General features: G+C 39.9%; 1 protein-coding gene and 1 long non-coding RNA gene across 7 annotated transcripts; one reads left to right on the top strand and one right to left on the bottom strand.

Annotated features, from left to right (window-relative positions):
- Positions 1–39,848: 39,848 nt before the first annotated feature.
- LOC135329116 (uncharacterized) lies at positions 39,849–40,917 on the top strand. Its single transcript, XR_010390333.1, has 3 exons — positions 39,849–39,949; positions 40,440–40,545; positions 40,676–40,917. It is a non-coding gene; the product is annotated as an uncharacterized LOC135329116 (long non-coding RNA).
- A 4,454-nt stretch (positions 40,918–45,371) lies between these two features.
- ELAVL4 (ELAV like RNA binding protein 4) lies at positions 45,372–112,910 on the bottom strand. 6 transcript variants are annotated; one of them, XM_026112561.2, is made up of 7 exons: positions 112,705–112,910; positions 89,692–89,932; positions 65,908–66,011; positions 54,628–54,781; positions 53,991–54,216; positions 52,548–52,586; positions 45,372–48,129 (listed from the first exon to the last, which is right to left on the bottom strand). In XM_026112561.2, the coding sequence occupies exons 1-7, from the start codon at positions 112,750–112,752 to the stop codon at positions 47,802–47,804; spliced, it is 1,140 nt and encodes a 379-aa protein (XP_025968346.1). In that variant the 5' UTR covers positions 112,753–112,910; the 3' UTR covers positions 45,372–47,801. The 6 variants fall into 6 exon arrangements, with proteins under 6 accessions (XP_025968346.1, XP_025968344.1, XP_025968348.1 ...); XM_026112559.2 differs by lacking the exon at positions 112,705–112,910 and adding an exon at positions 112,274–112,420; XM_026112563.2 differs by lacking the exon at positions 112,705–112,910 and adding an exon at positions 109,670–109,883.
- Between the last annotated feature and the right edge of the window lie 3,269 nt (positions 112,911–116,179).

The raw sequence follows: 116,179 nt of genomic DNA, 5'->3' as shown, positions 1-116,179 counted from the left end.
GCTTCAGTCAGATGAGATGTACCATGAAATTAAGAGGCTTCCTCCTGCTTACAGCCATGCATGCTTTAGCACTTTGCAATACTGGAACCAGCGCTGCCTTTCAATGCACAGTACAGGTGTAGTGCAGGTAACAACATTAGCTGGTGCTGGTCTGCACCACCACACTGCTGAGTCCTTGTGAGCACCTGAAAGATCACTAATAGGACAAAAGTACAGTTATTCACTCTGCTTGCTCACTCAAATCTTGCAGACTTTGCTGAACCTGAGCTAAAGCTGAAACTCAGGTGATACAAACACCTACTTGTCAGGAAGCAAATGAAGGCCTTCTGGCCAAGTCTGTCAAAAATTGGGCAGTGATGGATTTCAAAAGTGCTGTTGGCTTTAGGGGCTTTGTTGGCCTTCATGCCACTACTGTTCTCATTGGTGTGTCTGATAATATTTACCTCCTACACAGTCCTCCTTCCCATCTGACAGAAAACTGTGTACCTTGCAACCTTTGCCAAAAACTTGTCTAATCTTAGGCATCTCTAACAACTGTATGCACGATAAGATGAGGCAAACAGTTGTAGAAGTGGGATGTAAGGGAAAAGAAACTATTTTCCTCTTTATGGCCAAGAATGAGATTAAGAATCCGTGCTAATGCTAAGCATAGCTATAGTAAGCCTCTGCCTGTTCTGGCTACTCTTAAGCTTTTCTTCTCTATCTGGTGTTTTCTTCTCTGCCTCAGCTGCAGAGGTATGGACAGATGCTTGAAGACTATCTTGCTGAGAGTGATAAAAAATCAGAAATGGTGAGATTCGACAGATATTTCACATTTAGTGGAGCAAGACTGTACCATATTCATTTGCTGCTGATCCTCAGAGAGAACACAGATCTCAAGCACGCAAGGGTGCCCAGCCACTGCACGAGCGTCAGCGGCTCCCAGGTTTTTTGTGGAGCAACGTATACGATCTGCCAGGGATGCATGAGATAGGAGAGCTGTGGGGAATGCTTTGTATGCCCTTGATTTTCATCCTGCGCTCCAAGCAAGCCAGGCACATTCTGCCCCTAATTATTCCCAATTAATAATTAGGGAGTTTTGTTTGTTTCTTTTTTAAAAAAGGTTTCTCTTTCCCTTCCATTTTTTTTCCATACTGTAACATTTTCTTTTAATACTGAAAAGCATTTCTTCATTGTTTGGACTAATTTCCAAACAGATTAAAAATTGTTGTAGCAGTCAAGCTTCAGTTCCTTTGTTTATTAGATTCAGAAGACAGCAAATTCCTTAAAACACAGATATGAACAATTATGGTAATGCATTCTGATTTTATAATTAGTTTTCATCACATGAAACATATAAGTTCGGGCTTCAGATTTTTTTATATCATTCTCTTCTCCCAGCTCTGAGTTTGGAGTTCACGTACTTCCATTCCTGGCGTTGCTCATGGTCCCTGGTGGGCCATGTGGTAAGGGAGAGAAACTTACCTCTCAGAGACACTGAAATATGAGAGAAAAGGTCATAAATGCTGAAATGGGAACATTTTACTGTAAAATACATGTGGCATATCTAGCCATTGTTTTCATTAAGAAAAAGAAAATTAAATTGCATGAGCTTTAGCTGCATTCTGAAAATTTCCATTCCCATTTCACAGGGAGATCAGAATAGGAATGAGATAATTCTCACAAGGATTCAGAGTCCAGGTAAAATAACTCACAAATGATGCTAATATCTGGAATAGGGGAAAGTTGCTCTTTTCACACTGAGTGCTAGAGGGGAACTTTCTGCCTACAGATATAAATATGAAACTCTCAACTACTTTGTGATGAGCCTGACCTTGCCCTTCTAGAGTCAGTGAGATCTTTACCAGTGACATTTTTGGGCGCAGAATCAAGCCGTTGGAGCTTTGCTGAAAGCTGAATTTGGACCCTTGTTGTTATTACATACAACAGGAGCTTCTTAATTTTGGTTTTAATTACTTTTGTCTTGCATGTCCAGAAGGATAGGAAATGAGTTTTATTAATATATTGAGAATGTAATGATCATTAAAGAATAAAGAAAGGATGACAGTAGTTGTCTGATGCAGTCCTCCCACATGGAACCCCAAAACCTAATTGTAGCCCTTGAGGGTTTGAGCATTGCCCTGCTTAATGATAATTTGTGTGACTGCTCCAGAAAGGAAGTGGCTGTTAGGGCAGCAAACAAGCACTAATGAACAATAGGAGAGAAGAAATTAACAGGAATACAGGAAGAAGCCCCAGATGTGATCATAAGATTCATTAAGAGAGGTATTTCTAGTAGAAAGAGGGAAATATTAATGCTATTGTACAACACACTGATGAATTTTGAACAATCTCATCTGTGTAATTCTCATCACTTACCTTCAAGGAAAACTAATTCAAGCTGAAACAGGTGCCAGAAAGGACAGCAGGGTGACCAAGGGAACTGGAGAGCGTGCCTAACAAGTGGAGATGTATCTATTCTGTGTAATGAAGTACAGCAAAGAAAGCCTTGAGCTAGCACCTGCCCAAGCTAATACATCCAGATGGGGCACTTGAATGTGGAAATAGCAGCATCCGTGTAGCCCTGAACCTCAGCTGAAGTACCCTGCAATGCAGCAGTGCTTATCTGCTCAGGTGAAATGCTGTGCTGAAGCACATTTACAGCTTCCTAGAACTGGAGCTGGCTCATGGAGAGGCCAGCTTGCACAGCTCTTCTCCTTGGTAAAAGAGCTTGCTGAACCTGCTCTAGTAGATATTAGTCCTCTCTCACAATGTATGTATACTGAATTGCACACACAGATGCTATGGGGAATGGCTGGGGAAAAAAGGAGGGAGTGAAGGAGCTAGTTAAATCTGGGGCAAGAATAGAAGTATTTAAAGTGGTCATGAAAACAGATGGAGCTTAACTGACAGAGAAGCAAAACAGTGGCAGTGGCTTTCCATTAAGAGTATTGAAGCTGGTTCTAAGTTGATGCTTGTTACCTACATTAGCAGGTTAAATGCCTATGGCTACGTGGCCTTGTATATAGGCCTGTGCCCTATGACTGCAGGTGCATGGACTCAGTGACCTTTGAGTTCTGCATCCTGTATTCTGCCATTTGCTGGACAAAGCTCTTACCACTTAGAGGCATTATACAAAAGCTGTCACATTTCCTGGGTAAACCCATGTCCCCACTGAGTGCCAGGGTGCTCAGTGAATTCCTTGGGCCAAGAATTCATAGGGTTCTGTGGGCTGGATAGTGGGGCTAGCTTTTAGCCACTAGCTATTTCACTGAAACAGGAATAGCACCTAGCTCTCATTTATCATGTTTTATAAATAGATCTCAATGCATTCTGGAAAGAAGATCAGCATCGTTAGCCCCCATCTCATAGGTAAGGGAAATACTTTTACAAGCAGGCATGGAGAAGTGAGATGATGTGGCTGTGGTTGCAGAGCAGGATGGGAACAAAGCTAGAAGTAGAGTCCAAGTTTCTCACATTGCAGGTATGAGGGGCCAGCTGAAGCCAAAGGCTGATTTACACCAACTGGTGCTTGAGAGGCTAAATAAAGGCCCCACATTTCAGTGCCTTTTATACATGTGTCTGCATGCATAGAAGATGACTTTACCCACTACAGATGGGCGGCTACTTCTGGGTCAGAAGTCTGAGGCGGCAACTACTTTACAGCACATGGTGACCTCTTGCAAAGTTTGGACATCAGAAGTAAAGATTTGCTTAGAACTACAGGGCGGTTTATAGACCAAGTTCCAACCACACAGATTGTGGGTTGTCTGTGATACAAAGGTTGCTTCGCACAGTCAATGTTTCTGGCAAAAAAGTACAGTTGAAATTCCAAAAGCTTGGTTGAACTTATCTACTGTGTGATGTCACCACTGGCTGATGGCTACTGGCACTCCCAAGATCTGTGCTAGACCACTATGTATACATACTTCAGTGTGAGTTAAATATCTCCTGTAAGAGTATGAACTGAACATGTATCTGCCAAGTTCTCACTGGTCCTACAACTGCCCTTGATTCATTTGTGATGAGTCTGAGTGAAAGTATGGAATATGATAGCTCCTCAGCTGTAGTAGAAGATAATCTTACACAAAAGGCTGTTAGTGTAACATTGAAAAGAACTAAAGCTCAGCTTAAACAAAGACCTTTGTATGTGTGTGTAGGGCATGACTTACAAGGTGAGTCACTGTGGTGCTGATGTGCATGGAGCAATGGTCAGTCCTGGAGTGCAGGACCCATCTGAGATCAGCACGAGGGTATACTGAATATATGCTGTGTATGCTTAAACACTCTGCCAAAGTCAGTATATACCCATGTGTTTATTTCACTCTTCAAGGCAATTTATACAGACTAGAAGAGACAGAGACAGTGGAGGTTAAATATTCGGGGTGGGGATTTAGCTGTATGAATCTTATTAAGGTTAATGGAAGTTGCACCACTAAGTCCGTTTGCGTCAGTCAGCGTATAGTCAGTCACCCCTGTACTGTGTGCCTTGACAAGAGTTTACTCATAAACAGAAGCAGCACCAGAAATAAAACTCATTTGACAAGCTAAATTAAATGATTATTTTAAAGATAGCTACTTTTGTCGTAGTTGCTATTATGGTCAGACACTGAGATATAGCAAGAGTTAAGGAAGAGATTAAGATTTTTTAGGAAGTAAAGACGTTTACCCATCTGAGATCCTTTTATAAGCCTTATGATGCATCAGTTTTGAGTATTACCCCCTTAAAGATGTCATCAAAATCTCCTCCTGTCATATTCCAAATATCTCCTGAGAAAGTTGGTCCACCTTATCTACACGAAGAGTTAAGTGTGCTGACTTGGCAAAAACTGGGCTGTAGTCAAAGGGCAATCAAGGTATGGCTCTAAACTCAGTCAATGATATACCATCTCCATAAGATCTGGGTGTGAAATATTCTGTCACAACATGAGTAGCAGTATACACTATATATGTATATACACACACTTCTTTCTGGTATACCACAATAGAAAACAGAATGGCAGGCAAAACCTGCTTTTTATGCAATAAATTGTATCTCAGTGGGGCGTAGTGAAGGTGCAGAGATTCTTGATTGGGCAAATCCTCCAACAGCAGAGCACCTGTAATTCACCTTTTTCTGGCAACGCTGTTCACCTGTGACAAGAGAAGGGTTAAAAAGCCTTTCTACCTCTAGGACAAAACAGTAGATTATCAGTCTTATTCTCCTCAGAAAGCATCTGGGTCATACAGGTCAGTTGAACCTTTATGCGAGTCAGGACTCATTTTCTCTAATGTAATCATATGTTTGGTGATAGATTCAAAGAAAATTGCCCAGTACTTGCAGGGTTAAATCACTAATAATGATGTTAGTAGTGATCTGGCTGGTGAAGTATAATTCCCCTGAGATTGCTTTCTCCAAGAAACGCAGCAGTTTGCTGTGGTGCTTTTTGTGATGAAGGCATTATACCCTGGTTCTGTGTGTATTAGGTGATTGCTTTTGCATCTAACCCTTTTTTGCCACTTAGAGTTCATATGGATTATCAGTGATGTGATCAGAGAGTGATATTCACTGTTCTGTGGCCATCTTTTGTCTTTATTTGTCTTCATTACCAGTTTTGGGTAACCTTGGAGAAACAAGTTACAGCAACTCTCAGCCCAGATGACAAATTTGTGAGCAGGCTAGAGTGAGAGCAGAAGAATCTGATCCAAGGCGAGTCCCTGTTCCTCCTGAGTAATGTGCCTTCATAGACTTCACTCTTCAGGGTGATTTGGTGTAGCAAAAAGGTGTGAAACAGGGAAATCCAGACCCAGGTAATTCAGCTCACGTTTAAGAGGAGGTTTTGCTTGTTGATTAGGTAATCCTTCTCTAGGAAATGCACGGCACCAACTGCTTTTCATGCTAGATTAGTGCTCCTGTGGTCAATTTGCTTTTACTAATGTCAGGGCCCCACGGAGCAGGTTCATCTGTCGCATAGCAACTGCTTCAGCAGCAGTGGAGGTAGCCATGCATAAAAGATTACACATGATGGCAGGGCACAAGTGTGAAGATTTTCAAAATTAGATACAATCTCAGCATGAATATGAACTGCAGAATTGACATGGAAGGATTTTTTCAAGTCATCAAGTTTCCATATTTATCAGAAAAAGTGGTTTAACTGCAGTGCATGTAAAACCAAGAAAATGCAGAGGGCAGTAATTTAGAAAAAGCAGCAAACAAGCCAGTGTCTATATACAAATAAATGTAAACAGAAAACCCCACACATTTTCTGCCAACTGTGAGGCTGCCTTTAGTTTCATGCTACAGATGCCCTCAGGAGCTGAGATGCTTTGCAGTAGCTTATGACCATTTCAAGAGGTCACACTCTAAAATGTCCCACAATCACTAGTAAGAGATAACTTACCTGACTTCATTTACAGTGGCCTTCTGAGCAACCTATAAAGCTCCCTCCCACACCCTGCTCCGCTGGTACTGGGACTCTGCCTTCCTTGCTGCCTTGTTCAGGGGAGTAGTGACATTTCCAGCTTTCACTATTTGCTTTAGGTCTGGCTTCTGCTTTGTCACACAGTCAAGCTTTCTTGGAGTTTTCTTTTCAAGCTACATTCCCTCTTTCCATCTTTTAAGAGAAAAGATTGTGAGCTGGATTGATCGATTAGTTATTTTAAAAGCAGTATGTCAGGGACTGTTTTGTTGCTAAAAGCAGGGGTTTTTTTCCCCCTCTTTCTCTAAAGTAGGGTGAAAGTGAGAATTTGGAGATCTTTGTATTTGAAGTGCTAGGCTACTTTGAGAGGCTACTTTTGCAGGGAGGGTTTGTTTCTGTTTTGTACTGTTCTGTTTTGCCTCTTATTGGGAGGACAAAAGACTCGGCTAACACTGCAGAGTGCTGTGGCTGATCCTTTTGTATGCAAGACTAGCAGACTTGCCTGAAAGAGGAACCTGGGAGGTAAATCAGGCTAATGAAGCAGCTCAGGTAGGCAATGTGCATTATTTTGTATACCACAATGATTTCAAAGTCAACGCACATACAGTACCAAGTATTCTGAAGCCCTAGATATCTGTAGGAGATGCAAGAGAAAGCTGCTCATCCAGTCTCCTTGGTGCTTCCGTTTAACTGATGGCAATTAACTCTCTTTTCATAGTGAGGAGTGTAGGAACCATTTCACTCTCTGGATAAATTTCATCTAGGCAAGAAATTATATTATGACAGTTGCTATCCGTGATGCTAAAATGCTTTTATTAGGACAATTACAGCTCTTTTTACTCTAGGCTGAAAGAGAAAGCGAAGACAGAGCTTTGCTAGAAAGAAAGCAGTTTGTTAGGAATGGCCTTTTGCTGCAAAGAGATCAGGGTCTTCTGGATTAATCTTCGGATTATATAGATTTTCCAAGGATAAGACAGCTAAGTCATCTTCCGTCTCTAAGGAAGACAGCACTATAGCTGCTTTGGTTAATCTAAGACAACAGCTTTTCCCTTGGAGGGTGTCAGTAATCCAAAAGATTGGTAGATAAAATAATTGAAGTTCTCAGGGGTTAAGTTTAGAGACTGCAGCCATTTTTGCAAGAGCAGCAGCTTATTAAACTGACAAAGCCACACTTCAGTACCCACCGGCCCTCCCCCAGCTGCCATCGCAGTGTGATTTCCCCTGCACATGTTTGGGGCATTCTGAGGGGAAGGCAAGGCAGGAGGAAAAAATTTAAGGCATTGTAACAGCGAAAATCCTTCCTTGCCATGTGTGAGGTTGGTAATACTGTGCAATTCAGCTGGACTTAGCAGCTTAAGATATCAATGCACACTGTAGACTGTAATGATGAGGGTCGTCCTGCTTTATGCAATGGGAACCTTTTTCTGTTATACCTGTTCATAAGTGAGAAACTGAGGCACGGACTGCTTAGTTGACATGCTTCCCATCATGCTATATGTTAGCGGCATAGGATGGAGGAGAATCCTAGAACTTCATGTCCCATTTTGTACCTTAGCCAGCCATAGCATGTTCTCTTGGACTCAGCGCAGGACCTCCAAGCCCAATAGCTGCTATCATGTCATAGGCAAGAGCAATGTAATAGAGATAAAATAAAAGGGGTTAGGTTGTGCCCGAAGCCTGACACACCAGATAAAGCATGCTTAGCCCATGGACCCAAGGGCCCTCCATTCAGTGGCTGAGAAACCTCTGGCCCCTGCATTTGTTGTGAATGAAGACGCACCGTTTTGTAAGCAACAGCAGCATTTCCCATGATTTCTCCAGTTCTCAACCAAACACTTTCACACTTCTCAAAAAAGACATGGTGCAATTGGACTGGGGAATATAAAACTATTATTAAATCAAGACTTTATTCAGGTTTGGTCCTGTGAAAGAGAGAAGCTTTCCCAGGGGCCATCCAACCAGGACACTTTGTGTTTGAAGGGCCCCATCATTAGCCTCTGTTGTTTGCAGACCTCTAACCCGCACTTGGATAATGTTTCTCATAAAGCGCATAGAATAATTTTCAGCCTCTCCTTAAATGATATTGTCAAGGCCTGTTTTCCTCTTGCACTTGGACCCCCAGCTTTAGAAGACCAATTCTGGCTTTACTAAGGTTGAATGTTTGGCAATCCTTGTTTTTTCAAATGTGACCAGGAACATGCTGCCATTTTCCTGGACTTATTAATAGGACATAAGGCCATCCTCCTCCTTCTCTGATAGGAAGGCCTATACAAGGATAAAAGTCATGACTTTCTGTCTAGATGTATTGAAGGTCATGATAAATATGTTTCCATGGGGGGGGGGGGGTGCGCGGAAACAAACAAGTGTTTCTGAAATGTATATACATTCTACAAACACACACACAATTTTTAGTATTTAGACTATGGGTGGGTTCTTTCATTCTTCTTTAAATTATACCATCCTTTATTCTCTTTTGAAAAACACACACAGCAGAAAAATAGGAACTGTCTGCTTTGACATGGATTCATGTTGTCCAGTCCTGCCTCATAAAACACTCAGTGACAGCTACTGTGGGCAAAGATGCAGATATCCTAGAGCTGTGGGATAACAGTGGCCAGGCATCTTTCCTACCAAATCCTGGTGGGTAAAGGTTGGTGCAGGCTCTGAAGGAAGGCAATTCAAAATGGCTTTTTTTTTTTTTTTTTTTTTTTTGGTGTATACTTACGGCTGTCACCCCACTTATGCCGTCTATCTATTGCAGTGCATTTTAAGCGTCTTGGTTAGCTAGCAGTACTAGTGAAAGCAAAATTATTAAGTTAATGCTTTTGAATTTGCAAGTGTTCAGTTTCATTGTGTTTCCTTTGTACTTGCATTGCATGGAAGGACAAATGTGTTCACAAAGAACTGAGCAGGGATGTTAAGCTGCTTTTTTGACTTTTATCATAACCTCTCTACTTCATCTTTTTTAAATGTAAGTAGTCCCAAAACTGCAGTCTCTCTTCACATTCAATGTATATATCCACCCAGTAAAAATCAAACTATTTTTTGTTACCTTAAAAAACCCAGAAGATTAGGTATGGCATAGAGACCAGTATTAATTTTCTGCAAGTATAGATTATATTTGGGGCCATTTCTGTATATCTGTCCTCTTATGCTTCAGCAAAATGGTATTCAGCTTCCAAAATCTTCAGCTGAAATCTGGTGGGGTCTGATGGAATTAATTTTGATTTTATCATCTTTATCTGTTCTTAAATATTTACTAGTACACCACAATCTATTTTCTGTGAAATATTGTATTCTAGATGCATTTTCAAACTCATTCTACATTCTCTAAATGTCTGACTGTAGTAAGAGCAATACATGATGCTACTGCCTTTTTCTTACAAATATTTCAGATCTAATGATATGATCACTGAATTCTAATTGTGCAGCAAGTTGTGTTTTATTGATCAGCCTCAGGTGGTTCATTTTTTTTTTTTTTTTTGAAACAAAGTCAAGGGGAGAATTATGATCTTGTTGATTCTCTCACACAAATGATACATAAAACTACTATGTTCTGAAGGAGAATGACTTCATCAGGAAGTACTTTATTCACTATTAAAATTACTTCAGCATTAATTGGAAAAAATTAGAAGTGTAAAACATGATCATTCTGTCTGATATATTTTTTTACTATCTGCATATGCATTGACATATTTATCTTCTTGTTCTGTTCTGCACATCTAATTCTATAAATCTTTCTTTCTCGTTCTCCTGTCCCTTGTCCTCTTCCTTTTCCTTTTTTCCCCCATCTCGCTCATGTCACTGCTGTGGAACCCATCCCTTTTCTGCGGATTTTTGTTGCCTTCCTGAATTTACTCAAATCTATATTATTCTGGAAAACCAATGTTCATTTTTAGGCCTCTCAATGCAAAAAAATATAATTCAAGCAGTCTTATGCTATATAAAAATTGTATTAGGACAGGGAAAAACAGGCTCTACTTTATTTTTTTATTGATAATAACATTTTCTTGCATGAAGGAACAATCAGCCTTTCCATTTTCTCTCACTTTGTTTTCCTCATTATACCTTTCCAGATTAATAGTATTTTGCTATCACCTGCTTTCACCTGAGATTTGATTCTTCCCTTCCACCATATATCCAGTCGTACAATTAGCATTTGCTAATTAAAAACATCATATTTCACTGTTAATAGCCACTCTTCCTTTCTTTGTTCAGGTACGGTTTATTTTTCTTAGTCTGCATTGTTTAAGTACCATGTCAGGACTGTCTCAATGCAGATTCACAGCTTTCATCCATCAGTGACAAACTGAACTGTTAGTTCATCAAAAAATTTTGCTTAACTCAAGATTCCTGAATGACTGTAAGTGAGCTTGAACTCTTTACCTTTTCTCATCATCTCTCTCACTTTACCCTGGGGACTGAAATCTTCTCTTCAATATCATCTACCTGTTTGAAAATCTGGCCCCACTTTGTGTTTTTCCTGCATCTTCATGGACTCTAGCATTCGTTTCACAGCCGAGAGGCACTGTGGTAATGGTTGCCAAAAAGGTCCCTAGCACTGGGATTCGTGCCTACTTAGGAGCCAGGCTGCCAGTAGAGACAATGGAAAGAGAAAGGTACCTCCAGAGAACAATTAATTTCACCTGTCTTAGGCACTTGCCTTCGGATGGGCATGGACCGTGTTTAGGCAGTGTCTTTCCTCTCGCCAGTGACTGCGGTGGGAGCTGAAGTGACTAGCTTAAAGTTGGTGCCTTCCCTTTAGATGGCTAAAGCTAGGTGAGATGAAGTCCACCCTCAGATTCAGAGCAAAGCATCCAGAGAGGATGCTGACCGTGTTACCTCATCAGTCAGTCCTGCCGGTCCGGAACGAGCTGCTTCATTTGGGAACTGGGCATTTGTCCATTATGTAGATATGAAGCGAAGCAGTGGGCCCTATTTCTGAGCAGGGCAGATTGGGGAGAGCAGAGAGGCTGCTCTGCCCAGAAGAGTTTTGCTGGTGGGGGAGTTTGCTGCTGATGCTGTAGGTGAACAAGCTGGTAGCTGCTACCAGTTGTGTCAGGTTATTCAAAGGCTCTGCATACCTACAGGTTGGAGCACAAATGGTACTGCCATTTCCAAATGCAGCCATCTCCTGCAGCTCACTTGTGTACCACAGTGACCTGTGAGAATAGTGTATTTAATCCTGCATCTCTTATTTCTGGTCTGTCAGGAAACTTCAAATTGATCTTCAAGCTTAATTGTATAATAACCCATAGGTAGTTTAAATATTTCAGTCAGTTCACCTCCTAATCACCTTTCCTTGAGGCCAAATAATTCCCATTTCATCATTCTCTCAGCTACTGTGTTAGCCTTCCCCAGTACATTAATCATTCTGGTTGCCCTCTCCTGTACTTTCTCCATTTCATCTACATCTGTCTTCCACTCTCGTGACCAAAATTGGACATTATATTCCAAATTTGGTCTAACCACCACAGGGTCTTATAAAGTAAAAATATAATTTGATTGGCTTTGTTACAGATATACCTCCTTCTTAATACATACTAGCATCTTACTAACTTTCTTCACTGCTGTTGCCTGTTGAAATGAGAGTGCACAAGTCAGATCAGTCAATAGACTCAGGGCTTTTTCCTCTCCCGTGTTAACTACTTCATTACCAACTCATCTACTTTTAGAGCATGTTTTTATTCTAATCAGCATTATTTACCATGTATATGCTAGTATTTTGCAAACAAGAGAAGAGGAGAACTTTGCAATATGGACTGATGATACAGGCACTAACTGGTGAAGTATTTCTCAAAACCCTGGATGATTTCACTGGGACCTGTCTTTTTCTCTTTTGATTTACATTTTATACCCTTCACTACTTTTGTACCTTTCATTTTTCCACCAGTTTTTCCAAAGCTGTTCTATAAACAGCTATATCCTTTAGTGTTTCTATGATCAGCCCTATTTTAGTATCATCTGTATTATTTAGTAAATATGAACAAGTCCTAAAAGGGACAGTTTGAGGATAACACAGTAGTGATATAGTGAATGTTAAAAATCCTGATGCAATTCCTGTTCTGATTTTCTCAGAGACACAAACTCATCTTTTCCCTAAAAATAAGAGCAAAAAAACTCCCCCAAACAAACCCAAACCACCAGTCCATGACTAATCTGAAAGGAAATTCCGTTCGGGAAAAATTTGTATGATCTCATTTTCTGGACAAAACTGGTAAGAGGTTTTTTTTTTCCTTTTATTTTTCTCAAATATTTTGTCATATAATCTTCCTAGGATTTCATAGAACCTCATATTTAGACAGATTTAGAATTATGAACCTTATCATAAATCAAGAGAAAGCCTCCTTTGGATCAATATCTTGTGCATTTTTATTAACAGAAGAAAAACAACGGAATCCAATATTATGCTAGATAAATATAAGGAAGGATGGGTATAGCATATCATTTTCTTCTAAATTTCTTATTATTTTAGTGACAGATGGTTCCAGTAGTTAGGATATCAAGTTGGGACTTAGGAAAATTGAGTTCAATTCCTCGCTCTGCTACACTCTCCTCATACAGCCTTGGGCAAGTCACTTAATTTATCTTTGCCTCGGTTTCTCATCGGTCAATCAAGTGCTATGGAAATGCTGAATGCACTGGATACTATGGGTCATAGACACCATATAACAAAATAAAGGTCTCAGATGACATGCATATTGTAATACCATTTTACCAGAAGGAAAGGCAATGTCTTTATGAACCAACTAGCCTTAGAGAAAAGTCTGATGATTTAGTCATTGGTCCTGGCTGATTTCTGATTGGTTTTTAGTATGTGGAGAGGAAGGACAGAGGTGATTATTGGAGCAGCCACACATTATTAAACTAGTTTGCCTTCAGTATTTAGAAATAAGCAAAATGTGGCATCCAGATTTCGCAGGTGGCCTTCCAAACAAGTGCAACCAGAGTGGTACAAAGACAATTGACAAGTGCTAAAAAGGTGGGTCCGAATTCCCAAAGGTGTTATACTGCAACTAGAACCTGTATGCTGAAAAAAAATCCACCCTCATCCCCTGAGAACACAACTATGACTAAGATTTTCAGGAAAAAAATGTGCCTTCCATCTTGAAATATTCCAAGTTATTTGGATAATTTGGTCACTTACATTTATAAGAAGATGGAAAGACTCATGAGGAAAAAAAAGACCATCCTAGAACACGTGAAGTTTTGTACTGTTTGTCTAAGGTCCTCCCCCGTTCCATTATGGTGTTCAGACACGTTGCTCTCATTTCAACCAAGGTATTTCAACCCTGGTGTCACTGAGAGCTGTATTTAATGTGTGATATTTAATAGTTATTTGACCAGCTCATGCTCCGTTTAGAAAATATCTGAGAATTCCTGAAATTCTCTCTCCTGAAAATATTAGCCAATGTCTCTATGGATGTAAACTCAAAAAATGGATGGAACTCACTGCCTCTCAGAGCAAGTAATACCCAATTACCCCAGGTGAGGCCTGGGCTCCAGCGTTATGTATGATGCTATTTATTTTCTGCCCATTAGGCAATCAGAGGTAGGATTTCCAAAGCAAAATTATACTGACATAATCCATTTAGCTAGGATTTAAGCATTAAAAAAAGAGTAAGAGAATAACTTGAATGCCCATGATATAAATAAGATTAGATAATGAATCATTTTCTAATGCGCTGAGAAAACAAGATTAGATTGTTCTTGGTAATGTGAACAGTTTTTAACTGATAAGCAAATCCAGGTCTCTGAAAATAATTTGTTTTTGTCCTCATCCCTAACACAGTATCCAGAATATGGCCTTAGAGATAATAATTTAGACATCAAGTGTAAATACTGCAGTTCTGTGTGATTGCAGGATGTAAAATGGCAGAGAACTTGTGGTCCACAGCATACCTCAATTTCTGCCATTCAGTTTTTGTCACTGAAGTTAGTTTATGAAGGTTAGAAGCAAGCTGAGACCACAGAAAATCCCGGAGTTCTGTCACCAGTTTCAGTGCAGCCAAAAGTTACTCAGGAGATTTCATGTAGTGTCTGTCTCCCATATTAAGAGCTCAGGTTGAACAATTTGTTATGCGATAACAAGAAATAGTCCTGGAAAACAGCACTGCTGCTAGCCATCAGCTAAACCAGGAGAGCAAAAGCAGAAATGCTTTATTCATTGAACCTCCATCTTTTATCCTTTCCCAGGTTTCAGCTGTCATTAAACCTTTTTTACCAAAGTAGTTTTAAATTACCACATTAATTTCAAAATCAAGCTAAGTTCCTTAGTAAGTGAACCATTTTCATCAGGATCTGAAAGAATTCATTATAAAGTTGATTCAGTAAGAGCTCTCAACTTGCTACATCAAAAGAACAGTACAATTTTCACAACTCAATATGTTCGTAGGGTAGATGTTCAAAATATTTATTGAGCTGCATTTTGGGATTCATGTAAAACATTATAGAAGTATTTCTGAAATTTTTTGTAGTAATTTTCCTTGCCAAATATATATGTAAGGCAAATATGCCATAGGTGAGAGATGTACAGCTGTTGTTCATCAGTATAGCTCTATTGACCTCCTCCAAGCTACTCTAATTTTCAGAGATTTGACCTATTAAAAATCTTTATTTCTGTTTCTGCATGTTTATATCCTAGTCAATCTCCAGTGATGGGAAAGGTTGAGATGAAGGAATAGATCAATGTGAGACAAATTGTTAAAATTTCACAATTATTCCTACACCACTGTGTTCCTTGCTAGAAATAATGTTGCATTACTGCATGGTTTACATAACACATAACTCAGCGGGGTCCATTTATGAGATGAGCTGTTATGTACTACCACAACACAAATAAAATACTTGCTTTTCCCACCTGGCATTGGCAGGGGATAAAGGTGAAAGAATAACTGCCCAGGGAAGAGGGGAGACCGAAAGAGCTTGGACAATTGTTTGCCCGAATCCCTGAAGGCTGGCGTGACATCTTTACATCAACCCTTCTTTGTTGATTACTTTGTATTATTCTTATTTGTAAGGAAGTTTTGGATGTAGTTTTAATGAACTGTATTTGGCAAAAACAAAAAGTCTATTCTACTGCCTGAACAGGGGAAAAATCCTAATATAGTCTTGTTGGGTAAATGAAATGAAGCAATTCCCTTCAAGATGCTGCTTTCTACTGCTTTATTCATCAAGCCTCCTGTTTATTTTTACTGAAAGGCAGAAAATTGTGCTCAGATGAAGAGCAGTTTTCAGGGAAAACTGACTTTGTCTGATGTGGCAAAATGCCTTCACCAAAATTACAAAACCACTGTACTGCCTGTCTTGCCCATGCTCTAATAGATCTTTGCTATTGGAAAACAGGTGGTAGACAGAGGTCTCGAAGACAGCCTAGAGGCTCAGGGCTCTAGAAATACCAGTTTAGACCTCTTTTTCCTTCCTTTTGTAGGGAGGAACTATTGCTTGTTCCAGTCTTTATTAGCAACGTGTTCCATGTGAATCATTTCTTTGCCTCTGAAAAACATGGCTTGAGGGAAGATTGTCAGAGAAATTTTTTGGAGTTTTTCATCCTGCAGATTTTTTTTTCTCGTGGACATTTTCATGGAAAGAGATGTTTGGGTCCAACAACTCCAAAAACAGATCAATATGTACAAAAACAATAAAACACCACAGCAAAAGAACAGTGAGTACAATTCAAGAGTGATTTGCCCCTGCCAGGAGAGCCAACAGTGACAGAAATCTTGGTGAGGAGCAGTGGGTCACAGCAGCACAACATCCTGGACCCAACAGCCACAAAGACCAGAGAATAGGGGGTAGTGGATGGCAAACAAAGGGCCTAATCTGCAAAGAGAAGCCAGGCCTGGAGCTGTAAATACCTTGCCAAAAAAGGTGTTAAAACAAGAGTTAGTGAATCACAGAAATTGTATGTTTTCTTCTGGATAATCATCGCTCGTGTTCTCTGGAGCAGCGTTAGATGCTGGCAAAGGGAAGGCTAGGAAGGCAGGTGCCCGTGGAGAGGGTAGATGTTACTTTGCTCCGCTGATCTCTGGATCACCAGCATAGCTAAGAATTTATTTTATCTTCTAGAAAAAAGAAGTGTCCTAATGCTGGCAATGCTATAGAACAAGAACTCTTATGTTGTATTTAATTCTCCCTGACAACAGTGGTGTACAGGAGTCCGAATGTTGAAATCTTTTTCAGTCGTGTAGCAATGCAATTTCAGATAGAGTATCTATATGCAAGCAATGTATCAATGTGTTAATATTCTGTGGAAGAGGACACTTCTGGGAATTTGTTTAACTACTTTGGTGCCTTTGGGTGCATCACATATCATTTGGGTGCATTGCGTATTCTGGCAGTGGGATATTAACTTATAAAAACTTATAGCTATGAGAGGAGCCTTTGCTACTTTGCCTCAGTGAATAGCTGAAAGAAAACTTGCTAAGGATGCCATGAGCCATGGTGTCAGAGCCTGGTTTAAAGAAGTTTAAAGAAACAGCTTTTGGGTTGTCCAGGCTATAGAGGTGAGTTGTTCTGTCATAGCTTTTTCTCTGGGGAAGTCACATTGTGCGGCCGGTACATAGCTAGTGCTACAATATATTTTTGTGATTATCCAGAGTTAAGTTAGTATGGCCGATTTAGGGATTCATCAAAATGAGCTTGCACCTTCCATAAAGGTTAACTTTGACTTGTACAAAATGAATTAAAGACGAACAGTCTTCAGTATTATGCTCTTCAGGATTTTACAGTGAATGGGCTACATGTCACTGATTATTTACGGAGCACTCCACACCATAGTAATTCCAAAGTAATATCAAGATATATGTATCCTGAAGCTTGTTGGAATGGAAAAAATGTTACCAGTGATATTTTGTAAAATAAGTACAGTATAAAGGTCATTGTGAGGAGGTGTAAAATTACAGGATATCTTGGCCATGAAACTCAGTTGAAATAAGTTCAGAAATTGTTAATCTGTCCTTAGAGTGAAATGATGCATTGGCAAATCTGCAGTGAACTGAATTTCACTTAGGTTTTTGTTTTAAGTGGAAAACTGAAGGGAAGAGAAACCCCAGCTGCACAAAGATTTTCGATTTCTCCATGTTCCCACAGCAGAACTGCAGTTTTGACAGGGCTTCAGCTTCAACTGGCAGCACATCCCATAAGAGATTTTTTCCTCTCCTTTCTTATACAAAGACAGTGTTTAGTATTGTATCTCTGTGTGTTTGCCTGGAGCAATCTGAGGTACTATGGCTTTTCTAATGGCAATTGACATTTGATTTTCATATTATGGCTGTTCAAGGTTTCCAGTAGTGTTTTAGTTTTAATTTGACAGAAATTAATAAGTATAAGAAGAAACATATCATACATCAGCACTGTACAGAGGTATTGTCACACTTCCTAATTTGTTAGACAATAAGAATAATCTACCACTTCCAATTTAGACTCAGTAAAATAAACACATGTATATTAATGATTTTAAAATATTTCTGTTCAGTCGAGCATGTCTCCTTTATGCAGAATAGCATCAGATCAATAATTAGTTGCCATGCATTTTAATAGCAAGAGTTTTTGCTTAAGATTGTTTTTCATAATTTTGCATTTATGTTTGACAAGTTCAGGAACTTGTCTTATTTGAAAGAGAAAATATTAATGCAGAAATTACTTCTCATTGTATTATTGCTTGCCAAATCTAATATGTAAATACCCAGTAGAACTCATGCTTATGTTAATGGAGAGAGGATCATAGAAATCTTGTAGACAGAGTCTATTTGTCCCACTTTGTTCCACACATTAGTATTCTCTATGGTACTTAATTATTCAGTGTTTTAATTTTAAATTAAAAATAAATACTGTACATGAATGATAATTTGAATGAAATGATAGGAAAACATTGTCACAATGAAATACTAGATAAGTTCTCTTATGGTGCTCTTCTGGTCAAAAAGAATATCATGAAGAAATACTCCTTATATTTCCTAAATTTAACACCCCCCCATCATTATAGATCTAAAGAATACATATTAGTGATTGGTTATAATGTGGGAACGAAATGCGGCTGAAATTGTTGTATAGCCAAAAGCATACTGAACTTAGTATTTAATACTGGATTTATTACTTCTGTGCACATTTTGCGGAGTGTTAAGACTGTCACCTTCAGTTATAAAATTTATATACGGATTTTTTTTGTCCTGGTGGCTTCTCTCAAAACAATTTAATAAAGATGAGCTGAGAGCCGACAATTTTGCCAAGAAGACTCCTCCGACTGCAGTTGTTGGGCATTGTGGTGGACTGTTTTACCTCTCTGAAATGAGAAAAACCTGAATGGCTCCTTTAGTTTGTTACCAGGGTAGAAAAGAAGCTTGAGCACAGGAATACGGAGTCAGAAACATCTAGTTTCCAATGCACCTTTGCCTCTCTGGCCTCATCTCCAATGGGAACTGGTGCTGGTCACTGCCATGAGGTATTTACACCAGTACAACTCTCCTAATTATCCTACTACTGCAATTACAGCATGATTCCAATCACTCATTTTCCATACCTAGACAATGAGAGAAGTAGAGCCTTTTTTTGCCCTCCATCCTGAGGCTGTTTTGAACACAGGTATTTGTGTAGTTACAGCCTGCTATGTCATGCTGACAGGAACATCCATTTGGGTCACCTTTTGCTTAGAAATTGTATTTTAAAAAGTGATCATAAATTGTTTAATATAGAAGTATGGTAGAGACGGGAATGTGGGTGACTGTAAACCAGGAGTTTAATTGTACTGAGATATTTCTAATAACTTGCCATTAGACTTGAAAGCAGTTTAGGAGAATCTCGGCATGGAATAAATGTAGAACTGGAAGAGTCCATACGGGTCACTGTCAGGATTTCAAATAATTCAGCTGTTAATTTAATAACTAAAATGAAGTGCTGATTCCTTTTCAGAGTTGCTACGTGTCTATCCTACAAAGTCACACTGGCGTTTAGGTGGCAGTAGTTGCTCAAGACACATACACACCACACAGACCTACAAGTCGTGATCCGTACATTATATTAAACAGCCCTTCCTCCATCCTCCGCTGGGCTGCAAACCTATACTCATCTGTAAGGACTAGAGGCAGAGTGTGTCTCACAACTCCTTTTGTCTCGCTGTCTCCCTCTCTGACAGCTGATGTCCGTAGCAGGCTCAACTTGCAGATAGCTCTTTGTTGTCCAGAGACCTCCCTGCTTCTTAGCACCCTTCTGCGGTAGTTGCAGGAGAAGGCTTTCTGCATTCCTTCTCAGTTATGTCCAAAGACAGTTTTCTTCGCTCTCTTTAAATTAGTAGCCATCTCTGCTCCCTCCACGAGAGCACTTTGCTTCCCTGTGGTTGCTCTGCCTTACTTTCCCAAGCTAGCTTGGACCTGCTGCAGACTAGCCTGGTTTGAACTGTGGTTCAGCCTCTTTCCAGCTCCTTCCTCGTAACACATTCCACTTTAACCACATTTTAAAACTCAGCAGCTTGTTAGCTCCTTTTCTGCTCATTGCATTTACTTGGGGAGTTTGGAAGAGGCCCTCGGCTATAGCAATACATAAACCACATAAAATTACACATTGTTATTGATAATATAGTTCAAGTAAAGGTCTGATTGTTGCATTGTTAATTCACAATAAAAACACACAGAAAGTTCAATCCCCCGGTGTTACTGGTTCTCAAATCCTACAGTCCTGTGCATTTATATTAAGCTCTGTCTTATAAGCAATTGGATCTTATTTCTCCACTACTCATACTGAAAGGCTGTTCTAGAACATCTCTGCTCTGATGCTTTGAAACCTGTTTTCTAGCCTAAATTTATCCCATTTATGCTGTTTTAGTGCCAATGTTGACCTTTTTCTTCTCTCTGTGGTGTTTCTCAGGGTCAACTGTTCATAGACAACAGTGCTTTCCCTTCTGTCTTCCTCGCCTCTGATTATCCTAGTTGTCCTTTGCACCCGGTTGAGTTTTTCTTTCTTGAATCTGAGGACCAGAATTATTTGGACTATTTTGGAGGAGATGATATGATTTCCTTGTTCCTTAGTGTTAGTTCTTTGCATCCCTATTTGGAAATACCTTCCTGGACACGTCCTGAAGTTGCATTTGTCTTTAAGTGCATTACACTGACACCTCACAGTGCACTCAATCGTTGTGGAGCATGGACTGGTAAATTCAGAGCTACTCTGAGTAACCTGAGCAGATCCTGGCTACATGGGAAGGCTTAAGGATGTGAATGTTTTTTGTAATAAACCAACACTTCACTCTTCATTTTGAAGAAGCATCTGCTAGTTCTAATTGGTATGGTTTAATAGTTTGTAGGCTATCATTTAATAATGAGGGTCTGGGAATTTTAAATAAAAGAGAAGACAAGAATCAAAGCAAAAAAAAAAAAAAGAAAAAAGAAAAATGTTATTGCTAAAAGTTGCATTATCCAAGCACTATTATGTAGTTGAATAAATATTATTCATTTATTACATGCAGCATTGCGATGAATAAAGGTTTGACTTTCTGTGCCCATGAACAAGAGGAATAAGTTTAGTTGAAATGTTGAAAAAGGAGATACTGTATTATTTTATGCCATCTTGTTAATGGAAACAAGATATTTCTCCATACAGGATAGGCACATTTCTTCACCTAGCGAACACTTCAGTAAGGGGATAAAAATAACTCATATTCCTGTTAACTGGCGTGGCAAATCAATACCACAGGACCAGGGAGACAGGGCATTAATAATGTTATCTAGACATTAAGACAAGAATAGGCTTTTCAGGTGTACCAAAGCAGGGATATAACTGTGTACTACTTGTAAAATACCTAAAATTAAGTTTGGGGCTATGCTTGATATGTTAATTAATTCCTACTGAAACTACAATGTGAATTACCAAGGAGAGTAGCACTTGGGTTAAAGGTTTTAACTGAGTTACTGAATTAAGTCATGTTTAAGTGAGCTGACCATGTGCATGAGGCTAAAGTGGTATAGAATTCAGCTCTGCCTTGGCAGCTATATCTTGATCATGTCATGAAATAAGTCATTTATCCTGTAAATTTCAATTCCAGTATATAAAAACAGGATAATGCCCAAAAGGTATTACCAGTTATAATTAGGTCTCATCTATATGTAAGAAATTGAGTTGCACAGGTATACAAGTATACTAGATGAATATGAAAATGCTACAGCAAAATAGTTTAGCTATAGCAAGACGACTTTAGTCTGGTATCAGTACTCGTATAGAATCTGTAGGAGGAGATAATTTTGAGTAGCAGTTACATAACACTATAGAGCACAACCATTCTGCTGGTTAGTTTTGCTGTGGAGGCTTGATCTTACTATTTACGTAGCACCTCAGAGGTTTAGACCCTGATTTGTTAAAACATTTAATCATGAGCTTAACACGTGATGGAATTCAGTGGTGGATTTGCATTTAAGCATAGGCTTACGTCAAATGCTTTGCCTCAGTTGAAACCTTGGAATCGGTCCTCCTTTCATTACTTGTACAAGGAATACTGGCATGTGAATACAGTCAGTGGGCCCTTTAGGATGAGTGCAGTATGGATTTTGTTCGTATATAAATAGTCTGGAAGAATGAGTGGCAAAGGATGCATCACCCCAGAGCTTATCTAACATTCCCAGTGTTGCGAATAGAATAGAATGCACTGATATTGCAAATGATATTTTGGAAATTCATCTGTTTTCCTGTGAAAGAAACTCAGTACAGTGATTGGCACCACTTGAAATTTTTCAGTCTAGCCTTTGGGATGACACAAATATATGCTGGGAATTCATGGGGTTGCGATGCAGGCTAAACCGTACGGCAGGAACAACAGGGTGCTTCTTTGTACAGTGCATAGTCATTTCCACTCCAAAAAACTCTAAAGCTCCAGAAGTTTACACCTTTCTATGGATGACTGTGTTCAAAGAAATGGCTATGCAAGTGTGCAGCCTCATGGTTTAACTCGTATGTTTGACAAGTGTATATTTTAGAGAGCTGTTTTTCCTTCTGTCAGCAAAATCCCTGTCAGACCCCACAGTAAAGTTTTACACTCAGAGCCCTACAAAGTCAAAATCACTATGGAGAAGGGGCAGGATTGCCGTATCCCTTCTGCAATTTCAATTAAAAGGCCTGATCCTCAAATGAACTCACACTCAGGGCTTTGCAGTGGGTCCTGAATTGTCATTCACTTGCTAATTATGCAGTCTGTGTTACTGGTGATTAAGGAGGAGGAAATAAAGGCGGAGTCTGACTGCAGATCTCAGAGTGAACTTTCTAAGATGACAATTAGATAAACCCTCTTTTGACTTGCAAACTTGATATAGAATCACAGCAAGATTAAAACTGGATGCAGTAGTGGTGTTTTGATTGAGGGACACTTCCAGCTGCAGCTGCACTTTGCATGGTTGCATTTTAGCCCAATCAATGCGCATAGCAGGTGGGCCATACTGAACCCACAATATCAACCATTTACAGGGTTAGAAGTTTGTTTTCCAATCAGACATGAGGGTTAGGTTTCAGTAAATCTGCTGTACTGAATTACTGAAGCCATGCTTTTCAAATATAAGACAGTATTGTCAATAAATGTAAGTCAATAATCTTAGTCACTAAGTCAATAAATATAAAGAAATTGTGTTATATTGCATAATGGATTATAAAAATTTTTAGCAATGCTTTAGAATAAATGTTCTTCTGATATTGTTTCATTGCAGGTATTTTTCCTGAGAGAAAACTCTGAAATTTCAAAATGATAAAGTCTTCAAGAAATGGAAACAGATCCATCAGCAGAAAGCCTAAGATCCAAAAGGCAGAGGTAAAATGAGGGTTGAAGCCAGCTCAGAAGGTGCAAAGGAAGTTAAAACAAACAGTATGTTATTTTAGCCATCTAAATTAGATGAGAGCAAGGAAAGAAATAGTGAGGTTGACTTTGGGCTGGATGGGTTTAAAGTTAGCATAAATGCTGTCCAAAAATTAAACGATTTTGTGCCTCCGTTGTCAATTTGGATGGTGATTCTGAAACTGGCTTTATGGGAGTGAATTCTGGAAGATGAAAATGACCCCTCTTGAGGTAGAAGTAAAAATCAGTTTGTGCTGTTTCAGGGGATCTACGCTGCAGTAGACTGAAGGCATTGGCATTTGAAGCCGCATTTCTACTTGCAAGGATATTTAGGAATATGTTAAAGTGGGAGTGGTGTAAGAAATTTCAGGCATGATTCCTGTATTTAAGATAGGTGAAAAGCTGTGATCTAGTTAAGTACAGGCATATTAGCATGACATCAGTAGGCATTACAGTACATTTGGAAAAAAGGGTAATAGATGATATAGTAAGTGGAAAAATGAGATAAAATGCAGAATGGATTTACCAAAAGCAGATTTACTAGATTAACCTGATAATCTTTCTTAGATTATCCTGATCTTTTTAGACAAAGAAAATGGCAATAGATGTAATGCATATAAACTACGAGAAAAGCATTCGATACAGAGCTATGTTGAGAACTGTTTGACTGGAAAAGATGAGGATTAGCACCAAAATTGTAAAATGGGTAGGAACTAGCTAAAGGAGATAATAATGGATGATGCTGAAAGAGGAAATACTGGGTCAGAAGGAGCTAAAAGTGAAGTTTCTGAAGGCACAGTCTGGGGAGCAGTATCACTTAACATTTTCATTAATCAAATAGGCACAGAAGAAGAGGACCTGCTAGAGAAATGTGCTGGTGGCCGAAGGTTGGGAGGGACTGTCAGCGGCAAGGAGGCCCAGAGCACACAGACAAAACAGAGTATCCTCAGGGATCGATGAGATACAAATGGGATTACATTCAATAGCTCAGGTTCAAGTAGCTGGGGATTAATGACAATTTCTAATATAAGGTAAGGCTTGTCAGTTGGAATGGTACAGGGGAACTGGGCATATATTTTGGCACTACATCAAAGGAAGTCTTTCTAGTTGAGATAGGAAAGAATTAATGCCCTGTGTAGGAGTCTGGTAAGACTTTTTCAGGCATGTGGTGAACAACTGTGGCCACCTCTGATTGAAAGAGAGAAATTCAGCCTGAAGCAGGAGCAGAGAAAGGTGACTAGTTCGATGGGGGAGTAGGGATTGCGCTGTAACGTACGGAAGGCTGCTAAGAATCAGCCATAAACAAGGTGGGAATGAAGATAAAACCTTTAAAACTTGGACGGTATTGTTACATAAACAAGTAAATGTAAACCATTCAGGAATAATTTAGTCTGTGTTTTAGAAGGTTTATAACAAAAGATATGAGTTTTTTAAAAAAGTTTTCAGTAAGAGTGGTGGGGGAACCCCTGTAACTAACTCAGTGCCGGGGATGGGTACATTCCTGAGGGGATTCAGCGATACATTTGCACGCTACAGCAGAAGACTGGGCTCCGCGACCCAGGAGGTTTCCCGCATCCTTCCATCCCCTTCTCCTTCCTTCTGTACCCACCTTCGTAAAAACTCAGCTTAATTTTTTTTGTAAAAATTTCAGCTTTTAACCCTGAGATCCCTTCAGGTGACCCCTCAGCATCCCTGAGCAGGATTAGGACACTTACCCAGCCTGGGCAGATAAGGCTGGCAAGGAGTTCCTCCACCCTTAGGAAATTTGGGGAAAGGGGAATATTCTGCCTATAGTCACCCCCTTGATGCTCAGAAGTGGGGGAAAGCACTCAGCTGAACTCCACAAAAAGCTGAAAGCGAGCTGCTCAGAAACAGAGGTGGGTTTCCCCAGGTATTCTTTTAACTTATCAAACCGTCATTCTTTTCATCCAAAATGTTAAGCTGAAATTATCAGCTTCTCAATGACAAAATGAATACCTTCCCCTCCTCCAACCATCAGGCTTTTCTGGGTTTCCACTGATATTTTTTCTATTTCACATATTTAATATTTTAGCAGAATGAAATAAAAACACTGTAATATTTTCAGAGAAATCAGGTACTTCCTCTGAAAGTTTTGATGGAAAATTTTGAAACAGCCCTGAGGCTCAGGAGCTGTTTGCACCAGGGTGTGGCCGGCTAAAGCTGCCGGCTGAACCAGTGGGGGCAATGCTTTCGCCTTTCTCAGACCCTCGGGACTTGCCGGTGACTTACTTCTAAGGGGGAAGCAGCTTCCCAGCGAGCCACGTGCGCTGGGTGTGCACCGGCTTTGCACTCACAGCAGTTCTGGCTGACCTTGATGAGCGGTGCAGAACGCGGAGATGCGGCTGCCTCCACCCTCCCTCCTCCCCCTCGCACTGCAGAGACGCATGAGAACTGACCACAGCGTAGCCCTAAATGTTTTATTTTTAACTTCTGCCAGACAACACGTGTATATAAGGCCAAAGAAAAAGAGCCAGAGAATCGGGTATAAGTGCTTGTCAATGTCAGACCCGATCACTGTCAAACGGGGGCTGGATTCTGCAGCTACGCTGCATGCAGAACCCCTGTTTACTTCAGCGCTGCACTGAAGCCACGGCGATAAATGCCTAGAGAGATGGATAAAGGCAGACAGACATAGATACAGCCTGACAGAATCAACCCCCAGATGGAGGTTGCTTGAATTTACCAGAAATTAAGATGCTGTATTGCTTAAGAAGGAGTTCCATGATCTCATTAAGTCTCTCTTATGTCTCCCTCTTTATTTTATCCTCCACCCTCCTACAAAAAGTACTTCGTGTCATTTACAGATTGAATTAAAAGAAAATTGTCTACGGACTAAATAAAAATGTTTGTATTCTTTTCTACTAACAAAGCCCTTCAGTGAAGGCTTGTGTTTTTTAAGGGAGAAGAAAATGCAGGAGGACATAATAATGTCATATATTCTGACTTGTTCTTGCAAATCAGAACTTCTTAATATTTTCCTTTCAAATAAAAATGTCATTTATCATTATCAAATGAAGTGTTAATGGAATCAGCTCACACTCAAACTTATATGCATGTATATTTATATATATAAATATAATATATACATAAAAAAACCTTACTGCAGAGAATGATCAAGCACCTTGTCAGCAATCCATATTATATCCGTTAATTTGATTCCTGCCAAAAAATCACTTAAGTGAGACCTTCTGATTTCTTTCTTTAACGCTTGAGGCTCCTTTCATCTAAGCAGTGTTTATTAACCTATTTCTAGAAATCAGCATAAGCACAAGCTATATTTAATCTGTTCTTTTCATGTGCTTTAGGGTTTTTTTGTTTTTAGTTCCAGTATAAGAAATAGAAATGGACCATTGGTCAGCGTTAAAAATAACTAAGTTCAAATAGTGACAACTGATATACTAAGCACCAAGGTTTATTATATTCTTTGGGGAGGTTTATATTCTTTGGGGAGATTCTGATCCTCGTTTAATTCCAGGACTAATGCTAATGATAGCAAGAAAAGTATATTCACTAGAGGAATAACGATGTGATCTAACAGACTGAGCTTTGAGGTACAGCTTCAGAACTCTAGGGGCTACTTCCAGTTTTCCTGGTGTCCCGTTCCATGATCTTGAATAACAAATTGCTCCCCTGAATGTCTCTGTGTCCCCATCTGTAAAGTGGGTGTAAAAATATTGAACCCCTTTGAAATCTGCACATTAGAATGTTACATGACTAGATATTCTTATTAATCCTTCACATCAAAAGTTGACTTAAAACCACAATAACCAATAAACACTGTATGTCCCAGAAACCAGAGCCAGTTTGAAGATGAACAATGAGCGTACTTTCTGTGGTGAGAGGAGATACAGCTATAGCCATGTGGAAGAAATTCTGGTCCCATTCATACGGATGGGAGATTGCCCCAGAGGTGAATGTGGCCAGGATTTCATTCATGCTGATACTAGGCCTAGAAAAAGGCAGGCTCTAATAGGGGAAACTTGCTATTGTGTTCAGCACAAGGAATTTGTTATGCTTCAATTTCAGCAAGGTTCTGCATGGACGCAGTAACCTCCCTTGAGCTGATCAGACAACAGGCTAGAACTTAAGTCAGTACGTCACCATATATGCTCTGTCTTCTAGGATATCCATGTTTTCTCCTCTAGGTTCATGTCTTGCTGCACTGGTCATGAGTGAGGGCCATACATGCAAAAACTTAACCAAGAATTTTAGGATGACTTACTGACAAACAGCTATATGCAGAATAGCCTGTATTTGTCATAATTAAGCCCACAAAGCTGTGTGATAGATGTTCTACCAGCAGTGGAAACGAAGACAATAGCCAGCACCTCCAAAACAACTGAAGGTTTATCTTGATGTCAGCAAGCTAAGGGTAACATAAGAACAGAAGCAGTGAAAGAAGTGTCCAGCTTCTCAAGGGGACTTGGCAGCCTGCGCATAGAGCTACAGTGCTGCAATGACACCCCTCCTAGCTAATTTAAGGTTAGCTCAGGAACACCTATATGAACACCTATGCTTTCATTGCAGTGTGGACACAGAATAAATACGGTTTGCTCGAGCCACTCACTTGAAACACATTCCTGAAAAATGTCATGCCTCACAAATACCATTTGGATTTGTATATACTGGGAAATAGAGCAGGTAATAAATCTTCATACTATTTATTGTTCTGCCAGTACTTATCATGGCAATATTAAAATATATGCATGCATGCTTATGAATTTTATTTCTCTTCAAAGGAGTCAGCCCCCTGTACTAACAAGCACAGCTTTGACTTGATAGACTCCTTTTTACCTGTTATGCCTATAGAAATCTCTTGGGAATTAGAATTCTCATTAAGTTTACTGGAAAGCAGAATTTAATCAAATGAATGCATAGCTCACTGTTAAAAATATGCAACTATAAATTGCATTTTGGTAGAAGTTGTTGCAATCCTACGGTGACCACTGAAGTCTTTTTTATTTATTGTACTATGAATACAGAATAGATAAAATTAAATCCTCCATTATCAATGGTTCCAATTTACATGCATTACTTGTCAAAGAGACTTTCTTTGGTCCCCACAAAATGCTATATGACATGACATCTTGCAAGTCTTCAGAAACGTCCTGAGATGAAACTGAAAGCTAAATATTGCAGTTGTGAGTCTTTCTGTCATGACTCAAATAATTTTAAAATTGCTGAGATGTATTCCTCTAACAATGTTAAAATTGTTCTAATGCAGGATAAAATGGTAGTTTTAGTCTCTGTAATTTTTATAGCAGCTTGTAATTTCCATGCACTCCTCACAACTCTTGGATCTGGAAAGATTACAGGAGAAAATGCTTTCACTAGAAAATCTGACTCCGCTGCTCATCTTCGCTGTGAAGAACAGACCTAATGTTTAGCATCTAGGAAGGCTTTTATGAGTTGTTTGGTGCTGGAAGTGTCAAAGTTAGGCCATTTGATTTGGATTAGCATCATTTTTGGATTCCGTTAAAGGGATAAGTACGGGCCCACCTCCTGGTTTCTCCCCAAAAGATACAAACGAGTGCGTCAGTCTTAGCAAGAATATCTATTCTGTGTGGGGCCACTCACCAGCAAGCTGGGCGATTTTTGAGAAATGTGAAATGTCAGAGTGCAAAATTTGTGTCTGCCGATTCTGCTTTGAATTGGTTTGAAGTCTCCAAATTAGAGGAGCTATGATTACCAGAGAAGAGGTTTGAGAAGAAGTGTTGAACAGAAAAAAACCCTCAAAATGCAGGTACCTTAAGTGTACCAAGATCTGACAGAGTGCTGTTGACAAGTATCAGTGTCATTAAATATACTGTGCTGAAAATTTGGACTTATTTGGTGATAGTTACCGGAGTGATCCTTTCAGGCTGTCTTTGGATTATGGTACTGTTGCGACTGTAGCTGTGGTGATATGGCAGAAAGGCAGAGCAGGTATTTGCTAGACAAGCTGATGAAGGTGGGGAAAGAGGACAGGCTTTTGGGCTCACGCAGATTGGGAGAGGAGGAGAACATAGTGTACAGACACCTCCGTGAAGCTGTTGCAACAAGTCAGGTAGGCAGTGAAGGGGTAGTTGTGCTGTACATTGGTGTTCGATAGGGAATTCCCTGCACCCTTTCCCATCTTATATATCCCCAGAATATTCAGGAAAATAACCCTGCAGAGAGGACAGGGAAGTTATCCAGGAAGAAAGGCCAAGAGAGCAAACTCCTGGAGGATATAATAAGGGGCTAAAATGGCACATTCCCCTGCTTCCTTGAGGCTTCAGTTAAGGGGAGACGTGTCCCCGAACAGCAGTATCGCTGCCTATACCTGTCTGGAGGGATCCGAAATGGGAGAGGGAGGATGCTTTTCAGATCAGCCAGGGGATGAATAATTAACACTAATTACTTACGGTTGGTATTGAGAGATGTTTTGTAGCTGTCAAGCAGATTTTGAGTTTTTTTTTTTTTTTTTTTGAGAGAGGGTTTTTTTCCTATTTTAGTTCAGTGAGTGTCCTGCGTGCTAAGTGCTGGTCCAGGTGCTGAGCGAGCTTGGCGGCAGGGAGTGCTAAGACCAGACTCTCCATGCAGTCACTAGCATTTTTTCATTCTCTAGCTGCCAGGACTGGCTCTGAGACACAGGCCCTAAATCACAAGGCTAGAGAGGAAAAATCTGGCCTAAAGCTGCCTGTGTCTTTATACCCTCAACCCTGTTTGAGGTAGAGCCCAAACACCTCCATTTTTCAAAGGCAAATTGCTGGAGCTCAAGCACTATAGTACCCCAGAGGCCAGCTGGACTGAATGCTCAGAGCTAAACAGCCTCTTTGTATGAGATCACGTCTTTTTAACTCATCCTCCCTACTCTTAATTTCTGAAATTCTATCGTTCAAAATTAAGGCAAGTGGATAACACAGACTTTTGATCTAGAAACTGAGAGATAAGCCTCCCTTCCCCCCGCCTTAAAATTGCAATATATATTTTGTTCTCATAAAGAGCTGTTGGATACAGCATCACCTCAATTATAATGAAACAGCAAAGAAATTCCACATTGGGAAAGGTTTTCTAAGGGTATACTCTCAGTTACTGCTGAAGATTAAAAATAACCTTCTCAAGCAATAAATTGGTTGAGACAGTAACAGGACCAAAATCATAGTGAAATCTAGTAATGAAATATTAATGCAACCATGTTCAGCTGGGAAAATCATAAAAATTCATTTTGCAGAGCTGTGTAGATCGTATTACTGGTGTCCTGAGCTAGCTAGATTTTAATGTGCAGTGCTTTCTACTTGTGTCCTGCTCCAATATACAATTCCTATTAGCAGAAAAGATGACCAGGCTCTTAAGTCATGTCACTGCTTCAGGAAAGCAAAGCAACCCTGTTGGAATACATGGCCGCCGCTCTCTAGAATGAGAACGCATGTTGAGAGTGACACAAAGAGCTGTCAAGTGCCTAGTGCTTTGCTTTACTGCTCCGCTAAATGGCCATTGTAGAGCTGCGGCAGACATATGGGGAAATTTTATTTCTAGGGCAACATTATTTTGCGTGAAACTGAAATTAGATAAAAACTAGGCGTAAGGGTATGTTTGAATTTCAGTTAGTGCTTGATCTTTGTATGCCAAAAGGGACCTCCCTTGGATACTCAGTCTAGCTGCAGGCTTTCTTTCAGGTCTTGGTACCTGCAGCTTTCAGAAGTCAGGCCAATTTAAATTGTGTAGATTTTGCTGCTTTACATAACCTATTTGAATTCTGTATGTTTAAAAACCTGCAAGGTAAATAGGTACATTTTGCATACTCCTATGCTACTGGCTTAGGCTGTGACTTTAATGTTACACAATTAAACTATGTGGAGAGAGGAAGTCTTGCAAGATCTAGCCACTTAGCATTAACCGTGCAGCAGCGCTTTCCAGAATAGAAAGGATGGCTGATTCACCGTCCAACTGAGGTAACTCCGCTATGTCGCTCTCACTCAGCCTATAGCTCATGTCAGCTTCAGCCTGTTTCCGAAATATCACATTAGCAGCTGCCGTTCCCCAGCGAGAGGTGGCTGCATTAGGCTGGTCGGTGTAACAAGGCCTGTATACACTGTAGTGCATGCAGCAGATGGAAGGAGGGTGGTTATCCTTGCAGTCGGACTGGCTTCCTATGCCCAAGAAATGTGACTCCTGGACTTGCACTTGCATTTAGGCACTGAACAGAAGAGCACAGGTAGCTTCCCTGGGAAAAAGATGGGCACCCTCAGGGCTCCCTGCAGCAGTCTCAGCATCTGAGTAAAAGCAGGGAGAGGAGGTCAGCGCAGAGTCCATAGCCCCCTGCACAACGGCAGAGAGGCAGAGTACGGCACCTCGCCTCCAGAAGGTCGAGGTCTGAAACCGGGGGCTGAGATGGAGACTTCAAAGGGGCAACCAAACCTCCAGTGACTGGCCTTGTGCCTGAGGCAGATGTGAAGGCCTGCAACCAAGCTGCTTTTAGGGGAGGAAGGTATATAAATACAAACTGCTTGTTCCATATGGCCTGCAGAAATCCTGCTCCTTTCTCCAGGACAAAGTCTTCCCTGGTGCCTGGCAGCAACTGAGTTTCTCAGCTGAATTACCTCTGGGCGTTGCTGCAGTGCAGTTTCTTTCTCCAGGGGTGAAGCCACAGGGACTAAACACTATCAGGTTTGCTCCCCTTGAAGTCTCAGAGGAAGGCTCAGGCAATATGAGCTGCATTGCTGCCTGTGGGCCCCAACAGCTTCCTGGTGCATCCTGCCTCTAAGCATCACCTTCTCACCCAGGTCCCTTGCGAGTGGCCAGCTGAATTCAGGCTGGCCTCGATTTTGCTTGGCCCTTGGCTGCAGGTGACAGCCCCACTGAGCGGACGCTGCAGGGTGACTTTGCCCAGTGCTGGGTCTCTGCGCCCTGGGGCAGGGCCCCGGCAGCCCCATCCTGTAATATGAGTACTGAAAGGGAGCAGAGAGCATAATCTGTTTTAATGGGTCCTGCTGCTGCTGCTGAATAACTCCTGGTTCGGATTACTTCTGCTGCAGGCATGATTAGTCAGCAATTGAGAGGGCAGGGGGTCTCGGTGGGGAGTCCGTCGCTAGCTAAGAATATGAGCGAAACAAACATTATTTTCTGGTTTATTGGGAGAAAAACCTGCAGAGAGCAGAAAGCTTGTCCCTTGCTGCTTTCCTGGGTGGGGGTGCAGTCTGTAAGACGATGAGACAAACACTTCAGGACGGCTGATCAGCCCTGAGTGCAGAATAAACACGGAGATGATACTGGCTCCCAAGGCATGGAAAAAAGAGCCGTGTTAAAGAAAGTTCTCCCTCAGACGCATTTCAGAAGGAAAGCTTCCTGAAACCATGTGAAATCACTAAAACAAGTGTCTGAAAGGATACACAAATGGTTCTCACCTCCTTCCACCTGAAAGGACCGGCCACGTTCACGAACGCTTGTTCAGTGTTTGCCTTTGAATAATGAAACAAAATCTAATGGTCAGTAAAGTTAAGCCATTAAGACTAAATCAGTTTTGTTTCCATCAGAAAGGAGCCTAGATTACCTTATAGCACTGAAGCCATCTGTAGTGCCCACATCGATTTTCTTCTCCACGGCACCGAACATACAAAATCAGCAGGCGTCTTTGAGTGCTCTCTCAGCCACGTGGAGAAAATAGATAAAAGCCCCCTGGGCTCCCTGGATGTCTATGTGCAACCTCACCTGTGTGACACCTGGCTGTGCCCGGCACAGAAATAAGCACAAGCAAGCTGGGAAGCCTGCTGAATTGGCATATTTGCCGTGGAGGAGAAAATACTGCCAGGAAGCAGTGACCTGCCTCTTTTCTGCTACGCGCCGTTGTGCAGCATCTCAACAGGAGCAGCTTTGTTTTCAGCCAAGCACCTCTGAGACAGAGGAGACTGTTCCCAATTTGGTGGAGATAAAAAAGCAACCTCCACTTTCTGTTATTTGCTGTTCTAGTGGAAACTCTGCTTCCCCTGATCCACTACAAAATGCTGCTTTAGCTTTTCAGGCAGCTACAATTTTGGCCTTTTCTGAAGAAAATACCTGTTTAAGTGCCTCTGAAGGCATGACAGCTCCTTCACTGTGCCTGATGTTTTGCTGCGTCTGACCTTGCATTGACCAAGCAACAGCAGCCGATTTGGTTGCGTCAGACGTAGTCGATGGCACTTCCAGCTGCCGGAAAACCCTCTGACTCCATTTTCTCAATCAAGGCAAGTGGCTCAGCAGCACATGGCAGTTGCTGTATCCCTCCTGTAATTAGACACTCTAAGAAGTGAGAATAGCATCAAATAAGGTGAGGTCCCACTATTAATAACTAGCAAGTGACTGTATATTTAGATACTTAAAAAAAAAATCCAAATTAAAAACTGTGAGCTTAAGATCAGAGACGAAAGGAGCCTTTTATGTTTCTGAGCTCATCTGAACACTCAGGTCAGGGCTCAAGTCCACTTCACAAGAGCTGCGGGTCATGGCAGAGCTCTCTCCAGCCTTTGCGTTCGTCACTGCTGAGGTGGGTTCACAGCATAAGCAGCAGGGACCAAGACTGTCATGAGCTGCCCACCCCATAGTGCTACGGTGTGCCCTAGAAAAGCCAGGGCTTTTGTGAGCCGTACAGGACCAGGCACCAAACCCACCTTGCCTGCAAAGCAGTCTGCAGAAAACCAGGTGCCTCCTTCTCGCCCAGTGTGTTCGCCGCTTTGAATAGCGGGGGAAGAAAGCCAGCGTTGCTGCTGCCTCTGACCCCCCGGGACTGCCAAACTGAGCTGCAGACCCCAGCGGCGTGCAGAAAGCCACTGATGCCAGTGGAAGATGATGAAGTATGAATTCAAAGGTTAGCCTGGTTTTTCCCCTAAGCTCTAAAGGAGGGAATCACTATCTTCTGAGATGGAGAGTATCATTAATCAGACACCGAGAGTTCAGTCCCTTGCACAGTCCCAAATCATCTGGACTTTTATCTTCCTGGCTCTGCATGGAAGACAAATCCAGGCCTGCTGGTGCTTGGGAGGTGGGGAGGGGGGAAGAAATTATTGGGGGGGGGGGATTTTTGAAGCATACACAAAATTTCAGCAGAAGGTTGTTCCTGCCATGACATGATTATAAATGAGATGATCAGCCACAAAGAACTTTTTTTGTCAGTGGCTTTAGCAAAATGATGCTTCTGTTCTAGTCTTAGAAGTAAAAAATTTAAAGGGAGAGGGAGGGGGATCCTTTAAAAATTCCAGATATTTTAATTAATGCCAATGATATTAAAATACTACGGCTTCAGATGCTTATGAAAAGTCTCTTTTATTCATTAAATTTCCCAGACCCAACATAATTAGAATTCTTAACATTCATGATCTCTCCAGCATTGGTTTCCAAAATTAATGGTCTGAGTAATTTCTTACAGCAGATAAACTCAGTTTCAAAATAAATGTATTCCAGTAGTAAACATCAGCTTTTTGTAAAGGCAGGATGAGCATTTGAAGGTAACTTTTGAGAAGGAAAACTCCCTCCACCTTCTCTATCCCAGCTTTCCTTATTTAAGGGACACAATTAAGGATTGTAAATTCCCATACTTAAAATCAAGGGAAACCCTGAACAAAAGCTCCCTGAGAAAAATCACTTATACATACACATAATGTTGCGGTCTTTGAACAGTTTCACATGTTGTTCTTCCTGCAGGACTCCCGCCACAATCAGTATATGGGAGAGGCTGGCCTGGAGGCTGAATGAGGTCCGGTTAGTAGGGGATGCTGCTTTCTGCAGGTCCCTGCTTCATTTGTCGTGGAAGTGGAGGCGTATGTGGTGAATGCAGCTGGGAACGGGATGCAGACAACTGAGCGGTGCCCTGCAGCACGTGAGGTCTGCCAAAAGCCTTCTCTGCAAGCCTGGGAAGGTCGTTTAACCCAGACGTTTCACATGGGGTTGCTAAATGTATGCTGTTCATTTTGGTGCCTGATTTCAAGGATGCAGAGCGCTTCCAGCTGCAACTCATGCTGTTGGGATGGGAACCTAGGAAAAGCCATGCAGTGCTAGGAGCTGTAAAACCTGCAGTTTCCAACTGCGCATGGCAGGATCGCGCAGAGCCTTTTGGCAGCCCCCCTGGAGGGTGAGACTCAGGATCCTGGATCCCATTCCTGCTTCTGGAAAGCCAGCAGCTCTGATGGATGCAAATTATTTTGCCTGTTACCCTCATCCTTCTTCTCACCCCATCCCTTTGCTGGGCTAGCCCCAGTCCCCATTATTTGTGTTCATCTTCCTCCACTCAATCCCCTTCCCTGTTCAGCACCAGCCTTCCCCACATTGGTGCTGTTGCTCAGTCCCACAGTCTTTGCCCATCCCATCAGCCTTGTCTGACTGTCCCTACCTGTCCTTTCAGCCGCAATTCCACCCAGATCCTGGCCCAAGTCTGCTATCTCCTCACTCCCGTGCCAGTCTGGCTTAATTCTTTCCCCTCATAGTCTGGATGCCAGAATACAGGTCATCCAGAGCCACGGCTCTTTGCACCCATAAAAGAGCAATGAGGAACTGTGACCATAGGGAATACCTTGCTTTGATCCTCTAGCCTGGAGTTAACCTGTATCCAATAACTCCTGGCAGACACTGTGTGAGCAGTCTGCTCTGCAGTGAGCACTGCACAGGGGATTAGATGCTCAGTACTTTGTGGGGGATGGAGCTACGCCATTCTGGAGCTTTGACCAGGGCAAGACTGGGACAGGATCCTCAGAGTTTTTAGCTATTCCTATTCAAGCAAGTCTCTGCTGAGGAGGTTTGATTGGATTTTTTTTCTAGACACGTTCACTTGGCCACACTTGCTTGGATTTTCACAGCAGTAATGAAAGGCACATCCCTAATGCAAAGGTCACCAGTCTACTAAATTTCTACTCCCCTATCCAAAGTGTGAGGAGCCGCGGTGCATCTTAAAGAAGGGGATGTCAGTTCTTTTTCGCTTTTACCATCACAAAACAGTGCATTGTTCCCTGGCCTTGCCCTTGGGAATAGCTATATTGTTTTGGCTGAAGCGTTCCAAAAAAATTCAGCCTGAGGCAGATGCCCAGGATGGAAAATGACAAGTTACTGGTCAAAATATGACAGTTATAAGCAGCTGAAAGTAGAGTCTCGTAATTGGAAATGTCACACGGTCTTGACAATAGGCATTGCTACCAGCCCACCAACCTCGGGAAGTCTGCTCAGGCTTTACGTGTAGGTAGAGGCTCTGCGTGCGCCTCCTGGTAGTCTCCGAAGTTTTATACGTGGCAGCAAAAAGGAGTAGCAAAACTTTCGGAGTGTTAAAGTGTGGCAAGAGCTGCACTTCCGCTCCCTGCAGTTATGCCATCTATTCGGATGCAAGCTAGAGAGCTGCTGTGCGGGCTTAGCACAGCTCCCGTGGTACCTCCTGCCTCAGACCTCACAGAGAAGCGCTCTGGGACTGGGGCAATGACTCTGAACGTCCATTCACACCTGAGCTTCCCTGCAATAATTGCATTTTTTGGGTCAGTTGGATTGACTGGCACTTGACTTGATAAATCAAGGACTTCTGGAGCAGTTTTGCAGGGAAAGCTGGCAGGTGTAAGCCCCATAGCCTCTGTGAGCATTGCTCATGCTCTCAGCATCCCTCACGTGCAGGGTGTGTTGGAAGGGGGTCTCCCTTTATACTGGTTTCTTGGGTCTGATACATGTACAGTGACTGGGTTTGCTCTACAGCTTTCTACGAGCTTTGTTACCCAGCCACTCAACTTTAGTTGAGGAAAACTTTATAATACTCCAGCCACTGCTTGTGCTTGAATCAACCGGTCACTACTTGCCTTTTCGATGCCCTCCCGGGAGAGAAATTTGCCTCTCCCTAGTGCAGGCGTAGCCATCCAGCCCTGTAGTCAGTCACTGCAGTTTCATTAAGTTTTATATTTAACTTTCCCTCAGCACCTGGGACCAGAAGGAGTATGTTAGTGCCTCGGAGCTGGAACACTGCATTGAATTACCTTGTTGGTTTATCTGGTCACAACAGCAAGAGAGATCCCGGTGCTATAGTTAAAAGTCTGTCAGCATTTCCATTATAAACCTCTTATTCTCAAGAGCTTTTAACTTAGTTGTAAAAAAATCTGTTCCATTGCACAAACTTAATTTATAATATGGTATAGAACTGTATTTTATCTTTTAATATTAAAAGTACACATACAGTCAGTTCATATTGAAGTGTATGTGTGTGTATCCAGAGATGTACTATTTTCAGGCAGTGAACAACCTATCTGGCATCTCTTCTTTTCAGTTAAGCTGAGAAGATACTACTACTTTGGGTATTTTAATAGGTAAACTGTGGTTTGACAATCTCTTCCGCTACCAGCACATGAACTCCTCTAATATATGTTAATATCATTCACAGTCACATTGTGGAGGAAACATAAGAGGTTTGGCACAAAAGCTGCTTGCTCTCCTTTTCCCGTTATTCTAGACAATGATTCAAGGACACTTCACTCACCCTCTGAAAAAGCAAAACAAAATCTTCGACCAGCTGACTTAGCAGGGAGAATTTGGCAGATCTGTCATCATGCTTTTTTCTGCTATGGTCTGTCAGGCAAAGACACACTGAGCAAGCTCCCACAGGCTGCTGGAGCAGTCTGGCCTCTTTGCAATATGAGATATTTCTTCAGGGCTTCGCAGAAACACCCCGTCCCCGCTTGCCCCACCTTTGCCGTTCGGGCACCCATGTCCGTACCCAGCCCAGCTCGGCGGTGCCGCCGGTGTGGCTGCTGCCCACGGCAGTGGCTCCCCTTGTGTGGCCGCGAAGGGCCGATGGGGCAAGGGGAGGAGAACAGATATTTCCAGGTTTGGCAGAAGGGAGCAGTGAGCCGGCTGTCTTGTAAACTAGGACTCAGCTCTTTTGCAGGTCAGGAAGGCACCACTGATGAGAAGAACAGCTTCCTCCAGGGACCACTTTCCTGATCGAACCAGTCTTCTAAGACCTTTGCTCCTTCCCGCTCTCCTTGCTGTGCCAGGCAGTCCAGGCTGGGAGTAGAAAGGTGGTGGAGAAGAGAGCAGCAGCTACAGGTGCTGGGTGTTCAGCTCTTAGCAGGGCTCCGTTGGCTGTTTGTTTGCTTTCTTTAACCAAACTTCTGTTTCCTGACAGAAAACAGCTGCTGGGTCAGTATCCTTCAAAGGAGCAGTGGCAATTTTTGTCAGCTAAAGATCCAGCCAAGGAATTAGATATTTGAGTGCGTGTGAGGGTTGAACTCGGTGACAAAAAAGCACCGGTCCCATCTGGTGCACATGGCCAGGTAGCAGAGTTATGGGGGGGATCACTGCCCGGCATCTTGAATTGGCTTGGAGGGTTTCTTTCGCCAGACAGAGGCTGACGACAGGAAGCAAGGGCCTTCTCCCAGTGCCTCCCAGCCCTCCTGTGCAGAGGTGACGTTTGCGGGACCAGTGGGCAGGGTGTAGCATGCAGTGAGCTGCCCCCAGCGAGTGCAAATAAAACACATGCCCTAGTAACCTTTCTTTTTTTTCTCAACAAATTGCACTTTATGGGTTCAGGAAAAGCTTTTTCCTTCCTGCCCCTCTGACTTTTCAAAACTTGTGGCAAGGTAGTTCAGGCCCTGGTGACCCAGAAATGCTCCCATTTTCCTCTTGTGGCTGCACTGGTGCTAAAGCAACTTTGAGAATACAGCTTTCTGCTAGATAGCCTGCCTGGCTTCTTCGGCTTGCCATCCCCAGCCATATCAGATGTGTTCCTCATGCCTTCCTGCTCTTTCCTCAGTGCTTAACGCTGAATTTTGGACATGGGTTGCTGAAGCCGAGATCTGTCTACCTTCTGCTGCTGCTCAGCATGGCCAGGCAGCTTGGTGCTTTGCTGAAGGTGGCTTCCAGCTGGAGTTAGGACGTCCTTGCTCACAGCTCTCCTAGCTTGTCTAAGAACCACTGCCCTTGTGACACTTATGTTTGGGCTCCCTTCATATACGCACACTTCAGCCCCTTTGACAAGGCTCATTTTTCAGTACAGAGATAATCTTCCTCATAAAAATGCTGGCAATGACTATATGTGTATAGTTTTCTGATTAGGTAGCGATTTCAAATAGTCTTTAGTGGCGTTCATTCAGCTGATAGACTTCTTTCTGCAAATTTACATGCGAGTTGTACCTCTGCTGCTGCATTTCTTAATTACTGATACATTTTATCTGAGTTAAACATGTAACAGGCCCCTCAGCATAAATTACACTGTGTGTGTGTGTATACTGAGAATACTTCCCAGGTGTGTTAGGGGATAAACGTATGTTCAGAAGAACATGCCTCTCAGAAAGGATTTAGGAGATGTAAAGGAAGGGTCTGAAATATCTTCTCGCTTTCCAAAAAAACCCTGTAAGAACACCAATCTAGAGCATTTTTGGCTGGGGCAAGGGAATGCTGTCATGCAAATATCCCATATGCCATACATAACCTCATGGTGCCGGGGATGCCTATGTAGCTGTCCAGGTCCTATTGGCCTTTATAGCATCATACATGCGTTTCGAGGCAGAGTACTGATACGTCTTGTATGCCAAAATGAAACAATAAACACAGAAAATGCCAGCGTGTTTTTCTGACTCGCTATTTAAAAATAAAATGGGAAGGACTTCTGTCTTTCAGGGGCCACTGGTATAGCTGCAATCATCATACAGCTGCCCAAGGCAACTCTTCTGAGATACGCACCTGGTGAGCGTTTATGAGCAGCGGATACCGGACTCATCCGCAGCCCGCTGCTTCCAGCGGGCCCTCAGCAGTCTCAGCTCTCTTGGGGTTTAACGTTAAGCACTCTGAAAAGGTAGGGGCTCACACTGTCCACAGATACGTGCTTTCAGTCTGCTCTAGCCTCCTTATACATACCCTTGCATTTTACTGGGCCATAGTTGACCAAGGGCTTTCTTGGCAATGGATGAAGAAACATTCTGTGTTGTATCAAGACACTTGCCTTAGTGCAGGAGATCCGGGTACAGTACTTAGTGTCATGTGGCACTGCTAAGTGTAAAATTATGAGCTCGTTTTTAAATCGGTATCTTAAAAAAATGAGGAGGCAAGATTAGAAAAAGAAAGATTGGCTTCAATGAAGTCAAAAGGATATTTGTGTTTGTTAGAGTTCTTCCATGGCAGCAGTAGTTGTTGATGTTTATTTTTCCTCACTGCTGTAGAACAGTGTTTGTTAATAATTCCAATAATACAACATCCAAAACAACTGCCATAGTTGCCAATTTTACAAAATTGTGGCTAAATCCAGTATTAAAGAAGTGGAATCTCTGTCATTTTTTCCCCCCAAGGCTTAGAGCACCTGGTCTAGAGTAACGGAGCCTGTTCAGAGTGTCTGCATGAATGACTTTTTCTGCCCATGAGAAGAGCTGAAATACATGTTGTGGAATGTGCATGGTAAGCTGCAACAATTATTGCAAATATACCAGTATTAAAAACAAAACAAAAAAACCCAGCCCTGCTAGAAATGACTCACAGATGGACAAATTTGTTATTGTTTTCATGATCTTTTGCAATGTGTTTGCAGGTTTCCACAGCCTTGTTTAAATTCAAGCAAGGACCTTTTTGCACCAACTTTGCAGGATTTCATTTGTGAGTTGTACATTTAATTCTCCACAGCAGATGGTGATGTGTGGGTGTACTGCTGTATATTTGCAACAGATTCCGTATCCTACAAAATTAATTAAGTGTCTCATGTGCTGATTTAAAATCAGAATTGTATTGTTTGTAAAAAGCTAATTCTTGCACATCGTTTTGATAGGACCCGTGCAATTCAAACAAAATGCAAGTGAAGAAAAGTCTAAGTGCTTTTTTAAAGCAAATGGATAGTGGCAGCTCGAGTCAGTCATGACGCTCAGACTGAAGAGCTAATGATCGTGTGTGTTTAAAATTCACTTAAATAAAAATAAGTATTTTGGGCCTCAGTGTCAGTTTCCCCAGATGTTGCTATGAAAAAGGTTGCTAAGGCGGTTAATCAGTGTGCATTTATACCCAGTACAGAAGAGGCCTCAGATTTAAGCCCCTTCTCCTTTGGTGGGTTCCTTTCCTTATCAAGGATTTATTTTTAAATGATTGCTCTTTCATTGGCATTGCTTACGTTCATTTGCAAAGTTTGGGGGATTTTATTTTTGCTTCCTGCTAATTTGATAAAGCCACGTGGCTTTATGAATGCCTTCCCCGGGGCCACGCAACTGCGCCGTGGGCCACCCCGGGGCAAGAAAACAGGAGCTGCTCCCATGGGAGTGAGGGCAGCCACAGCTCAGTGTATCCCAAGCGGGGAAATAGCGTCCTCGAGGTTTGGGGGAGTGCTAATTTTGTGGCTGCAGTGACTCCCCAGCGCGGGAGCCCTGGCACGCTGCCTTTCTCGAGGGTGAGGTGTCCACCGGGCACCTCTCTGGGCCCTTGGCAACGTCCCTGGGCGGGGGCCGGAGGGCCTGAGCGGGCGCCAGGTTAAAGGGGACGCCAGGACACGGCACCAAGGCTGGAGACCCTTGTTGGGCTGCACCTCCTGCCCGAGGGATGGCTGCTGTGCAGGGCTGGGGCAAGCAGAAGCCACAGGGAGGGCGTTTGGCTCCTCCAGTTCAAGGGCAGGACGCCATGCACTGCCCTGGGGCCGGCCGGGAGCCACCCGCGCGTGGCGGCCACCGCACCCGGGAGCCTCTGGGCTAGCGGCTGTGCTTGGGCACGGGGCACTCATGCCGGGGTCAAGCCCGCCGCGGGTTAGCCCCATGCGCTGCGCAGCGCTGCTGGCTGCAGGCCTTGCCATGGTCCTGCTTCCGAACGCAGCACATCGGCTTTTCCTTTAGGGCTGAGGGAAAAACAAACTAGCTTGGTTTGCCCGTAGGTAAGTGGTGGTAGTAACCTGGTCAAAAGTGCCTGTAGGTACAAACTCTGCTGCTTTGAGATTATAGAGTGTTTTTTTTTTTTTTTCCTCTCCCCCCTACGGATTGGATAGAATAGAGGCGGATTGGATAGAATAGAGGTGTTAGGATTTTATTTTTGCCTTTTTTTTTTTTTTTTTTTTGCTACTATACAAGAAATAATTTGCAGCCCCATAGCATCTGAAAGTTGAATGGAATTGAACATGAACTAGTTTAAGCTTTTTAAAAAATATGCTGGATCAGTGTTTAAAGTATCACTGATATCTTAGGTATGTGTGGTAAACAGCATTTCAGGTCTTGTCTGAGAAGTGGCTTTTTGTGTGTGTGTGTGTGTGTGTGTGTGTGTGTGTCTTCCCAGCTATTTCTACTGAAAGGTTATTTCAGATGATTGCTGATCTGACAGTCAGAAAGCAACCAACCAGCTGAGATCGTGCCATAAACTCTGGGCAAATTAAATTAATTTGCCTTTGTGCGAACTGTCCTTTTTGGTTGCTTTTTCTTCCAACATCCCTTTCTAGTGCGTGTCCCAGATAGATTTACAGAGAATGATCTTTTTGAAATGCAGTTTATGGGAACAAAACAACTGGAGCTCAGTGGCTCTTTTTGTAAAAGCAGGTTCCCTCCTCCTGAGCGCCCGGGTAGTCTCACTGCGCTTGAGCCCATTTGCAGCGCCTTTTCCCAAGCCTCAGCCATGCCTTTTGCACAATGCTGCAAGTGGGCCCTGTGGCAATTGAAAATACCCCTGTGATACACCTGGGATGAAGGGGATTTGGTTAGCTTTTTTTGGGGTGGGGACTGCACTACGCCAGTGCCCGAGATGTCTCATGTGACTATGCAGCACCCCAGGGTGTTGTTTTTAGTCCAGCTTCCCGCAGAAGTCACGTCTCCCCCCCCCCCCCACCCCCAGCCATGATTTACTGATATTCAGCTAGACTGGACCCATTATGGCTCCTGGGTTTAGGAAGTTGTTTGGTTTTAAATGAGAGGTACCAGATTAGTCTGAGATGCCAACACTTTTGTGAAGTTATGCTGGATCTGCTCTCTCATTTAGCGTTGGATGTGCAATGAATGACTTTGGTCCGGCTAGCTCAGTCTGTAAGATCTTCAGGGCAGGGAGCAAATTTTATGTGATCACGTGTTGATCTGGGTTTACATCATATATCTGTGGTCATTTGACTGAGATGTGCAAGGTGACAGCCTTTCCTGACTCCTTCTGCAGGCAATGGAGACAGTGGTTCCTCGCAGCACCTTCTGCGTGCGCCTCTCCCCACTCACTGTCCTAAGCCTCAACACTCAATACCCCGTTAAAAGCCTTGGTTAGGAGCTGCACATCCAGGCCACCCTGATGGAAACAATTAATTAGATCAGGCTGTCTGTGCTTGATAGTGACACTGAAATTGTGACAAGGTAAGTTGACTTTCCCCGGTAAAAATTTGGATGTGCCAAAGGTAATTTTCAACAGACTGCTGTTTCCTTTCACTGCAGAGTCCTTCCCTCACCGCGACGGAGGTGGCCTGCAGTGGAGCCTAAAGTGAGCGCACTTGAAACTCCCTCCCCCAGGTGGTTTTCCATTTACACACCAGGCTTGCTAACTGGGGAAAAAAACAAACAAAACAACAAAAAAAAGGTGATTACCCTTTCACAAAAGAAATATAAAACTTGATTATTTTGAACCAGTGCTAGAAAAATGTGGTTCTTTTCCCAGCTGGGCAGGACTTGTGTTTTGTAAGACTTTTTAGAAATGTGCAGATAGGAGCAGTGTAGTGAGCAGGGAACCATCTGCAACAGCTTTTATCCAGCGTCTGCTTGCGGCCATGGCCAAAGTGCGCCAGAACGCTGCATGCCCGAACCTGACAACTAGCAGAGGCCTCTCCTTCTCTTTACATGTGTATGTGAGCTTTTACACAGCTCACGTAATCCTGCTTAGATGACCAATTTCTCCTTTCCATATAGCTATCTTACGCTCCTGAGGTGCTGGAGGTGAATAACTTCGATTAAGTGGAAGTGGATTGGGGGGAAATAATCTGAATTAAAGTTCTGGCCTCTCTGAGGTCAATGGCAAAACTCTGTTGTGTTTAGTGCAGCCATATTTCTGCCTTTAAAGGAGCCAGACTGCATGGGGACTTTCATCTCATTTCTTTTCCAGTGGTGTGAGGTACACAGAAGAAAGGACAGGGGAAAAAATTAGGTGATAAATGTAACAGATAACACTGTGTACACAGTGTTATTTTATGACAACCACTATTTCCCATTGATTTATTTTTAATTGAAAGTTCAGTTTTCATTAAAAAAAGTATTGTTATTCTAGTTTGCTGCATGTTGTACTGTGTCCTAAAGTGTATATATGTGTGTGTATATAAACATGTACATGCATGTGCATGTGTATATATATATATATACACACACACACACACACACACACACACTTTCCGGCAATAGATGGATGGAAGATATTTATCAGGGCCCAGTCTTTAAGCAAAGCAAAAGAACAACTTTCATGTTTTACTACTGAATGGTCAGGTTGATTTAAGGATGAATTAAGCAAGCTGAAATTTAAGAACAAACTCAGTCTGTGGCCTGAAATTAATTATTATAACCAACATGGGAACTTAATCTCACAAAAACACGAGTTTATTAATAGGTGAAGGAGCTGAAGAACCGCACAGTCCATCCAGTCCTCTGATATATTTTTCCTAATCTCAATTATGAAATTCAATGTCGCAGTTTTACAAGGTACATATTTTCAATTAGTGAATGTTACAGAACATAAACATGAAGTGAATATTTGTATTAATGGGATTCGAACAAATCAGCTGAAAGAGATATCAACTCTAGTTATAATACATGGTGAAAAGAATCAAATTTGGAAGGTGATCATATATACTGTTGTACAGCAGATAATATGTAAACTGTTCCATATTGCATGACATTCATAGCATATTCATAGAAAAGTCAATCAAATTAAATGATGGCTTAAAAACTGTATAATGCCAAAGTTTGCTGCTTTTGTTTCATCTCAATATTGACTGAGTCAGTATTTTCATTGTGTAGAAATACTGTATAGAGTAGAAATCCTTCAGTATATCTTCCACATTCAAATAAATAAAGTTATTTGATTACAGTTACAGTTTGGTATTTTGTGTTAAACATCTTAAATGTCTGATTCTTTCTAACCTTCAAAAGGAAAAATAAATAATGAATATGCTTAATCTGGTTTGACTAATACCTTTACCTCCCTTTAAGACCTTGCTTCTGAAATCAGACTATAACATCTACCACATTTGAGGTGTGGCTGGGATTACTAAAACATCTGAACACGGTTAAAAAGGTGGAAAGCCCATAGCCATTCTACACACTTTCATTTATTGTCTGGACAATTAAAGTACAAATAATTCAAACACAACAAGGTTATGAAAAAAACATTTACAATACTTTCCCTCAGAAATGATCTAAACTAGCAAGGTTAACATGAAGTCATTCATTATAACTAAAGTATACAACTGCCTGGTCCTAAGAAAGATTTTTTTAAATTATTATTATTATTCAGATAGTAAAACACATCGTAGAGAAAAGATTCTGACATGCCTTCCCCACTAATGCTTAGCAAATGCATCAAAACTTTCCCAGCAAACTGCGCTCATTCATAGCAGATGATGTATAAAGGTTTCCCTGAACATTGAATGAGTGTTCCTTTAAACTAAAATCTAACATTGTTAAAGTAAAAAACTGATAAAATTATGATGCAGCCTTTGCTTTAGTTATTTGTCTACTACAAAAGTTTGCCTCTTCAGTGTGAAAAAACAATACTTAGTCTACATGCAGTTAGTGGGTATAGCATGGAAAAAATGCACAAAATAAGCACAAGTTATAAATAACCATAACGTTTTATTACCATTAAGACTAAACTTGTATTGAAAAGATTTTATATAACAAGACAAGAAAAGCAATAGCAAATTTAACTATCAACTAGATTATGCATAGCGAGTAACTGTTTCTAGTACTCAGGGAAGAGCATGACCCTTTTTTGTTTTAAATATATAACCGTACAAAGCACAAACATACTAAAATGATCAGTGCACTGGACATGGGAGAGCACCCCCTCAGTCATTTTGTTCCCTTAGCTCTGTTTTCCCCAATCTGAATTACATTAAAATAAAGACCCAGTTGTTTTCTTTTCTACTGTGCAGTAAGAAAAAATATTCACAACAAACATGACAATATATCAAACAATATTTCTACACAAGTTACCTTGATACCTCTGTCACTTAAGTATCATAAGAAAACATTTTAAGACATATACAAACAAAACTAGCAAAGTGTTACAACTTATAATAAATTAACCAAAAGAAAAAATAACTTTATATATATATATATTTATATTATATATACACATACACACACAACAAAATGACACAATAATATGCTTCTTCCCATAGTTTAAGTAAACAAATAAGTAGACTAGCCAAACTAGCTATATTTGATTTTGGCCATATGCATCACATCGGCAATTAAATAAATAAGTGTTTCAAGCAACATAAACAGTGTTCCAAATGTGCCAACACAGCCCAATTATATTAGCATGGGCTATAAAGTGAATTTGAAAATTCTTAACAAATTTAAAGCAAATGTATTTTTTCTAAACACATTACATTTAACTATGATACTAAGATATGTAAATAATTTTGTAGCACCTACTGCTCAAACCAAGGAAGTTTTTGATCAAAAAATTAATTTTTTAACTTTTGTTCTGCTGATATCCCATACTGATGACTTAAAGAAAAACCGTCTTGCAACTCATCTCCTTGCTTTTGGGTTTTGACTGTGGGTAACTGCGTGCCTGGGAAGAACACTCTCCCGTACTGTATTTAATATTTTTATTACATGCTATGAAAAGATACGAAGATCATCTGTTTGTAGCCCATCCTTCAAAAAACAATCTACTAATCCAGTTTAAAACACACATCTTGATCTCTAAAAAGTTACCAGTGCAGTATGAACATGACAAAGTTGTCAATTTCCCCTAAATTAGCCAGTCAAAATATTTTTTCTCAAATCCAGATTCTCTTGTAAAAATTCTTTATATTTTATAAAAATAGATTTTTCTTGAAACCCATTTTCAGCAAAGAGACCACCTCTTTGGCAACATTGTTAATGTTATTTAAATTGTTATGTCATCAGGTATCCCCCTTTACCCCATTCCCTAACAGAAGACTGTTTAGTTCACATGATATAAAAGAAAAAAGGAAAAATAAAAAAAGTTGCAAAATTATGTTCTTCTTTTTGCAATTTTTATTGTTCCTCTTTAATTTATGTGGGGGGGTTTACCAATCTGATTGGATCAATGTTTTGAAAAGAAGAAAAGAAAAGAAAAATCTTTTTTCTCGCTTTTAATCCCATTAGTTCGTAAAAATTGTTTTTGTTTTATTTTTTTTTCAAATGAGTGAATGGTCATCTTAAAAAGACCCACCTTCAAGGAAGGTAGTAAAACTAGCTGGCCGGGTAAAAATCCCTGCACATTGTTATCTATGTATATTATATTCAACAACGACAGCTATGAAAGAACATTCAATGCATCAAAGGTTTTTTTTTTTTTTTCTAAGCATTATAAAATCCTTTCCTGTTCATCACAGGATATCCAATGTTTTAATACTTAGGCAACACTGGCTTATAAAGTCCATGGTTGAATATAAGCCTTGAAGAGTTTTTTTTTTGTTTTGTTTTGTTCGTATATATATTTATATATATATATTTTAGTAAGTAAGGATATGAAATTCAGGATTTGTGGGTTTTATTGGTTTTAAAGGAAACTTGCAATACTCTGTCTCCTAAACGGTATCCATTAAGGCTGGCAATCGCCATGGCAGCTTCGTCGTAGTTGGTCATGGTGACAAAGCCAAATCCCTTGCACTTGTTGGTGTTGAAATCACGGATCACCTTGACGTTATTGACCGCTCCAAAGGGACCGAACAACTGCCACAGCACGCTTTCATCGGAGTCGGGAGACAAGTTGTAGACGAAGATACACCATCCAGTCCCAGTGTGACCAGGAATATTCATTCCCACAAGGCTCGTCATACCATCAATTGTGATCGGAGAGAACCTACCAAATAAAAAGAGGGGTCTATTCTAAATATATCTCTTGGCACAAAGTACGCGGAACCAAGACTTTAAAATAAATAAACAATCCAACGTTAATTAAGGATCATGATCCAATCCCTGGAAGATGACTTCATAGCCACCTCTGGTCTCTAACTCCTACTTAAGTGGAGGGGAGCTGCACTAAATATAAAGACCAAATCTGGGCATTAAGGCATCTCCCCTCAAGCATAAACCTAGATGTATACAATGATCTAATAAAAGAAATGCTTAAGCACAATCTAGGTCAAAAAGGGCCTGCTCATGCTGTCATAAATACGAGTTCATGTAAAAAGGCCTCTAGCAATTTACCACATATTTCCTTTACTAAAATAATGTAGTTTCAGGGCCATGGAGATCTAATGCTTTACTTTTTACTAGTTTGTGGCGAAAAAACAGACCCCTCAAGATTTATTTTCAAGATTATTACAGCTGAATCTTGACAATGGTGTTTCGTAATAGTAGCCTCCTCTTTAGCTAAAAATACTATTAGGTTTAGGGAGAGCTCTGTAAGTGGCAAATTCTGACTCTCTTCCTAACAGTTCTTAACAGACATACATTGCGCTGTTCACAAAAAAGTCCTAAAGCTGGCCACATATATTAAAGAAGATTTATGCAGCAACTGTTGGGTGAAAGAATGCATAAATCTAATCAGTGAACATTTGCCAACTAATACCTTCATACCGTAAGACTTCACCGTCCACGGCAGGATCCCAGGCTCTTCGAATAGTCAGCAGAGACAGATATGCTTCTACAACATCTAATTTAGCATTATAACTTTTTCCATTGTCTTTTGTGGCCTATTTTCTGAGTTTAAGCACTAAACTGGAAACCTAAAGTCAGACAGTGTGTTTATAGAAACAGAACCATCACAGGATAACGTGGAGGTTGTCTAATCCAACCTCCTGCTCAAAGCACAGCTAACTTTGAAGTTAGAGCTGGCTGCTCAGGGCCTTGGCCAGGCAAATTTTGAAAGTCTCCAAGGATGGGACTAGGCAACCTCTCCAAGCCCCTGCTCTGGGATCACACTCACTGTGAACGATCTTCCCTTATATCCAGTTGAATTTTCCCTGCTGCAACTTGTTACTGCTGCCTCTTGTCTGCTTGCAGTGCACCTCTGAGAAGAGCTCAGCTCCATCTTCCAACGCTTCCTCCAGGTAGCTGAAGACAGCAGTCAGGTGCTAACCCCCAAATTTGCCTTTCCGGAACTTCACAAGGCTCCTGCCAGCCCGTTCCTCCTCCCAATGGCAGCCCTGGCCTGCAGCACACCAACTGTCTCTCCTCTCCCCCCAATTCAGGGTCACCCACAAATGCAACGGAAGTGCATTGCAGCCGTTCATTTCGATTACTAATGAAGACCTTGAGCAGTATCAGTCCTCAAGTTCAACATAATTTTCCTTCCACCAGTTGGATCACAAAAAAAGACATGATTTCTGAAGCTACACTTTGCAATATGTTTTAAAACAACAACTAAATAAAGGAAAAGCCTTAATAAAAAATCCAGTTTCACATGTAACTTGGATGTGGTGAATTTTAATACCCAAAATGAGTAATAATTCCCCAGGATATTTTGAGCAAGGACTGAAGGAATGGAAGGGGGAAAAAAAAAAAAATCTCAGAAGGTAGCTGAGTAGAAAGTTAGCTCTCATGATCTCCAAAATTTCTGCTTTGGCATTTCTAATATTTTCACATGCATTTAGCAAACTGTATTACGCAGTGCTTATTAAATAACTATAAAAGAAGCCACACACTTTGATGACTGCTCCCTACTCTGTTGACTCCTGACGGCACTTTATATGTATATTTGAGAAAACGAGACACTTTGGAATATATATCTTAAGTTGAGGAACATCACTTGGGTGTACCTATACCATAAATGAGCAGGTTGCAAACGCTCACAGCACTGGGCCCTCAGACACACATACAGGTTTGCAAAAACCATTTATAAGAAAATAAATGGCAATCTTCCTACTGAAAGTCACTTTTCGCAACATCCTTTAATTTCTCTCTTGGATACTGAAACTAGCAATATTATCGCAATCGTTCAGCATGGCTCCACTATCCCGTTGTTTTTCCCCAGCTGCTGAAAACAAAGCTAGCTGGACAAGGGCAATTTATACTAATTCTCTTTACCTTAAGTCAAGGTGAAATTTTAACGAAGGCCAAGACTGAGAGCCTATAAATGATATACAAACCAACAGCTTAAATTTCTTTTGAAATTTAGAGATGGGACTTTAAGCCCAATGCTGACAAATGGAAACTGTGCTAGCAATGTATGTAAGCCAGCAAAAAATTGTTTTCTGCAATGTTTAAATTTAATGCACAATGCTAATGTATATACCCAGTAAGTGATGTTATTGTAAAATCTGTACAAAGCACAAAGTCGTGCATGTCATGCTATGCTATATTTTAAGGTTTTGCATTTTTAAGATATGTTTGACTGATGTAAAGGATTAAAGTTTCATATAGTCCACTGGAGAGAGGCTTCCTCCTGGAAACCTTAAGCCATGCAGCTTTCAACTATTTATGTGCCCTAAGCATAGAAGCTGCTGTAATTCCCAAGAAAATATACATGAAACTAGTATGAGTTTATTGACACAAATATTAGATAGTCTACTGCTAACAGCAAAGCCATGAGTTATGCAGGTGATCAGAAATTAGTGTCAATAAAACCTTTGTTCCACATTAGCACATCTCATATTCTACCAGTACTACATGGTTTACATGGAAAAAAACAAAGCCAGAAGAACTACACTGAAGATGTTTCAGAGGCAGTTTCAGAATTTCTTTACCGATACTGTATTTTTGCAACCCCTTGCCTGTAAATGCAGGTTTGCCAGTGCAGCGAGTACAATTGTTCAGGATTTGCTGGGAGGGGAAAATATCTAATTTAAGTCACCTAAGGACTACTACTGAAGAAAAGCTATTGTGATTTTTAAGACTAACATTGCAGAAGCCATCAGTAGACTCCGAACATTAAGAAAGCAGATGCCTAACTTCAAAACGGTAAGTGACTAATTTTCTTGCCATCGGTAGGTCATGTGAAATCAGAAATCAAATTCTCGCTTGTTAGGACTAAGCATCATCTGTCCCGCACCAAAGGCCAGTGAAATTCTGCAGAAGTTGTTAAACATTCAGGGAAAAAATCCCTGAATGAAACAGTCTTTCTGACAGGTACTTGAGCCCCAGAGCTCTGGAAGGTTTTTGGCCATGTATCAAGGTAAAAATGAGAGAGGAGAACGCATGGGAAGCAGTGTGTGCTAAAATCAGGTGGTAATTTCTGACTCACCATATCACCACTAACTATATAGTTAATAAAACAAATGTACTAATAAATTCATAAGGTAGAGCTTCTGGAAAGACACTAAGGCTCTGTTTTCAGCATTATTTTCACTTTTGGAAGTAGTCTTAAGATTTGCGATTTATTTGCATGATAGCTACTGCAGCAGTAGTTAAAATGTGTCCACTACTAGCTACTTTAAAGATATACTTACCATACCATTTACAGGATGAGCTTTAAAAAAAAACTCAAATAATTTTCAAATGTGGCGAGTAGAGCATTTCAGAAGATTAAGTGTTTTCTCATCTTAATTGTGGGGGGATGGCTGGACATCTTTGGGTAACATCAGGAATAAGACTACGTCTTTATTTTGCTGAGAGGTTGGCTTGCGTTGATGTGTGCCATTAGAAAAAACACTAACAGTACGTCAACTCATTTTAGCTATCAGATCAAACATGGAACATATTCATGAAACAGCATAAACGTTCACAAATCAGCTGAATTTTAACACGCGCGTGCACACAAACACATACACATATCCCTATTTTAAACAAACAAACAAACCTCAAGCACCAAGAAATATTTACAACAAATTATCAAACCTGTAACAAAAGAAACTTCGGGCTGATTAAGGTGCACACAGCTATATTTCAGAGTAAACTTGTGAAGAAGGCAGATGTAGGAGAATGAAGATCTTACTGTGATATTTAGATAACAGCAGTATAATCCCATTTTCAGCTGGTAAGCTTTACATTATCAGATCAGAGATTAGTTAGAAACTCAAGTTAATAGTTCTGATTCTGGACAAAGCGCCATTTAGCAGGACAACCGGAGTTAAAAGCTTGTAGCTGTTGCACCTAAACCATTTGAGAAGCCCACCTGTAAATAAAAAAAGGTTGGGGGGAAAAAAAAACCCACAGAATTTGTGTGCGTGGCCTTTAAAGTAACAAAACCAACTGAAGTCCAAACTTAAAAAGAATTTGACATGCTGGTGGAAGAAAAGAAGGAATTAAAAAAAAATAAAGTTAGTGAATTAAAAAAATAAATTGTAGCACCAATCTGTGCCAACATGGACATCTGGCAATCTGTGGAATTCTAATTACCTCTTTACGCCATAGGCCATATTAAGCAAATTGTCCAGCCTGAAAAGAGAAGGAGGGTCTTTGGGTTAATGTCTCACAGATGGCAAGATCGCTCAATGGAACTATTATTAATAGCGTTCCATTTTCAAAGAAGAAACGTTCAACAAGTTTCCCACACATCTAAGGAGTTTAACAACTAGCGGCCTGCTCTGTTAAGTTTCAGATTGTGTTCAAATTTCCGTCACAGCATATAAGGTAATTTTTAACTTGTCTACGCTCTTAATGAAAAACTTCATTTTCAAGGTTTGACGTGGTAAAAAACAAAAAACCACTTTCAATTTGTCTTTCTTAGGCTATATTAGTATAAAATTCTAGCAAATAATTCTACTGTTCACCTTAACGTTTATGGTTAACTGGAACTGGAAAATGTTTTGTTTCTAACTGCTTTAACATAAAACTTTCTTCCCATTAGGATACGTTTAATAATAATCCTTCAGAATATGTCAGTCTAAACGATCACCAAGTTTCGCAGAATGAGTATAAGTCTCTGCTTTACATTGGCGTGCACTACAGTAAGTCCTTTATCCACTGAAGGACTCGGTGATAACCTCAATGGACACAGTTAGCATGCCAAAGATATACTAAATTCATATTTGGTTTTATATCAGTTAGTTAATGACTGACTTTTTCCTATGCTGTTCTTTAATTCATTAGCACTTCTCTACACTGAAAAATCTACATTATTTCTCAATTTCCTAAAGCCAATATGCAACTCAGCTACGCCAATATGTCCAAATATTTCTTTTCCTTTTTTTTCTTTAATAAAAGCTTTTTATTTAAATACTAGGTTGCCTGAAACTAATCCTAAAGCATAGAAGTAACAACAACAGAATGTATTGCTAATACTGGTTTATGTATCAGATGGAAACAGCATATTCAGAATGCAAAGCATAAAACATCCCTGAAAGTACCTAAGGAATCATACCAAAGACTAATACAAGATCTCTTTATACTAAGAGCAGGTATCTCAGGCTAATACATTTAATGATACCACTACTGACTGGAATAGAGTCAGCTTTTTTCCTGCTACCAGTCCACTGTCATTAACATCAAAGTGTAAGCTGCATCAAAACTGTAATAATACAGCAGAAAATAAAAGCATTACCAAAAAAATCAGAAAGAACAGGATAGTAACTGTTCATTTGATTATCAGTGTAACTCTATTCTGTCCTCCCTTTTTCTATGAGACTTCCTGAGATCTGATTGTACAGTACTTCAGCTGTTTTAGTAAATACAACATGACTACTGCTGTCAGCAGATTTTCCTCCTCATTCTCCAGGAAAGAATATTTAATTTTACAAAGAAAACCAGGTCAGCCTACACAACTAAAGCATATTTTCCTGCACAGCACCTGCCCCACACCTTCATCCCTGGCAGAACTTCAGCTCTTTTCCAGGTAATTACCTGAATCTCTGAGCCTGGTGGTGAAGTGGTCCGGGGTAGCGTCTGTTGGGAGACTGATACAGCTGTGAAAGGAGTGCCTGGCTTGTTTTCTGGCTGGGGTTATTGGCAAACTTCACAGTAATTGGTTCTGTAGCACCACTAGGCTTCTGGCCATTTAGTCCCTTTATGGCTTCTTCCGCCTCTATTCTCTTATCAAAACGGATAAATCCCACACCTCGAGAAACACCTGGGAAGTGAAGACATGGAAACAAATAAATACATGTAGAACAGCCTCGTCTACGTAATGAAGCATAAACTGAATGCTAATTTTGACTTAAGAATAGAATACCATGGCTTGCAAATGAAAAAATGCCTATAAAGAAAAATGCCATTCCCCAGCTGTGTTCTTCTCCATCAGACCCTACCATATTTAATATAATGATTTTACACAAACAACATTCGGCATTTTGAGACCCCCTCAATAAAGAAGAGCCAGGTATGCCTCCAAACAGTGACATTTACAGACAGCTAGGTAAGGCATTTCAGAATTTATTTTAAGGCAACAAAATCATGTTGCCTTAAAATACAACAATCAGCAAGCATTTGTGTTTTGCCATTTTCAGAAAACTATGAACGTATCAAGAAAATTTTTTTTAACCTGTGACTTGATCAACCAGAATCCGTGAGGTGATGATGCGCCCATATTGTGAGAATAACTGCTCTAATTCTTTCTGGGTCATTGTTTTTGGAAGGCCGCTGACATACAAGTTAGCATCTCTGATTGATGCTGAACTTGGACGGGCATATGACACCTAGGGATTTAAGAAAAGGAAATGCACATTAGTTAGCTCGTTCTACCCTTCACATTTTAAACGGACAGATTATTTTCCCCCCTTTTACAAGCTTTAATGTTAGCTTGAATAACCCTAGAGTTTGGAGGCTACTTGTTCTGCAAAACCAACAAAACCAGGAAATGTTAGAAGGACAAAGAAGCAGCTAGAGATAGCTTAAAAACAAATGCAAGGGTTTCTTAAGTGCAGGCACAAAATAACTATTGTTCAGAGGTAGATTAACGTGCAACTTCCTACGCAGAGCTTCATAAATTTACCCCTTTGGGCTGTGGGTGTATAGATGATTTACTGTATCTAACATATAACAACTCAGACTATACGTAGCTTTCTGAAGTTCCAGTGGTGCTTTTTTTGTTTTTTTGTTTGAAGTGTCTGAAACATCAGATTATTTGCAGAGTGATCTTCTGTGCTTGCGCGCGCTCTCTCTCTCTCTCTCTCTCTCAGTGTTTTCATCCTGAGCTGGCAAGATCTGCTCTGGATGAACTATGAAGTGCTGGGGAAATTAGACTAAATGAACATCTGCTTGGGGAACTGTATGCTGACACTCATTGTCATATCTGCAATTTATCAGAAGAAGTTCCGTTGCACTATGAGCCCAAAATCAGACCATAAAATATTATGGACAAATAAATGAGAAAATCTAGCTGAGGCACTGCACGTATACTGTTGGAAAATTATTAAATGAACTCTCTCTGAACTGCTGTTCTATCTATGGAAATATAAATCCAGAGCTAAGAGAAAAATAAGATTTATAATTACAGTATGTGCATAAAAGCCCTTCTGCACTTTTAAAATAATACATACACTTAGAATAATATATACATTTAAAGTAATAGAAGTACTTCCTGGATAAAGCCTAATGGCAAACAGTCAGCATGGATCATGAAGAATTACTTTGCAGCACATCTGAAATAGTGTTGGATCCGAACTTGAATATTCTGCACTTCATCCTGATTTATTTAAATATGAACAGATCAGTACTTCTCTGCATTATGTCTTAAAACGTGTCTTGGGAGGAAATGGGGGGGTCCCATCATGAATACAACGCATTCAGCAATTGTCTTCCCCTCTCCTCCAGCCTTAGCCCAAACACAAACGATGTCAAATGGATGTCTTTGTGTTTTATGTGTCAAAGAGTTGTCTTTATCTGCTCCACACCTAAAAATAGATGTTGACTCAACACAGAAAATGATGTGAATGACTAATATTCGCTTCTACAATCCTCTGTACATAATAGAGGCAAACTCTAAAGATTTTACATTTTAAGGTTTTTGGCAACTTTTATAACTTGCATGTTTGTACATAACCTTTTAAAACTAACATTTAGAGAGAAGGCTAAAGAGAGGAGGTGGAAAATTCAGGGAAAGAAACGTGAAAAAGAGGTTAGATGAAACATTTATATCAACAGAGGCAAGCTCAGGTAGCAACGTATAAAGACACCCGCAGAAGCAACAAGCAGAGAAGCGTTCAGAAACAGAGATTAGTGTTTAAATGAAAACTGGGGTGGGAACTATCATGTGCCTTAGTGATTTAGGACCTCATGGCCCACAAACTCTGAGGTGCATGCGAGTCGCACAGTCACGGCTCCCAAACTCCCTGTGATGCACCAAGGCCAGCATACACGTGACACCGCTTGGCTGTTAGGTAACTAAAGATGATGCTGGATGCTTGGGGCAGAGGGAACTAGGGATAACTACACTGTGCTTTCATCTGCAGATAGCATGCATAAAAATACGGTTTGAGGCTGTGCTTGGTTTTGTGGTATTTTATTTTGGTGTCTTCTCATTTGACTCCTCAAGTATGTGCTGCTGCAAAACTATATGATTTGGAGCAGGCTCTGGGAAGACCATCAAGTGACCCAAGATAAAAGCAACCTGGCTGCCACGTGAGGGATGGGATACAAAATCTAGGCCCAGTCTGGGAGATTCACTGTATGTTGTCCAACTTATCCTGGGCCCAAACCAGTACGATTAACCCCCGAGTCTTCAAGAGCATTGCAATCCTGGAGTTAAGCCCCCTCTCTTCAGTCAGAGGAAGGTGTGCCATTGACTTCAACGCGGCCAAGACGGCACTGGAGCATTCAGAAAAGCAGCGCGTCTCTACAAAAATACACTCTGCAAACATCTTACCTTGAGAAGGGCACTGTCAGGTTTCAGACACCTAGAGTTTAACCTGCTTTAGGAATAACAGTTTAAAAAACACTTAGGAGACTTGGGTGGGGGCTAGGGATCTTACCTACTGCTCAAAACTGAGAGCTGCAAAATTAATAAAGTTCCTGGGAAAAGAGCCAGGGGTTTCCTTTGGGTTTTCTCACACTGGCATGTTTATTAACCAAATACCACATTACTGGGAACATGCAAAGTAGGGGGATATGCAAAACCACTCATTCCAGAGCACTAAGCACCTGACCTCTCTCTCTCTCTCTCTAAAATACATATATATACACACATACAACATATATACACACATACACACACCCCTATACCAAAAATATTCTACCCTGTTCTTGTGAATGCCATACAGACACACACTAGACAGATATACTGTGTACTTTCTCACAAATTCATCTACCGAGAGCACCTGTAAACACGTATTGCCGCTCAGATCTAATTTTAATTCCTCCTGCAATCAAACATCCAGGTTGCAGGGGAGACTGGGCCAGAAGCTGCTAAAAGCAGCTCAGCTGTCTTTTTCAAGGAGAAAAGGTTGCGAGCTGAATGGATGCAAGGCTAGTAATGTCAATTATTTATCAGCTTTTGAACCTTTTTCATCTTCCCTCACAGGTCAGTCAACGACAAATCGATTGGTTAGACCGTGTCATCCTGCTTTCGAGCTATTACTCAGTTAGCACTGCGGACTAGGTGTACTCCAGATGTATTAACTATCAAAGGAAGAAACTACCCACCCTGACCCTCCACCACCGCAGAAGTTCCCTGTGATGTAAAAGTTATCAAGGAGATGAGCCAAAAACTCCCATTTTGTCACTGAAACCCGTAAAGCACTCAGTAAGGATGCAGCATTCTTCATATTCACACTTGTCTCCCATTAAGAATCGTTTTTTGCTCACAGCAGTGTTAGGGCCCTATAACGAAATACCACACTGAAAAAGGAAAGAATTTGGAAATCTGAACCACCACAAGAAACCCAAATAAATGAGCTGGATTATGCCAAACTGCTGTTGGCTCAGGCCGTTCTCAGAGCGGAGGAGTTTGTCCGTTCATACGATGGTTGCAGGTCTGATGACGGTGTTATATTTCACCGCATAAGATCATTCTAGAGTTCTTAGGTCAAATTTGCAAGGAAGATAATAAAATATTATCCAATTCATTTTATGGCTCACTAGCCTCCAATGTTCATTTCTATAAATATACACACAGTAACAGTGGAAAAAAAAAAAAAAGCATTTGCTAGGATATTTCTCATCTGACATTGAACACCGGTTAGCTTGTGTAAGTGCTTCTCTTCAGTAGCCCTCTCTTAAGAGACTGCACTGCTCTCTCTGAACGCTACTGGAGACATGCAGGGGCCAGCATTTCATAACTGCCATGGAAATGCACAATTATTTTCAGTTTGTGAGCACGGAAAAATCTGCAAGATAGGGCAGTTATTTTCCCTATTGATTCCTACCCATTTCCCCATGCAGAGGACGTCTTGAAAAATTTCTAACCTCGAGACTCTTAAGAACGTAAATTGATGCAGTCTCGCCCTTGCGAGTCAGCCAGCCTCCAGCAAAAGCACCCAGAGGCATGAACACATCCCATACGTCTTAAAGAGGCAACACTCTTGACACTTAATGGCAGCCATTTAAACGCTGACACTCAACCATTTCACTGCTGCTCATCTTAAAAGATGCTTTCAGCTCCTCTACTAATCCTGGGCTTCTCAAACCTCAAGTCCATCTTTAGACGACTCCTCCCCAAAGTAGGTCTAAATAGAGCAAGGCAGAGAGACCTTGCAGGCTTCTGCCTCCTCCAAAGTGGAGCGGCACCGTGGCTCAGCGACACGACGTGCTCTGCCGGCAGAGCCGCCCTGCCCCTGGTCACAGCGTCTGCCGACAAGCAACCTAGCGGCTCCTGTCTTTTAAAACCAGAACTCCTCTTCTTCGAGAAAAAATACGCATCACGCTCTGCATCTAGTGTTACTAATCTGGGGAACGCGAGACCAGACAGGAGCCTTTAATCAGAGCGCGCTGCATGGCAGCGCAGGCGTCCCCAGGCCACCGAACCAGCCAGCTGACGGCACTTCTAATCCCCGAGACACATCTCCAGCCTCTCGCAGGTGAGGTGCAGCCGGTGTTAAATGGCTCCCTGGGCACCTTTCACAAATCGCTTGTATAACACGTTCCCGCGACAAAGGAAACAAACAACTTCATAACGACCTTAATTCTGAAAGACTCCGCTTTGTCCCTCTGCATGACAAGCCGACAGATGTAGGATTTCTTGCATGATTTTGCATGGGTCACAATTTGTTTCTGCTCGAGGTCCAAATGTGCAAGATGGGGATGACACTTCCTTCCAGCCACAGCCTCTCCTGCTTGCTCTGTTGTAAAGCCCTGCAAGCACCTAATGCCGACGGGCCAAAGAGCTCCACGCAGGTAAGCAAGTGCAATCCTCCTCGCTTCACACACACACAAAACCAGGGAACATGGAAATAAAATTTGCCTAAAGCCAACGATGTAGTAAGGACAGAAAAGAAACTAAGTCCTAACAGCCACTTCAGGGCCCTTGTCCGTGCCCTTACTCTGCAAAAATTCAGGTTTGAGCAACCCTCCTGTGAAAGCTATGCCCGTTGCCCAAATACACACATACGGAAAAGCCCCTGGTCCAGATGCTGAAGACCAAAATCTCGAGTATCTTCACATCTGCAAAATGCACTACTTTCTCCTTTCTCTTGTCCAAGTCCTTGGATGGGGGATGGTAGGGGAGTGACAACGCACTTTACTGTTGAGTGATTTAATGCCATTTTACTGGGATTAATTATGATTGCAGGTAAGATACAATGGTCTATCCCATCATTTCAGGAAAGACGTCCATAGATAATAACCTAGAAGCACTCTGGCTGTATCAAGAGCAGGGCTAAGAGAAATAATTGCTCCTGCTCTGCGGAATGAAAAGGACTCGTTGGCAAAACTGAAGCAGTTAAAAAGAAATCTCGATTAAGAACAGATGCACAAGACTAATAGGTACAGGCGCTCTGGTGCATGCTGAAAGCAGCAAAGCCAAATTGGAATTTGCACAAAACACAGCACTGAAAGGTCCCCTACATTAGAGCGGCTGAATTACTACAGGCACTAGGGTGAAAAAGAATTTGTTAACAAGCACTACAAAGTCCAAAAGGTTACACAGACAGAGCCTCCTCCCAAAGAGCAAAAATACTGTAAACTTAGTTGAGCCTTTCCAGATCTGTGGCATCTTTAAAGCTTCCTGTCCAAGGCTTTATTCTGGGGATCTGCAGTCATAGCAGATGACCCCTCTTCTATGGCTAATGGGCTACCACACAATAGACCAAAATGATTATCTTAATTTTAAAAGGAACTACAGAGGAAGGACTACATCGCAGATCTGCAGCTTGCAAACGCTTGTAATCTAAGTTTCCACGGAAGGAAAGGAGTGCATGCTCTTTTACACCTCCATCCATTACAAGGCTTCACTGGAGCTTAGGAAAACCAAACGCAGCTGAGTGTGTCTAAATCTACCCGATCAGCTGTAAGAGCATGTTGGGTGCTGCACCTGCCCGACTCGAAACGAAACGCTGCATCGCTGTACCAGAGGGTGCCCAGTGCAATCAAACACGTGGAACACTTAAATTCACACTCATCTTCACCACAACACAGGCCCAGCCCCTCCCAGCATCTTCCACCATATACATGGCCAGCGGCCCAGACCCTGCACCTCCCCTTGGCCATAACGCCTTGACCTCCCTACATCTCCGCATCTCCACACGCCCTCCCGACGCTGCCTGGCCTTTCACAACACCCCACTTCTCTGTCAGGAGGAGAGGCTCCATATGGTGGCCGGCCTCATGGGCCAGGGCAGCAGTAGCACCCGCAGCCTGACCTGCCGATCAGCCTGCGAACGCCACAAGCACCGCATCCGTTGCTCTCGTGCCACGTCCCCCGGGAGCCTTCGCCGGCACTCGTGCACGGGCCTGTCACCCGCACGGGGCCACGCGCGAGGCTGGAAACGGGAGCGCGCTGCCCGAAACGGCGAGGAGGCAGCTCTGCAGCAGGGCAGCAGGCGGGGGCACGCCGCACGGAGCCGCGCTCCTGGCACTGCCAGCCTGCCAAGAGCTTTCTGGCCAGAATTCAAGCAGTTGGGTTTAACTTTTCAAGCCCTGAGCAGCGCGGGGCTGGATGGGGAAGGTGCGGTTTCTCTCCGTGGTTTCCTTCGCCGCGGCAGCTCCTGGTTCGAGCAGCGGAGGGTAGCGGGGCTGTAACAGCTTCAGCCTCCCTCCCGTCCTCGTACTGCCAGCGTCTGCTGCAAGCGCCGAGCGGGACTCGAAGGCAATCTTTTCTCTCGACTTTGCAAGATGGATGAAATTTGAGATGGCTATTATTTGGTTATCCTGTAGTGATGGTCTGTAATTTTGCGAATAATTACAAGAATTAGCATGGACGGATTTAGAGACTGAATTTTGTAAAAATACCTGGCCGTTTAGAACAATGCCAGAGAAATAAAAATAAATAGCAAGAGCTGGGAGTAGTAGTGTTACTAATTTCTATTTCCAGAAAAACCCACAAAAATATTTCCCCCTAGTCCTATTCACTGCATTTTAAACTAGCACCATCCTGCCCTGTTGATCAAAACAAATGAGAGCAAGGCAAGAGCAAACATTTTGAACTAACAATAGGAAATGATAAATATCAGTAGTTACATTCCACATTAATTATTTATTTAACCGAAAATGTATAATAATTTGAGATGCAGAGAAAACCTCTGGCCATAGTGGAATGATCCTGTTTGTTTGGTATTTAATCACCTTACGGATTTGATAAATTTAAAAAATCAGAAGAAATCAAGGGCTTATTAGTTCAGCTTGGACTCTCTCTTCTCACTACGGACGCTTCCTTTTGGTCTGACAGTTGTCACAGCATGCTGTCCACTTCTGCGAGGGGAAAAACAAACCAACCTATTTCTCCAGAGACAGAAAAAAGGGAGGAGAGGGGGGATCCAAGACTGCACTTTAGGTGATCATTCGCTCTCTTTTTGCTTTCAAGCCTCCTTTCAAAATCCTATTCTGTCCCTGCTCTAATGTCCTCCAACATGAAGTCAGATCACCTGAATCGCCATGCAAACTGTAAAATGCTTCCTTCGCATCCTTTCAGATGCTGCTGTTTTTCCGGTGCAAAGCAGCACAGCTTAAACAGTCTATACCCCATGCATCACACATCTTGTTTTCTTTCTGATATTTGATGCAACTGAATTGCTAGGCAATCTTCAGCAGCAGCAGTGACCTTTCATGTGCTTTTATGGATGGGCAAATTTAATTTCTAAAAATAGATTCCATTTCTGGAATATGCATTTACTTCAACACATGCTGTATCTTCACTCATTCCAAACTATTTTGTAGAATTATGTAAAGCTTTAGCTGTAAAAATAAAGTGAGGTCCCTTTCCCTCACAAAATGATGATGATGATGCTATGAAATGGCGTAAATAAAATATGCGCTATGATCAGCTAAGGAGGAACATAGCATGTATAACCTATTACCACCACGCGCATAACACTCCCTTCAATGCTTTCCCCAAACAGATATTCTGTAAATAGTCACCTCTCGACTTTGACTTGAAAGGCCATCATTGACTTAAATAAAATGCACATAAATATTTTAGCTGCTACAGTGAAAAGGGATTATTTATTGCAACACAATAATAAAAAGAACATTTCTTCAGTTATTTTAGTCTGCACATCTGAGTGCAGACTGTGCCTAGCTGTTTTGCTGATCCTGCTATAAAACCAGTTCCTCCTGTGAATGCATGGCTATTTTGCAAGGCGTCAGGAAAGAGAGAGAACATTAAGCTGCCACAAAATGTTACAGAAAGTAAAAGGACAGGATTTGGGGACGCATGCTGAACTTGGAGCTATTTAAAATCTCGCTCTTTTTGAACAGGAATTGAGCCTTACGGGGTCAAAAAAATGAGTGCCAATATGCCCCCAGAGCCACCTCCTATGCAGCCTAGGCGCAAGGGAGAGCAGAGCACAGGCAGGGACCGTCTCAGCAAGCAGAGAGGGAAAAGCCAGCCGGGCCAAGGTGACCGGGGAAGTGGAGGTAATCTGCCCCTGCAAAATGGCTTTCACAGATTATCGCTTCCACAAATTTCTATCAAAACAGCTTCCAAACAGAAAGGTAACCAAAGAAATACAAGCTGCGGAGGCACTGCTACGCAGCGTACTGCGCACGGTCAGAGGCCAAGGGCCTGATCTATCTGTCGATACGACATTACAGATTCATTCTTGGGCTTAAAAGCAAACTACATGCATGAAGCAAACAGAATAAAAGTACTCCGTACTTTTACAGTTCAGTGTTATCCTAGTACTTAATCATTTTTCAACCTAAAAAACAAGTATGTACTAACCAAATCACTTTCCACATGCTCTTTATGAGAAGCTTTTTTTAATGCTTAGAAAGTGCACTTTTTAATAAACTGTAAAGGGCATCTAGCTAGAATAAAAGCAATAGGCTCTGAAAATTTAATATAGTAAATCCATGAATTGGAATACTTCAGCCTTACAATGAATCACAGTGAAATGCCAGAAAGGGGACTGTGGGGGCAACAGACAAGCTAGCAGAGTTTAGCAGCACTGAGTATAATTTCTTACTGCTTTGCAAGACTTTTGAATTTAAGTGTAGTCTCCTCCAGTGACCGAGGTGCTGTCGGGAACGTTAAAAATGTGATTCACAACTCCGTTAACGTGAACATTGGGAAACCTCCATCCACACCACACAGTACCCAGGGAAGCAGACCTAATTTAATAAGATTTCTAAAAGCAATAATATGATTACAACAACAGAAAAAAAAACATGGGGGCAAGGTGAGGCGGTAAGATGCCGTTCTGCAATTTGTATTGGAAGTTGCTGATTAAACATCCATGTGCACAAAGCCTGGCTATTTAAAGCAAAAACTGCTTTGGGTTAGTTTTAGGCGACCTTGTAAATACTTATTTAAAAAGTTGTTTTACATACTATGCATTTCTTCCCAATCACTGAAGAAATTATGCAACTCCTGTATATGTAAAGTCAGATCAATCTCTTGCTTGTTAAATTTTAATAGCTTTCAAGAGCCCAACAAAATTTCATGTACTCTATAAAAGTCTGCTAGTTATTAATAAGCATAAAACAAACCCAAACCTAATAAACTACCTGCTGTATGATTTAAAGTGAATTAAAAAAATTACAGAAAAAACATTCTTCAAAGATGTTTTAGCACGGCAAGTTCCTAACTAATACAAAACTTTCACTGTAAAAGATAAAGCTACTCTGGAAGGCGTAATAGTTTAATTTTGTTTTATTCAGGGTGCATAAGAGAAACTAAAAAAAAATTTTTGGGGGGGGGGGTTTGGATTCTGTTTGTTTGTTTTGGTTTTTATGTTTGTTTTTTTGTAGCTTACATATCTCCTGTTGCCCTGGAATACCACAAATACAACAGCACTGCTTTCGCTCACAAAGCCAAAAAATGAGATGTGAGGAAAAACAGATATTTTAATCAACTTTCTCGCTGCTCAGCTTTCCACTGCAAGTGGAAACTGCAGAGTCTGAGCATTACATTTCCACCTGCAGCAGTTGATAAGATGGCAGACCTTGCTGCTTTACCTTATATATTCTTATAATTTTTTCTGTATATTAAACTGTGTAAAATCCTGCTGTGAACATTTGGTATATGGTGCGCACACACACACACGGGATGGACCTGTTCAGATGTTTGGAAATACTGTTCTCTATATGATCCATACGATTAGTCTCTCTTCATAACACTCAGCTCAACACTATTGTTCTTGACTAATCAGCCAATCCAACCAGGAAAAATCTTTTTGAAACAATCCCTAGAGGTGCACAAGAATTCAACAAATATTTTTGCCTTAGGAAATAACACTCTCCAAATCACAATCTTTAGTGAGAAAGGGTAAGTACAACTAAGTTATTGGCCATACAGTATCTTTTACAAGATATAAAACTATTGACATAATTGTACAGATATTTTCAGAAGTAAAAATTCTATATATACTCTGTGATTTTTTTTGGCTTTGAAATAGAAATTAAATACAGAAAAAAATTAAGGAAAATAGCACAAATCAAAAGCCGGCATTCTAAAATGATCAAAGCTATTTCAGTTAATCTGAATCAGATTTGCTATTTGTTCTCCTTCAATTTTTTCATTCACTGACATTCTTTAAGCCTGATTATTTGTCAGAATTTGGGATGGGGAAATTTTCTGTAAGCTGTTTCAAAAAAGCTTCATCAGCCATGCAGCAAAAAACGTGACAGTGTAGAAATTTGCTTTTCTTGTGAGACCACTAAAGAAGGTCATTAAATAACTAATGGTCTATTACAACAATGAAATGAGAGACTTCAGTGGGATCGCTAATCCCTCTAGCTTTTAAAAGAATAAATCAAACTAAAGATGGGAAAATTGAAAAAATATATTGTTTTTTTAAAACAGTACATTTTAACTTGAGAGAAACATGCTTTCAGTATCTGACAATGACATGAGTGTCACTGAAAAAGAATTTATGTCAAGTTATTTCTCATTAAAACCACCAGAAGAAAATGTGTAATTGTTATTTATGAACAAGCCATCATGTATTTCACCTCTGTTTATATAACAGTATCACTATGGCTGTTTTATTCTACGTTTAAATCCCACTGCAACACTTCAAAGAACTCCCTGTTACCTTTTGCCCCCTAACAAATACTAGCAATTAGAAAGAAGAGAAGTTTTATCTTCTGCTCCTCCTTCCACTGTTCTAAAGATGAGCTGTTAGCTGTGCCCCTTGCAATGGGAGATTAAAATAGCGATGAATTGCCAGAAACTGTTTCAACTATTTTCTCCTCTTTGTGAATTTAGCAAAAGGCTCTTTGTATTGTCTTACCTTTATGGTTTTGGTCTGGAGTCTGAGTCCATTTAAAGTGTTAATGGCTTTCTCTGCATCCTTTGGATCAATATAGTTAACAAATCCATACCCTAAACTCTGCCCTGTTGAAACACAAGAAACAAACAAAAAAGGACTTAGTATCTTTTTAGCACATGAACAGTTTCCAAAAGTGGGATCAAAATTGTCTTCCATTGTCCATTTTCACCTGCTTTCACCTATGCTCTCTATGCCATTCTTCACCACTCCATTATCTCCTTAATACAGCAGAAGCCAACATGCAAATTTTAAACAATTGCTCTGAAGTTCCTACTTAAAAATGAAAAGCAAACCCCTCCGTTACCCCTCAGCCCGCTCTTCTCCAAGAGTTTACCGAAAAGTGTCAACCCAAGGGCTGACATCAGCAGAATTATAGAGAGTTTGGTGCCGAGTTCATAATAAATGCAACCGGTTGACCGGCCGGAGCAAGAACGAGGTGACCACTTAAACAGGGTAAGAAGAACACAATTTTGCTACTGTTTATAAATAACATTACAGGTTTAAAAAAAAATGTGAAAATTAGGAAACAGTGCTATAACATTAGCCTTAAAGCAGCCGATTGAGAAGTTCGCAAACCCCACTTCCTATCGTTTTATTGTTCAGTGTGCAGCTGGTAAACAGGAAGGGGAAGGATGGATCAAACTGCACCAGGATAAGAAACTGTGTTTGCACCAGGGTAAGAAATTGCATTATCTCAGTGTATTGGTGATGACGGCAAAACAGAAACAGCACAACAACTGCTGCTGTGCACGGGGTGGCGGGAGCCCACTTTAACAGCCCTAATCATTTCAACGGCTTCTGTTTTACCAGCGATATCTGTGTTTATGCATGCAGCAGAAAGAGAAGACCCGGTTAATAACTCGGGCGAGCAACACGGAGCTGGCAAGGCCGTGCTGTCAGCACAGGAGAGAAGCACTCACACAGGGTAGGGACAAAGCTGCATGCTTGCAAGGGACGATGAAAAACTGTATCAGAAAGATGCCATTCCCTGATTCTCAAGTACCAATTTTGCAAGATAAACCTGAAAGGCAAAATTTCCAAATTCCCCCATCTTACGTATCCTATTGAGGATATTCTGGACATTTGGAAAAGACAGTCACTCTTATGTTTTTTCTTCAGGCACATATACTTAAGAGCATACAGACACAGATAACTAGATTTCAAAACCAAGCAAAGTCCAAGGAGGCAGGCAACCGTTTCTGTGTTGCAGCTACCCCATTTCTCATACACTTCTACAGTGCGTCTGGAGAATATCCGGGAAAAATACGACCTGCCCCTGGGCTCTGCTGTACGCAGGGATCTAAGTGATTCTGCTCACAGGCAATGGAGAAAGACAACATGTGAAAAACCCTCCCAAGGAGAACAGAAACACTCGTGAAAGTGGCTTGCCATAAGATTTCTGTCTACCTGCAGTAGTGCTGAGCAGCAACCCAGCTCCTTCTCGCATGGAGAAAGTGGAGGTTGTGAAAGCAGCCGCCTACGAAGTGCCTGAATGCACCTTGGAGGCACAGACTCTGCCACCGAAGCACAGAGCTTTTGTACTTTCTCTCCTGGACTACAAGAAAGCCTCTGTTTTTCTCAAAATCAGACACCACCAGAAGTACAGTGTATGCTGAAACACAAATACTGGAGGTGCTTCTGTCTTACAAAGTGAGATCAAAACAGTAAAAGCTGCTAGCTATGTTATGGAATACCTTAAAAATCCATGGAAACACTGTATTTCATTCCTAAAATGCCCACATGCAGGATGATGGATAAGAAATGGCTGTTTTAAACTACAATACATCCCGAGAGCAATTCCCTCCAATCAATTTAACTTGAGAAAAAGAAGTATAACATACCCATTCTTCCTGGAGAGCTCGACTGCAACAAAAATATCCTTACCCAAGTTACGTGACATGGCCAGGAAAGGATTAAAGTCTGACTGAGCAAGAAGCCAGCAGCAGGAATATTGTAAGGATGCTTTTCATACTATGCCTTCCTCATGTCCTTGCTTACCTAAGACACTTCATATGCACTGATTATGGTGCATCTGAACACATCAGATCCTGAATATATTTAATTCTCAACATTCTTAGGAAGAAGGAAACCATTCTCTAGGGAACTAATCTCATTTTATGGAAGAGTAAGGGAGATGCAGACATCAGGGCTTGGATAACTCAAGTTTACGTGCCTACCTTTCCCATTAGTTGCCCATTGGCCTTCAGAAATGTGTAGCTAACACGAGGAGCTAGCTCAAGGCCCTGGGACTTGCATCAGCCTGTCTGAACATGAGCTTAAATGTCCTGATCGCTGCTACCACCGAGGCGCACGGCATGACCAGCTTCTAAACTATATAAAATGATTTTTAATAATCTCTCACAGGAACATTCCCACTTCTGTAAATACTACTGCAAGGAAGAGACTATAGATTAAAAAAACCTTACAGATAACAGAAACTACAGGGAAGGGAAATAATGACAATACAATAAAAAAAAAAAGATGCAAAAATTTCACAGATCATTCACTCCTTTCCTTGGAGTTCTCTAGTAACATTATTGAAGTTATTTAGATATCACCATCTCTAATCTTCATTACCAACTGGAAATATAAATATGTTCTCCAAGGTGGAGGATAAAGGGTACCAAAATGAACAAAGTCATTTGTATGCATGCCTGCAGAACTTGGCTTAAAGCAAACAATTACACTGTCATAAAGTTTTGCTTAGAATAATAGGTAAATAGAGATATGATTTCCTCTCACTAGCATATATTCTTGAATATCAAAATATACAAAACTTTTAATAGAATAAGGTTTGCTATTCATATACTATTGGTTGTGATTTTGTACCAAGTATAGTAGTTGCTATATTTTCTGCATTATATTCTCACAGTACGCAATTTATCACTTCAAAAAGTTAGGGTTGGTCTACTCAGCATTCTGAATGCTGAAATTCTATTAATTCAAAAAAGCTGTAACATTCATCATAAAAAAACAAAACAAAACCCCACAACCTTTGCAGCCTGCTGAAATGTTGGTGCAGTTGTTTCAATTAGCAAATTCCTATTTGCTGTATTCTGCCATATTCTTCATTGTATATTAGTGATGCTGAAGGGAGACATTTCTTCCAGTTAAAAGTATGCCATTTCAGAAATACCTTTCTTTTTTGGTTCATTTTGTACTTTTAAGTGTTCACCTATGAACAGCATCTCCCCAAAACACCATCACGAAATGAAGAACAAACCCCCTCTCTCTAATATCTGAAAAAATTGAAAAGAAAATAAACCCAGAAAAAATCATTTTGTGAAAAGCTTTATGACTGCTGGCAGACATCATAAAGTTTTAGTGTACTAAACATTTACAGCTAAGAAACAAACAAAAAAGGATATATCCAGCTAAAAATACTACTTTCAAATTACCCTCAAGAGCAATACACCTTATGTCAGACAAAAAGCAGACTACGGATATGAAAGAACTAAAAATTGTTACTGGGAGAGAGAGAAAAGAAAGATTTGTTCCAGAACATGGTGGAGCAATATGAATTTTTTTTTTTTTTTTTTTTTAAATTATGTACTTTTATTGCATGTACTCAAGAAGAGTAACATTTCTTAGGACACAATCTGGCAACACAAAGCAAGCAGCTGGACCTCTCAGTGGGATGCCACACAGACACTGAAGTTCATTCCCATGCTACACTTCCCAGGAGCAGGACCGTAAATAGTAAATATTTTCTGTGACTTGGAATCCACTGCTTCATTGCAAGCTGTGATTCAGTAGGACAAGCAGAAGATATTTCTACATGATCCTACAACAGCACCTTTTTATATCACTATTACTGTGGCTCTTACAGAATTTTTCACTTGACCTGAGGAAAGCCAGTAGAAGACCTCCTATGATCTGGTAAAGAATAGGTCTGAAGTTAGCAATAACATGGGTAAAAATGATCATGATTTGACAGATTTAAAAACATGTATGCAAAACAAACTGCAAGCTAATGTACATACTTTGGACTTTAGAAGGCTCCATTTCAGAGACCTGAAAATCACCGAGATTAAAATGACCTGAGAGAAGGACTGTACAATAATAAATATACCCCATTTAATACCATCTAACCATACACCCAAAAACCTACAAACACGAAAAGGCCATGCCAGTTAAAAACCTGTATGTGCCTCTATGAGCCAGTCTGCTTAAGCCAATTCCACAGATAAATTACAAGAGATTAAAGGAGAAACAGATAGAAGCCAATATAAGCTAAGAGAGAAAAATTGCAGGAAGTTAATGAGATAAATGAAAACCAGAGAAATCTCTGGCTAGTAAAGGTCAGGATAACAAAGAATTTTTTTAGACTATGGAAAAGATACCTTAATGTTCATGCTGATTCATTAGTGGGTGGCAATAACAGTAACAATGCAGAGAAAACAGATGTGTTATATATACCTAAAGCAGCTAGATGCAGTACTAACCAGTAACTTAGGTGGATTTTAAACAGCAGCTCCTAAAATTGTGCATGTTGAAGTTAGATCTGGGTTACTTGCACAGAACGGCTTTCAAAATGATGGGCAAATGGCACTCTTGCGATTTTTGATAATTCTTAAAACACCGAACAGATTTCAGGAACCTGGATGAAAGACAATTTTGCACTGAAATTTGAAAAGGGAGGACTGGATGACCCAAGTAATTACAGGTCCATCAATCTAATGCTGAGCAAGGCAAAATTACAGAATATTCGATAACTGGACTCTAATAATAAAGAATTAGAGAAGGGTAATAAAATTGATGTCAGTCAAGTTGGGTCTAAGGAAAACAGATTCTGTCGAACTAAACTGACAGCCTTCTTGATGATATTACAAGTTTGACTTATAAATTTTAAGAGTATCGATGTAATAGCATTGATATACTTAGTCTTCTATAAAGCACTTGACTTGGTACTGCTTATTAATACACCGAAACAAAATTAACATGGTACACATTAAATGGATTAAAAATTGGCTGACAGATCTCAAACTGGAAACGTGAACGGGATATCATCAGAAAGACATTTTCCTACCGGTCTCTCTTAGGAAACAGCTCTTGGCCCTAAGCTGTTTAACCTTAAGCTGTTTAACATTTTCTATCAATGGGTGGAAAAAACAAACGCCGCAGTCACGAAGACTGCAGACAGCACAAAGACTGCACAAGAGCAAATCAGCAAAGAGGACGGAGCAAGGATACACAGCGATCTAAACTCCTCAGTAAACTGCTTCACAAACCCAAGAGTATTTCCCTACAAACCAAGAATCCTGGCATACTTTCCAAATGGGGATCCTACATGGGAAATGAGAAGTGGCAGATAGTCAACCGCATCTTGGCTTGCAGCGCTAGCAAAAGGTTTAGAACGATCCTTCCTGGCATGAAACCCAGACACTTGAAAAGAGGCAGAAAATCTTTGCTTCTAGTTTTGGCAGTGTGCTTAGCTACTGAAGCACCACACCCAGGTTTGGTGTACATATTTCAGGAAAAATCCTGGTGCCTTCAAGATGGTGAAAAGAAGAGTCATGAGAATGACTAAGGGATTGAAAAACATGCTTTCAATTGAAAGGTGATGAGGATCAAACTATTTACCTGAACACAAAAGGTTAAAGGTACCTCCACAGTACTACGTTAACACTCAACAGAAGCACAATTTTTTTCCAGCAGAATAAAGGTACAGTTATATGTCCATGTTCCATCGCTCAGCAGTTGAACTAGACTAGAAGTAAAGCAAATGATGTTTTTCTGGGGAAGGTATTTGTTCCGTTTTTGAATACTGAAGGTAACAGATTACATTAACCACCTACCAAGCACTGTGTCAGGTCTTTCACCATGAGAAATTCTGAAAAAAAGTTCAGATTTTTTCTGAAAGCTATGCTCTAGCTCAAGCAAGAATTAATTCAGGAAAGTTTCTGGTTAACTGTGTTAACTGCACAACAGTCTCTTCTATTTTGAAACTCTATGAATAAGCTGTTCCTGCTGGTTGTTCTCCATAGAGCTTCTAATGCAATCGTTCCCATAAGGAAAATAAAAACAAACCCTACCTTCTCAGACAAGGCTAAAGCCTTCCTACTGCTGAATACTCTTCTAAAAGTAACATGTAAAAGAGTCAGACTTTCTTCTGACTTGCTCACCTTTGAGCAGATGAATACTAAGATAAAAAAGATGTTTTTATATTTGTTCTTAAAATAAATTACACTGGCAGTCATGTTAGAAGACTATGGTTGTCACTATAAACACTTATTTATGAAAACAAGTGCGGAATGAGCCAGCAGCAATGCTAACTTCCTTAAATCATGGTTTTGTCATCTGTTGCCCAAATGTAAAAACTAACTAAAGTTGCCCATCTGACACCCATTACATGAATGCCACTGAGCATCGATGCTTTTTTTTGCGACACAATATCTGCCTTTCAAAACTAGGCCAAGTCTGACAGCTCATCTCCTATTAGCCATGCAGAAGCCGTCAGATCGTAACAGCCTTCAGTCACACTGGGTTTGGAACCAAAAGACAAAATAATGCTCACTGCAATTTCCCTGCCTCTCCCAGCTGAAACATCTGACCACTCCAAACCTGAGCGAACATCCAGGGAAGAATCTCCCAGACTGAACTTTTATCTACCAAAATAGTTGAGCTCAACTTCCACTATGCATTTGAGACTTCGAAGCAGAACCACACACACATGCACACACTCTTGAGCTTTCCCCAAAAGTATTCTCATGAATTGGGGATGTTCCTAATAAATACCGTCTAAGGAAATCTGCCAAGAAAACAAGCAAGCAAAAAAGAGATGGGCCCTAAGAAAGAGTCATCATTCTCTCCATCTTTTAAATAACAGTAACATAAGAGACTTAATTACATTTGGGTTAAGTCCTACTGCGGTTGGTAGTCCTGTTTCAGAACACAACCTTGTAAGCCTCCAAACCATTTCAAAAGTGTTTTAAAAACACCACACATTCCTGGAAGGACAAAGAATGACTGCAACTCATATGAAAAGCCATATGGAGTACAGGCTTTCGGAGAAGGTTACATAAACATCATTGAGAAGATGCATTCAAAACGTACAAAGAGGGTCAAGTGAATTGCCTACTTCACTTTTTTTTTTTTTTTTTTTTTTTGGTTTCTATGACAGTTACCAACCAATAAAGCTGTCTACCTTGAAAAGGAGATAAACCATGGAGAGAAAATTCAGACCACAGGAAAATGAGACCTAATCATAGATGGCCCAGTCCAGCTCAAACTCTGCTCCCTATCTGATGCTTTTTGCAACACTAACATCATTCACATTCATTTTCCATCCCTTTATCTCTTTATAATCTGAGCATGAAGGTAACTTCTGTGCTTAGGGCAGCTCTTTATCACAGCATCCGTCTAGTCTACAGTTTATTTAAAATAAACACAAACACTTTATATTTGTACCGACTTGAATTTATTCAAGAAATGTTGTCCATGAGCAGTGAGCGAGGAAACATCTTTTTCCTATCACAATACACCTGTCACTTTCGCAAGAATCTGGGGGAAAAAGATGTAGCCTTTCTCAAAGCAAAAAAAATGAGATAGGGCTGAGGAGTAAAATAGTTTGTGTTTTGACTGAAACTAGGTAATTTTCAACTGGCTGACATCCCAATCTGAGCGCTCCTCTAGTGTCCAAAATGCGCTTTGGTGTTGCAGAGCACCTACAGTTAAGGAGTAACACTCAATTCCTGGTTAAAAGCAGATACCAGCAAAATTCAAGTATTGGTAGGAGAACATTTTTCTGAAGATCCTACTGGAGAGGAATGCTAGGTTCCAGATTCAAACAGGGACACCTTTCAGCAGCATTCCCCCCAAAAAAACACCCTGCTGCTGGTTTATGCACTTAACAAGTCAGCAAAATGAAACCTAACTGAATATCCCTGTGTGCGCTCCACACCTGAAGCCTACATCAAGCTTGAGCATCTGTAAAAGTGCATATGCTGACGTAAAACCTGCACAGACCGGACAAGAGCCCTCAGCAAATTCTCCCCCAGAAGACACGAACACTCTGACTCCCAGACAGCAAAGGTGGGACCCTTCCCATAAGAAATCTTGCAGGGAGATGATTCCTATCACTGCCTTCATCCTGGCAATGCCAACAAGACCCTGATAAAGGCTTGTGCGCACAGGCAACTGGCCTTTTTGAGGAGGCAGTGAGTTGCCCGACAAACTCCCATGGGAGCTCTATGCACTGCCTCAGGACCTAACACCTTCCCAGCCAAGAGAAAGGGGCTGCTTTCCACCAGGCCTGCTCCAACAGACGCACTGATACAAGATGAAAATCCCCAAAAGGAAACCCTTGCAAACAGAGTACTACATCCCACATAAAACTCTCCCTGAGGGAGAGGCTAAGAGAGGGAAAACGAGCCAGACATACAGACAGCTACTCACTCAATTTTAATACCTGAATGGAGAGGTACCATAACAAGCCTAGAGAATAAAGGGGGAAGAAAGAGTTTCACCCAAAACGTGAAACAAATTCCTATAAACGTACCTAAAACAATCAAATCTTTAGTATTAGTGAGATAACTGTGATCTCCAGATCTCTTAGTCTTTATTTGGAATCACCAGGCCCTGAATATGGTGACCTCAAAAACAAAACAAAAAAAAACACTTAAAAAATTCTCTCTGACCCCAAACTCCCCACAACAGAAAAAGCAAGGTCATTCAAGAATTACTTTTCCAAGTAAGAAAGTCTGTTTTCAATAGGCTATGCCAGAGAAGATTAAAACAGCATCAGTTTTGTTCCTCTCTGTATTTTTGACAAATCCCTTAATGCAAGATAATATAATTTAATGGCTTGATATTCAGAGATGCTGAAACACTGGCAGTTCTCAGGGAAATTAAATACCAATTGACATTAGCTGCTATCGCTCAAAATCAGACATAGTGGTGCTTTTTATTCTGAGGTAGCCCCACACATCAATCTAGAAAACAAACACACAAAACGGAGCACACTTCGACAGAGCCCACCACTGTCCAAGCACTGCAGAGCCTCCGAAAATCCCACTCCCCACAGATTCTCCTTCCTCTTGAAATAACATTCAGTCCAAGGAGTTTCAGTACTCGGGGAAAAAAAAAGAAATCGAAACAATGACCATAACACCCTGAGCTTAAAGCACCTGGCAGACATTTCAAGAGGTGTTTCCAAAACATGCAGTTACTCCATTTTAAACTTGACCATGACAGTGGCATTAAATATGCCTACTCCTGCAAATAGTGCCTTAGAGGCTTTTCAAGGTTTCCAGCGTTTGAAATGTTCTGTTTCTCATCTGAAATAAGACTTTGGTCTTACCTGCGTACTATACAGACTTCTAACAAAGTCTACTGTGTAATTACTGTACTTTACCACTTGGACTAATCTGCATGCAAAGCTTAGGCGTCAGTTTGAGACAGATGCTGCTGACTTGGCTGGAGTCTTCTGCGGTTCCCATTACCAACGCATAGAAGCATTTTATCTCTTGAATGCACCTTTCCTCACAAACACCACTTTGAGGAAAGCACTTTTATTCCTATTTTGAAGGAGAAAAACTGAAATGCATTGAGATTTCCAGGGTGAACTTGGACAAAGTAACATAATTAACAGAACAGGAAACTAAAACTGTATCTCCTCCACCTTAAGCCAGTAACCTCATTATTGGACCATAGTGCTTGTGAGCGTTGTGCTGGACTGGAGATATCCTGTAAACAGCACGCACATTTCATGCTGCAGAATACATTATCCTCATTTTTCTTTTTTGTTGTTCTTGCTTCCTTTTCAAGTTTCTTTAAATGTAAAACTGGATTTTAAGCACGGGTGCATTCATACTACTGCAAGCAACTGATTAAGTATGTTTTTAGAAGCTATTGCTCCTGACATATAAGACAACTGGAGTTCAGTTTCCGAGCAAATATTTGGATTTTTTTTCCCCCTAGTTGACATCTCCTGCTTCACTTCTTTTCATCTTCTCCTCCCCCTCCCTTTAAGAGGCATGCAGCCTCTGAATTAGCAGCTGTTCTGAGAAGAACAAGGCTGCACTCCTCCCCTCTTTGTCCCAGAACAGAACAGGAACTGTACTATAAAAATCCAGTGTTCTGCAGACAGGCTTGAATGGAAAAGAAATAGCCATGACTTATCATCTATCTAGACCAGCAAAGCCAAAGCAGAAGAAGAAAAGAATTAAACAAAGGAATACAGAGATTAGAAAGATACAGGCTAAGAAATAGCAAATACGAACGCATCCAGGAAAAATGACAAACATAACGCACAAAAAAAGGGGAAACAGCAGTGTAGGGAAAAAAATACACAACAGGAATTAAAGAAGCAAATGCACTAGATAGAAGTGCGCAATGCGTGGTAGGAAGCCTTTCACATCTAAAACAGGTTGTGTTACACTTAAAACAGGCTGCGTCACATCATGGAGAGAGGACGTAACACTGCTGGACCAGCAGTACATAAAAAAAAAATAAAGGCCGTACTCTGCTATAGCAATAAATATATCATAAATATATGAGAAGGAAATTTGCCTCCAGTTTGTCGCTTTCAAGTAGCTGATGTAATCAAAAATGACTTGAGGCTTGAGAATGACTTATGAGGCAAGATTAGAAGTGTCCAATATTAAAATATGCCACCCCTTGGTTAAACAGTGACTAAAAGGAGATGCAAAAGCCAAAAGATATTTCAAATGTGTGAACACTATGACTGGAGAGCAAATACTGAAGTGGGTTACTTAAGTGTTACGCATAAAAGAGAGGATAAAATTAAGAAAGGATAAAGAAATTATACAGCCTGAAACCCAGGAGAAAAAGCACTTGACAGCGAGAACCAGTAGGTTACGGAAGAGGTACATGCTTCATTACAGCAGACCTGCCTTCCCCTCCTGCATCACATTCCCAAAGCTGGTATTCTCAAATAATTTTAAATCACCAAAGTGAAAAGCAACTCAGAAACATAATATTGCACAATAGAGCAGAAACTAAAAAGCAGCAAGAAAAAAGCAAGCTTGATTCTCATTTTGCACTGGTGAGGCCTTAACCAAGTGGACAGTAAGTTCAGAATACAGAGATCAAATACTGTACTGTGCAGAGAATTTGGTCAAATGCACCGCACTTTTGCACTAAAAAGTGACTTCAGGCATCCAGAGGCAATGTTTCCAAAAAGCCCACTACTCTAACAGACTAAGGCAGTGCATGCGGGGATAAGGGGCAGAGGAAAGGCAGAAGGAGAGAACAGTAACAGAGCCCATGTGCTGATCTAGGTTTCTGCCTTAACAAAAAGTAACTTGGTTTATAGGAGAGCTACTTTTGTTAGAAGGCCAAGAACATGCTCTCTCATTCAGAGGAACCACGTAAGCAGAGGGATCAGTAAAGGAAAGACACAGCTGATACACGAAAGCCTGATGAATCCTCAAACCTTGAAGCATCTTACGTGAAAAGAGTGGCAGTAACACTTTTAGTCTAAAGGAAATGGCAAAGGCACATGAGGCTGGCAGAAAACCAGAATGTTTTGCAAAACAAAAATATTACATAGGACATAATATGCTGCAGGAGGAATATCTGAAACCTGGCTGACTGCAAATTTAAAAAGCCTTGGTAATTTTGTCATTAAATGATTTAATTCAGGAACATTTAGGGTCCTGTACCTAAACAGACTTTGTCAAACAACAGAAAACAAAAAGCCACCACAACACTAAGAAATGTCACAGTAATTCTGAACAATGACTCAGAATACCTATTCTGTCTCACAAACAGCCTACTAATTAAACTCTCTTTGAGCTCTACTAACCAGTTTTTCCAATGCACAGAGGAAAGTCATTTATTATAGACCGGAATACAAAATTTAATATTAACAGCACAACCTGTGTCTGCAGCATTTTTAATCTGATCAGTGAAAACATAAATAAAAGCCGCAACCTGACATCTAAGAAGGTTAATCTGTAATAGTTAGATTTATGTATATTACTCTAACAGCATCTGGAAAGATACTGAAAAAAGCAATGCCACTTTATCGTGTTCCAAAAAGCACTACCTATAAAATTTTGCTATCCAAATAGACTGCCATGAGCCTATATAAAAAATTTGCTTCAACTTTAAAGCAGAAATATGTTTTCAGCCTTCAAGAATTTTTAAACAAGAACAGGAATTCTGAAGATGCTTCAAATGTTTATAATATTCCTGTTGAGTAAGGAAAGTAAGGAAAAGGAAAACGGCTTAAAGCAGAAAACGTTATGTCTTTGCTGGCTGCATGTACTAACTAGCTTTATCACTTAAATTTATTGGTAATTTCATTGAAAAGACAAGCAGTTCTCGGTAATTTCTTTTCTGTCTGAAATACAGGTTTAGACACGCTATTCTCTGAAGAATATTAGAATGAATATTCCCTTGACTGAATTTGCCTCCAGACTGAAAAACAAACTTGTTCCTTTTAAATGTGGCCCATTCCATCTGTATCAGCAATACCTTTTCCTATGATGATATCCACACGTGTCACCAGATATACCACGTCTTGACGTCGTGACTACAAGCCATTCTTGGTGGCTGACCACCACAGAAACAGTGAAGACTCTATGATACTTCATTTTGGTTAAAATATATTCCTTTTCACAATATTAAACATGTAGGTGGGGGAAGCAAAGGGGAGGGAAACACATGCATTTTTTTTCCTTCTTTTGTTTCTGGTTTGTCAAAGCACCTAAACGTACCTAACTTTGAACAAGTACGTGCCACAATCCTACCAGCAGGAAAAAATCAAGATAACAAAGCAGTTATTTCAATGTACTCGAAAGCCTAACAGCTAAGAATGTATCAGTCAAGCATTATACAATGAAGCTCCCAAGCTGCTCAGGTTTGGGATTGTTTTTCTCTTTTTGATTAAAGACAAAGAGGCTTCCAGAGCAGGGAAAAAAGTTAAAGAACAAGTAGAGAAATGGGAGAAAGAGATGCATTGGTAAACAGAAATGACACAGATACAGTACGTAGGAGAACAGAGGAGTCTAAAAAAGGAATTGCTGGGAAATACTTTTTCCTTGTTACATGTCCTACCTTATCATGCCCTACCTACCATCCTCACAACAGGGCAAGTCAAAACACCCCCTACGTCTAACAGACAGCATCCTAAGAAAGGGGAGGGCGGCCTCATTTTGAGGGTCCAAGAATCCTGCAGCATTAAGAAGCCTGTTGGTACTTAATTTATCATGCTTTAAAATACATGTGAGGATAGACTTTTTCTGTATAGGGCAGCAGACACATCAGACCTTCCATTCCGGAAACAGCAGCCCCTCTAGTACAGTAACAATTAATCATACTGGGGATGCTGCCATTTGTTTGCTTGTAGGTGAGCATGATGTAGCTTTTTGTCCATCTGTTTTTGCAACAGCCCTTAGAAGTCAGATAACTGAAAAAATTCTCTGCTCTTGTGAATAAAAAATAATGAAAAGAGTTCATTTTTTTCCTCTAGCTGATATTCCACTGACTAAACAGATGCTGTGAGAGCATAACAACAGCAGTACTGGGTCAGAACAGAGGTCTGCCTAGTCCAATATCCTGTCTTCAGCAGTGTTTGCAAGTCAGTAACTTGTGCTGAAATTCCTCGTGGAGACAACTGAGATACCTAGGAATACTTGTGAATCAGGGATGGATCTTGCTTAAGGAGAACAGCAGTTACGTTCAACAGACCAAACCAGTGAGTGAGCTATGGCAGGGCAGGTGAGCAGAGTCAAAGAGACAGACCCAATGACATGATGCTTGACTTCTCTCTCTCTCTGTGCTTTTTTAAGAATCAAAATCTCACAGGAAAGAAAAAGACCCCAAGATTTTGGCATCTATGACCACAGAAACAGGAAACATGGAATCTGGGCAAAACCTGAAACAAAGTTCAACGGAGTCTAAAAGCCTACATTTTCTAGCCAAGGATTAGGCATAGATGCACAAAGTTCTAAACTACAGTCAGGCTGTACCATAAATGGTTAAGAAGTCAGGTACTGAAACACCCTATCAATGTCCATTCCAGGAAAGAAGTAGAGGACCTGAATTAGGATGTTACTGCAACCCAAAGGTATATGCTTGTCTGTCAGCAATGGCTGAGCCTCCCATGGTCTGAGGAGCCACAGCCAATGGATTACTGAGAAAGTTATTAGTGCTGATTATAGAATTGCTGTCCTTCAACTATCCTATTCAACGGTCCTTCAAGAGGAAGAAAAGAATAGATGGTGATGATTGTAAAGTATGTATAGGTATAGAAAATGGTGGTAAATCCCCCACTCTACATATTCTTGTGTACAATGACATAACATGATTAGCAATTAACCCTCTTAACCATGAGTCAAATGACATCCTAAGTTTCAAAGCACTGGGCTTGAACCTCTGAAGTCTTCTGGAAGCAAAGGAGGAGAAAGATTTAAGGCCTGGAAAGACCTCTATGTAGTAGATAACCCAAAAGGAACTCTGCCCTCTCTAGAGGGTCTCTCATTAGGAAGAGGTTGGCTTGATCATGTGAATGGGTCCTTGCTCAAGTCAGACACTGTTAGAATAAACCCAAAGATAAATTTGGGGAATGAGGTCTAAGTGGATTGAGTCTGAAGCTTCCCCTCCCCACCCCATTACTGTAAGGGCTGCCTATAAACTAGGCTAGCAGAAAATGTGGAGAGGAAAAGATGGAGTGCACACTCCCAACGGGAACAGATTCCATTACTGACCTGAAAGTCTCAGGTTGACTGTTCCCAGAGGTCAAGGTGAAGGACATCATGCAGGGAGGTTCTGACTGTGGGGAAAAGCGCCTGCACTCTATGAAGCTTCTGGCTGTGGGGAAAAGCGCCTGCACTCTATGAAGCTGAGTGAAGATGAATCAGCTGTGGAACAAAGAAGTGGCAAGACCTTCCTAGCTCACTGAGTACGAGACACAGCTATTGCAGACAGATCAGATAATCCTGCTCACAAACTAATTAGAATCCATCTTAAAGCTAACATAGTGTTGGTAAAAAGCATACTCTTGTGAGAAGGGAGAGCAGGAGTTGGGTCAATTTCAAACCATTAAGACTGGTTTTGCACAGGTTACTTTTGTTCTTGGACAAGCTGTCTACAAAGAGTGCTGGAGAGACGGCAGGGATGATAGCTGCAGCATGGCTGTGCTGCTCGTTGGTACAGCTGAAGGGTGGAAGGTCTCAAGTCAAACAAGAAGTTCTCTTGTGCTTAGCAAGAAACAGATGAATGCTGGGGAAGGCATCCTTGGAGCCCTGAAAGATGAGATCTCTCTTGGTGTGCTGTCTACTGCTGCCCCAAAAGGCCCTGCCTCAGCTGGAAGCTAGTGCATCACTGCTGCCAAATCTCCCAATGCTTTTCTGGAACTCTCTCTTGTTCCTTTCCTCCCCTTTGTCCTTGTCCTCCTTGGGCTAAAAGGAAAGAAAAGGAAAAGAGTTAGGGACAGAAGAAGCTGGGCATGAATGCTGAAGCACAAAGCCTGTGCTTTTAGAGAGAAGGGGACAATTGAGCGAGAGGGGAAAAAAAAAAGAAAAGAAAGGCACACAAAACAGTGGAGGTAAGGATGGACTGCTATCAAAACCAAGGCTCTACCAACAGAGCCATTTTGCCTAGTTGTTTCCTGGTAGATGGCATATCTTCATGCAGACAATCTGAAGTGGGGAAAGAAAGTCGCAGACTATATGGTCAGCATACACACTGAAAAGCATCAAAAATAGCCTGATGCCTGGAAGGCACAATTTCAGAGGTGTAGGTGTGCTTGTGCTGTTGAGGAAAACTATACTGCTAATCCTTCCTCATTAGAGTTGATGGGAAAGTGATGTTGTTTACTCAAAACAGGCAGAATAAACTATACATGCATTATAGGCCTTTAATACACTTCAAAACAATCTCAGGATTGAGACTGCTGAAGTTAATTAGAAAGATTTTTCACAGCACAAGGGTCATGCCTTCTTGCTTTCTGCCTATTTGCCCCAATGCTCATTTCAATGGCTTTTTTCCAATAATCAAGAAATCAAAATTCTTTTGTTCGTCTGTGCAGAATATGCACCAGACGACTGCAGAGAAGCGATAAAGAAAGACGGATGCAAATTTGACCATTTTCCTCGGCATTTAGAAGAGACATCAAATCTCACCAAATACATTTTAGAATTCCAACAGTAAGATACTCATTACTTTTTCTACGTTCCCTCTCCCACAGTGCTAATGAATTTAGTTCAGATACTTAATGTAACTATTAATTTAGATAATCAATACTGGGGGATTTTCTTGAATTTGAAGCCCTGAGAATAGGATATGCAACACTGAAATTAGGTTTACCTCTGCTAAAGAACAGAATACATTTCAGGAAATAAGCTATAAAAATAAAATAACTAGGCCACCAAATTAAGATCAACTTATAAAAGGTCTTTAACAACATTCAGAACCATGCATTTAGTCTTTTAAAAAATAATTCTCTATTTTAGGCGTAACAGATCCTGAAATATGTCCATTTTTAATATCTTGTAATATTTAAGTCTCTGCATTCTATTGAAGGTACCACAGCATTATTTACAGACAAAGAGTTAATAACAGAAAATTAAAGTATGCTCTGCATTTCATCTGATTTAAAGAAATAATTTTCCTTTTCCAGACCTAAAATATAGTATTTCAGACTTCTGCACTTCTTGAGCTTCTTCTACATACTTGATCACTGTTTCTTCACTGCATTTTGACCACTAAAATAAACAGAGAAACAATCCCCAACCTCCCCTAAACAATCTCCACGCAAATTTCCTATATTTATTGAAATAATCATTACTAGTCCAATCTACAAGTCAGCTCATGAAAAAACTGAGATAATTCATTTAATTTGGGATTACTTTCCAGATAAATGGTCTTCAGCAGAGTACTCAATCGTTGTTGAAATGGAAAACATTTAGGCAGCAGACTAAATCTCATGTCTTCAAAGAAGGCCCATGCATAAAAATTAAAACATTGCTTCTTAAGGGAGTCACTATAAAGCAAATTCCAGAATTATATTCACTTTATAAATGGTGAACACCATAGTATATGAATTTCTTCTATTCTGAAGGAATATGGTCTACCACTGGTGCAAAGCAACTGGTTTAATAACTGACCAGTGATCAGCAACCAGTTAATACTGCTTCACAAAGAATTTTTATATAGATACATACATATATACATATTTTTCTATATATATACACATATACATATATATATATACACAAAAAAACATCTTCTAAGTCAACAATAGAATCAACCACTTCTACAAGGTATTTTTCTCCTAAACCCTGTTATTAGGTGGGCTTATGCCATGAGGCACGAGTGTTTACATACTTTCTAAACAGTTTACAAATCTTATCTAACGTAATCCCTACATTCTATAATCCTGTTTGATGTATTTTATGTGGGCAAAACTGCTGGAACCACTAATATCTCAAAACTCACAATCAGTGAATAGGACATCAAATTGTAAAAGTAGTTTATGTCCAGATTAGCGTTTCAATCACTTAGGATCAGGTAATTTAATGCTGGGTTTCACAGTGAGCTATATTTATCTGCATATAGGTCATATATCTTTTTCCTTCAGTAGTAAACACTTAGAGTATATTCTTTTAAAAAATTCCTAGAGAAAAATGAACATAAAGTGCTGATAGCCTTTGTATGTGAAATTTTCAGAGAATTCACATTCAATCTGCAGTTTCTAAACATAAATAACTGTGATGTATTTCCCGTGAATGAAAATAAATATTTTTCCTCATGACAAAGAAGCACAATTTTACTAATATCTCAGCAATTTCCAGCCTGGGTCTTTCAAATGCAGACTTAACCATACAAGTGCTTTCTATTGTCATGAACAGTATTACCAAAAGGCCTCTTTCCTACAGTTAAACTTAGTTAAACCATTAATCCTGGTTTTGCTTTGTATCTTTACAGTGTGATTTTGGCTTTGTTTTCTGAGCTTTCAGATTCCCTTCTTGATTCCAAGATGGTCCACATGTCCCTCTACTCTATCGGGTAGCAAAACCTCCCAATTAAAATACTTAAAGCTTCACTGTTGCCTGCAGCAGACAATGGGGCAATATGAGAAGATGTTGGTTTACTAGAAAAAGTTTAAACAGTGTTTTCTTGCTATTGTGCACTTGCTACGAGATTCAAATGCTTCCCTCCTGGAGAAGCCTTATTGTAAGGCAACATCATTATACCTGGCTTCCTCCCTTCCATCTTTCTGCAGGTTCACTGTCACAGTGCAGAACGCCAATAAACGGCTTCTGATCCTGAGGATACAGACCCGCTCCAGCTGTGGCTTTCAGAAATAGTTATCGATTCTAGATGCTGAAATTCAGACTCCTTAAATGCGCCCCAAATTTTAGGAAGCTCCAAATATCCAATCTCTGTACTGAACATCTCATCACCAGCTCAGTGCCAGAAATGGAAAACAAAGAACAAAACAAAAACCCCCAAACCCACCATTCACTATCTACTCGTGGTTAAGTAAAATCTTGGTCATTGCTTTTTATAGCAGTACCTTTTTGGTATTTGCTGGTAAGCCAATAGTTATACAGGAAGCTAGAGAGAATTATATTTTACACGGAGGGGCAGATGGTCCTACCTTAACCCTAGCATGGAAATACTTCTGGTCCAGAACCGATTCACATCCGGCTTGCTGGGAGCATGGGCAGAGCATCCCCCATTGCAGGTTCGGAATTTAATGGTACGAATGGTAAAAGTGAGCACATTAAATACTGCTCACAAAGATTTTTCCTGCACTCTCTCATAATGCCGCACTATTTCTGATTCTGCCATTTTGTTAGCTTTTGTTTCTTGGATCAAATGATTAAAGATACAAAGAGGAAGGACCTGATAATCCATAACTTCTAGGCAGGACTACAGATAATACTGCCAATACTTTCTTCCCTCCTAGCATGTGACAACACATAGATGCTAATGCTTTGAGTCAGTGGTTCATCCAGACCTCCTTTTCACTGGAATCATCTATGTTTATATTATGCTTATAATGCCATCTTCAGTTCTGAACTGCAATCTTAATCTAAGGCTGTATCGGTCCCATTATAGTTACCTGAAATGATAAATTACAGATATAAATCTTTGCACATTAATCTTAAAGGAATTTCAAATTCAAAAGGAACGATTTAAAATAGGGCTGTTTTTTGGGCAGAGGAGCAATGAAGTTCCTGATTATGCATGTAAAGAACCTCAGATTGCATCACGCGGCAGGAATATGCAAACACTGTCATATGTTAAGTGATGCACAGAAATCCTGTTTCAATAAATATTCTGCTTCACAATGTGCCCGGATCATTTTAAGATAAGAAAGATTATCTGAGACCCAAAGATTTGAGATACCGAGCATCTGAAGATTAAGAGACACAAATTTCTGCGTAGATTACAGAGACACAAAAATATAATTCTTAAGAGCTCAGTTCAGGCCACCAAGTCAGTTTAAAAAAATTAAAAACAAACACCCCCATGCCACCCCCAAATTAAGTCAACAAGGACAACTCACTTGGCCAGCAGCAATTACAATGTCTCTCACAGACACTCTGCTGACTGGACCTTTTGTTTTCAAAACACGGGACAAAACGAATTCAGTGTTTCTTCTCTTAAAATTCTCTGATGAATTCAAGTCCTTCCCTTCTCCTGGTTAAGTCAATAAGAGATTTATCACTAGCTTTTTTGGGACAGAATAAATAACAGCCTGCATCTGTAATGCTACGTAGTTTAACCTCACTTACAAGCACCGGGCCTCACATCCATCTAAAGCTGTAGTCTTCCTCTGTAAAGTCATGTCCTGTCATCTTACGCTCTTCTGAAGTGTTTATGCCATTTAGTTTTTTTAAATCAAGTTCCTTCTTCTCATTTTTTGAAAGCAGCTGATTAAACCTGAGCAACTGGGTTGTTGGACGAAATATGCTGTAGCTATGAAATGGTACAGCAGGGACCAGTTTCACTGTTAATTTAAAATGCTAGAATTAATTAGGTAGTGTAAATGAAGAATTTAATAAGCACACTTTACAACCACAAGTTCTGCTTTTATTAAACACCCCTGCCAAATGAAGGCAAGTATTTTCAGTCACTCTGTTTTTCCTTGTCTCATTCCCTTAAAATTTCTGCAATCAAAAAACATTTTTTCTATTGCAGCCCCTCCCCCATAATTAAAATGTATGCCCGAGTTCTATCTTCTCTTTCAAGTCATTAGCATCTTTTAAAAATGCTGCTGTATATCCTGCCTGTTCTGAGAAGCTACCAAACAAAACCGAAGTTTACAATTTTGGTTTTGAATACCAAATTAAAGGCTGTCTTAGAAGCTGTCATTCCTATTCAACTCAGTACGGTGTACTACCAAATTAGCATTTTTTAGTATAGGAATATGCTTGCTTAAACATGTGTCTTTCCAAAGCGAGGGGTAACATCACGAATCAATTTTCTTTAAAAAAAACAAAAAACAAAAAACAAAAACCAACCCCTCCTCCAAACCTACTACTGTTCTAAAAGATGTGCAAAAACACTTGGAGCAGATGATTATTGTTGATATAGTAACTGTTTAATCCATTTTAAAAATAATGATAAAACAGTCCAGATCATAAATTCTTCTACAGGGATCTTGCATGTTTAACAGACTTTGTTTAGCTCCGAACTCCTTGGAAAAAGTATTTTTGGAGACTAAACATTATTTCACAAGATCTGTGCACTTCCTAACAGGACAGGGGAAACTGAATCTTTTATATGAACCAAGTGAATCCATCTAGCCTCAGAAATGCATTTGAGATTTTTTTAACATGGTTTTGCCAGGCTAACTATTTTACATGCTCATTTGGCATATTACCTTATTTTTTTTTTTTTTAAACCAACTTCTCTTTGCAGATAACTTTCTAATTTGGTTTCCTTGTTTTACCTAATGTTTTTATCTTATCAGGAGAAAGGAGAAACCAACTTATTGTCTATGAAGACTCATATTTTTAATGGAAAGTGCAGTAGTGCTTGTTTAAACACATACTACAACAGAGTACACTCAGCTGAGATTTATTAAAAGTGCGCAGAAGTTTGGAACCAAAACAATGAAAAATCCAAAAGCAGACAGAAAACAAACCAAATTATTTCTGACGTCCCCACCTGTTCAGCAAGAATGTCTAAAGAATTTACCATTTATTCTGCAATACAGCTTCAATGTCAAAAAAAAAATCACATTGAATCTTAATGATAAAAAAAGCAAATAATCCCTGAAAAGATGGTTGTTCCTACAAGAGCTTACTGGCTTAAAAAAACAAGAAAGCAAAAACCAAAAACAAAAAAAAAAAAGCCAAACCCCACAGTGTAAAACCACACACACAAGATGATTAGCTATGACCTCAGTACATTTCCGTTTGCTAAGAATGTGCTAAGAACCTTTAAAAAGTATTCACTGGTTCTGGCTAAGGACTGCATTTAACTCATGTAACTCCAAATTTAATGTGAGGCATGGAAACGTATCCTAAGAGTTAGCAATGATCCAGAATACCTTGATAACACTCCTGAAGCCTTAGAAGATTTTAAATTCTGTTTTCAAAAATGGTACAGAGACTTTGAATAGCAATTCGATTTTACTGAGAATTTGCTGCTTATGTACCTGTATCTCTTAAAAACAACATGTAGGCTCCTAAGTCATTTGGGGCCGATGTTCTCAAAGCATCTGTGTAATTTTTTAAAAGAACAGTTGCTATGAAGCATTTTATTGATCAGATTTACGCACTTGATATGGAAAAAAAAATGCATAGGCAGAAAATTACCCAAGAACATGTCAAAGATCATATAGCTAATTTCTCGCCTCCTCAAATACAGGGACAAAAGCCTTGAGATAGAATGAAACAAAGAGAATACTGTTTATAACAGATGAAGTAATGGTCTTCCTTCCAAAGGCTGCCAACTCTCTATAAAAACAACATGCACGATATCTAAAATTTTGAGATTATATTTCAAGGAAACCACCACAAATTTGAGGTGTACAGGAAGCCAAAAAACCCCATTTCTGAGACATGGAACCTATCAAGATCAAAATTCAAGCTAGGTACTCGAGACTCCTGCAGACTCTGATTTAAAAGCTATCTTAGTTATTCAGTTCTGTTTAAACTAACTGAAGTAACCTGTAATTTAATTTCTCAAGATTTTCAGACTGAAAAGAAAAACAGCAGTCTGCAGCTGACTGTTTGGTAGCAGATATCAAGGGAGGTATGTCACACTGGAACACTGGGCCAGCTATGCTTACAAAAGCAGAGGACTTCAGTTCTTCTGATGAAGATTTCTGGGGTTAGAGGAGGGTATGAGTGATTTGTCTTTTTTTTTTTTTTAAGGTAAAAATAAATTAATAGATAATAAAAATCCATTTTTCAATCTTTTTTATTTCATACCTCGGAAGCTGTGTCCAAATCAGAAGATACACTGAAATAGACACATCGTAGTCAATGTGCAAAAGAAAATTCAGCTGAACTACACTTCCGGGGACTTGAACTGCCCTGGGACTTCGGCCATTTATTATGCACCTCATGTTCAACTTCAACATTGCTACATGTGAGGTAGCAAATAAAAAAAAAAGGAAACACTGCATGTTTAAAAGCACTATATAGATTATCCTAATGTTGCCAACACAATGGCTGTCAAGCTGTTACAGAAGTAGGTACAAAGATTTATATTTTAAATTCCTCATTTTTACATAGCGTCTCTTCACAGAACGCACACCCAGGATGCCAAGAGTGCATCTGATAGAAAAGACAGCTCCTGTTTTGGAACCCCTTCCTTCCCAAGACTGCTGCACTGTGCTAAACATAACAACACTGGTGATGCACAAAACAGCAGTGAAATTTTAGCTGTTCCCCACCTACAGTGCGAGTAGACACACAACCTATAAAACTAACCTATAAAACAAGCTATAAAAACTGATTGTTCATCCCACTGTCTTCTTTTTCATTCTGTGCATCAGTGAATTCCTAGCTACAGAGGCAAGGATACAGAGTAGGCTAGGTATATCTGTCTCTCTCCACACCTCCTTTAGCACTGGTGCAGACATGTATCTCTCCTTTTTGAGGTATCATCTCTAACGGGAGTATTTCCTTATTTTGAAGGCACAGTTCTATCAGCAAGTGCCACACTGTGACGTAAAGGATCACGGCAAAATAAAGAGTTTTCAGGGAACAAAGCTAAAATCATTAGCCAATAACTACAAATGTCTGAATGAAATTTGTATCAGTGGCTCCTGACCACAGACCATTGCTGCTCCAGAAAGCCATGGTAAATAAACTGTGATGGGCATGCAGAATCACCTTGATTTTGAAGTGTTGTTTATAGTCAAAAATTTGATGAAGGTATGGTAGATTTCAAAAGTAGTAGTCTGTATTAAGAGTGGTCAGTTAGCTCATGCAATTTAGGCTATCCTCCTACAAATAACTCAGTGTTAAATACAAAAAAAAGGAATGATTAGGAAAGGGATGTCATCATCTGAGCTCTATTATAAGAAGCTGCATACCAAATGTGTTACACACACATGCAGACTGGTAATGTTCGTTCTTCCCCTAAGATCTGTATGTAGGCTGAAAGACAAGCGGCTCCTCCCACAGCTGTTCTAGATCTAATGTGTATCGCTGAAAACTAAAGATTTACCATCAGAAGCTTATCACGGTATTTGTGGTATTTCCCATGCTAGGCACCTACAATATGAGCACAAAGGTTTACTTGTCCCTAAACGTAAACTGACCTGATGTATGTAAAAGCTAACAATATGCAAGAGCTTACCTGTAATTTTGTCTCTCACGAGTTTGCAGGATTCTATTTCACCAATGCTCCCAAAGAGACTCCTGAACTCCTCCTGTGTCATATTCTGCGGTAAGTAGTTGACTATGAGGTTGGTTTTGCTGTCATCTGTAGCAGCCCCCGTCTGCATAGGGGAAGGGCAGTTTCTACTGTTGCTGGAGGGTCCATTGGTTGTATTGGAAGTAGGGCCATTCGACACCTGAGGCTCCATGGTGCTAATTATCTAAATAAACATAAAAGAGAAGGAAAAAAAAAAAGCCTGAAGTTTCATAGATACAATTGCTATTTTTAAAGATACTTACAATCAAATGAGTAGGTAGCATTCATGGCCAATTTAGATACTTCAACAAAAAAAACCCGGCTTGATTCCTCTGTTATTGTTGCAAAGTAGGTCATGCTAGTCTTTGGCTGTGAGCATATACGAAGATGCAGTTTAAAAAAAAAATAAAAAAAAAACCTTCTTTTTTTGTTAATGCGAAGCTGATTTCTGCTTTCATCACACAACCATTTTCACAAATGTATATTTAAACCACATAAATTTAATTATAATTTAAGGTAATAATCATAATTAAAATTACAGTTCCATTAAAACAGATGAAGTAAGTGTATGGCTCTATATGAAAAGGTAAAATATTTTACCTATTTAATAACTGTATCACAGAGTGCAATGACAACAACATTAACCAGGCACAGTCAATCTGCAAAGTGTTGTCATTTGGATTGCCTTAAATTAATAAACTCACGGTGTCCCAAGACATACCACTTACTGGTTCCAGCAATGATGACCTATATTCTCCAGTTATATTCTTCACTAATGCACTGACACCTCTTTAAATAATAAAGCCCTGGATTTGCAAACTTCAGAGATACAAAGATCTTCAGGTATTTACTAGAATCAAAAAGATTTAATTGTAGAATGGCTTATCAGGCATAGGTGCAGACTGGAATTTTAAGAAGTGGTTCTCCCTTGAAATGTGAAACTCTAATTGTCACAGAACAGATTCAAACAGACTTTTAAAAAATGTCACACCCAGTTTAGCAAGGTGCATGCATGACAGTCACCCCATTGCTGCCAGCACAACTAAGCATGCAAGTAAACCTGTCTGCATGTTTATCTGCAGGATATGGACTGAAGGATGCAAGTTTTCATCTGAAAACTGCACAAATTTAGACAAAGAAAGTATAAAACCCTGGGTATTTCAGACCTTTCCTATATAGGTATTTGCCTTGACAACTGCTTCTGGCTTCACTGCCACTAGCGCTGACAAGGGAAGGGCAACTGGGAGAAACTGAAGCAATGCAAATGGCAGCTTTTGCAGCCTACTGCAGAGCTCGCGATGGTGCAGCTGCACCGATAGCCGTTCTCCAAGATCATCCCGAGGATGGGCACAGTCCTCCTCAATGAAAGACTGCAACGGAGTCAGGCACACAGAGCGCTGTCAGGGACAAGAGACTCTTACTGCGCATGACACGGAAATACATCGGGGACAAATTCGGAGAAGAATTAAAGGACTAAGATACCACACAGCCTGAACCTTGTGTTCATCTGATCCTGTAATTATTATAATTACTCCAGACTTAATTTGCTCTCGTTTTTAAAGCCAGGGAGGTATATATTGTGACAAACTATGCTTGTTTTTTTATGCGCTTCCCCCCCCTCCATGGAATTACAACCCCCTTCCCCCCCAACAAGAGAGTTGGTTTTAAATTAATTGTATCAGGGTGGTTAAGTCTTTAAATGGCTTTTATTTTGGTCAATTCTATTTTTTTTTTAAATTGAAGTGTTTCAGTGTTGGCTTTGATGCTTCACATGTGAAATAAACCTCCTTTTTAATCAATGGAAATAAGAGTTCTGGGTTATTACTACTTTTTGATTATCAAGCCCATAATAGCTACTTGGTTTAACAATTTTCAAATAAAAAGAAACCTTGCTACCCTGTGTTTAACAGGAAGGCCTTTCAAATACGAAGCATAATTCTTCTGAAACTAAATTTCACAAAGACAGTAACCACTTGATCAGCACATCCAAATCAGAATCCTATTGCCAATTTTATCTATCATGTGACACCAAATACTGCTGGGATATTCGGTGAAGTCTTATCAACCACCTTCCTTGTGCAGGACATTCACTGTATCCAGTGTTAACCATATTTCCTTTTTTAAACTACTAATTTCCTACATATATATGTTTTTACTCATACATGTTACTACATGCTTCAGATGCTACTAAATCCATTTGGCTCAAAAGTCCAGCTAGAAAACAATCTTTTGATCTCTGCAGCTCTGTAACCTTATAGCAAATACTTACCGCAACTCTAAGCTTTGCTATTAGCCTACCGCAGGTATAGGGATCTTTCACCCTAAGGATAACGTGCATTCTGGGAGGCATGGCTCAACTGATCCTACGTACTGTATCTGCACAACTGCACCAACTTGAATGAAAATAAAAAAAAAAATCCAGTTCAGGTTTTCGCTATGCAGTCCTTATGCTGATAAAACCTTAAATTGCCCCTGAAACTAAGGAAAATAATGGAGGCCACTAACATGTAAGACCAGAGCTTCCACTGGACTGAGCAATATTAACACAGTCATCATCTTTTGGTGAAAGGTGATTATTTCCTACACTGTTAGTGAACTTTCACCATTGCTCCATTTCTCTGTACTAACTTGCACACTTCTTATTCCAGCAGGGACAGCATTAATGCTCTTGCGTATTTTCATTTAAAATCATACAGTTCAAACCCTATCCTTCTAGCCAGCAAATAATTAACAATTAACATGATAGAGTGGGAAGATGAGAGTAATGCAGCTGATGCAGCTTACTGTAACTTTCTGTGGGTATTTAAACCATATAACCTATCCTTCTTAATATAAAGAGCCACAAAGGCAAACTGCTTTTTTAGGGACTGATCCCAGCCTTCAAAAAATCATCAGGAATACCACCAGCCGTTTCGTTTACTGCAAAACAGGACCTCGGCACAATACACCGAGAAAGGCACATCAGCTATTTTTAGCAACAGACACAAAAGCTATGTATAGTTTCCCACAATAAACAATAACCCCGGATCTTTTAAAATCTATAAGAGATGACAAAATTCAAAACTGGTTGGTGCCCTACTTAGGTGTTGTGCAAACTCCTTTTAGTTGCATTTTCAGCATGCCTTCCTTCCACATCAAGCAAATAAACACAATTCAGCTACGATATTTAGCAAATCCAGAGCACAAGAATAAGCTGCTCTATAACAATCTGTTCTTGAGCAAATAGATTTCCTCCTATAAAATTTCTCATCAAAACATCTTGGCATAAACTACTGCTGCACCGGGTGCCAGTTTTTTTTTCCAGTTGCTCTCACTCACTTCAAATTAAGTTTTCCTGATTTTTCCATAGTGCAAAGGGAAATCAAGACACTCACTTGCCCTTTAAATTATTACAAAGTTGGGGGTTACTAATAATTGCTTTGCTATGTAAAGAATGAGATAATAGATACAGAAAAATGCTGAGAATCTTAAGAATTACCAGAAACATTTATCATAAAACATTAGAGATATCGTGATTTTTTTCACTGCATAATTTTAAGCCTCTGTGCACCGAGTTATTTCTGTGTAAAAGCAGGTAAGCACCAGAGCATGCATTCAAAGTTCGTAGGGGCACGAAGGAGTAATGCTTATTTTAGACATACACAGTGATTCACAAAATTAGTAAAGACTTAAACTATTAATACTAACAAAAAAGTATGTTCCCAGTTCTCCTTTTCAGACACTTTTTGTTCTCTCCCCCTACACATCTAAAACTCAAATACACTGTTAAGAGTTCAATGTGCATGTAGTAAGACATTTACAGTTGATGACTTTTTAATATTAAGAAGTTGATTCCACATCAGTCAGCACATTACATAACTACATTATTTATTCAAAGAACGGATTTCAACATGCAACTCACCATTTCTTCTATTCAGAACACTAAGATTTAAATTTCCAATTCAATACCTGTACCACAGTGTGACTATTTTTGGAAAGGCCACTATGGTTTCCTGGGCACACGGTTTACTTTCATTATGTTTTAATTACTGGTAATTACATTATTTTTATTATTTCACAAAAAAGCACCTTTGTTATTAAGTAGAATACTTACTGAGATGCAATTCATTTCCATGGAAGCATTAAAGAAGGCTATAATCTCTCTTTAACTCGTTTAGGGCTCGTTTGGATATTAGCAAAATAAACGTAGAAAAAATCCAACAGTCCCTTAAACCCAACAGTAGATTAAAGAAAAAAAAAAAGAAAGAAATCCATAAAATACACTACAGTCCCTTAAACATTAGCATTACACCTCTACGCATGCAATTTAAAATTTGCAACATCTTTATGCTTTTGTAGACTTTCTCTAATCTAATTTAGGCAGCTATCTGCTCCTGGAATATTACATTGCAAAAGCCATGTGCCATGACATTTGTGTATGAGGTTTTGTTTTGGTTTTTTTTGGAACAACTTTCCAGACTTCCAGTACTGCAACATTATTATCCATACACAAATTAACAGTATCTTTAAAGAAAAATAAATTGCAGTAACTATTTATAGACATCAATAATTTAGACATGTTTAATTAATTTGAATATTCTATCTTTAAACTGTTTAAAAAACAAAACAAAACCCCACTATCTGCAACTTAAACAGAATTTGAAGAATGCAATTTTGTAAATTAAGCAAAGGCAACCGGTATGACAAATTCTGTATATATTTGATCAGACAGCTGCTTTTAAAAATTGCTTCTTGGTGCATTACTTTTCTCTGTATGGTAACGTATCAGCAAAGTACAAGGTATTTTAGTTTGACAGATTTCACAAGAAAATGCTTCACTGTTTTGGAAGACAACGTAAGCTTTGCCAGCGCTTTGCAAAACAAGGCTAATCAAAATGCTTGGTATAACCCCTCCTACAAAACATCGGCAACAAATATCTATTATAGAGACTCCTACTTCTGAAACATTACTTGGAATGTATTTCTCTATCAAATCTACATATACATTTTTCCAATTAATTTAATTAATTTCAATTTATTCCTGCTGAAATATTAGCTCCAGCAATAATGCAAAGAATACCTGTATGTATAAATAAAACTATTACAATGCTTAAACAAACCACAGAAACTGACATTAATCTTCAGTTGTTATTACAGTAAATATGTTACATCCATCTACCATTGCAAAGCACAGTTAATGAATCATTTAGAAAACTACCCACAGACTGATTAAGATGGTCTTATCTTCCTATTGCATGCATAAACAATAGCCAATGGCTCAATAAATGTAAATATACATGTTTTATATTTACAAAATTTGTTCTTAGTAGTCTGAAGTAAGGTCTGCATGCTGAACTGAAAAACTGTCACATATGTACACTGAAAACCAGCATATATTCAGCAAATAATTCCTTTAATTCTTGTTATCTGTTACGTGTATGCCGTTGTCCATTTTCCACAGGTGAAAATAAATGAATCTGATATATATGACAGAAAATACAGTAATGCTTAAGAATCTCAAAAATAAGTATTATTTATAGGCGATGAAGAGAAGTGTTTTTAAATGTACCATAAGCATTCCTGAGAAACCAAAACCCGAATGAAATGCTAAGGACTACAGAGCATTCATGTGGACAGCTCATCCGGAGGCCTCAGAAGTCAGGAGCGTTATCTGTGCAGGATAAGCTCCTCACAGCACCTAAATGCCAGGAAAAATGATCGCAGTAAATTACGCCTTATGAAGAATTCATGAGGTCTAATTTTATATTATTTCTAAATGTTCATTAATGAACAAACTCAGAACATTCTCCCTTAAAAAGGAATTTAGATAAATAATGCAAAGATCATACTTTATCTAAAAAAGCTCTTTAATTAGCATTGCAAGTTGTTTGCTTTTACGTGTGAAAACAAATGGTGCCATGGCAGAGGTCCCATAGCCATCTTCTGAATAATGATGACAAAAGGAAAAACAAACAAAACCTCTCAAAATAAATGTAGATTCACATAGGTTTTCTTTCTGTATTGGGAAACAGGTTTTGACTCCCAGGGTCTCTGTTCTTCTGAATGCAAGGAAGTCAGCAAGGCTTAAGTCAGAGTCCCACAAGAACTTCTCTACAGGTCAAAAAAGAAGAAGAAAAAGAAGAAAAAAAAAAAGCCCAATTTACAGGAGCTGCCTGAAAAAAAATCTAGCCATAGGCCTCTCGTCTGTTAATACATACGTGAATAGTCACGTCAAAGGCAAAAGACAGATCCATAGGTATAAAGTAGAACATACAAATATATTTTCAAGATCAGGTCTCAGCCCTGGACCAGCAAATGTACCCCCCCCACACACCTTTAATGTACAGCCAGGAGCAGAGCTGTTTACTTCAATGGGCTTAAGTACATCTCTGCATTTTTGTAGGATAAGATAAAGGATTGTAAAACGATCAGGACAGATCATGTCTTCCTCCCACAGGAGAGCGTTAATAAGGAGTAATTATAAGTATTTGGTGATTCAAAAACATAATTCTAGCACGAGTTGGAAATAGGCACACCCGAACCTTGCATACATACCATGTGCACTTCTTGCAAAACTGACCTTAGTGAGAGGCAAATGATGCTGTGTGCAGCTCCAACACACATTTCCTTCTCTATAACACAACTGTCAAATGTCACTGTCAATTACATTTTTATTAAAGCTTATGTACTGCGCAACGAGACTTTGCTATTATTTACCTAATAAATACATCATGAACATGAAATAAAGGAGGGAAAGGAAGCTTTTGAGCAAATCTGCCTGGAGGCAAATCCAATATCCCAGAAATGAATCATTATCTAACCCTGCATATTTTGACATACTCCCCACTCACATACAGTTTTACACGCTCTTTTTCCCCTCCCTTCCAGTGAAAGTCGTATTTAATATTTTAAATATAGATAGAGCTGAAAATCTCAACTCAGAGAGCACATGAAGCTAGCAGTCACTGTGACATACACTGGCTCTAGGGGCACGGCTGTAGTCTTACTCGAAAAACTTGGTTTTAGAATTCACCGTAATCATGCTGAAATGATGTTCAAATGTTTTCAGCAAGTTCACATTTATTGGGCACCTCAATAATTGCACAGAGCATACAAATGATCCAAGTGGAGAAGACAACAAACCCCTTCATTAAGGGGCAAACTTTGGTCCTAAAAAGAAGGAAATGACTTTCTTAAATAGCTAAACTTATCTTGATCTAGTCCGTTCTATACTTTTGCCTGAATGTACCAGAACAAAATTTTTTGTCCGCAATCTGCAGCGCAAAGAATGTAAAACATACTGGCAATGTTACTTGTGATCACAGCAATGCCTAAAGGATCTATTGATACCAAGTTGTGGTAGATGCTGTACAAACAGATAGCAAGAGCAGGGGCTGCCCCTGGGCCAACACAACAAAAACAGAAAGGCAAAAATTGTGACTTTTATTCCAAGTTTTGCAGAAGGGAAAAATCAAAGTGAAGGAAAGTATCTAGGCAAATTGCTGAAGTCATATGGTAAGTAGTGACAGCTCTGGGAACAGAGCACAATATTGCCAAACCTGGCCTAGTCATAAGGTCACCTCTCCTCGCAATTTTTCTGAAAAGCAGAAGATGTTTCCTCTTCCCATGGAGCATGGGCTCTAAAGCTTTGCATCTGATTTTGAGGGCAGAAGGGAATGGGGGGAGAAAAATAAACAAAAAAAAACACTAAAGACAGACCAAAGTCAATCACATAATCATTTAAATGTCAATAACCAACAAGGAACCTGTAGAAGCAGCCATACTCAAAACCACACGGCCAACAGCCACATGAAAGGTACTAGCAGATGCATCATACCACACTTCACATGATCTCGCTCTCACTGCAGGTATTCTGGGGATGAGAAAGGAGAGGGGAAAGGACTGCACTTGGTGTGTGTAGAGCGCAGCAAAGCTAGAACAAAGCCCAGAGGACACAGGTACAAATGGAGAGTAGATGTACGGTCAAGTACTACCTCTGCAGCAGCTTTTGAAAGAACACAATAAAATGCTGCATTGCACATCAGCGAGGGCAAAAACATTGTACTTCTCCAGAAGCATAATATAGTTATGGCTCTAGCATATATGTTACTTAAATTCACAGTATTTATTTTATTGTTCTTTATAAACTTCTACCATACTTCATTACAGCAGCTGTTACCAACTTTTTCACTTCTTGAGGTGACTGGAGAGAAACCATGCATCGCCAAAACCTCAATGCCACTGGGGTCTATTTTTCGGTATTCTCCAAACATGTAAAACAGATGTGCTCATGAGCTCTATGGAAAGGGCATGTGAAAACCCAGTATAACAGGTGACAGTCACAAAAGTTACCTACTATCCCCGCATCAGGGTCAGGCTTCTCACTGGGACAAGCCGACTTCTACTGACTGACTTTTAGAAAGCCAGCCTCTGATACCACCTTCATTTAGAGCGGTTTCACTGGCATTTGCTTGTAATCATTTCTGTCATTAAAGTTAATTTACATATGAAGATATGGGAGAATACAGCCTTGATTTTACAGTATTCAAATTGAGCTCTGGAACACAGCTTTGGAAAAAGCAACCATAGAAAATACCCAAAAAGGAAAATGGACGTATTCCCAGTCTATTGTGAGGGTTACACAATTAGCTGAGGTGAAAGGCTGGTTCGGCTCCTCGCGTCCGACCCCCCGCGGACGGGAACAAAGGCCAGCGGCGGGGAGCTGCCCCACTTCCGTGTCCCAACACCTCCAGCGAGGGCTCCTGCCTCCCTGCTTCGCCCAGGGGGCCGTGCGCCGCAGCCGCTCCGAGGTCTGTACGTTTTCTGAGGCAGAACAAAGGCGATGTGGTCAGGCGCTACCTTCTGAAGGAACATCTACCTCCTTTTCATCCTTCTATTTTTGCCAAAGTTGTATCAGACAACTCAATACCTAAAATTTTAGGTTTTTTTGTTTGTTTGTATTGCTCCCTATTTCCTGCTGGCTTTTTATTTGGATCTACTGCTTGTTCTTCCAAGATGCACATGAAGGCAAAAGGAGTTTGAAAAACAAGCTCAATACTGAGATGTTTCTTTGGTGCTCCAAGACAAAAATTGATGAAAACATCCTCTGTTCCCCCATGGATTGCATTTGATTAGGCAGTAGATACCACAAAGGCAACAGAGGTCTCCCAGGGACCGCCTTGTCCATCTTGGGAAAAAAAGAGTGGGGGACGCTAACAAAAACTGTATTTAAATTCCATGCTAGCAGGGCGGTAAAAAAGAAACAAAACCAAACGCAATGACTATATGAGGCAAACCCTGAAAGATTGAAGAGGGTTTCCCAAATGTCTGCATACTAGATAATAATAGTAATAAAAGAGCATGCTAGAGACAAACATCTAAGACAGCTCCTTAGTCTAAAGGACATACAACCTAAAAATACACTGAAATAAAAGGAAAGGAAATGAAGAAAATTTTTTCATGTTTTTGGTTACTTTCTGAGCTTTGTTCTTAGTTCAGAATTGTGTTTCCTAATCACTACCTATTTGTTTAGTTTACTGCTGAATTACATTACCAACTTGGGAAAATGTATGTTGCACTGTGTATTCAGGCACAGATTCCCACGGGTATGTACGTGTTAGTGTAAGAAGCAGACAGCTGCAAGTCTTCAGCTACCACAGACCTGTCACAATTCCACTTTAGGTTTTTTTCCTTTAAGAAAATAATCTAGACTCATTTGCAACCCAAAAGTTTAGACAGTGGAAGCTGTATTACACGCCATCTTGTAAAACCATGCTATTGATCAAGACGTAATAAATCTGAAAAATGTCTACTAACCAGAAGCTAAAGCCAAAGAAAGGCTAGAACAGGTGACCCATGAAGCTAGGACCATCTAACAGCCCCACTGCTGTTAGCGCTATCAAAGTTGTGGAAACAATTGCTACAATTTTCAAGAGCCCGCGAGTGATTTAGTTTTCATTAACGTTCACTGCAAGAGCATTTCAGTTCCTAAGCCATACGCTCTTTTTTGAAAGCGTTACCTACATATTTTCCACGCATATAAAGGCTTACATTACGCAGGAATTGATGGCTTAGCAAAACGAACAGCACAACCACGATATTCTAGGCGTTGTCCTCAACAGGGCCTTAATGAAGGCGCACTGGTAAACGCAATTAGGACACACTAATCAACATGTGTGCATCTCGACTGTTGGCAACATCATCTCTATGGATACTGCTGCTTGCGGGTCTAAGAGATACAGACCCCAAACCAGGACTCGGGCAAACATTAGAATTTGCATCTCCTTCATTAGAAATGTCGGCTTACTGCAAAGTAACAACATATTCCCTTGTCCAATCTTCAACTCAACTGGATTAGTAATAAAGAAGAAATGCACAGCTTTTCCATAATTCGCCTGTAAGTCAAAAGCCCTGTTCCAAACCAATACTGCTTATGAAAATATTTTCATGAAAAAATAAGGATTCTCACTTCCGCACCACACATACGGTAGACGAAGTTGCAAATAATTACTTCAAAGTAATACAGCCATTGCCATCTTGAAGGTCATGAAGGAAAAGCGGAAGTTGAGGATCTGAGAAATTTCTGGTGGAAAAATAATCATATACGTCCTTTCAGTGTAGAGGTAGTTGTTTACTCTGATGGTATCACAAGAGCAGTACCTATACGATGGCTTAAACGAGAGCAAGTTTTAATATACTGCATGGGAGAAACATCTCAATAATATTTATTTCGATCAGGAAGATCTCATGCATAGAAGTACCTATGCTGAGATCAAAGACCATTACCATAGTTTAATAATACATTAACCATTATTAAAGGACAAAATAGAAAGCACACACATTTCTCTGGCCCAGGTCGAACTAAAAGATTGCAATGGCTTATCCTGGACATAAACTATTAATCTCTGTACTAAGAAAGGGAAACATGCCAGAGGCCAAATCAAACATCTTCCTCACTGCAATTTCTATAGAAAATTTCTCCCTCAAATTTCCAAACTAATTCATATTCAAATTCACAAAATTCTTATTCAAATAAATGAATATAACTTGAATTCCAATAAATTCAAAAATCTTTCAAAATTCCTCTTAAAAAAAAATAAAGCAGTCCTCACAGAAGACATACTCCTAGTTAATAGGCAGTTACGCTAACGCGCCCCAAGAGCAGCCCTGCCAAACTTGGCTCAGCCCCTGCTCAGACGCACACATGCCCGGACAGAATGGGTCCCAGGCCATCTATGGAGTTGGAAGACAAAACATTACATTCTGCTCAGACATCAACAGACAACCATAAAAATGGCAGTATTATTAGGACATTTCTGCCTATTAATCTCTAACAGCCTAGCCACATCAAAAGAGCTTACTGGAGTACAAAAAAGAAGTCAAAATAATCAAACTAATGTCCCTTCTTCTGGCTAGTTTTCCTTTATAATACTCAGCACTCGGATAAGACTTTTTAAATTTGTTTAGAGCTGGATTCAGTCCATCAGTGTGTTTCACCTCAAAGAAATCCTGACAATTACATAGGAAGTGACACTGTGTCATTATTAAAGATAACATCACCGAAGCACCTCTGATCGCTGGGTGTTCAGCCTAGACACCATAGTCCAATCTGGTACCAAATCACTGCAGAAGACCACTGGCTCCTCCAATGGCTACAATGGCTATGTACTACTGCAAAGCTTCCTGATGATCACAAGGACCATCACACAAAAAATGTTTATTTTTGTATACAGCAAAGATAAGTTATGGGAATTAAACTCAACAATTTGTATCCCACTGAACATCTACATTTATGAACACTTCTTTCAGTACTTGGGTAATAACAAGCACAGGGAAAAAAAGGGGGGAAAAAAAGGATTCTAAAAATATACTACTCTTTTTCCTGGATTAGTGTGTCTACAGTTAAATATAAACTGTGCTCTATAAATTATCAAACACAATGTCAAATTCTGAAGTGCACTCCGCAATCTCTCACAGAGTACATGAAACACAGAAAATGATAATTTTGTCCTGGCCCAGTTAGTCAAAAGAACAATATGCTACTGTGCTAGATTATGGAGTTAGCTCCCATCAATGGTCATATTAAAAATGGCAACAACCACTACAATAGTTGCGCACAGAAATTTTCAGGACCCTGCATCAAGCAAAGAGATAATTCCCTGAACAGCTGCTCTTACAGGAAGGAAATTAACAGCAATATTGCCACATTATAGCTGGCACACGCATATTAGGAAGAATTTCCAGCGTTCACGCTTTGTGCTAAAAAATCAACTTCCCCCTACTCATCTACTGCCAGTAACTTCATTTGGAACAAAGATATACAGGGAGCGGTATTAGAACTATTTTTATTTAAGAAGTATTTGTTTACATGCGTTATTATTTCTCTGGTGTCATGAACGTGCCTTCTGCTCTACAGAAATAAAAAGATGAGTCTTTGCCCACCAGTTCTCAGTCTCTTTTGCACATAGCAAAAAGACACTGGCCACCATTTGAAGAGCACGGATTGCTACTAGGAAGAGACGAACACGAGGACAGCAATTAACGTAGTTACGTTCAGGAACGCTTAGATCAAATTAACAAAACCCAAAAAAATCCCCTTACCCCCAAACACCTCTGATTCCAAATGCAGAATGTGTTAACGCTTCACTACACTGTAGTTAACTTAAACAGGAATTGTTTAACACTGTTGAATTGTGATTTTTATATAACTTAATACCAAATCACTGAAGACAACAGGAGGCTCCATGCCAGCTTAAAAGGACCTTGAAAAGCTCTGGCCTTCTCTGCGCAACTAACATTTGAATCAGTACAAAAGTTCACCGGAATTTTGCCTGTGTGGTTTACTATGACTCTCTCAAAGCAGAACTACCATAAAAAGGATCATTTCCACACACCATAAGTACATGACAGACATGAGAGTTCAAGTTAAACCATATATTGAAAAATAATAATAATAAAGTGAAGTCTTCCAAGAAAGTTTAGTCTAACAATAATTCTCAAAGTGACAAATACCACTTTTGCTTTTAATAGCAATGGGAAAACGTAGACTTCTGTCAACTGTACTGCAATAGATAATAGAGTCAATTCCTAGAATTCTACTTTCTTGTTGGGTGATTATAACATAATACTACAAGATGAGTCAGATCTATTTTAAATTATAAATTGTAAGTATTGTTGCCTTTGCTAGTTAAGCACGCAACAATGAAAGGCTCCTAAGGAAAAAGATGCCAAACTTCCTTCATCCCTTGTGTACCTGCAAAAGCTTTTAAGAGCACTCAGCCTAGGACTCGATACCTTAAAGTGCACAGAAAAAAAACAAATGGCTACTCCGAACTAGGACGCACGCAATCACAGGCCAACCCACAGGGCCTGAGCACGGCGCAGCTACCGGCTCCAGTAGCAGTTTTTAGTCTCTACATGGAGGGTCAGATGGGACAAAGCTCTCACCAGATGTCCCCGAGGGAGCTGAAAGCAGAGGGAGCTGTTTGGCTCACCTCCCACACCTCAGCAAACACCCCCAGATACGCGCTGGAAGGACTGGATTTGAAGGACTTACGCTACTGGAAAGCCTCCAGTGGTATCAGTCCTCTGCCAACACAGCACATCACTTAAGCGAACAGAAGAGCTTTCTGCGGGGAACTTTCTTGAAGCATTACAGAACAACTTGCGATATTTGTTTGCATCGGTTTTAAGGCAAACATTTATTATCCTATTTCCTTTACCTCCAAGACTTCAAAAGCAGTCAAATACACTACCACTCTGCTTCTGAAAAATACCAGTGCACAACTCTAGATTGGGAAAGATACCAACCATAACGTATGGGAGGCTGTCTAGTAATAAAAAGGAGTTTAATATTAAAATAAAGAAAATAAATGAACCGAACAAAAAGTATGTTTTAGAATTCAAGGACATATAATTTCCCATCACAACAGCATCTCTGACGCAATTGCGTGTGCCTTAGCAACAAAGGCGTACTACAGAATTTTATATACATCATGACTAAATATTGTCAAAGCCAGGCTTGTATTTTACTGGCGACTACACCATTTCCAGAAAGCACGCACAACATTTTAGCTATCCTATTTTTTAAAAATATTCTCTCTGCCTTTTCACCCCATTTAATTAAGGATTCCTTGCTGGTTCGCAGCGTTTCCTGACTCTTACAGATCATTTTCTTCACTGGGGAGAGAAGTCTTCACGTAAGACACAATCAAGGGTAGAACAATAGGTAAGAATGACTCTCAGCTTGTTCCCTACTTTATAGGGCCCTAAAGAAAAGATAATGCATTAAGAGCTCCAAAATGGTGAGGGAAAACATGGATTATCATTACAGAAAAATAAAAATAAACCTGCTGAGCTAATTCTCAATGAATACATGCAAGTAACCTAAATGCTGTAATGAGACAATGTCAGATAGTTAGGAAAATTAATTGTATTCTTATTATAATCGCATCTGAAAGTATTTGATTTCTAACACTGATGTTCCAATGCTATTGCGAACTCTCTGCCTGAATACTTAGATAAGTAAACAACAAACAAAAGGTCTCATCTTCAGTGCCCCAAGCTATCATCCAAAACTGGCTATAATTAAAGGTGTGAACAACAAAGTAAGTAACAAACCTGCAAAGTCAAGGTTCTGAGAAATTAATGGGCATCACACCACTGCACCAGTTCAAATTTATCACTCATTATCTCCCCGACTAGCACAGTGCAGTTTCACATATTTGTGCCTCATTCTCCTTCCTCCAAGCCTTCCCTTCCTTTTCTAGATGGCTAATTTTAGACAATTACTGCCTCTGACACATTGAGACCTTTTCTCCCTCCTTTCTTCTTCTTGCTGTAAAGCTAGTGACCTACAAAAGCCCCCTGTACCTAAAATATTCCAGGATTTCAGAAAGTAAAGATGGATCATTTGAAGCAAGAGAAAAAGAAAGCAAGCAAATAGCATCTGAATACCCGTTTCTCCAGCATCTTCACTTTGCATCATCTCAAATGGTTAAATGTACTCAAATGCAAAGGCTAAGTCTAAGTACGTGTCCACATTAAATACTGGTTTTATTAGGATTAAATTTATTGTACTTGCTGAATAGAAATGTTACCTTCATCTTTGCAAAATTCTTTAGCAAATGAAAAATGCGTCTTGCTTTTAAAGTTGCTTGGAAGTCCTATGCTTCTGGTAGCCGGACATTTACAGGAACGATTGAAAAGTATTATATTATGCGAATGCCCTTTCTGTTCTCATACAAATCCCAACATTTTCTTTAACCACCATACAAATGAGAGGGGAAGATACACATGCATGAACACATACATAAAAATACATGCGTACTCATCTCTTCCTCCATCCTACTCAGAAAGAAAAAGAGAAAGAGAAAGAGACAGAGGGAGAGAGGGAGAGAGGGAGACAGAGAAGAGTGTAATGGGGGAGGGGTGGCTTTCCATCACAGATTAGCAAATTTTGCAAAATCTGGCCCATCATCTACAGAGGTACCATGCTTTTTAACACCGTCTCACTTACAAAAAGACCGTTTGCGCCCACTTCTCCCCCAAAACCCCAATGACATTGAAAAAAATACTGCATTGCAGTATTTGCCAGTGCATCAGAGTGTATCCAGTCAGCTGTCCCACAGACAAACAAATGTACATTTTAATGTGTCCAGGCATGTAAATTAGTTGTCTAGTGGACACAGATTGCTCAAACAGACAAGCAGATTTGTCAAGTTATGTGCATCTCTCTCTCACTATAATATTCTCTACTACTGCCCATTTCTTGCCTGGGGTGTTTGCTGAAATATTTTGAAAGTGCAAGTTACCAAAGAAAACAACAAATTCCCCTGCTAGAGCATGGGATGCTATAATACTTTATTTCACTTAAAAAATCTTGGGGTGGAGAGTGGCTCTAGGTTATGTACCAAGAGTATGACAGTTACACACAGAAAATAACCTGCATTTAACTAATACACTCACAGCATACCAAGTAGGAAGGTTGAGGAAAAATTTCACTGTAACCTAGAAGATATTCTTTAAAAAAAAATAATACATTAAATATATTTAAGATTAACGCAACTGGATTTTCTTCAATAGAGTCAAAATATTTAACAGGACCAAATAAAGATGATGAAGACTATTCCAAACCCATTCAAATGGGATTTTTAAATATACCCCTTCTAATTCATTGTAACCATCCTTTGTCACAACAGCTCGGGCTCACTTTGAGAGAGCTCAAAAAGGTAAAATTAATAAAGGGAGAGGAAGCAAAGGAGGCTACCAAGCCAGTCAACACTGGAGGAGCATCTCTGTATCTAACATGGGAACTTGATTAGCAAAGTACATGGGAAGAGAATTTTAAACTGATGGCTCCTATTGATGTTGTATCAATAGCTAAACGCACAATTTCATCCTTTCTGACTAGTTAGTCATAAAGACAACATTTTTTCTAAATACCATGTCTAAAGACAACTACATTTTCTCCACCTTTTTGTCTGAACAGAAAGAGGTTTTTATGTTTTAATCTTTCTTTAGCATAAATGGCAATCTCTTCATTAAATTTCACTAACTTCATTATTTTTCTCCATGAGGATCTACAATTCAATCTTTTACATGCAAAAAGAGAATGTCACTATGTACGTGCTGGCTGTGTTCATTAATATAATCTTAAAACAAAGAAAAGAGGAAGATCGGGGCAGGAACACGTGTGCCATAAACCAAGAAATCCATTATTTTTAAACCTTTGCAGAAATACCAAATTGGACAGAAAATGAAAATGTAACTACTGGCTGATGACTCTTAAAACAAACAATGCAGCTGTGTATAATAAAAGCCCCCCCTTATTCATTCTCGTGACTGAGTTAACAGATTCAGAACACAGGATCTCTGTTTTGGGCAGAAGAAAAATTTTTTTACTCTCTCATGTACAACTATATAATACATGTCAGAATACAGCTGTGTGCACATGCACAAACTATAAGACACAATTTTACACACGCACACACACCCTTGAGATTTTTTTTTCCTTTGCAGTGTAGTTTTCAGAGGGCCATTCAATTACTTCTCTACAGAAAGCATTGCAGCAGAGGCAACACTTGCAACAAAGCAAATTAAAAGCGGGATGTGATTTCTTTTTGTTCATTTTTAAACTTAGCCCAAGCGTTCCCGTCTGGATTTGCATTCAAAGCAATCCTGCACAAGAGAAAGAAAGAAAGTAAAAATATCCGACATGCTGGAGAGAGAAAGAAAGGCGTGTTCTCCAGCCTTGCTGTGCTTCTCTTGTGTCTCCTGATGTGTGATAGATGAGCATTTTCTGGGCAACCACATTTTGATATCTTTTACGCTACCGTCTATCACTTACTAGTCTACTATGCTTTTCAACACTTCCAGCACCGAGAGCCTTGTTTAAAGATGCACTTCTGCTATTTTGCATCATTGTTTGCCACCACAATAAGAGACCACCACAATTAGCAAAATATTCAGCTGCAGTTTAAAAAGTAAAGTTGCCCCAAGGAGCCTAACATTGAAAGTGGCTATTGCCACAGCAGATATATAACAGACTGTGGCTAAAGGTGGGGCTGGAGACGAAGAGGAGAAAAATCTCATTATTTTCATAAATTCTGCTCAGCGCATAAACCGTAGGATATGATGAACTCCCCTGAACTGATTATTCTGCCATATAACCATCTGATTTTGTAAAAATACCAATATCACTTAACACAAAATCACTGCTTAGGGTAAATTCATTCTACCTACTGTTCTCATAGGGACATTTGCTGGAAAATTCTAAGAAATGATTTGCAGAAGCTATCAGCTGTGGGAGTTCACTATTATACCTCTGTCAACTTCATTCAATATAATTTACATTTTTTTTTATACTGCCTCACAGGATTCCTTGCAATTTTTTGCACGTACAATTTCACAGCAGGAGGGAAAAAAAAAAAAAAAAAGGGAGGAGAAAAAAAAAAGAGATAACCCTCTTCTGCAGAGGAGAAAGAACAGATGCTTAAAAACAGATTTCTAGAAATCACTGTAAGCCTAAGCCAGAAATGTAATTAACACCTATTTATAAAGAATAATTAAAGTTGTGACTGCCACAAAGAACGGCAAAGATAATCGAGGTAGCCCCTGGTTTTTTTTTTCTTGGTTTTTTTCTTTCTTTCCTTTTTTTTTTTTTTTTACACTGTTTGCAGTATTCCCACATGATTGCCACCTGCTCCCCCACTCAGCTTCCCCTATGCTCGTTTCCCCGGCAACCTTTCATTGGCTTTTCCTCCCAGCTATCGCTTTCAGTTCGGCTGCTCAGTCTAATCTTATTTGTTTTACACCCATCAAAACAAGCAGCTAGACAAAGACAATCCTGTAAGAATGGGAAAAGACCGTCGCTTTGTTTCCCGGTTATAATAAATATCCACGGCAAAAAGTCTGCAAAACGTGAAATTCGGAGGAGGCACAGCAGCGGCAGCCCTCGCAGGAGCGCGGCGTATTGTGCAGGTTTTCCTCCCCCACCCCCACCCCCCATCGCACTGCTCGGTAAAATCCAAAGTCTCCAATAGTTGTATTTGATCATGCCATTTTGCACAATCTGTAAGGAAAGCATAAAAGAGAAACGAGACGAGCCCATTCCGATTTCTCTGCCAGAAGAACAGTCTAAAAATAGAAATACTATTTTCACATAAATGGCTTTGACTTCTCCCAGTATTAAAAAAACAAAACAAAACAACTCCCTCCCCCCCCACCCCAACACAAAAAAACACACCCTTCTATTCACTACAGCACCGGTTCCATAGGAAACGTAATACCTAAATTTTAGAGGTGATTATTAGATTTGTATTTAACGCTCATGTAATACAAATGAAGATTAAAAGGCATCATCTGCCGCCCGATCCGGTAGGCATATACAGTACAATGACATTGTGCCTGTCAGCAGAGACCATCCTTGCTTCACTGAAATGTAACATTCAATGCAAACAGCGTGAAGTGCCATTACAGTTAGATACGTTAAATATATATATCTATATCCCGTAAAAATAAGCAAGGATCCGCAATTTTATTTACGACTCGCAATCTGCTATCCGAAACAAAAGAAATTCATGAGGCACACAGAAGCTATACAAAACCTGCAAGCAGCCTCTCGGCATTCACTTACCATTTTCAAGCCATTCCACTCCATCTGTGATCACAAAGATGGACCCTTACAGCCCCTCACAGAGTCAAAAGCAAAAAGAACGTTATGTAAAAGCTGACATTCCTTCTTACAGTACCGCTGCCCAACGATGCAACAAAATCGACATATACTAGGCGCTGCAACACATACAAGCCTCCTCCTCTTTTTATGAGGTCATGACAGGAAACTCTTTGAAATACAATATGCAGCATTTACTGAAGCTCATATAAATCACTCTCTTTAAAATTACCATACCTATTGCGCAGTCCACCAAAAGAAAATTACCAATCTCGAGGCTTTTTTTCCCAAGGATTTTGCTCTGCATTTGTATCTCCAAAATGTCAATGTGGAAATTAACTCCCCCCCCTCCCCGCCACTTAAAAAAAAAAAAAAAAAAAAAAAAAAAAAAAAAAAGCCTCTTCCTTTTGCATTTCAGTTAGCCACATACCAGCCTTGCATTAGAAATGAGCTATTGCTTTATTCTCAGAGAAATCACAATTACCTTAAAACGACAAAGTACATCCTTTATTAAAGGATATGCACACATTAAATATGAAAGAAAGAGAGAGAGAGCGACAGAGAGAGAGAGAGAGAGAGAGAAAGCAGGGGAGAGAAAGGGAGAGGAAAAAAGGGAGAGATAATGTACAAACAAATCAGTAGCAGAAAACTAAATTCATGTGAAAACACAGACTGAGAATGATGCAGATTTGGGGAAATCTATATGTTAGATTCTATATCTATCTATATATAAAATTGCTATAAGCAGATTTTAAATCTACTAATACCTACCATAACCATTCTTAATGGCAAATATTGGGTCTTGAAAGGCTTCAACTCTTCTAAAGATTTGCTAAGGTTTCAGGGAATTATTTTTATTATTATTTTTTAAAGATCCACAAAGCACAGTGCAGACGTTTGTGCAGCAAAAGAATAATAAAAAAAAAAGCGCACTGTGCTGAAGCCCCCCGATTCTAGGATGTAGATAAGAACAACTGAACAGAGCCTTGCTGAAATTGGCTTGCAGCGTCTCCTTTTTACATCCATTTATGGGACCATCTGTCAGCAGACGGCGGGCGCCGATTGGCCGGGGAGACTAAGGGAGGCGTTGCAACATCAGGTGCTATTGAAATTAGCTACCGCCAGATTGACAATGTTAATGATTTGGTGACCTCTACAACAACAGAGACCAGATTTCTGAACTGCTGCTTGTGTCTAGTAATTAAGGCCCAGTTGAAGAAACAACACACATACATGTATTTTTACCTCTTCCCACCCCACAAGCACCGTAACAGTTGCAGGCCACATCCACAGTTTATAAACCTCCACTGTGGAGATGTCATACCTCAGCCATGCTTCAGTGACTACATCTTCTTACCTCTTGCACGCATGGCTTTGAGGTCCACAGTGTTTTAACCACCTTATCTTTTTCGACAGTTGCTTTCCGGAGAAATGCATATTTAATGATCTGCCTCTAGGCTTAAAGATATGACAAAAGCACTTCAATGTGCATTTAAACTGCATTTATTTTCAGGTACTATTGATTTTATTAATCAACTGTTCTCTCTTCCTTTAGCAGCAAGAGTTTTAAAAATTCTATATATTTTTAGAATCAGATTTTATACTACCGTCACTCGACTTTGTCTAAAGCACAGCAGATTTCTATTTATCAGAACATTCTCGCAGAATGGAAGTAGTATTTTAGAATTATTTCGCTACCTCACTTCATTATCCCTCAGCTTTACAGGAAATAAAATGATGACTAACTCTGGGCATTTGAAAGAATTTTTTTTCCAGCCTTAGAGAGGAACGTGCTTAACTTAACAATGAACACTCATTAATCCTCCACTTCTTCCACTGACAAACTAACAAAACTTCAATTCCAAACAGCAATATTTTACCATCTCCCAGCCACAGCAAGTTTATTAAAATTTTTTTTAATTACGACGCATCCATTTCTTCCTCTGACTTGAGCAGCTATTTTTCTAAAAGCGTGTATTGGCCAAACTAACAAGGCATGGCATCCTATAATTGCAACTAACCTTGAATTAACGGTCATCTAAACTAAAGCAACCGCGTATTAACCTATAAACATATGCAGGAATCATTTAATTTTATCATTCAAGTCAACAGCTAAATATGGGTTTCAAAGATTCAGTATCATTGCAAGCGTTTTTAAACGTAAGAGCTAAAAACGGAGAAAGCTAGGATGGGCCATGATATAAGCTCACTTAGCTCTCCTGGAGAAACAAAACCTGGCTACAAACACCAAAAACACTTTCAATAATATTTAATCAGATAATCATTGTTCTAGAATTTTTTTTTTTTTAAAAAGGATAAATATGCTCTCAGAACTGTTAAGCTCAGAACTGACATTCTGCACATTTTAAATTTCTTTAAGCCATAGACATGCTCAAAATCACACACAAACACACCAATAAAATATATGAAATATAGCAAGCTTGTAACATCTAGCTACAAACAGACCAAGCAAGAAGAAAATCACATTTAAAAGCATCATGCAACCTATTTGTGGACTGAGCACTGAATTCAATTAAAATATGCACAATTTAAAAGCTACAGAGGATTTCTCTTACCATGCATCTTTTTGAGCACATTTGCAGCTTAGTAAAAACTAGAAGAGATTGAACTAGTTCATAAGATAGATTTCCTAACTCAAATACTAAGTGACCTACTAGAGTGAATACACTGGCATCAGAATGCTACAGAGCTAGTATATTACCATATATTCTCGTGCAAATTTACGTTGAATATTAAAGTTAAATTTGTAATGCAAATTTTTACTTAAGGTCTCTTCAGGGGTTAATAACATTGCAGAAGGAATCGAGAAATTATTTTTAAGTCTTTTCAACTTCAACCTAGTACTTTGTTGCTATAAATTTCTTATACATATCAAAAGAATCAGCCATTTTTCTGAAACAATAATTGCACCCTGTGCTTCTAAACAATTATCTATTTTAACAGTCTATAAATCCAGGTACTTTGCACACTGACCACTTTTCCAAAAAACACCCCACACACCCAGCCTTTCCGAGGAACACTAAAACAAACGCTCAAACGTCCTCAGAGGCCTCTCTCTGTAAAGACAAAGGCAGAATCCTATTGTTGAAAAAGTCAACCTTATTCTCGTGTTTCCAATACTACCATTTATCTTGCAGGGTAAAGGGACTGACCACTGCATCGCAGTTGTGACACATTTGTAAAGCATCAAATTCTCAATATAGCCTCTCCAGAAACAGCCAGTAAGCCCCTGAGCAAAGCATATTTTTAATGCAATCTTCCATCCCCACAAAAAGAAACTTGTCTTAAACAGCTAATCCAATATCAAAATGAAATCACAGGGTTGTTTCCCAACCCCCCCCTCCCTCTCCTTACCATAAATGAGCAGTTTCTTGACTCATTAATGACAGTTTCCCTTAAAAGAAGTGATCTCATATCACTGAGCCCCTCTCCACCACGCATACATCCCAAAGGTTGCGGGTATCTTAGCATCAGTAGCCGCTAGCAAGCTCTCTCATACAGAGCCCAGATGGACTATACCAGAAGCCAATTCAGCGTTAATAACTACCTACTCTGTGCAGTTTAGAAGCCTTACGTGGCATAATGTCCTAGGCAACAGCAGCCGATTGAAACCGCAAATAAAAGCCAACCCAATTCTCCAAAAGCATCAAAAGGAAAAAAAAAATAATAAATTGAAGAATGATTTTTTTAATCTCCCACTTTCATAAGATTAAACTGAATCCTTCATAAACATATGAAAAAGGAGAAAAAACAGATGCTGCCCAGAAAAAGTGACAAAATATTACCTCATTATTTAACAAAGCAGCATTAAGCGTCCTGCTGATTTCAAACATCTTGCCACAGATTTTGGTTAAGAGAAACAGAAAGAATCCTTTGCAAGCCCTCTGTCTGCAAAGGGTTCTTCAATTTTCTTGCGCACAACAGAATAGTCAATATGTTATTTCCCTAGAGTTCGCACATTAAAACATCTAGTCAGTGAGCTGAATTTTCCCCTTATCACACAGTAGACTCCTGTTATATGTACTGCTCTCTTTGCAAGATTAGCCTGCCCCAAACATGGCTGTTGTTTAAACTATTCTTTAAAGTAACAGTTCACTCCATAACCACCAGGTGGGCAGTGTACACAGATTCAAGTAACCATCTTAAAGATTTTTCTTGGAATAGCTTTCGGTTGTGATATACGGCACAATTCCCACCCCCCCCGCCCCCCATTTATCAAGCAGGAAAAAAAAATGTTTTTGCACTGTTTTGTGCCCTTTCCTTCCCAAAAGTCAGGCCAAACAAAAATCCTACATCACTTAACTTTTACTGCTGATTTTTTTTTTTTAAAGGGACCTTAAAATTCACACAGGAGCATTTCATTCAGCAAAAATGAACTAAATGATAAAACCCAATCAATTCTGAGAATAGAACATAATTAAAAGGGAAAGTGCACCCATAGAAATGCTCTTTTGCCAAAGAAATAAAATTCACATCAAGTTCAGCATGACAACGCTGTTTTAAGAAAACACAAAATTCAGCATGTAAATAATTCACATGTGGGTAGACTCCGTTAGAAAATATGAACAATATCTCCAAGCAAAATTGAAGACAACCTAATAAGATATTGCTATTGATGTATTTCAGCTTAAATTCATTTATGAAATCACCGTTACAAGCATCAGAGCACAAGACTAAAATACACAAAAAGGATACAGTTTTCAACAGCACCTAAGTCTCCTAAGTTACCAAACTCTCCCCACCACATGGCTGCAAGCTATTCAGAAATGGGCGTTGCCTTATTTAAGGTCAAACACGTCAAAGAATACTTCTATTAAAAAAAAGTCTTTTTTTTTTTTTTTTTTTCTCTCCACTCAACACTCCATAGCAACACCCAGAGGCTTGAGTCAGATCAGGATACTCTGTGTTAGGTGCTGTACAAACACAGTAAAAAGGCCGTGTCGCACTGAAGAATTTAAGAACAACATTTACGAGAATAAAGCACAAAACAGAGGTGGGAGGAGGAACAACGAACAAAGAGGATCACAAAAGACCGTCTTCATCGGCTAGGATGAATCGCGGGGAGAATTAAGGGACCTTTTTCAACTACCTGCACTAAGGCAGATCCCAAGAGGTTATTTATTGAGGTTAAGGAATAAAAGCATCATATGAATAGGGGTTTCTTTGAGTTTATCACCTACAAAGTACCATCACCCAATTCTTTCATATATAGCAATCCTTGCTGAGTAAGTATATGCACAGTAGTGATTTTCTTTGTTGGCCTTTAACTAATATTAAAGTGATGCAGTAATGACTTAACCTTCTTGAATATGTATGGAGTTTCAAGTCATCCCTTTTTATATGAGGAGAAAGGTTATTTGCATCGATTTCTGTTTGCATGAAATAAGCTTATTTCCTCATTCACCATATGCCTTGAACACTAATTAAAAGTGTCACTTTCTTCTAATGTAAAAAAGTAATCATTTAGTAAATAAGTATTCTTGGCTTTCTGGTCTTTGTGATAATCTATTTGAGGACTTTTTATTTCCAGGTAACTTCAGTGCTTTGATTACCACACATTCCACTGATTTAAAGAGAAATGTTTTATAAATATACATTTTTTTTTTCAAACAAAAAGGAAAAAAGGCTGGAAGTACATCTTTAAGGACCCACACTCCTCTTACCCTGAGGCAAATCCATCCAATCAATATGAAACCATTCACATGCCACCATCTGCCAAGCTGTAGAGCAATGTGGCTGGAACAGACCTCTTATAAAGCAGCAGTAGTCTTATTTTCAGTCTATTAGGAAAGCACCAGAGCTCTCATGTGCAAGGGCACAAAACTCCAACTCAGACTCTTTCACACCAGTTTCTCCGTGCACTGCTGCAGAACTCCCATAATTTTTGCTGCTCGAGTTTTCACACTAATCATCAGAGCAAGAGGGAGGAGAAAATGATCAGTAACAGTCTTATTTTGCTGCAGTACAAAATAAAGAATTCAGTTTAATTCTACCCTAATATGATTACAGCAAGCCATTTAAATGCCGCTGCCCATGAACTACAACCTGGCATTTTCCATCACTTCATTTTCACTCTTCCAGCAGATTAAACATTTATGCTTAAAACTATGTTTATTCTTTTCTAAGACATTTCTATCATAAAGTTAGTATTTAATTCCGACCAAAGAATATTTTGTTGTTGGCAAAGGGGAGGGTGCAGACGGATGAGGAACAAAGGAGACAGGCGCGACAAAGAGATGGATTTGAACTATAAAATGATTTAAAAGAAAACAATGAGCTAGGAAAGGACATTACACAATGCAAGCACTAGGGTTTGCCCTATGCAGTAATTCAAGAACCTCTGCAGAAACACAGTCTCCAGTTCAAGATATTGCATCTACACTATCTTTAACAACACTGAGCTCACGGAGAGCATTTTCATCAGCAGATCTCATAGTAATTTAAAATGTCATCATCCACCACTTACACCACTGCCAAACCCACTGCATGAATTTAGCTAAAAAAGTGCACTAGAAGACAAAGTGAATATAATGGGATGGAAACCCCTTATGAATGCATACAGAGAGAACTATTTCAAAGCCATCTATGAAATCACAAGAAAATCTGAAAAGCTTAATGCACAATTTAGTGATGTTGAAAGTCCTCAATTTCATTAAAAACAAACAAACAAAAAACACAAAAAAATCCACCTAGGGTCAAATTGTCCATGGTGCCTAACCAAAAGTGAGACTTCAGGAAAGAGAAAAAAAGATCCTGAAAAAATCAGTCTTATTAAGCAAACTGCATATGTATGCATAGGAAATGAGATGGACCTGCTGCTGGGGGCAGGGGGGAAGAGGACACCAACAATGGCTATACAGAGTATTTACCCATACAGTAAGTTTTTACCTGTTATTTGAACAGCTTACCGTATAGTATCTATCAGCAGTAACATAGTTTATTTAGCTACTAAATGTTTAAAGAAAAAAATCCTGCCAACTGGCCTGTGTCAATGAAGCAGGAGTAGGTGATCAAGACTGTAACACTGCACGATACTGAAAATGTTCTTCAGGCAACTGCTCTTTAAGGTTAGAGAATTCACATATTTGAGGAAAAGAGGAGGTTAAAATTTTTAAGGATAGTCTATGTTTGACTACATTATACGTAAAATAGTAGCAAAAAATCGAATGCTAAAAAAAGGTTTAGAAAGATCCACAAACATAGGAAAAAAACCGATTTTTGAGGAAATGGTAGGTGAAAGAAATGACTGATGTGGTTTGC

This window comes from Dromaius novaehollandiae, chromosome 8, assembly GCF_036370855.1.
Source record: "Dromaius novaehollandiae isolate bDroNov1 chromosome 8, bDroNov1.hap1, whole genome shotgun sequence".
NCBI classification, from domain to species: Eukaryota; Metazoa; Chordata; class Aves; order Casuariiformes; family Dromaiidae; genus Dromaius; species Dromaius novaehollandiae.
Note: the sequence above shows the minus strand (reverse complement) of the source record. Positions and strands in the feature narration are given on the sequence as shown.

What these genes read in the sequence shown, in the direction of transcription:
- ELAVL4 (XM_026112559.2), bottom strand. Translation starts at nt 112,390, where the DNA reads ATGCTAAGATACCCGCAACCTTTGGGATGTATGCGTGGTGGAGAGGGG. An exon ending in TCCAGACCAAAACCATAAAG is followed by an intron (nt 54,782 to 65,907) that starts GTAAGACAATAC and finishes TTAAATCCCTAG; the next exon opens with GTGTCATATGCCCGTCCAAG. An exon ending in ATGGCCTATGGCGTAAAGAG is followed by an intron (nt 48,130 to 52,547) that starts GTAATTAGAATT and finishes TTTATTTGGTAG; the next exon opens with GTTCTCTCCGATCACAATTG.